Source organism: Cetorhinus maximus, chromosome 13 (genome assembly GCF_964194155.1).
Source record: "Cetorhinus maximus chromosome 13, sCetMax3.hap1.1, whole genome shotgun sequence".
NCBI classification, from domain to species: domain Eukaryota; kingdom Metazoa; phylum Chordata; class Chondrichthyes; order Lamniformes; family Cetorhinidae; genus Cetorhinus; species Cetorhinus maximus.
The window spans coordinates 96228334-96372512 of NC_135891.1; the positions used below are offsets into that span (position 1 = coordinate 96228334).

General features: G+C 43.7%; 2 protein-coding genes and 2 long non-coding RNA genes across 4 annotated transcripts; all 4 read right to left on the minus strand.

Annotated features, from left to right (window-relative positions):
• Positions 1-34412: 34412 nt before the first annotated feature.
• On the minus strand, positions 34413-71120 carry LOC144688859 (mucin-16-like). The gene is made up of 21 exons (XM_078555853.1): positions 71046-71120; positions 69738-69890; positions 67215-67369; positions 67054-67121; positions 65106-65275; positions 64288-64314; positions 63476-63624; positions 63319-63386; positions 59730-59899; positions 59483-59628; positions 59326-59393; positions 55625-55794; positions 55435-55461; positions 53532-53692; positions 53362-53429; positions 45499-45668; positions 43360-43532; positions 43078-43145; positions 40972-41132; positions 37723-37835; positions 34413-35387 (listed from the first exon to the last, which is right to left on the minus strand). Exons 11-21 carry the CDS (start codon positions 59376-59378, stop codon positions 35295-35297), a joined length of 1257 nt encoding a protein of 418 aa, XP_078411979.1. The 5' UTR covers positions 59379-59393; positions 59483-59628; positions 59730-59899; positions 63319-63386; positions 63476-63624; positions 64288-64314; positions 65106-65275; positions 67054-67121; positions 67215-67369; positions 69738-69890; positions 71046-71120; the 3' UTR covers positions 34413-35294.
• An 8895-nt stretch (positions 71121-80015) lies between these two features.
• LOC144689232 (uncharacterized) lies at positions 80016-82419 on the minus strand. The gene is made up of 5 exons (XM_078556335.1): positions 82303-82419; positions 81843-81992; positions 80941-81084; positions 80552-80716; positions 80016-80241 (listed from the first exon to the last, which is right to left on the minus strand). The coding sequence occupies exons 1-5, from the start codon at positions 82310-82312 to the stop codon at positions 80033-80035; spliced, it is 678 nt and encodes a 225-aa protein (XP_078412461.1). The 5' UTR covers positions 82313-82419; the 3' UTR covers positions 80016-80032.
• A 1209-nt stretch (positions 82420-83628) lies between these two features.
• Positions 83629-84588, minus strand: LOC144689233 (uncharacterized). Its single transcript, XR_013578602.1, has 3 exons — positions 84445-84588; positions 84104-84274; positions 83629-83793 (listed from the first exon to the last, which is right to left on the minus strand). It is a non-coding gene; the product is annotated as an uncharacterized LOC144689233 (long non-coding RNA).
• Positions 84589-98521: 13933 nt separating this feature from the next.
• Positions 98522-109383, minus strand: LOC144689234 (uncharacterized). The gene is made up of 3 exons (XR_013578603.1): positions 109253-109383; positions 104372-104506; positions 98522-98637 (listed from the first exon to the last, which is right to left on the minus strand). It is a non-coding gene; the product is annotated as an uncharacterized LOC144689234 (long non-coding RNA).
• Between the last annotated feature and the right edge of the window lie 34796 nt (positions 109384-144179).

A 144179-nucleotide genomic window follows, 5' to 3' on the forward strand; every position in this document is an offset into this window, starting at 1 on the left:
TGATGCCGAAAGGAAGAACAAGGACAATGGATCAGTTAATGTGGAGACAATGACAAAGTGCATTCCTGTCCCCCGGATCATTATGCGCTAATTCTTCCATAAGTAATGGTCAAGCCATGTTGCAAAATTAAATCATTTAACATTCAGCACTGCTATGGCTGTTGGGAGAACAATGCTGACCTCACCATTGGGCATAAATACCTGGCCGTGGCACCCCAGCCTCACCGACACCAGTGAACCTGGGTGCATGGCGCCTCTCCAGATCCAGGACCTCCTCGTAGCGTTTAAGAATGGCGATCTGCGCCTGGCCGCCGCCAGTCCTCACACGCTCTGCCGCGTTATGAGCATTCCTCTCCAAATTGCACATCAACTCTCTTTGTGCTCGGCCCACCCCAACCAGAGTGGGACATATCAGGGCCCCAGTGCCTCCTCACTCCGCTGCTGCCGAACACTCACACAAAGATATTAGGCCTGCTCCCCCCCACCAACCCCCACCCCCTATATATATACGGTATATCCTTCCATTGCAAGGAGGCTTAAGCACGTGGAGCGCAGAGGGCAGCAGATACTTCATTGCCACATCACCTTGAAGCTCCCCTCCCAGAATGTCATCACCCTGACTTGGACATGTCCTGGAGTTCAAACACAGCACCTAGGTGCAGCTCCTACACGTTACCCCCAAACCAGTCATGTGGGACTCAGTGTAACACATGCTGCGGGGGCAAAGCACATCTCTTCATCACCCTCTCAGGTTGACCTCAGCCTGGGCAATATCTGCTGGCCCACCCAGCAAAGGACACACGTCGTCAGTGATTCAAGGCAGTCACGACATTCAGACTTGGGGGTCGGGGGCAGCAGGGGTGTAAGCTGACCTGCTGGGTTAAATGCCCAATGCCAACATTGTCCTCACCCTTCCTGAGTGCAACAGGTCATTGAAGCGCTTGCGACACTGGATCCAGGTGCGCCGCACCACGTTGCAGGAGCTCACCACCTCCGCCACCACCTCCCAGGTACGTTTCGTCCTGTGGGGGGGCCGCCTCCTCCTATCCTGGGGAACCAGCACCTCCTGCTGTGCTGCCACCTCCCTGAGGAGGTCAGCAAGGCAGTCATCCGAAAAACGAGGGGCACACTGGCCCCCCGCCCTACCCGCTGGCCTGGCCTGTCCCGCTGCCCTACCCTCCAGCCTGGCCTGCTCCGCTGGCCTACCCTCCAGACTGGCTTGCTCACCAGAAGCCCTCTGGTGAGCCCTTCCACTTGCCATTGCGAGCAGCCTTGCAAAGGCTGCCAACGCTTCATATACACAGGCCGCCGGGTCGCTATTGGACCAGGCAGACAGTGCATTCCCGCCGCCGCTCGCCCACTCCCGCTATCCTCGGGAGTCGCACATTACGCTAGGCGGGCCTTAATTGGCCCGCCCACGTAAAATGGCGGGCGTGGACATGATCGCGGGTGCTGATCGGGTCCGCACCTGACCACGCCCACTCCCACTCCAACCCCCTGACAACCAGAAAATTCAGCCCTTGGTGAAGCAGGTATGGGGACCTAGGGGGAGCATTTGAGGATCCTCGGCCCCTGCAACTGCAACTGCCCAACAGCTACAAGGTTCTTGCAAGCTGTGTGGACAAGAGCGGGGACTGCAAGAAGGATGTGCAAATTGACCACGGCACCATGGTACAGGGACCCAGTCAAGTTGAGGTAGGAAATAGGAACATAGTATTGGTAGGGGACAGTATAATAGAGGGATAGATATAGTTTTCTACGGCCATGAGCATGAGTTCCAAAGGCTGTGTTGCCTGCCTGGTGCCAGGGTTAAGGACATCTCCTCAGGGCTGGAGAGGAACTTGGAGTGGGAGGGGAGGGATCCGGCTGTCATCATTCACATTGGTACCGACGACGTTGATAGGATTAGAAAGGAGGTTCTGCTGAAAGAATTTGAACAGTTAGGAGCTAATTTAAAAAGCAGAACCTCCAAGGTAATAATCTCGGGATTACTACCTGAGCCACAGGCAAACTGGCATAGGGTAAATAAAGTTAAATGCGTGGCTCAAAGATTGGTGTGGGAGGAATAGGTTTCAGTTTATGGAGCACTGGCACCAGTACTGAGGTAGAAAGGAGCTGTCCCGGTGGACGGGCTTCACTTGGGCCATGCTGGGACCAGTGTCCAGGCGAATCGAAAAACTAGGACTGTAGAGAAGGCTTTAAACTAAATAGAGGGGAGAGGGTTCTGGAGAGGAGTTATGTAGGCTAGCAAGCAAAAGGATATGGCAGCATTGCAGGGCAGCTATTCAGTTATTGATACCCAGAGTGTAACAGGTAGGGACAGAGTGTACAAACATAAAAAAAACAGCAGCAAATATGGTCAAAGGGGGAAAAATGGTAAAAACACAAAACTAATGGCTCTACTTAAATGCATGTAGAATTCGGAACAAAATAAATGAATTAACAGCACAAATAGAGGTTAATGGGTATGATCCTTTAGCCATTACGGAGACATGGTTACAAGGAGATCAAAGCTGGGAACCAAATATACAGAGATATGTGACTTTTCAAAAGGACAGGCAGGAAGGAAAGGGTGGTGGGGTAGCTTTGTTAGTACGAGATGGAAGGAGTGTGATAGCAAGAAATGATCTTTGATCAGAAGATGTGGAATCCATATGGGTGGAGGTAAGAAATAACAAAGGGAAGAAGACACTGGTGGGTGTTGTCTTTAGGCCCCCTGACAGTAACTATACTGTAAGACAGAGAATAAGTCAGGAGATAATGAGGACATGTAAAAAAGGCAGTACATTAATCATGGGTGACTTCATGTAGATTGGGAAACTCAAATTGACAGAGGTAGCCACGAGCAAGAATTCGTAGAGTGTATTCGGGACAGTTTCCTAGAACAATATATTGTGGATTCAACCAGGGATCAGGCTATTTTGGATCTGGTAATGTGTAATGAGGCAGGTTTAATAAATGATCTCAGAGTAAAAGATCCCCTAGGAAACAGTGACCATAACATGGTAAAATTTAGCATTCAGTTTGAGAGTGAGAAACTTGGGTCGGAAACAACTGTGCTAAACTTAAATAAGGGTAATTGCAAAGGAATGAGAGCAGAGATGGCTGGAATAGACTGGGAAAGGAGTTTAGTAGAAAAGACGGTTGATAAACAATGGCAGACGTTTAAGAAAATAATTCATGACTCCTAACAAAGATACACCCCATTGAGGAAGTTTTTTGGACATGTCACATTTTATTTTGCTTTTAAATAACTTCAGTGACATAATAAGGCGTTAACTCAGTAAGAAAAATTTCCTTCACCCTAAAGCACCCTGAAGATTATTTGTTTTCTTTTTTATATGTCATAAGCTGAGGAATTTTGAAGCATTCTTCACAATCATCAAGAACTTGCCATGCCCAGATTTATCATATTTACAAAATAGTACAGATAGCTATGACAAAGTAAAGTCACAGTGATGATGGGAACATAAACTAATGGCTATTGATGGCAGGACATAGAACAGAAGTAGGTATAAGAGGATCAGTAGCTAACATATTGAAACCAACTGTGCAATGTGTGGCAACACTAAGGGAAGTACTGAATCTTGTAATCTTTAGCCAGAGATAAAGGGTGGAAATGCAGACAAATGAAAATGAGCCTGAATATACAAGGCATTGGCACTGCTCACATAGGAGGTACTGTATATAATGTATGTTATGAAGCAGCAGATGATGCGTTCCAGGTGGATCAAATCCACAAGGGAAACTTGATCCCACTATCACAACAGTTTTGCAATTTGTATTTATTTCAATATTCAGAAATAATAAGCCCACCAAGACCTTCAGAGATTATTTTTAGAAACTAAATTAAAATATTTATTAGAAAAGAAAAGATGTCAAACACATACATAAGCTTCCAGTTACTTAACACAAATACAAAAATTCCTACCAAACCTGACTCCCAAATACACCCCGTTGTAAGGCGACAGTCCCCAATAGATTTTTAAGTTAGCAAAAAAACCAGCACAATTATCACCTTTAAAGGCTAGATGCAGCAAACTGATGCAGACATGGCTGGAGGCATTTCTGAGGATGTTTGCCAGCTTCTGCTGGATGTCACAGGGCTTTTCCCCATAGCTTTTTATTTTCCCTTATATATATTTTCTCTTTTTAAATCTGTGAATTCCATTGTCCCATATGTCTTTGAAAATGTACTTTCCCATAATATAAACTTTTTATGGTTCTAATATTGTCAGTAACCTTTGGGAAAAATAAACACACTGCTTGGCCTAGCTTCTGGCTAGTTGTAAACATCTTACTATCTCTTTGAAATTCAAACTGTCCTGATTTATCTAAAAATGCAAATTCTCCTCGTACCTCACATTCTAAGACTTCAGCCATGTTTACGTATTTAGCATTTGAAGCCTAACATAAGAACATAAGAACTAGGAGCAGGAGTAGGCAATTTAGCCCCTTTTCTGCACCGCCATTCAATACGATCATGGCTGATCTCATTTCGGCCTCAACTCCAACTTCCCGCCCTCTCCCCATAACCTTTCAACCCGGTACTAATTAAAAATCTATCTCCTCCTTAAATTTATTCAGCATCCTGGCATCCATTGCACTCTGAAGTGGTGAATTCCACAGATTCACGACCCTTTGAGAAAAGTAATTCCTCCTCATCTCTGATTTAAATCTACCACCCCTTACCCTAAAACTATGGCCTCTCATTCTAGAATGCCCCACAAAGGGAAACATCCGCTCTATGTCTACTTTGTCTATCCCCTTTAGCATCTTATATACCTCAATTAGATCTCCTCTCATCCTTCTAAACTCTAGCGAGTATAGGCCTAAACGGCTCAATCTCTCCTCATAAGACAAGCCCCGCATATCTGGAATCAATCTAGTGAACCTCCTCTGAACCTAACTTCTTTTGATGAATCAAAGCCTCCAGACCAGCTGTCTCCAATTTGATTAAATGCCCCCCACAAACACAGAAACTATCCAAACCCACTATTAACCTACTTTTACAATAAATTACAATAATTTTATGAAAATTATTATACTTCCATAACATGTAAGAAATTGCAATTTCAAGCCAACTATCAATTTGTTTGCCAAGAGCCACCTTCAACTCAAAAAAGACACAAATCAGTAGTGCTTCTGGTGAACCTCATGGTAACTTTGCCAGGAACATACCGGAAAGGTCCGAAATTAGGCTGAACTTCAAATTCCTCGGTCAGGGATTAGAGGATGATCTTTAGCATCTTCTCACCCCAAACAAGGACATTGCCATCAGGAATCTGCTACATTTAGAGTTTTATTTTTATTTATTTGTTCATGGGGTGGATGGCTAAGCCAGTATTTGTGGCCCATCCCTAATTGCCCTTGAGAATCTGATGGTGAACCACCTTGGTAAAATGCTGCAGTCCAAGTGGTGCAGGTACACCCACAGTGCTGTTAGGGAGGAAGTACCAGCATTTTGACCTAGCAACAGTGAAGAAACTGTGACATTGCTCCAAGTCAGGATGGTGTGTGGTTTGGAGGTAAACTTCCAAGTGGTAGTGTGACAATGTTAGAAATGCTTATCCCTTTAAAAGTAAACCACGACAAGCTTCAGAGTGAATTGAGAGCAGGTGATGTTCATTGAAGCCTATAGTTAAGAGCTAGGTTTTTCCATGGTAAGGAGGTTTTTGCTTCTGGACAGAGAAAGGATCCAGGAGGGAAGAGTGGCAACTGGTATTTGTACTGAACTGTAGTTTAACAAAAAAAAAGTTGTTATTCACATAATATCTTCAGCTGCCTGATTTGGTAAATGGATATCCACCTATTAATCATAGTGCTCCCATGTGTCTGCTGCCCTTGTCCTTCTAGATGGTAGAAGTCATGGGTTTAGAACATGCTATCAAGGGAATAATGGTGAGTTGCCATAGTGCATCTTCTAGGTAGTACACACTGCTGCCATTCCGCACTGAGGTGGAAAAAGTGAATGTTTAAGATGGTGCATGTGCTGATCAAGCTGGCTACTTTGTCCTGCATGATATTGAGCTCCTTGAGTGTTGCTGGAGCTGCACTCAACCAGGCGTGTGGAGAGCATTCCATCGTACTCCTGATTTCTTCCTTGTGGATGGTACACAGGCTTTGGGGAGTCGGGAAATTAGTTAGTTTTTGTTTATTCATTTATGGGATGTGGGTTTTGCTGGCTAGGCCAGCATTTGTTGCCCATCCTTAATTGCCCTTAAGAAGGTGGTGGTGAGCTGCCTTCTGAACTGCTGCAGTCCCTGTGGTATACACCCACAGTGCTGTTACGGAGGGAGTTCCAGGATTTTGACCCAGTGACAGTGAAGAAACGGTGATATATTTCCAATTCAGGATGGTGAGTGGCTTGGAGGCGAACTTCTAGGTGGTGTTGCTCCCATGTGTCTGCTGCCCTTGTCTATCTGGATGGTAGCAGCTTTGGTTTTGGAAGGTGCTGCTTAAGGAGCCTTGGTGAGTTTCTGATGCATTTTGTAGATGGTACAGACTGCTGCTACTATTCATGTGTGGTGGAGGGAGTGAATGTTTGTAGAAGGGGTGCCAATCAAACGGGCTGCTTTGTCCTGCATGGTGTCAAGCTTCTTGAGTGCTATTGGAGCTCATCCAGGCAAGTGGAGAGTATTCCCTCACATTCCTGACTTGTGCTTTGTTGATGGTGGACAGTCTTTGGGGAGTCAGGAGGTGGTTACTCGCTGCAGGATTCCTAGCCTCTGACCTGATCTTGCGGCCACAGTATATTGCTAGTCCAGTTTAGTTTCCCAGAATGCCCCATGATGTTGATAGTGGGGGATTCAATGATGGTAATGCCATTGAATGTTGTGAGGGGCGAATGTCATTTGCCACTTGTCAGCCCAAGCCTGAATATTGTCTTGCTGCAATTGGACATGAACTGCATCAGTATCTGAGGAGTCGTGAATGGTGCTGAACATGATGCAATCATCAGCGAACATCTGCACTTCTGACCTTATGATGGAAAGAAGGTCATCGATGATGCAGCTGAAGATAATTGGGCCAGGACACTACTCTGATGAACTCCTGCAGTAATGGTAGTAGCATTGAATGTCAAAGGAAGATGGTCACCAACCTAGTGAAAATCAGTGACAAGCTGTGTGGCACGAATGTTACTTCCACTTAACAGTTCAAATGTTGTCCAAGTCTTTCTGCATGTATGTCAAAGTGACCGAGCATAACACCCACAGAGATATAGACCACTGGAAGAAGTAAGACCACTTGGATATCCTCAACATTGCTCCAGATTTTCTAAATAAGCATTCAAATGATCACTCATGACAAAAGGGGCCTTTTGTGGGCATCAAAATTTATTCTGGTGATGTTGTGGAGTGGGTGGGACCTAGAATCCACTGGAAATGTCTCATAGTGTTGATGGCTTCCTAAATGTAATTGGGTCAGTGGTGGAGGTCCTGGACAGTCATAGCCTGACTCTTACATTGGGTTGCATCCCTACTTTGTACATTCACCCCCATAATGTTTATCACTTTCTTCAGGAGAATTTGTCTTGAGGGGATATCTTTGTTCTGTTGTGAGGTTTTAATTTGTAGCTTTTCGTGGTGTGCGAAGGTTTGGTTTGTGTTTTTCCTTATTGATATGATATTGTATTTTTTTTTTTGGAGAGTATAGGATTTGGTTGGGGATTAGGAGAAAGTTTGAGGTAGACTATAGTAGTGATGGCAGATGCGTCAACTGCTTCTATTGCCACCTCTCCAGGCAGGAGCACCCTGAGCACCCGCCTGGGTTCCATTCATCTGCTGGCATGGTCCCAATTGTATTGGGGTGCAGTCAGCAGCATTACTGGTCCAGGAGCATGTGACCATCAGCATGGACTGACCTCATATCCACAATTCATTTAATATGTTTCTGCCTGCCACGCCTTACCTTTCTGATTCTGAGTTTATTGGGAAATGGCTCTTAGAAGTTGGGGAATGAAGAGCTTGTCTAGGTGCAGGGGAAAAGTGGAGTTGTTGGAGGAATAAGGCAAATTTAAACCATATTGTAATACCTCCTCTTTCTCCTCCATTTGTCTGGGGAGGTGGGGCAGAGAAAAGCTGCCTTGCTGCAAGATTGTGACCATCGCTGACACATTCAGTTGTTCAATGATTAACTTTGTTTTTGAAGCATGACTGATGCTAAGTAACAGCTTTTTGATTCAGAGATTATGGTGGGAATTTTAATAGGTAAGAACAGGTGGGTTGGGATTGGGTATGCAGTTTACATTTGGAGAAAATAAATTGCGATCACAATCCAATGCCAAAGTGCCAACTTCCAGGGGTGTCTTTGTCTGCATGTGAGTAACCTGCTACTGGAGCTGATGTGATCATTAGTACAGGCAGTGGAGGGGTTGGGGGCGGGTGATGGGGGGCATTCATTGAAGCTGCTAATTCCATGCAAATTAGTGTCCTTTGATATGAATTTAACTATCTTTCAAATCTCAGGCCTCCAGGGTTGCAAAACTGACCAGAGAAAAGGAGAGTTACAGGTGAACACACTCTCAAAGCTCTATCAACTTTGAATAGCCCAAATTCAAATCCGAGCATCCCCACAGAACCGGGTGTTTTTAGTCAACTATACAGGATATTATTCCATCAATATGCAACTGCTGTGCAACCACATGAAGAGATTCATGCAGGTATGTGCCAGGTTCCTTGAGAGCTATCACGATGTTTCTGTACTGTGGCAGTCCAACATTCCAGACATTTTTGTTGTTAGGAACAATGTATAACTTTAAGTTTAATTTATATTTTGTATTTGGGCATTAGGAAAATGAAACCTGGTTTTAGCTTCATTTAGAGGTTTTTGTGAGCTGGGTGTCGGGAAGTCTGGGGCCCTGTTTGTGTATGTGCACTTCTAATGAGGTTTTACAACTCTTGAAGTGACGAGATGGGCCAGGATATAACATTCATCAGGTGGGCACATGCCCGACCTGACTGAGTGTAAAAAGACGGCTGATGACGTCAGGCAAGAGTCCAACGTCCTCGCGCACTTGCGCAATATTTCATTCGGCAGGTGCACGCGTGAGTCAGCAACGCCCCTGCTGATAATTTGAAGATCTAGTAAGGCCATTGAAGTTATAATTGAAAGAAACTTTTTGCTGCCCGTCCAACCTTATGGTTGGCAGGCAGACGAAAAGGCCAAACGGCCTTTGTAATTTTTAGGAAGCCTCATCCACGGGCGGGATGAAGTTTCCAACAGAAAATAAAAATGTAAACATTTCATTAAGGACATGTCCCTGATCATGTGACAGAGTCACATGAGGGGACATGTTTTTTAACAATTTAAAATCCTTTATTTTTTATTTCTTAAAATCTTCACCTCCCTCAGGCAGCCCTGTGGCTCAGGGAGCTTGTCCAGCGCGCACCTGCGTGCATGCATGAAGTTGCACGCTCGGCCTCCTCCCCATCCTTGCCCCCACACAGGCAATGTTGAGCGCTGCTATGTGCGTTTCATGTTGGGCGGGCCTTAAATGGCCCGCCAGCATGAGATCACGGTCTGGCTCCGATCGCGGGCAGTGGTCAGCTTCTCGAACGTCGCCACCCACCTCTGCCAAGCCCGCCCGATGAGGGAAACATCCTGGCCATGGGTTACCAAGAGGTTAGTAGTTTAGTGAAGTTAAAAAAGAAATAGAAAAAACTGTGTTGTTGCAAAGTGACAGAGGTCCAGAGACATGGAAACATGGAAGGGCAGTTAGCTAGTGTGTTTATACCAGCGAGTGCAAGCAGAAGTTTAATCTCTCTAAGCAGAAGTCCTGCAAGCCTGCTGGGAACAGAATTTAGGGAACTTATGGGATGAATTTTATGCCAGCAGGATTTTACAGTCCCGCCATAGTCAATGGAGGTTAGAATGGCTCGCTGCATTTTATGGCCCTGTCACTGCCCCAACTGAACCCTAAAATTCCAGCCTATGTGTTTGCACTGAAGTTGAAGTGATAGTGAGTTTAGATTGCAGTTTTTGGGTGTCTCAGGAAGAGATGCCAGTTGAAGAAAAGCACCTAGTGAATGTTCAGAAGTCCGCCAGAAGAAATCTGTTTGATATTGAGCTGACCCAAGCGAGAAACATTGGTTTTGAGATATTAATAAATCTTAACTGGGGTTTTGTGTCTGTCAGGGTTGCTGGAATAAAAGGGAATAGTGTGAATTTGAATCATTTTCTGGTACACATATTGAAATCTTTCCAACCTTTTTGTCTAGTGTAATATGGTTCATTTTTTCCTGTTTAATAAATGTTTTATTCTTTGTTAAAAGTATACTGGCAGACTCTCATGAATGTGTTCAGTAACTGACCTCCACAGTTTTCAAAAGAAAAGTTCGGATCTACCAAGTCAGGTTTCACTCTGGGGTCTGACTTGTCTAGTATCAACATCAGCTGGGATTATAGCATTGTTCCAGGAAGCAGATTTAAGGCCTATCGTTGGATACCCTCTTCAAACTTGGTTCACTATACCTGAGAGGAACCCCAACAATGGGGAGTAACAGAGTTACAATGAGAGCCACCTGACCACCAGGTGTGCTAGAGAGCAATCTAACAGAATGTTGAATATGTGCATCAGGTACCAAGGTAGGAATCCCTCACCAATGAATGTGCCCAGAAAAGTGGTGTCCTACTGAAGACAGTGCAGTGGAGAGAATAACATGTGGAGGTGGACAAAGACACTCATCAGGCATCTTTGATTGAGACATTGAAGAGGAGTAGGAGAAGAAGGAATATGAAAATGGGCACCTGTCAGTAGACTATCTGCATTCATTGATGCCAGAGATGCCCCAATGGCTCGAGGTGTCATCTGGGAGCAACTTTCACAAGAAGTAACAAATACGAAATCCTCCAGTCTGTTTCTGCCACTAGCACCAATTGCACTTTCCTCACTCTCTCTGAACTAAATGATGCTTCAACCATACATCCACCCATTGCACATCCACCCAATGTGTTTCATCATATACTAACCTTCATCATGAAACAAAGAAAAGGGCAAGTTGACATTTGGGACATGATAACTGATAAGAAATGGAAATTCTGCTAATCAACAAATTTTTTTTTGGAAAGAAATAGTGATTCATTAAAATGAAAGGTCATTTTGACCTGAAGTGTTAACTCTGTTTCTCTGCCTAATCTGCTGAGTATTGCCACCTCTCCAGGCAGCAGCACCCTGAGCACCCTCCTGGGTTCCATTCATCTGCTGGCATGGTCCCAATTGTATTGGGGCGCAGTCAGCAGCATCACTGGTCCAGGAACATGTGACCATCAGCATGGACTGACCTCATATCCACAATTCATTTAATATGTTTCTGCCTGCCACGCCTTACCTTTCTGATTCGGAGTTTATTGGGAAATGGCTCTTAGAAGTTGGGGAATGAAGAGCTTGTCTAGGTGCAGGGTAATAGTGGAGTTGTTGGAGGAGTAAGGCAAATTTAAACCATATTGTAATACCTCCTCTTTCTCCTCTATTTGTCTGGGGAGTTGGGGCGGAGAAAAGCTGCCTTGCTGCAAGATTGTGACCATCGCTGACACATTCAGTTGTTCAATGATTAACTTTGTTTTTGAAGCACGACTGATGCTAAGTAACAGCTTTTTGATTCAGAGATTATGGTGGGAATTTTAATAGGCAAGAACAGGTGGGTTGGGATTGGGTGTGCAGTTTACATTCGGAGAAAATAAATAGCGATCACAATCCATGTTGGGCGACAAGTGAGAAGTGGGTGCAGATCCCACTTCCTTGTCCCCTTTCACCATGATGCCTCTCATGGGCCGATGCTACATCACTTCTATTACTCCGTTGAGTAATAGACCAATTTAGTGGAGATCAGTGACAAGTTGTAAGACTATTGATTCCTGATTAAGGCATCAGGCATGTTCACATCCAAAAGCTGCATTTCTGTGGTTATAGCCTGCATGGACTCATTTGAGAGCCATGCTTATAGCGTCAGGGAGGCTGCCACGCTTTCCATGATACCCATGCTTGCACTTAGCTGCACCTCCAATTCACTCATTACTGATGGAGTTGGACTCTTCCATTCTTTCTGCTATCGTGAAGAGAGTTCCTGACACATCTGTTAATACCTGGCTAAGTTGCTGCTGCACATCTAACATCTGTCCTCTCAACGATAGTCCCCAATATTCAGCATCTTTGTCCAGCTGAGCATGTTCACTTCTGAGTTGTGAATCACGAGGTGAAATCCAACTAATTCTCTAACTGGACCCGCTAAAGTCTGGGTGTCTGTGCTGGTGCATGGCTGCACACTCTGTGATGAAGCACCTTCAGAAAGAATGACAATCTCTGAGGAATCATCCTTATGCATGTCCTCTGCCACGTGCTATTCACACGAACACCCTGGAAAACAAAACAAAGAGATAGGCATTAGTCGTGACAAAGTAATGATCTTGACAATCGCCATGCAAAGTCTTCTCATAGTTCAGTCATTGATGAAATAAAGACAGCATGTGTGTCGTAGCTATTTGTAATTCTGCTGCCAACTCGCTTGAGTTCCTTGTCTCTCCATCTCCAACTAAGGGAGATGCAAATGTGTGACTTCTCTCCATGGCATTCTCCTCTGCATCTGTGAGCTGGCCTATTTGTGGCAGGCCACCTCTTGTCCTCTCCATCTCTCTTCTGTTTTGCACAAAGGGTGAATACATGGACCTGTGAGTAATTAAAGATCACATATTCACTCAATTAATACAGTACATATAATAAAGTTGATTATAAGATCAATGCATCATGTTGCATAAGGAATGGAGTGAATGGCAATAGTGACTGGATAAATAGTAAGGTGATGAAGTGCATTGAAAGTGCACTACCGAAACACTGACATTCACTTCACCCACAATATTGAATCCTCCATGGACACTATTCACACCTTGGATATCTCTCACAGCAATTCAATAATATGAGGCATCACACACATACAAACACACCTGCCAATACGTTCACTTACAATCACCACTTTTCCTCCTCCAGGACAAGATAGAGGAGGAGAAGGAGAAAGGAGGAAGGCACTACGTCAATTGCTACCACTGCCCCAAGCATCAGATCAGAGGCCAGCACCGTGCCTAGCTTAAAGGCTAGGGTAGAACACAGAACCCTACAGTGGGAAGCACAGGACACGAGTGGCCAGAAGTCTGGCTGGGTAGATAGGACACCACAGGTGCCACCATTCCAAGGGCAAGGTCACATACTAGTTCTGCTGTGGAGGACCACACAGGGCCAAGCTTCAGAAGAAAACTGATTGGTTTAACAAACCAAATGCTTGGTGCAATGGACAGCCTGCTTGAAAGTTTTTGTGTTGAGGCTAGAGTGATGGAGGAGGCTGCTTCCAGGTTGGCCTGTGGTTTGACAGAGTTTGGAACCTACCCTCTCCTTGTGATCTGCGGAGTCCAACATCTGTAAGGTCCAATCACTGAACTTACACTGCAGTAATAGCAGTTTCCAAGAAACTTCAAACAGCTTTCAGGGAATGCCAAATAGCATGCATGGAATAGGCAAAGTGCTGCAAAAGAAATTTAGACAGATGTCATCGTGGCTAAGGGCTCTTCGATTGAAAGTGGCTTGCAGAGTGTCTCAGCTGCCTGGAGATCTGAGCTCAAGCTGATCACTGGGATGGCTGAACAGATACCAGAGATAGTGGCACGGAATCATGGAGGAGGAGCCCAATGGCCTCTCTTTGGATAAACACATTGCTGCTCCTTCCTCCTCCATTGCACCATTGCTTTGCAGTTGCCTTTCAGCCAAGAGGCCCAGACTACTGAAGGCCATGTTGAGATCGTGCAGTCTGAAGTGAGACCAACACAGCTCATAGACTGTCATAGGAGTGTCATAGGAGAACACGTGAACTGCCCGCTTCAGATTCTCAGCACCTCACCTGCTGTTGCCACTTGTCTTGCACTTCATAAAAGCACTAGAGTAGGCGAGAGCACTTATACAATAGCCACTAAGGGTAAGTACGGGGGTGAATAGTTTAATATTTGTGAGTGCCGTTGGTTGTGTCATGTTTTCCTTGTTTGTTTTTTGCTCTTGGTAAAGAATGATTATGGGAATTGGGGAGTGCTGAAATTGGGTCTTCTTTATTGTCTTCTTCATCACGAAAGGGTAAAGGATTGATGCAGATGGTGGAATTCTTGATGGAACCCTTGTCATGTAACATAAGGCATGTTATTTTAAATATGGTATATAAGAAATTCATCTCAGAGCAGCAGGGGAAAAAACCAGCATTAATTTAAGCATATACAACAGGTACAGGCTGGATTTCACACCTGGCCACACTTGTACTCCACCTTGGAGGTTTCTCCAATTCTCTCACCTAAGTGTTCTTTTGATTTTGAACTTAAATTCTACAGAATGCATTGATACAAAGGTAAAAATGAATGTTTAGTTATCTTTATACTTTTAGAAATATGAATATTAATCTTCCAATTTCTAAAATTTTTCAAATCAAAATGCTTCGATCCATGTTTCCCACTTCGTGGGCAGTATTTAGCGGAGGTCAGTGAAAGCTTTGCATCACACCTTTGAGGGAACCCCCGCTGCATCAAGTGCCACTCAGGCACTTGACAGGCAAGCAGTGTGCCTTCCCGCAGGATCAAGAACCAATCAGAAGATGGCAGCTCCATTGAATGGCAGCACCACTGGGAAGGCAGTGACTGCTGCTAGTACGGCACCCACCCAAGGCCAAGGATTGTAGATGGACGTAGACCACAAGTGAGTGATTGCAGGCTGGGGGCCGCAGGGTTGCGGGGGGAGTTGTGGGGCAGTAGGTAGGGGCTTCAGCAAAGGGCTATCTGTCAGCAGATCCCTCACCCCTTCCCAATGCTAGGTCCCTCCATCAAGCACTGGGTGCCTTTGAACGGGGGACGTGCTCTGCAAGCTAAATGGAATAGATTTCAAAAAGATCAAGCAACTGGAAACTGGGCACCCATGAAGCGCAGTGGGCCATCAGCAGCGGCAGAACTGTACTCAAACACAATCTGTAAACCCATGGCTTGGCATATCTCTCACTCTACCTGAACCATCTGTTATGACACAGCAGTTGGTAAAGGCTGTTATTTAAAATCTCAGAGGGAAACTTTAAACATCTGTCATAACCTATATTTTTAGGTGCTTTGTTTTAAGTTGCAATTCTAAATTCAGGAATAAAACCACCAGTTCTCGAGAGGTTTTTATATCAAACTACATGAGATTTATTAATTTACACAAGTTAAACATATACATATGGTTACAAATTATTACAATCATAACTTTTAACAATTCCCAAACTAATCTCCACTAAGGCAACAACAACCCATAGACTTTAAGCAGACACCAGACAAAGCATTTTCACCTTACAAATTCAAATTGAGGTTCCTTTCACTTTGGTTCCTTGGCAGACACAGTTGTAGGCTTACAGCAGCTTTGATGTTACATTGCCTCTGCCCTGCACATACAAAACTGCCGCATGTTATACCCAGCACTTCTCATTGAATGTAAATTCTCATTGTATCATTAGGGTCTTTGAACTCCACCCCTTTCATAGTAATAATTTTATTAGTAATATAAACATTGATTTGTGTCTCCTAGCTAGGTGCAAGATTTCATTGCCCTTCTTGAATGCTCTATTCAACAAAATGCAAATGTCCTCTACCTCTGTGTTTACATCTCAAAACTAGATGGTTTTAATCCAATTAAGACACACAAAGACACACCCACAGACTAAACCTCTATTTTAAAACAAAATAATTTCCAGTAACATTAAATACATTAATAGCTTCATGACACCATCAAGCCAAGGGATCAACCCTGGTTCAGAAAAAAGTACAGAAGGGGATGCTAGGAGCAGAAGCAGGCATACCTAAAAATGAGGTGTCAGCCTGGTAAAGCTACAACACAAGACTATTTGCATGCCCAACAGCGAAAGCAGCATGTGGTAGACAGAGCTAAGCGATCCCACAAACAATGGATCAGGTCTAAGCACTTCCACATTCAGTCGCGAATAGTGGTGGACAATTAAACAACTAACAGGAGGAGGACGCTTCGTAAATATCTCCATTTTCAATGATGGGGGAGCCCAGCACATCAGTGCAAAAGGCAAGGCTGAAGCATTTGCAACAATCTTGGCCTCCTGTGATCCCCAGCATCAAAATGTCAGTCTTCAGCCAATTTGATACACTCCAGGTGACATCAAGAAACGGCTGAAGACATTGGATACGGCAAAGACTTTGGACCTAAAGGGTTCTCAAAATTCCCACATTTTTCATATCATCAACAAGGATATCACTTTTGGACTTCTACCTGAAACCAGACAACGAGAGGAGACAGAATACGCATTCTTCCCTTTTATACAATCAACGCGAAACTAAAGCCCATCAAAATCTTGCATAAATAATCGGCACTAACTACTAAGGAATGAAGACAACAATCAAGGCAATTATGCAAACCCATCAATCCTCCACACATACAATGGCTTTCAGTTCAAGACTAGTTATGGGGGCAGGAAGACAATGATAAACATCATGCGAGCCCATTAAAAACAATGAGACAACAATCACCGGGGGAAGCCCACCAAAATCAAACAAAGAACTAACCTTGATTTGGATTGAGATAAGAAATTCGGGAAAAAACAGTATAACTGGGCCAGCAGATCTGGAGTGAGCAGTTTGTTTTTGGGCAGGGCCAGCAGATCTGAGTGAAAGCAGTTTTGTTTTTGGGCAGTGAGCAGTTTAAGCAGGGAGCTGAGCCAAGCGGAGGAAGGAGACCTGGAGGTTTGCAGGCCCGCAGGCGACATCACGGCGAGGGGCACGGGGTGGCAGGCTCAACCGAAGACAACAAGGCCGCAACCGCAGCCCTTCACGAAGATTGACCACCCACAACCGCGTTCTCCACTCAACTGAAGAACCTTTGCAGATTCCACAGACTAGGACCACGTGGGGATGGCAGGCCCCAGAGGACACAAAGAGGGTACCCCAAAAGTGCAACCGGCTTACCTGGCTGGATTTCGAACTGTCAAGGAACCCTGCTTGGTGAGCATGATCCCTGACCTCTTCTAGTTCAATTTAGTTAGGTTTTGGGGGTGGGACGAGGGTAAGGGGATTAGTAGCGTGATTTTCCCTCGTTATGCCATGTGTTCCCCATTCTTAACTAAGTGTACTTTGTAAATCTGAATAATCTCGGTGTAATCCTAATGCTATAAGTTCATTTGTGACTTCAATCAACACAATATTTTTCTTGCACCAAAACCAGTTGTCTGCTGCACTTTGTCACAAGCCCCAAATAAGTCCAGGGTCTAGAACCCAGGGAGTGGGAACGATTTGAACCGCTCAGAAGTCAGAGGTGAAACTGACACACACACCACCACCCCCTACAGCCCTGACAACATTCCAGCAATAGTACTGAAGGCTTGTACTCCAGAACTAGCTGACCCATTAGCCAAGCCGCCCAGTACAGCTACAACACTGGCATCTACCCAGCAATGTGGAAACCTGCCCAGGTATGTCCTGTCCACAAAAAGTAGGAGAAATCCAACCCAGACAATTACCGCTCCATCAGTCTACTCTCAATTATCAGCAAAGTGATGGAAAATGTCATTGACAGTGCTATCAAGTGGCACTTACTCAGCAATGAGCTGCTCAATGACACTCAGTTTGGGTTCTACCAGGGCCACTCAGCTCCTGACTTCATTACAGCCTTGGTCCAAACATGGACAAAAGAGCTGAACTCCCGAAGTGAGGTCAGTGTGACTGCCCTTGACATCAAGGCAGCATTTGATCGAGTGTGGCATCGAGGAACCCTAGCAAAACTGAGATCAATGGGAATCAAGGGGAAAACTCTCCACTGATTGGAGTCATACCTTCATACCTAGCACAAAGGAAGATGCTAGTGGTTGTTGGGGGCCAATCATCTCAGTCCCTGAACATCACTACAGGAGTCCCTCAGGGTAGTGTCCTAAGCCCAACCATCTTCAACTGCTTCATCAATGACCTTCCCGCCTTTGTAAGGTCAGAAGTGGGGATGCTTACTGAAGCTTGCACAATGTTCAGCACCATTCGTGACTCCTCAGATACTGATGCAGTCCATGTCCATATGCAGAAAGGCCTGGACAACATTCAGGCTTGGGCTGACAAGTGACAAGTAACATTCATGTCACTCAAGTGCCAGGCAATGACCATCTCCAACAAGGGAGAATCCAACCATCTCCCCTTGACATTCAATGGCATTACCATCGGTGAATCCCCCACTATCAACATCCGGGGAGTTACCATTGACCAGAAACTGAGCTAGACCAGCCATAAAAACACTGTGGCTACAATAGCGGGTCAGAGGCTGGAAATCCTGCAAAAGTAACTCACCTCCTGATTCCCCAAAGCCTGTCCACCATCTACAAGGCACAAGTCAGGAGTATCATGAAATACTCTCCACTTGCATTGGAGGTCAATCATTTCAGTTCCAGGACATCACTGCAGGAGTTTCTCAGGGTAGTGTCCTAGGCCCAACCATCTTCAGCTGCTTCATCAATGACCTACCATCATAATGTCAGAAGTTGGGATGTTCGCTGATGATTTCATGATGTACACCAACTGTGACTCCTCAGATACTGAAGCAGTCCCTGTCTAAATGCAGCAAGACCTGGACAATATCCAGGCTTGGGCTGACAAGTGACAAATAACATTCATGCCACATTTTGCCAGGCAATGATCATCTCCAACAAGAGAGAATCTAACCATCACCCCTTGACATTCAATGGCATTACCATTGCTGAACCCCCACTATCCTGTGGGTTGCCATTGACCAGAAACTGAACTGGACTAGCCATTTTAATATTGTGGCTACAAGGGCAAGTCAGAGGCTAGGAATCCTACGGCGAGTAACTTGCCTGGGGATGAGTGCAGCTCCTACAACACTCAAGAAGCTTGACACCATTCAGGACAAAGCAGCCTGCTTGATTGGCACCCCATCCACCAGCTTCAACGTCCACTCCCTCCACCACTGGCACATGATGGCAGCAGTGTGCACCATCTACAAGATACACTGCAACAACTCACTAAGGCTCCTTCGACAGCACCTTCCAAACCCACAACCTCTACCACCTAGAAGTACAAGGGCAACAAATACATGGGAACACCACCACCTGGAAGTTCCCCTCCAAGCTACACACCAACCAGACTTGAAAATATATCGCCGTTCCTTCACTGCCGCTGGGTCAAAATCCGGCAACTCCCTCCCTAACAGCACTGTGGGTGTACCTACACCACATAGACAGCAGCAGCTCAAGAAGGCAGCTCACCGCCACCTTCTCAAGGGCAATTAGGGATGGGCAATAAATGCTGGCCTAGCCAGTGATGCCCACATCCTGTGAAAGAATAAAAAAAACTAACCCCACGCTGTTTGCTTGTCATGCTCCCTCAGTTAATGCCAGCGGCAGTGGGATGGGGCTCTTAATTGGGAATTAATTGCCCACTTTACATCCTCAATTGGCAGCGGAACAGGAAGACTGTCCATGGGCCTTCCCGCCACGGAGTTAATCTGAGTGGAGATGTAAAGTGGTACCACCCTCCCACCTGATAAAATGCCCTCCCTGCCACCAAATGCGCCACAGGTGAGGGCATAAAATTCCACCCCATGACTTCAGTCAACATGATTTTGGTGGTCTAGGAACTGGAACATGGTCAATAAGGACTTGAATGCAGTGATGCTTATTTTGCACTTGTGTTGCTGAGCAGTCATTTAACCACCAAGAAATCAAACCATAGGAAATTAAACAAATAAGCGAATTCATAAAACTCAGAATTATAACCCTGAAAATGAATGCAGTGCTTTACTCTGTTTACAGCACCTCAGAGACAACTAGTTATTTTTTATAGTCGTTTCATAGTACAGAACTTGAGTATTGTTGAAAAAGGACATTTTGTCAAAGCTTTTCATCTTGACAATTGCAAGAACACCAATGTCAGGGGAAGCGACAACTTTATACAGTATGATAAAAGAGTGGTAATTCGTTGGCAACTGGATTCTGATTGGTAGAGGCATTGCCATGGAGAATACACCAGTTAATGGCAACTGACAGTTAACAGGCCAAGCATTGTTTGAAATTTTAAACCAGGCAACCTGGTCAAGACACTGTCTCAAGGAATGAATCAGCAATAGGCTGTCAGTTAATTTGTTTAGCTGAAAAAGGCACAATGTGTATATATGTTCTTTCTGTCTGCAAAGAACAGGGCCTTGTGTATTAATATATGTAGCATCCAGTACACAAAAATGCGCCACACTGTGAACCTGACTGACAATCTTAAATTGGGTGTCTGCGTAATTCTTAGCACATTGAGGATTATTTAGCAAATGTTGTTCAATCACAGAATCACATCTAATGTTGGACACTGTTTTGAGTTTTGCGAACACGGGCTGGTTGGCTACAGTCTGTAAACAAAAACAAAAATACCTGGAAAAACTCAGCAGGTCTGGCAGCATCTGTGGACAGGAGCACAGTTAACGTTTCAAGTCCGAATGACCCTTCAACAGAACCAAGTAAAAATAGAAGAGAGGTGAAATATAAGCTGGTTTAAGGTGGGGGGGAGGGTGTGGTGCGGCAAGAAGAGCTGGATGGTGGGCCAGTGATAGGTGGAGATAACCAAAAGATGTCACAGACAAAAGGACAAAGAGGTGTTGAAGGTGGTGATATTATCTAAAGGAATGTGCTAATTAAGGGTAGAAAGCAGGACGAGCAAGGTACAGATAGCCCTAGTGGGGGTGGGGTGTGGGGAAGGGATCGAAATAGGCTAAAAGGTACAGATAAAACAATGGATGGAAATACACTTAAAAATAATGGAAGTAGGTAGGAAAAGAAAAATCTATATAAATTATTGGAAAAAACAAAAAGGAGGGGGAAAATCAGAAAGGGGGTGGGGATGGAGGAGAGAGTTCTAAAATTATTGAACTCAATATTCAGTCCGGAAGGCTGTAAAGTGCCTAGTCGGAAGATGAGGTGCTGTTCCTCCAGTTTGCGTTGAACTTCATTGGAACAATGCAGCAAGCCAAGGACGGACATGTGGGCATGAGAGCAGGGTGGAGTGTTGAAATGGCAAGTGACAGGGCGGTCTGGGTAATGCTTGCGGACAGACCGAATGTGTTCTGCAAAGCGGTCACCCAGTCTGCGTTTAGTCTCTCCAATGTAGAGGAAACCGCATTGGGAGCAGTAGACTAAGTTGAGGGAAGTGCAAGTGAAATTCTGCTTCACTTGAAAGGAGTGTTTGGGCCCTTGGACGGTGAGGAGAGGGGAAGTAAAGGGGCAGGTGTTGCACCTTCTACGGTTGCATGGGAAGGTGCTGTGGGAGGGGGTTGAGGTGTAGGGGGTGATGGAGGAGTGGACCAGGGTGTCCCGGAGGGAACGATCCCTGTGGAATGCCATTGGGGGGGGGTGAAGGGAAGATGTGTTTGGTGGTGGCATCATGCTGGAGTTGGCGGAAATGGCAGAGGATGATCCTTTGAATGCGGAGGCTGGTGGGGTGGTAAGTGAGGACAAGGGGGACCCTATCATGTTTCTGGGAGGGAGAAGAAGGTGTGAGGGCGGATGCGTGGGAGATGGGCCGGACACGGTTGAGGGCCCTGTCAACCACCGTGGGTGGAAAACCTCGGTTAAGGAAGAAGGAGGACATGTCAGAGGAACTGTTTTTGAAAGTGGCATCATCAGAACAGATGCGACGGAGGTGAAGGAATTGAGAGAATGGGATGGAGTCCTTACAGGAAGCGGGGTGTGAGGAGCTGTAGTCGAGGTAGCTGTGGGAGTTGGTAGGCTTGTAATGGATATTGGTGGACAGCCTATCACCAGAAATTGAGACAGAGCGGTCAAAGAAGGGAAGGGAAGTGTCAGACATGGACCATGTGAAAATGATGGAGGGGTGGAAATTGGAAGCAAATTTAACAAATTTTTCCAGGTCCAGACAAGAGCATGAAGCAGCACCGAAGTAATCATCGATGTACCGGAGAAAGAGTTGTGGGAGGGGGCCGGAGTAGGACTGGAACAAGGAATGTTCCACATACCCCATAAAGAGACAGGCATAGCTGGGGCCCATGCGGGTACCTATAGCCACACCTTTTATTTGGAGGAAGTGAGAGGAGTTTAAGGAGAAATTGTTCAGTGTGAGAACAAGTTCAGCCAGACGGAGGAGAGTAGTGGTGGATAGGAATTGTTTGGGCCTCTGTTCGAGGAAGAAGCGGAGAGCCATCAGACCATCCCGGTGGGGGATGGAGGTGTAGAGGGATTGGATGTCCATGGTGAAAAGGAGGCGGTTGGGGCCAGGGAACTGGAAATTGTTGATATGATGTAGGGTGTCAGAGGAATCACGGATGTAGGTGGGAAGGGACTGGACAAGGGGAGAGAGAATGGAGTCAAGATAGCAAGAAATGAGTTCCGTGGGGAAAGAACAGGCTGACATGATCGGTCTTCTGGGACAGTCCTGTTTGTGGATTTTGGGTAGGAGGTAGAAGCGGGCCGTCCAAGGTTGGGAGACTATCGGATTGGAAGCTGTGGAAGGAAGATCTCCAGGGGAGATGAGGTCAGTAACAGTCCTGGAAACAATGGCTTGATGTTCAGTGGTGGGGCCATGATCCAGAGAGAGTTAGGAGGAAGTGTCTGCGAGTTGATGCTCAGCCTCTGCGAGGTAGAGGCCAGTGCGCCAGACAACAACAGCACTACCCTTGTCATTCAACTCATTTCTTGCTATCTTGACTCCATTCTCTCTCCCCTTGTCCAGTCCCTTCCCACCTACATCTATGATTCCTCTGACACTTCCCTTCCCTTCCTTGACCTGTCTGTCTCAATTTCTGGTGATAGACTGTCCACCAATATCCATTACAAGCCTACCGACTCCCACAGCTACCTCGACTACAGCTCCTCACACCCCACTTCCTGTAAGGACTCCATCCCATTCTCTCAGTTCCTTCACCTCTGTCGCATCTGTTCTGATGATGCCACTTTCAAAAACAGTTCCTCTGACATGTCCTCCTTCTTCCTTGGGGTGGGACAAGAGCAGCTTTAATTAGCTTTATATATCCACTGGAAAGTACATGTCAATTAATTCACTTGAGCTGCATTCAAAGGTAATATTGGTTGGAGATAGGGATATGATAATAATAATAATAATATTGTCACATCTGTTCTGATGATGCCACTTTCAAAAACAGTTCCTCTGACATGTCTTCCTTCTTCCTTAACCGAGGTTTTCCACCCACGGTGGTTGACAGGACCCTCAACCGTGTCCGGCCCATCTCCCGCGCATCCGCCCTCACACCTTCTTCTCCCTCCCAGAAACATGATAGGGTCCCCCTTGTCCTCACTTATCACCCCACCAGCCTCCGCATTCAAAGGATCATCCTCTGCCATTTCCACCAACTCCAGCATGATGCCACCACCAAACACATCTTCCCTTCACCCCCCCCCGATGGCATTCCACAGGGATCGTTCCCTCCGGGACACCCTGGTCCACTCCTCCATCACCCCCTACACCTCAACCCCCTCCCACGGCACCTTCCCATGCAACCGTAGAAGGTGCAACACCTGCCCCTTTACTTCTCCTCTCCTCACCGTCCAAGGGCCCAAACACTCCTTTCAAGTGAAGCAGCATTTCACTTGCACTTCCCTCAACTTAGTCTACTGCATTTGTTGCTCCCAATGCGGTTTCCTCTACATTGGAGAGACCGAACGCAGATTGGGTGACCACTTTGCAGAACACATTCGGTCTGTCCGCAAGCATTACTCAGACCTCCCTGTCGCTTGCCATTTCAACACTCCACCCTGCTCTCATGCCCAAATGTCCGTCCTTGGCTTGCTGCATTGTTCCAGTGAAGCTCAACGCAAACTGGAGGAACAGCACCTCATCTTCCGACTAGGCACTTTACAGCCTTCCGGACTGAATATTGAGTTCAATGATTTTAGAACTCTCTCCTCCATCCCCACCCCCTTTCTGATTTTCCCCCTCCTTTTTGTTTTTTCCAATAATTTATATAGATTTTTCTTTTCCTACCTACTTCCATTATTTTTAAGTGTATTTCCATCCATTGTTTTTTCTCTACCTTTTAGCCTATTTCGATCCCTTCCCCCCACCCCACCCCCACTAGCGCTATCTGTACCTTGCTCATCCTGCTTTCTACCCTTAAGTAGCACATTCCTTTAGATAATATCACCACCTTCAACACCTCTTTGTCCTTTTGTCTGTGACATCTTTTGGTTATCTCCACCTATCACTGGCCCTCTATCCAGCTCTTCTTGTCCCACCCCCCCCCCCCCCCCCCCCGACCCACCCATAAACCAGCTTATATTTCACCTATTTTTACTTAGTTCTATTGAAGGGTCGTTCGTTAACTGTGCTCTTATCCACAGATATTGCCAGACCTGCTGAGTTTTTCCAGATATTTTTGTTTTTGTTTTGGATTTCCAGCATCTGCAGTTTTTTGCTTTTATTTGGGTACAGTCTGTACCCTGCCTGTTGCAAACAGTGGAATGGACGTGCTCTTTGATATGATCTGCCAGTCTTTGGGACATACGCTCTACATACCCAGCATCACACTGGCACTGAAATTCATGAAACACATTACTCATTTGTGTGATAGGCGGAACACCTTTTTGGCTTGATGGCGGCACCCTGTTAGTGGCGAATACCACTCGTGTTCCTACTGCATAGTAACAGCGTGAAACAGCTAGCTTCACCTGTTGCTCAAATTTTTGAGATACCTTGGCCTTCCAAGGTAATTTGAAGTAGACTGGGCACTTTTCAGGGCTGGAAGTGACGGCCTTAGGCCCGTTCATGAGTTTGTATGATATACAGCTGGAAATGATCTGATCAGGGTAGACATCCCACAGGATATCTTTGTGCCCTATTTCAGCATCAAGCTTCCATGGTGAGCAAATGGCAATATTCTTGCGAGTGTCCTGATGAGTGCAAGATGAAAAGCTTAGACAAAATGTCTTTTTTTTAGATATTATTTTATTTGTGCATGTGATTTGGACGATTTTGGCATGAGGCCAGTGGTTATTGCCCATCCCTAATTGCTCCTGAGAAAGTGGCGGTGAGTCGCCTTCCTGAACCCCAGTGGTCCATTTGGTATAGGTACCCCCACAGTTCTGTTAGGAAGGGAGTTTTGGGATTTTGATCCAGCTACAGTGAAAGAACAGCAGTATATTTCTAATTCAGGATAGTGTGTAACTTGGAGGGATGTTGTTTTCAAGCACATGCTGCTCTTGTCCTTCTCAGTGATAGAATGGTAATGGCCTCCAAACCTCCTCCTTGATATCTGGACAATATGTTAGTGCTGCATTTCTAATTATGTAAGTTTTTTTAACAGCTACTGGCTGTTGGGATGAGGACAAGGCTGCATTTATTGTCCATCCTTGGTTGCTCTGAGAAGCTGGTATTTTATCCTTCCAATTGACTGTTGCAACCCTTGTAGTGATGTTGTCATGGAGGCTGGCGGGATAAGAGTTCCAACTAACTGGAGGGCAAGGTCGAGCAGGTTCTGCTGTAGAGAACTAAGGTGCCATGTACAGAAGAGGACCGATGGGTATGTGCACAAAATGCTTGGTGCATTGGCAGGCCAGCTTGCAATGTCAATGTCAAGGAGCATGAAGGAGTCTGGCACAGGACTTTCCCATTGTGGAAGTGTTGGCCAACTCCATGGGAACACTTGCTTACACATCCATGATGATGTGTCTGGTGGTGGATGACTCAGCTTCCATTGCACCACAAACAGAAGCTAGGTGTTGCAGTGAAAGCTCACATTGAAGTTGTGCAAACTCAGCTAGCTGTCACGCAAGCTGAGATTGTATCTGGACCAACTCCTCCTTAAAGGAAGCCCATTGTTCAAATCAGGGGCCAATTTTCTCATTTGCACCTGGGGAAGTTGCACTGTGCAAGGTAAAGATGTGTGATGCTGGGCTTCTGCCAGTTGCTTTTATCAGGTACTTCTCAGCTTTTCCTGGATGGGAACTGACTGATTGACTGATTGTACTTTGAGTAGGCATAAGAATTGTAATGTCATTTAAACAGCACTGAATGGATGGGCATTAACAGAAGTTATTAATCATTTTGATCTAGTCCTGCTTAGATTGGAGGATCTGATTAGATGTGGCAACATTATTAAAACACTGGGCGGGATTCTCCAGCCCCGCCTGCCACTGGGATCGTCTGGTCCCACTGAATGTCAATGGACTTTTATCTGGGCCACTGAATCTCCCACGGTGGGTCCCACCATGACAGGGCCGGAAAATCCTGGCCACTGTAATTCCTGATGCTGATGTGAAGGCATCTTTTTGCATGCACACATTGGCGCTTGGTTACTCGTCTCATGTTGCATGTGCCATGCATGCCCAGTTTTTCATCTCGGTTGAGTTTATAATATTAGTGTTGAGGAGAGTTCAAGTTTATCTCGGTGTTTTTATGATAAAACTAGGCTGAATATAGTGGAAGGTATATTAATGAGTTTTCGGCATAGTTTTTCATAATATAGCAGAATATAAATTAATGAAGAATAAACAGTAAATGTATTGGGTTGAGGAAAGACTATACTTGGGGATTAGCATAGTATGTAGTTTATTAAGATATACGGGCTATGTCATGAATACAAATTAGCCCAGATCAGCCGGGATCAGAAGTTCCGGCTGAAAAACTCTAAAAGGGTTGGGTCACAGAAATTTTTGCAGGCAGCGTCAGATTAGCCCAGATCTTCCAGGCAACAATGATGCTGCATGCATTGACGCTGCCTGCAAAAATTTCTGTGACCCAACCCTTTTAGCGTTTTTCAGCCGGAACTTCTGATTCCGGCTGAAGCATTGAAGGGTCAACGCAGTCACTCTGGGGAAAAATGTCGGGTGCAAGAAGAGACAGAAGAAGGGAGGACACACCCACCTTTTATGACAGTAGCTCCCGTATTCAGTAAGTCTTTATAAGGTCCAAGTCTTCAGTAAGTGAGTTGGTAAGTGGTGAGGTGGGTTGGGGGGCGGTGGGGTGGGGGAGGGGAGTCAAGTTGGGTTGGGCTGATAGTCGGGTCAGGGGGTCAGGGAAAGTTGGATAGGAGGGAGTAGTCTGGTGGTTGAGGGGGTAGTCGGCTGGGGGGTCAGTTAGATGGTCAGTTAGGGGATAATTGGGTTGGGTCAGGAGATAGTTGGGTGTTGGGAGTGTGGTTTGGTTGGGAAGTAGTTGAGTTGGGGGGGATAGTCGGGTGGGGAGTAGTTGGGTGGTCAGGGCTAGTCGGGTGGTCGAGGTGTACTCGGGTCAGGGGGTTGGTCAGTGGTTGGATCAGGAGGTTAGTCGGGTAGCCGGGGGGGGATTGTGCGTGTGTTGGGGGGGCCGGGGTGTGGGGGGGGTGGGGGGGCGGTAGTCAGGTGGTCTGGCGGGGAGTCGGGTCAGGTCAGGTGGTTGATTGGGAGGGGTGGGTTGAGTTATGCTGGCTAATCTATGAGTTAGACCATGTATTAGCCAGCGTAACATTTCAAGGGTAAGTATTTAGTTAAGTCCTGCATATCTGTTCCAAGTCTCTGACACTAAGCTTAGGGCAGAGACTTTCATGGAGGCTCCAAGCAGCAGAAATCAGATCATCAGAATTTAAACTTTCTGGGCAAATTCCACATGTGTAAGCACCAGGACCTCTACAGAGTCCAGATGTGCATTTCCCAACTTGCGCCTCATCACTGATGATACTGGAAAATTTAGGCTATTATTGTGACAGCTGTGACTCAGATGGTAGCACACTTGCCTCTAAATCACAAGGTTCCAGATTCAAGTTCCACTCCAGGGCTTGAGCACAAAAATCAAGGCTGGCACTCCAGCGCAGCACGGATGAGATTTGGATGAGATATTAAACCATGGCCCATCTGCCTGTTTTGTTGACACAAAAGATCCCATGGCATTATTTTTAAGAGGAGCAGGGGATTTATCCCCGGTGTCCTAACCAGTATTGATCCCTCAATCAACATCACAAAAAACACAGATTATCCAGTCATCACATTGCTGTTTGTGGAAGTTTGCTGAGCGCAAATTAGTTGTCACATTTTCTACATTACCACAGTGACTACAATTCAAAAAGTACTTCATTAGCTGTGAAGCACTTTGAGATGTCTGGTGGTTATGAAAAGCATTACATAAGTCCAAGTCAATCTTACAGGCACTACAACTGTGCATGGGCAGGAAGTGCACCCTATGCAGTTTAGCATATTATTGAAAAAACCACAAGTTTCTTCTTGTTTTAGCTACCCCAGGAGACCATGGGCTGAATTTTGCTGTTTGTGTGCAGGGGGTGGGGCCCGCTCACCGACACGCAAAGTGACGCAGGATGACGTTGGGGGGAACCCCGAATCATCCCGCCCCATTTAAATATTCAGGAAGTGGGGGGCACAGCAAAATCAGCTGCGAGCCCGCCGACCTGTCAATGGCCAATTGAGGCCATTGACAGGATTATTAAAACAATTAAAGGACCTGCCCATCCAACCTTAAGGTTGGTGGGCAGGCCAGGAGCCCCGGCGGGGAACAGAAAAAAACATGAAACCCCATCCACCAGTGGGATGAGGTTTCACGTAGGGATTTTAAAAGTTTAATAAAGTTTTAGTGAAATTTACGAACATGTCCCAACTCATGTGACATTGTCACATGAAGGGGACATGTTAAGGATTTTTTTTTTTCTATTTTTAATGTTTCCACGACTGCCAGCGATCTCCCTGAGGCAGCACTTAGCCTCAGGGAGATGTGCGCTCTTTCCTGCACATGCGTGAAAGAGCGCACTCTCGCATTTGGGGAATCCCCCCACCCGCCCGCATAGGAAGCGCATAGCGCTACCCGCCGGGCGTCACGCTGGGCGGGCCTTAATTGGCCCGCCCACTTAAAATGGCGGCAGGGCCCGCTTCTCCGGCGGGGATCGGCTCCCCGCCCGCCGGAGATTGGGTTGGGCCCGCCCACCCTGTAGGCAGAAAATTCTGCTCCATGAGGCTGGAGGCTTGTGGCTACACCAGTGTCGCAAGCCTCTTAGCCCTGCCCCAGCAGCTGGATTTCTGTCTGCTCCAATTCTAGCTGAAGGGCTTTGTCACAGATGGGCTGCACTGTGGGTTATCCTGGAACTAATGCCTTTGTGGAAGGGCAATGGACTGTTATCCTGAGTACCATCAATTTTAATAGAAGAAAATATATAATTCTAATGTGGTTTATTCAATAATATTCTGCACATAAGGATACTGTTAAAAACATAAATACTGTTAAGATTTTGCTAGGGACCATTAACATTTAAAGAGAAATTTGAACACCCGGTGATTAACTGACAGAGCTATATTGCAAGAGATCATACTTTTAAACCAAAACAAACTTTATTGTATATTGCTGAAAAGGGAGACAGGTTGCCGAAGCTTTTCATTTTGCACTCATCAGGACAAATGTAAGAATGCCAAATTGTGATTGACCAGGGCATTACTGTGGAGAAAGCAATAGGAGAAAGAAAGACTTAATGTGAAGGATATGAAGGATGGCTAACTAACGAAGTTAATGATAGTAAAAACAAAAAATGCTGAAGAAGAGTCATATGGACTCAAAACATTAACTCTGTTTCTCTCTCCACAGATGCTGCCAGACCTGCTGAGTTTTTCCAGCATTTTTTGTTTTTAATTTCAGATCTCCTGCATCCACAGTATTTTGCTTTCAAGTTAAGGATAGTATCAAATTGAAAGAAAAACGTACAAATGCTACAAAGAGTGGTGGTAGGTTGGTAGTTTGGACAGATGTTAGAAACCAGCTCAGAATAATCGTAGAAATAATGGGCAGGATGTTCTGCCTGTCGGGCCGGCCTGTTGGTCGGGAGTGGGCATGGCGGGCGCGGAGCCGAATGGCTGTGTGCCGCCATTTTACGTGGACGGGTCAATTAAGGTCCGCCAAGCGTGACGTGCACCCAAAAGTGCTCAGTGCTACCTGTGTGGGCGGGGGGAGGAGGGAGAGTCGGAGCCTGCGTTCTTTCGTGCATGTGCTGCGACAAGGAGATTAATTTCATTGTGAAACAGTGAAAAACAGAGCAAAAAAAAAATTCAGACATGTCCCCTCATGTGACAATGTCACATGAGCTAGGACATGTTTATGAATTATGGAAAAAATATTTATTTATTTAATAAAACCTTCAGGAAACCTCATCCCGCCTGTGGATGAGGTTTCCTGAAAAACTCAAAGGCCATTTGAGCTCTTCGCCAGCCCATCAACCTTAAGGTTGGACGGGCAGCATTGATAATTAGTTTAATTGGTTTTTTAATGGCCTTAACAGGCCTTTGACCGTTTGGTGGACGCACAGCCACCTTCAGTGCGTGCCCGCTGAACAAAAGATCTGAGTGATGCGTGGTGACGTTGGGATGCACGCCCGATGTCATCGCGCATCGGTTATGTGTCAGTGTACCAGGTCTGCCCCCGCATGCCAACATGAAAATTCTGGCCAATAAGAAGAGATAATTTAGAGTCTGAAAGAAAGCTAGCTAGAAATATAAAAAGTAGTAAGAGTTTTTACAAGTACTTAAAAAGAAAAGAGTAGCTAAAGTGACATTGGTCCCTCAGAGGGTGAGACTGGGGAATTAATAATGGAAAATAAGGAAATGGCAGATGCGTTGAACATGTATTTTGTGTCTGTGTTCACTGTGGACAACACAAAAAACATCCCAAGAATACTTGAAAATCAAGAGGTAAAGGTGATGGAGGAAATTGAAACAATCACAATCACTTGAGAAAAGGTACTGGGAAAACTATTAGAACTAAAGTCCCCTGGACCCAATGGTCTTAAAAGAAGTGGCTGCAGAGATAGTAGGTGCATTGGTTGTGATCTTTTGACACTCCCTAGATTCTGGAAAGATCCCAGCAGATTGGAAGATCGCAATGTAACACCTCTGTCGAAGGAACGAGGGAGACGGGAGACAGAAAGCAGGAAAGTATGGGGCAGTTAGCCTAACATCTGTCATAGAAAGTATGTTAAAATCCATTATTAAGAAGGTAATAGCAGGACATTTAGAAAATCATAATACAATCAGGCAGAATCAACATTGTTTTGTGAAAAGGAAATCGTGTTTGACTTTTTTATTAGAATTCTTTGAGGAAGCAACAAACACGGTGGATAAAGGGGAATCTGTGGATATGCTGTACTTGGATTTCCAAAAGACATTTGATAAGGTGCCAGATCAAAGGTTACTACACAAAATAAGAGCTCATAGGGTAGGGGGTAACATATTAGCATGAGGATAGAGGATTGGTTAGCTAACAGGAAGCAGAGAGCAGTGCTAAATGGGTAATTTTTGGGTTGGAAAGCTGTAACCAGTGGAGTGCACAGGGAGCAGTGCTGGAGCCTCAACTATTTACAATTTATATTAATGTCGAATGAATGGACCAAATGTATGGTAGCTAACTTTGCTAATGACACAAAGATAGGTAGGAAAGTAAGTTTTCAAGAGGACATAGAGAGTCCACAAAGGAATTTAGATAGGTTAAGTCAGTGGGCAAAATTTGGCAGATGGAGCATAATGTTGGAAAATGTGAACTAGTCCACTTTGGCAAGAAGACTAGAAATATATGTTGTTTGACTGGAGAGAGACTGCAGAGCTCTACAGTGCAGAGGGATCTGGGTGTCCTGATATATGAATCATAAAAAGTTGTCATGCAGATACAGCAAGTGATTAGGAAGGCAAATGGATTATTGACATTTATTGCAAGTGGAATTGAGTCTAAAAGTCAGAAAGTATTGCTGGAGCTGTGCAGGGACTTAGTTAGGCTGCATCTGGAGTACTGTGTACAGTTTTAGTCTCCTTAAGAAAGAATATCATTGCATTAGAAGCAGTTCAGAGAAGGTTCACTTGACTGATTCCTGGGATGAAGGGATTATCTCATGAGGAAAGATTGAACAGGTTTACCTTATAAACATTAGAGTTTAGAAGAATGAGAGGTAATCTTATTGAAACATTTAAGATTCTGAGGAGACTTGACAGGGTGGATACTGGGAGGATGTTTCCCCAAGTGGGGGAGTCTACAACTCAGAGACTCAGTTTAAAAATTAGGGCGTCTCCCATTTAAGGCTGAGAGGAGACTTTTTTTCTCCTTCCGACGATCTATGGAAGTCTCTTCCCCAGGAAGCAGTGAAGGTTGGGTCATTGAATATACTTGACGCTGAGTTAGATAGATTTCTAATCAATGAGGGAGTTAATGGTTATGGGGGCAGACAGGAAAGTGGAGTTGAGACTGCAACTAGATCAGCCATGACCCTCTCAAATGATGGAGTAATCTTGATGGGCTGAATGGCCTACTCCTGCTCTTAATTTTTGTGTTCTTGTATAGGCTCCCCAAACTCCAAGGTAATTCAAAAAAAGGCACAAGGCTTGAACATATTTCTTTTGTTTGCAGAGAATGGGTCCTTGTGAATGAATGTATGTCGCTTCTAGCAAGCATAAATGAGCCACGTTACAAGCTCAACTCATTATCTTGAATTGGTTGTTAGCGCACTCAGTATTGTTCAGCATGTCCATTTGCAGAATCACATCTAACAGTAGACGTTTTGTTTTGGGTTATGCAAGGATGTTTGAGTACAGTCTGTACTCTGCTTATTATGAACCAAAGAAACGTGCAGTTTGATTCGATCAGCCAATCACTGGGTCCTGGCATCGCACCATTGCTCGATTGTGTAGTAGATCGAATTTTGGATCTTTGAATCAGTCTTTTTGTTAGTGGAAAATTGTGAAGCCACTGCATAGCAGTGGCATGAAACGGCTTGCTTAACCTGTCATTCAGATTTCTGAGTTACTTTGCCTTTCCAGGGAAATTTCAGGTAGACCAGGAATTTTTCAGGTCCCAAAGTGGTGGCCTTTGGCCCATTTGCAAGTTAATGCAATATACAGTGAGAAATAACCTGGTCAGCCATTGTCTCGCAGGATAGCTTTGATATGCTCTATTTCTGCATCAAGCTTGCAAGATGGCTGGAGCCCGATTTACAAGATTGCTGTACTATAGATTTCTTCCTCTCGGTTCAAACTAGGGAAATCTTCCAGCTTCTTTTCCCCTCACGAGTTCCAAACTGAGATTGGGTCTTAACTGCATTCCATGCAGTGAACGAGAAAGTTTGCTCTCTCCTGTCAGTGAGATGGAGCCTGCACTAAAGCAGAACAGCAACTACCTGCTTTCTGAGAAAACACCCAGATAAATTAAACAAAAGAACCTCCCAACTCCCACAGTCTATCTCTATAACAAGATGGCATGCTTTGGGATGTTCTCAAACGGAAATGAAAATGAATTATTTTATCTTCAATGCTACTCCTTGTAGCCCATATTGCTAATGGATGCGATTGCCCTCTCTCCAGACTTCCTGTCCTTATTAAGGGACCTCCTTGTTGACCAACTGCTCCAATCTCTTCATCTGACAACATACCTACATAGAGGAGGATCTCTCCCTCGTCGGGCAGGCTCGGCGGGGGCAATTGGGATGCCGACTACCGTCCGCAATTGGGGCCAAACTACAATTTCATGCTGGCAGGCCCAGCATGAAACGCGAGTGGCAGCGCTCAACGCTGCCTGTGTTGGGGGGGGGAGGGGGGAGGAGGGCGAGCACTAACTTCGCACATGCACACAGGTGCACACTAGAAAAGCTCCCTGAGGCACAGAGCTGCCTCATGGAGATGAACGTTTTACAAAATAAAAAATAAAAATTTCTAAAATGTTATAAAACATGTCCCCTCATGCGACTCTGTCACACGAGCAGGCACATGTTATAAATAAAATTTTTAAATTTTTATTTTATTTTTATTTGCTGTTGGAAACCCCATCCTGCCCGTGGATGAGGTTTCCTAAAAAATGCAAAGGCTGCTTGGCCTTTTCACCTGCCCGCCAACTGTTAGGTTGGATGGGTAGTGAAAAATTTCTTTCAATTACCTTTTTAAGGTCCTTAATGGGCCTTTTAATTGTTGGCTAGCGTGCTGCCAACTCCGGTGCGCACCTGCCGAGCGAAATATCGCTCATGTGTGGGATGACGTCGGGATGCTCGCCCGACATCATCACGCGTCATTTTATGCTCAGTCTGGTCAGGCGCACGCCTGCCCAACGAGCTAAATTTCTCCCCATAATTTTCCATACATACATATTCCTTGCACAAATAATTGTGGATGTCATGGCTCTACCCAAGGTTTAAAGATGGGTCATCGATTGTTTAAGTGTTTACACTTCTCCTTCTGACCTTGTAAGATAAACAAAGATCAGCTTTTAAGTATAATTACCTTCAAGTTTGAGTTGCATTGACATCAGAATGATGATCAGTTTATCAATCAGGATTGTCTGCTTATCTTACATTTAATACTTTAACCTCCAACCTAAAAGTTATATACCTAAAACTTAGTTATACTCTAACATATGTGAATTATGAACTAGATATTTGCAATGGTACAAAATAAGGAAATGTTACAAAGCATAGTTTATTCTTGGATGCCAGAACTTACAAAAATAGGGTACTTTGTAAATTTTCAGATCCCAGAAAAATACAGTTTATACAAATACATATGTCGATTTATAATGTCATCTAAATTATTTTACATATTCTATTATAAATATATAATGGAATTCTTAGATCACAACAGTAATAGTTATTATCTTTGAAGTCTGTGTAAAGATAATTGATAAATATAACATCTGAAATAATGTGGAAGACGTCAGACTGGTGGCAATAAGTTAATGCAACTGATTTACATGAGTAACCTATGACTCAGAAACTTTCTGACACTTTTGACAGTGTCTTGTTTAACATTAGGAATTCCACTATTCCTTGTGTGCCATGCTCCAAGACAACTTATAAATGTATCCCTGTAGAATATAGAACATCTGAAGTCTATATGCTTTTATTGGAATATGACTAATAAGGAAAGTGAAATGAGCAATGACAGCACAACAATAAAACACCTTAGGCGATTACTTCCTAGTTATAAGGTAGTTTACACTGAGTCAATAAGCAGTACAAAAAAGATCTGCAAGTCTGAGGCAAATCTTTGAATGGTACAATATATCTAATTTAGTTATTTAAGTTTCTATTGAAGTCGTATATTTATCACAACTTAGTTCCTTTCTTTTTAAAATAGTTAACTGATTGAAACCATGATTTCTGCCTAATATTTGTAATTATCACTGTTTCTATTTTATTATGGATTCTTTTTGGCAGAATTAGTTTTCAGTGAAAAGTATACATCCTCAACTTTGAGCCCAATACGACATAATAACTAAATAAATATAGTCATGTTCTTCTACTTTAATTGCTCCATAATTTGCATGATATGTGATATTTTTTATCAGTAGTATTTCTGATGTGGAAAGTAGACACCTGCAGGGTCTTGTAATGTGTCATAGGATCCATGATACTTCTTTTTTAGACATAATGCAATCTGAAAGATTAAAATGTTATGTTAGTAAAATATCAGATATTTCAATTTTCACCATTATATATATAGATAAAATTCTGTGACATTATCTGTGTCTGTCACTGTGAACTGCCTTTCTCTCTCTATCTTACAGTTTGCTTTGTTAAATAAAGGTTATTGTACTATATTCTGCAGGTTGCATTTTTAAAATTGAATAGCTGAAGGACAATTTTTTGTGATACAAAATACATGGGCTGAATTTTACCATGGGTTTCAGGACCCTGGCATCAGGGTAAAAAGCGGATCCCAAGCTTGCACTTGCTGGCAGTGGGATGGGCTCAGAGATTTCAATTAGAGACAGGCTCCTCCTGATGCTGCTGACCCAAACAGAGGACCTGCAGTCCTGAAGCCTCAGCAACGCACCCAGGAAAGGTGGGCACTGCTTGGGCAAGTTGGAGACCTTGGGCTTCCTCAAAACGGAGGTGCCCTCAGACAGGTAATTAAAAATTAAATTTCAGATGGTCGAGGAGGAATCACAGAGCAAGCTCCGCTTGGTGGAATCAGTAGGGCTCCGGGGGCTGTCCTTCTTGCCCTCGGCTCATTCTGTGGGGTATGGAGACTCTGGCTCTGATGGCCTCCTGGATTGCTGCTGGAAGGCTGCCTCCGTAAAGCTGGTGGCCTCCCGAGATGGTGGGGGCCACTCCGCCATTCACACAATGCCAGCAACTATGTAAAATGGTGCTTAATTGGACCTTTGATTATGGAAATCAGCTGCCACTTCTGTGGAGTATACAGTTGGTCTGCTTGCAGCACTTCACTGGGAAACGTCCCTGGCAGCAGGACAATGACAGGGAGCTGTCCCAATGCAGCTCCCTGCAATTTTTAAAATTCACATGTTTTGGGCTGAATTTTTTGCCTGTCGGGCGGGTGGGCCCGACCCAATCTCCGGTGGGCGGGGAGCCGATCCCCACCGGAGGAGCGGGCCCCGCCGCCATTTTAAGTGGGCGGGCCAATTAAGGCCTGTCCAACGTGATGTCCGCCAGGAAGCGCTATGCACTTCCTGTGTAGGCAGGGGGGGATTCCCCAAATGTGAGACTGCGCTCTTTCGCGCATGCGCGCAAAAAAGCGCACATCTCCCTGAGGCAAAGTGCTGCCTCAGGGAGATCGCTGAAAGGTTTTCAAACTTTAGAAATAGAAAAATAAAAAAATCATTAACATATCACCCTGATGTGACAATGTCACACGAGATGGGACATGTTAATAAATTACACAAAAACTTTAATAAACTTTTTTAAAACCGACATTAAACCTCATCTCGCTGGTGGATGAGGTTTCATATATTTTCAGAAGCCCGCCGGGGTTCCTGGCCTGCCCACCAGCCTTAAGGTTGAATGGGCAGGTCCCTTAATTGGTTTAATTATCCTGTCAATGGCCTCAATTGGCCATTGACAGGTCGGCGAGCAGACAGCTGATTTTGCTGTGCCCCTGCCTTCCTGAATATTTAAATGGGGTAGGATGACGTCGGGAGGAACCCCCGACATCATCCCGCGTCATTTTCGCGTCGGCGAGTGGACCTCGCCCCCTTCTCGCCCATGGAAAAATTCAGCCCTTTGCTGCTAAAGTTCATGGACCTGTGTTAAAAAGCTTGAACGTTGGAATATCAAGGATCACAGATTTAAGGCTGTTCCAAATTTTCTTCCATGTGAAAACAAAAGTTATCAAGAATAGGTTTCTGTCATTACTTCAACATCCACTGCTCATTCAAGCCAGTTAAAGATTTGGGAGGTGCTGTTAATGTTGATTGGGAGGTCTTGTGGTGCAGTTTTAAAACCTTCATGAAACCTCATCCTGCCCGTGGATGAGGTTTCATGATAAATGCGAAGGCCGCCTGGGCTCTTAGCCTGCCCACCAACCTTAAGGTTGGACGGGCAGCTCAGTTAAGGATTTTAATTGATATTTAAATGGCCTTAATAGGCCTTTGATAGTTCGGCGGGCGCACAGCCAACTCCAGTGCGCGCCTGCTGAACTGAAGATCTGAATGACGCGCGGTGACACTGGGACACATGCCCGACGCCACCACACATCATTTTAAGTGTCAGCGAGCAGGGCCCGGGCTTTTCTTGAAATAACCTACTCCTTCTTAAGAACAACCAACAGATTGTTATGTTAAATACAGAATATAATGTTCAAATAAACCTTGACGACAATCCTTGTGACTGCATTGATCAATGATCATAAGTATGCCTCCATGCTGGCCTTGGTCATACACTCGGATTATTTTCCATTATATGCTGCACATTTCTAGACTTCCGCTCTGCAATGAGGACCTGCACAATATTGAAAACTGGGACATACTTACCAATAAACATAAGAGGAATAACAGAAATAGAATGAGCAGTATGCCCAGCACGATCAGTATGATTCCCCAATATGGTATTTCTATTCTGCCAGTGGAGACTGGTGCTTTAGCTTCTGCAAAAAATAAATACAAAACAATTAATAGTGAAATGTAATTGAATAATAATTTGTCCCTCCCTGTGATGCATCATAATTTAAACGAGTGTGCAGTGTTTAGCCCAGTTAGCTAATGGCTTTGGAACTACCTGGGGTAATTCTGCAATCTTGAACTTCCAGTGGGGCCAGTTAAAGGGAATTGGAGTCAGAGATAGAGGACAGGATTTTCCATTATGGGTCGAGACTCCCTATGTCCGGGCTGAATGCGGGTCCCAACTTGCACCATTACAGTAGTCATTCAACATTGATTTTGCCTGGATTAGCCAATTAGTGGTCAGAGAGCTGCCTCACCATCCAATTAAAGATGTTGGGTGGGCTCTTGAAGCAGGAGGGGTCAATTGGAGGCCCCTCCATCTTGAGATGCTGTCTCAGCACTTCTAAAGAATTTTAATTTTAAAAAAGCGGTCAAAGCTGCAGGACTACCACTATGGAGGGGAAAACACTATAGGGTGCCCTGCAGCTACAGCTGTGGCCAGACAGGTGGGGATTTGGGGAGGGGTGGTGGTCGTGGGAGGAGAGGAGCCTCAAAGTCATCCTAGTACACTGGATGCCAGTCTGCTGTGTGGAGGCCTCCTCAGCAGCCACTGTGCTCCTGACGCCAAGGGATCCCACAGGTTGACTGGAATTTTCCAGTTGGCTTCTGAAAATGGCCTTAATTGGTTTTTTAATCACCTTAACAAGCTACCCATCGCTGGCAGGCGGGTAGCCATTCCACCCCCAAAACAACCTTTCTGAAAATGGCTTGGGTGTGGGATGGTGTCTGCAAGCCAGCATGCTACTGGTGGTATAAGATTACGCACCCGGATGCCTATCTTAATTCCCAACCTACGTCAGGGGCAAAATCTTGTCCAGAATTACAAAACTTAGTCCTGATTCTCTGAGCAAGGTTCCCCACTGGAAGAGTGGTATTTAATGGAGATGACGGGGCCATACCATGACCCTATTGCCTCTTTTTGGGAAGGCACTCAGGCACTTCACCGGGATCAAGGACCCCAGAAGCACAAGTCCCGTCTTCTGAGAGCTGCTGGCCAGTTAGAGGCCACCAGCTGTTGTTGCAGGCAGCACGCCTGGGGAGGTGAGAGCTGCTGCTGGTACTATACCCACCCGAAGCCTAGGATCACTGAGGGATCCAGGCACAGGTGAGTGATAGTGGGAGGGGCTCATGGTGGGGGAGGGATGTGGCAGAAAGCGCAGGGAGTGTATCTCAGCAGGCCCCACCTGCCAATGCCAGATGCCTTGATCATGCACTGAGGACCTTTGAATGAGGGACCTCCCTGGAAGCCCACAATCAACCTCGAAAGGATTTGCTTTTCGGGCTCTCACGGCGAGTCACCCACCCACACTGTGTTAATACCAGCAGAGGTGAGATGAGGCCCTTATGTGGGCATTAATTTCCCACTTAAGGACCTCAATTGGTGACAGGGCAGGATGGCTGTCCACGGGTCTTCCCGCCATGCCTTTATTGGGACAGAGGTGGGAAGGCAGCAGGGTCCCCACCCACCACCCTCCCGCCTGATTAAATGCCCCCTGCCATCAACCCACCACAGGAGAGGGCATTAAGTTCTGCCCAAAGTGTGTGTTCAAGGAATATCCTTTGTTTGGCTTTATCTGAATGAATTCAGATAAACGTATGGAAGAAAACGTTTGCCAATCAGTATTTCACAAATAATAGAAGATTGCTTTGGAAAGATTCTTGACTCTGAAATTGTGTGAAAAGTCAAATGCAGTGCTGCCCTTGCCCTGTTCTGAGGTTGCAATTGAGGCTGAAGCTCCTGATGGATTTCAATGAGGAAAGACTTTGTGAAGCTGAGATGTCTGATACACTGTTCCTCACAGTGATTCAGGTGGGAGAATTGCTCCCTGAACACCCTAGTGATTAGGGCCTCCTGCTGACGGCTCTTCTTCCCCTCCTTCCTCTTCGAATAGCTTGGCCTGTTCTGTGTCCCCACTGCATATCTTTCCTGTCATGCCATATTCCAAGGCAAATGCCCACACACCACTCCCTGTAGATTTTTGTAGCTTTAGACAACTCTAGAAGCCACCAACCACTTTTACAAACACAGCAACAGTCAGCAGAAATCAATCAGCGACCAAATGACAGTGGTTCTTGATGCCTTTAAATAGTGCTACTGGGTGTTCCTTCCTGCTACTGAATGCATGTTCAGCAGTATGAGGTTAAGAGAGGGCCTTGGCTGGACCACTGAGCTCCAAAATGGCAGTGCTGGCATCAAATCATTGCTACACATTGACTGACATCACAATATGCCTACTCTTTTTTTTTACACCACATGTTCTCTCCGTGTGCGCTAACACACTAATGATATTAGTACCTGGTGAGGCTCACATCAGAAGTGCGTGCTATGGACACCATTTTGGAGGTAAAATGTCACCTGGAGCACTAACAAACCGGGGGCAAAGGAGGTAAATTTTGTGGCCGCAGAGTCTGAACCAGGAAGTGTAAGTTAAGAGTTAATTCAAAATTTCCAAGAATAAGTGACTCCTGCATTATACTGCTGCTGTTCTGTAGATGCTCAGTTAAAATCATTTTGAATTTAATTTTCCTTAAAATTGCAACATGTAAAATACATTTTTTTTACAATTAAATGTAATTCAACATTTCATCTATTTTGCAGAAATCATGTTGGTTATGACATTATCTTGAAAGCTATTTTTAAAAGTTGTTGACAGGCTTAACATTTATAAGAAAAAAACTAACTTTACAACACAAATGTTTATTGCTAATTAAATACATCCCAAAACCTGAAAAGATAAAAACAAATTGATATTACTAATGATTGCTAGAAAGCTCTCTCAGAATCTTGCTCTTGATGAGCAGATGTGTCTCCATGAGCATCTATAAACATCACCTTTGTAATAAGCTGTGTAACTCATTAATACGAGATTTGGCTCTCTTGATAGGAACTAACCAATCCTGTTCAACACTACTAAGTAACTCAACCAAATGCCCCCAAAGAACAATTACTTCTGTCTACTTTATGCAGGATAATGAACCAGCCTAGAATAGCATTAATTAATGACCAACATGGAATGATGGAAACTTTACAAATAAATACAATTAAAGTTGATACTTTACCCACTGCCAAACTGTTATTTCGCAACTGGTAGATGTTTCCAAGCAAGTTTGTTCCATTTGTTCCGGTGACAAATTCTGTTCTGACTTGTTCTCCTGTAACTGGTTCATTTACAGCAGTTGGGTTGAAGTAACACATACAGGTACATTTAACTGATCCGAATCTAATGGAAAGAAAGGAGGAAAATTGATTGTGGGAGGAAACCATTTATAACCTAAATGAGCCGAATAACTTGAGCGCACACGCAGGCCAGAATTTTGCGTCCCGTGGGTGGGCGCGCACCCGACTACAACGGGTGTCAGATCGGACGAGATGACGTCGGGTGAGCGTCCTGAAGTCATCGCGCACTTGCATGATATTTCGCTTGGTGCGCGCCCGCCGACAATTAAGCGGACAATTAAGCCCATTAACGGCCCAATTGAAAGCGACTTTTCGTGGCCCGTCCAACCTTATGGTTGGCGGATGAGCCAATTTGCCAGGCAGGCTTTACATTTTTGATGAAACCTCATCCAAGGGCAGGATAAAATCTCCGTTAGGATTTAAAATAAAAAGAAATAGCTGGGGATTTTTTTTTTAATGAGGTACGCTTTCAGGTGCTTGATTGTGCTGCATGGGCATTTTTATCAGCATTTTTGTGCTTTACTCTATTATTTGGAGGTGTGCAGCTCCCTGAGGCAGCACCTGCCGTGACGTCGGCACCCCACCCCCTCCACACTTCCCATCCCCTAAGGCAGCGCTGGGCCTTTCTCCAGGCGCGTTTCATGCTGGCTGGCCGTTAATTGGCCAGCCAGTGCAAGTTTGCATTCACAGCACGATCTCAGCTAGGAGCAGGTTTTACGTCCGCTTCCGGCTGGGCCGATTTCGGGCGCACCCCCAGGGTAAAATTCAGGCCAAAATGCACTAATGTACTATTTAAGATTCAGTGATTCAATGGGCAGAATTTTCAGCTTGACGTGCGGGGGGGCGGGCCCCACACGTCAGTGCGTAAAATGACGTCGGGCAGAACTCCCGATGTCACCCCGCGTCATTTCAATTTTCAGGTCGGCGGGGGCGCAGCTAAATCAGCTGTGCGCCCACTGACCTGTCAACGGCCTATTGAGGCCATTATAAAACTAATTGAAGTAATTAATGGACCTGCCCGTCCAACCTTAAGGCCAGGAGCCCTGGCGGGCTTCAGAAAAAGCATGAAACCTCATCCACGGGCGGGATGAGGTTTCATGAGGATTTAAAAAAGTTTGAATAAAAGTGCTGGACATGTCCCAACTCATGTGACAGTGTCACATGAGGGGACATGTCAGGGAAATGTTATTTTTGTCCATTGACCATTTTTGAATTTGGCGCCGATGTCCCTAAGGCAGCATTTAGCCTCAGGGAGATGAGTGTGCTTTTTCGTGTGCATGCGCGAAAGAGCGCATTCCCGGCTCAGGGAATCTCCCCCCGCCCGCAGAGGGAGCGCATAGTGCTCCCTGGCGGACGTCACGCTGGACAGGCCTTAATTGGCCCGCCCAGGTAAAATGGCAGCACGCCCCCAATCGCACGCACGCACCCGCTCCTGAACTTCCCCCCCAACAGGCAGAAAATCCTGCCCAATATATATAACAATTGTCTACACATCAAGTTAAGTTTAAATCAACATATCTCCTCAATTTCAAAATATTTGTACATGTGCAACAAATATCATAATAATTGATCTGTAATTTTCACTGCTTTATTTTGCAGTGTACTCTGGAGAAATTTAGAATTCCATCTTACACTACAGCACAGTTTGAGAACACATTCTTGGTCAAATTTTCATGTCTTTGCATCGCATTTGAAACAGATCACAAGGCATAGTGGATCATAAAACTCTCTTATACTCTATAAATCTGTGCTACACAAAGGAATAGTTTAACTGTAAGTTGTTAGTATGTAATAATCTCATAAGGGTGGAATTTTATAGTCCCTCCTGCCGCCTGGATTTTCTGGCCGCACTCCCACCGTGACGAGGCCGTAAAATTCCACCCATAGTTCACAAATCAGATTTGGATTCTGTTAAAGTGCTCAATCTATTAAGGGAATTTCTTTGTTTCATCTCAGTAGAGCCTAACATGCAAAGTAAACCATCTTACCTCAGTCCTGTAACTTTACAGGTGCGGTAGCTGTCCTTTAAAAAGCTGTTTTTATACAACTCATTAAGCTGCAAAACATGTACAATAGTAAGTACAGATTGCATAACTTTCAAAAAATATGTTATAAATCTAACAGAAAATGTTGAAGATTCATAAAGATTTTTAACAACAATACATATATTAAGAACATAATAACAGTTCACTCAGAAAACAAAGTAATTGTTGCATTTGGTTTTCTGCACAAGTTTAAATTTCAAACAGTGACTGTAAAATAATCGTTACCATTCTGGTAACATTAGCAACAATGCTTTGATATTCAGGGGAATTGGGGTCATTAAGTGCTTCAGTGAAATTTCTGTTTATTATTGTGAAGTTAAGCTCAAAAGACAAGTCTCTTTCTCGGACTGCAGGTGAAGATATAGTTGGTGTTGTAGTTGGTTCCAATTCTTGATAACCTGAAATTAAGATGTGAAATGTAAATCTCTTAACCACAGTTTCAGCAAGAATATCACTTATAATTGAAGGTCTTAATTTTAAAAAATATTTGCTTCTGCGATGTGGGCATCGCTAACTAAGCCAGCATTTATTTCCCATCCCTAATTGCCCTTGGTGAGGTGCTCCTTCTTGAACCGCTGCAGTCCATGTGGTGTAGGTACACCTACAGTACTGTTAGCAAGGGGGTTCCAGAATTTTGACCAAGTGCCAGTGAAGGATCGTTGATATAGTTCCAAGTTAGAATGGTGAGTGACTTGGAGGGGAACATGCAGATGGTGGTGTTCCCATGCATCTGCTGCCCTTGTCCTTATGCTACAAAGGAGCCTTGGTGAGTTGCTGCAGTGCATCTTGTGGATGGTGCACACTGCTGCCACTGGCAGTTGAAGATGGAATGCCAGTCAAGCGGGCTGCTTTGTCCTGGATGGTGCCGAGCTTCTTGAGTTTGGGGAATATTCCATCACTCTCCTGACAAGTGCCTTGTAGATGGTGGACAAGCTTTGGGGAGTCAGGAGGTGAGTCACTTGCCACAGAATTCCTAGCCTTTGACCTGGTCTTGTAGCCACAGTATTTATATGGCTGGTCCAGTTCAGTTTCTGGACATTGGTAACCCCCAGGGTGTTGATAGAAGGGGATTCAGTGATGTCTTTGAATGTCATGAGGAGATGGTTAGATTCTCGCTTGTTGGAGATGATCATTGACTGTCACTTGTGTGGTGTGAATGTTACTTGCTACTTATCAGCCCAAGCCTGAATGTTGTCCAGGCCTTGCTGAATATGCACATGGACTGAGGAGTCACGAGTAGTGCTGAACATTGCACAATCATCTGCGAACATCCCCACTTTTGACCTTATGTTGGAGGGAAGGCCATTGATGAAACAGCTGAAGATGATTGAGCCTAGAATACTACCCTGGGGAACTCCTGCAGCGATCTCCTGGGAGTTTTCTCCTGATTTCCATTGACTTAAGTTTGGCTAGGGCTCCTTTTTTTAAATTCATTTACAGGATGTGGGGTTCGCTGGCTGGGCCAGCATTTATTGCCCACCCCTGATTGCCCTTGAGAAGGTGGTGGTGAGCTGACTTCTTGAACAACTTGCACCCACAGTGCTGTTAGGGAGGGAGTTCCAGGATTTTGACCCAGCGAAAGTTAAGGAATGTCGATGTATTTCCAAGTCAAGATGGTGAGCGGCTTGGAGGCGAACATCCGGATGGTGGTGTTCCCATCTATCTGCTGCCCTTGTCCTTCAGGATGGTAGCGGTCGTGGGTTTGGAAGATACTGCCTAAGCAACCTTGGTGGGTTTCTGCAGCACATTTTGTAGACTGTACAAACTGCTGCTACTACGTGTCGGTGGTGGAGGGAGTGAATGCTGGTGAAAGGTGTTCCTATCAAGCGGCTGCTTTGCCCTTGATGCTACACTCGGTCAAATGCTGCCTTGATGTCAACGGCAGTCACCCTCACCTCACCTCTTGAGTTCAGCTCTTTTGTCTATGTTTGGACCAAGGCTCAATTGAGGTCAGGAACTCAGTGGCCCTGGTGGAATCCAAAATGAGCGTCAATGAACAGGTTATTGCACTATTTTCAAGATTACAAATGGATTCACAATTTGGTTATTTTTTCCTGAAAGTAGGAGACTGACTGTATTTTTATTTTCCAGCTGTAACATACATTGAACCCTTTGTTATCTCTGCTCTCATGATAATCAGGATACAGATGCATAAAAACTTTGAGGATCATTAGAGATCAGTTGGAGGCAGGGCTGCCAATATGTTTTCTTTTGTCTTTTGTCATACTGAGGGCTTTGGGGTTGCATGGTTCATAACTATGAAAAACTATTTGAATGCAACTAGTTTTAAGCTTAGGCTTTGCAAAGATTGCAGTATTTATTTTGCTTTTGAAGTTAGATCACTAAATTTGAATCGGTACATACCATTCACATAAAGGCTGTTTTGGTTTAGTGAATATGCTCCTAATGCTGTGATTTTCTCAGTATTGTCTCTGAACTCATTATAAACAGTCACTTTATCAACTCCTGGAACAGTGGGATCACTTTTAAAAGAACAGCATGTTTCAACTTTGGTATTGTCTTGATTTGCAGGACTGTTGAAGGAAAACAGAATGTGAAAATCATTTAAAATACAACACTGATTTATTAGCATTGGAATGCTAATATTTTTAGAAACTGCATTAACAATATGTAGGGACCTTTTGAAAAGTAACTAAGGTCACAAATTGTTTTTATGATTACAGTATATTGCTGAAGAAAATGTAGGTTGTCAGATTTAAATTGTCCTGTTGAAGTGGGTAATATCTACTTTGCTATTTAATTTTCAATAGAATATAAATGCAAATTGCATTGATGAAATGGTCTCCTGAGCTATAATTGGGAGAAACGAGCATCTAGCAATACTTTGCAGCTTCCATGGGCTGAATTTTCCTCCTGTCGGGGGGGCTGTGCAGAGGCGAGCGCGAACCCGATTGGCGCCCTTGATCAGGTGCGCGCCACCATTTTATGTGGGCAGGCCAATTAAGGCCCGCCCAGTGTGACGCATACCCAAAAGCGATGAGCGCTGTGCGGGTGGGGGGGATTCCGAGTTGGGGCCTGCGTTCTTTCGCATATGCGCGCGGAAGAGCGCAGAAATCTCCCTGAGGTACGGAGGTGCCTCAGGGAGATTAGTTTAAGCTTTGAAAAATGTAATAAAGGTAAAAAAAAGAATTTCAAGGGCATGTCCCCTCATGTGAAACTGTCATTAATTCTTTCAAAAAGTTTTATTTACCTAATAAACCCTCCATGAAAACTCATCCTGCCCGTGGATGAGGTTTCATGAAAAATGCGAAGGCCGCCTGGGCTCTTCGCCTGCCTGCCAAACCTTAAGGTTGGACAGGCAGCATTCTTAACAACTTTAATTACTTTGTTAATGGCCTTAATAGGCCTTTGACAGTTCGGCAGTTGTGCAGCTGAACTGACAATCTAAATGACACGCTGTGACGTCGGGACACCCGCCCAACGTCACTGCGTGTCATTTTACGCATCAGCGAGTGGGCCCTGCCCCCACTCGCCAATGGGAACATTCTTCCCCATGAGTAGAAATTAAATCAGCCCTTCAGCTACCTCAGCAGTTTTTTTACAACTGATTTTTCTCTGGTTAAAGTTTTTAACAATTCATTTTTACATATATTAAAGAGTTTTAGATAGCAAGAGGGAAGTTGCTTTGAAAATCTTTTCCTGACAGTGGCTTAAAGATTCTTTCCAAAGATTATGGTCCTGAAAATCCACAGCTGTTCCGGCAGGCTCCTGCATAAGACCTCCTACTCACCTCAACCAGGCCACTGATGTAAGGAGTGTGGTTAGTTAGGACAGGGAGTCCCTAGGTTAGGAATTGCAGCTCCCTGGCCTTCACTTGGAGCCTGGCACAGCATCAGCAGAGTACACAGGTTTTATCCCTGCAAATTTTGCCAGGATCAGCTGCAGAATTCAGTGGCGGACATGAGTGTTATAATCATCCCCCATAGATTTTCAAAACCTATGAGTAGAATTTTTCCTACAGCGGGTGGGCTGTTTGGGAGCGGGCGCAGGCTCTGCGCCACCATTTTATGCAGGTGGGCCAGTTAAGGCCTGCCCAGTGTGAGTCACGGCTCCCGAGAACAGAGGAAAGGGGTGGGCGGCGGCGGGAGTCCAATGACTGCCGGGTCCAATGGCAACCTGGCGGCCTGTTTAAAAACGGCGCAGGCAGCCTTTCGAAAGCTGCCAACAATGGTGCACAGGAGGGTGTCCGAGACCGCTCTCGGAGAGCAGGTCAGCAGGGCAGTGCCCAGGGATTTTCAGATGAGTGCCTTGGTGCTCTCCTCGAGGGGGTGGCAGCATGGCGCAACTTCATAGTGCCAACGGACAGGAGGAGGAGGCCCCCCCATAAGACAAAGCATGCCTGGGAGGAGGTGGCAGAAAGGGTCAGCTCTCGCGATGTGGTGAGATGCACCTGGGTGCAGTGCTGCAAGCGGTTCAATGACCTCTTGCGATCGGTAAGGGTGAATACCATGTTGGCATGGGTCACTTAGCACAGCAGTTAGGTTGCCCCCTCCCTGCCCCCGCACCCACCCACCTCGGAATTTTTTTATTGCATTCATTCATTCATGGCATGTGGTCTTCGCTGGATGGGCCAGCATTTATTGCCCATGCCTAGTTGCCCCTGAGAGGGTGGTGGTGAGCTGCCTTCTGTATTCTCTGCATATGGTGCATGTATTCCCACAGTACTGTTTTAGGGGCGAGCTGCAGGATCTGGACCGCCGAAACATTTCAAAGTCAGGATGCTGACTGCCTTGGAGGGGAACATCCAAGTGGCGGTGGTAGCCATCCATCTGCTGCCCTTGTCCTTCTAGGTGGTAGTGCTCCTTGGTTTGGAAGGTCTTACAGTGTGAGTGGCAAATGTGATGGAGGCAGCATCTGGGCAAGGGGGTCAGCCCTGGCTGCTTGGAGTGAGGGTATGGCGGCTCCAGGGTCACGAATCGGATGAGCCCTGCAAGGTTTCACTCAGTGGGAGTGGTAAGGCTGCAATGGCAATGCAGGTACAGGGTGGACTAATCAATGCTCCTCTTTCCTTTCAGGAGAAGACCGCACACAATAATGCCGAATGGCTGCGGACTGGCGGAGGGCAGGCCCACCTACTCATACTGACCAGATACGAGCAGGAGGCTCTCGAGCTGGAGAGGTGCCATGTGCCCAGGTCTACCTGCCGCGGTTAGGTTGGGGTGCCAGTGGGAGGTAAGAGTGCCATGCACTGAAGTCACAATGTCTATCATTGCAACCATTCCACTGTTGACTGTATGTTGATTTGAGCCTCCAACATGGGTTGACCATAGATAATGGAAAGAGGAGCGCATCCTGATCTGGGTGCCAGGCATACACATTAACAGTGTAATGACTTCAACTAATCAAATGTCCCTGTTCTTCCTTTCAGCCTCTCTGGGGCACGCCCACACTCAAGAGGCAGAGGGACCACCACTGACCTCTGAGGGTCCTGAAGGTATACATGCACCAGAGTCACACCATCTCAGCCAGGCAGGCACCACCACAGATACCAGCACCTCGGTGGGGATGAGATCGTCGGCTAGTATCCCGGTGCACAGTGTTGAGGGCACTTCACACTCGCTTGAGGTGCAGGCGGAGACAGAGAGTGCCCAGGGCACCGGCAGTCAGAGCATCTGCGTCTACATCTTCTTCCTCCACTGCGTCCCCACTTTCCAATGCCAGATTGTGGAGAGCGCAGAATGCAACCACTATCAGTGACACACGATCTAGAGGGTATTGCAGTGCGCCCCTGAACGACCCAGGCATCGGAAGCGCATCTTGAGAAGATCAATAGTTCTCTCTACCGCCGCCCTTGTGGAGGCGTGGCTCCTATTGTACTGCTGCTTGGCCTCTGTTCTTGGATGGCGGAGAGGCGTCATGAGCCACCTTTTAAGGGGATAGCCCTTGTCACCCGGCAGCCATCCATCCAGTCGGGCTGGAGCACTGAAGAGCCTCGGCACCTGGGAGTGTCTCAGTATGTAGGTGTCATGTTTGCTGCCTGGGTACCTGGCACAGACTTGCAGAATCTGCATCCTATGGTCACACACTATCTGCACATTCATGGAGTGGAATCCCTCCCTGTTGATGAAGGCACTTGGCTCACCCGCTGGCGCCTTGATGGCCACGTGTGTACAGTCAATTACACCTTGGACGCAGGGGAGCCCAGCAATTGCTGCAAAGCCTCTGCCTGGCTGGCCTTGTCCGAGGGCAGTGAATGAAAGCCAAGGCATGCCTGAACAGAGCGTCTGTCACCAGCTTGACACAAGTGTGGACAGCTGATTAGGAGACACTGCAAAGACCACCCACCGACCCCTGGAAAGAGCCGGAGGCATAGAATTTGAGGGCAACCGTGACCTTCAACACCACTGGCATGGGGTGTGCACCCACACAGTTGGAGCTGATCTCAGGGCCTATCATCTGGCAGATGGAGGTCACTGTCTCCCTTGAGAGACAAAGGCTCCTTCTGCACTGCACCTCAGACATATTGAGTTGGCTGCATCGCTGCCTGTATACCCTGGCAGCAGGATAGTGGCATCTTCTGCAGCTGCTTCCACCTTGCACTTCCTGTTGGCCCTGCACCCCTTGTGCCTGCGCCTCTCTTCCGGAGGCTGAATGTGGACTCCTGGCCTCCTCCCACTTCTGGCTTTCTCTTCCTCCTCAGAGGAGGCGCCTCCAGTGGAGAGCACAATCCCCATTCCCAGGGTAAGGGAAGGCTGCCTGAAACTTGCAAGGCCCCAAGAATTATGTTTCCTCCAGAGTCCTGACCTGTCAAAGCTGCCCTGAAGATTTGAAGTTCTCCTGTTCACACATGCATGTAGCAATAAGTTTCTAAAGTAAATGACTAACAACTTGCATTCGCAAGCCCACTCACCCCTCTTATCCCCCCACCGTGGATGAGGCTTTTAAAAATGTGGCCTACCCACCTGCCCGTTGCTCCCGTGCGACGCTCTGAAAATCGCACGGGCTGAGAAAAATCACTGTGTATTGCTGCCTCAAGGGCCTTAAGTGGCCCGTTAATTAATGGCGGGTGTGCCTCGGAACTCATAGTGCGCCCGCCCTTCGAAATATTGCAATGGCGCACAGTGACATTGGGATGCATGCCTGACGTCATTGCGTGTTATTTTATGCGTCGGCGTGTCGGACCCGCCCCCCCACACTGACCGGAGGATTCTTCCCTACATTCTTCACTAAATGCATATATCATACATGTGGCTACACATGGTTCAGTTGCCATTCGAACAATTACAATTATGTTGAAAGAAGATTTATTGCGGAGGAAACTGAGGAGTGGATGAACTCTTCATTATTTTCACCAAAATTATCTCTTGTGAGATTCTATAATACAATTAGCATCTCAGTATGATTTATACTATAATCTGATAATGAAAGGCAAATAATCAAAATTAATTTTCTAAATGATAGTACCTGACTATTTTTATTCGGAAAATATAAAAATCTAGTAAACTGAAATAAGCATGACTTTTATTTGTAGGTGATCATGTTGCTGAGCACCTCCATTCTCTGGGATGTCTGTCCAAGATTCCTGTCCTATATAATTCCCATTCTTCCTCCTGCTCCCACTGAGCTCTCTGCAGTTGGATTTCTACACTGTTCCAATGAAGCTCCAAATAAGCTTGGAAAAAGCACTTTATCTTCCTGGTGGAAATTTTATAGTATTCAGGACTTTAATAACTTAAGGATTTAATAAATATACTTCTTACTTTCACGTTCTCTTGTTTCTTTCATTATGGCTCCTACTGCCTCATAGAACCATAGAAAAGTTACAGCACAGAAGGAGGCCATTTGGCCCATCTTGTCCATGCCAGCCTGAGGATACCCAGGTGCCCTTTCTAATCCCACCTTCCTGCACCCGGCCCATAGCCCTGCAGCTTACAGCACTTAAGGTGCAGATCCAGGTACTTTTTAAAAGAGTTTAGAGTTTCTGTCTCTACCACCAACTTGGGCAGCGAATTCCAGCTACCCTCTGCATAAAAAAGTTCTTCCTCATGTTCCCCCTACACCTTCTGCCACTTATCTTGAATCTATGTCCCTTGGTTCTAGAATTCTCCACTAAGGGAAACAATTTTATCCTGTCCACTCTATCTATTCCCCTCATAATTTTGTACACCTCAATCAAGTCACCTCTCAGCCTTCTTTGTTCTAAGGAAACTAACCTCAACCTATCCAATCTCTCCACGTAGCTACACTTTTCTAACCCTGACAACATTCTTGTAAACCTCCTCTGCACTCTCTCCAGAGCTATTATGTCCTTCCTGTAATGTGGTGACCAGAACTGCGCACAATACTCCAGTTGTGGCCTCACCAGTGTTTTATACAATTCCAACATGATATCTTTACTTTTATATTCTATACCTCTGTCAATGAAGGAGAGCATTCCATTTGCCTTCTTTACAACCTTGTCTACTTGAACTGCTGCCTTCAGGGACCTGTGTACTTGTACGCCAAGATCTCTCACTTCATCTACCCCTCTTAGTATATTCCCATTTATTGGGTAATCCCTGTAACTGTTTGACCTCCCTAAATGTATGACCTCACACTTCTCTATGTTAAAATCCATCTGCCACTTTACTGGCCACTCCACCAACCCATCTATATCGTTTTGGAGATTATGGCTATCCTCTACACTATCCACTACTCGGCCAATCTTTGTGTCATCTGCAAATTTCTCAATCGTGCCCCCCATGTTCGCGTCCAAATCATTAATATATAACACAAACAGCAAGGGTCCCAACACCGAGCCCTGTGGAACACCACTTGTGACAACTTTCCATTCGCAAGGGCATCCATCGACCATTACTCTTTATTTCCTGTTACAAAGCCAACCTTTTATCCAGTTTGCCACATTACCCTGAATCCCATCGGCTTTCACTTTCCTGACCAATCTGCCATGTGGGACCTTGTCAAATGCCTTGCTAAAATCCATGTACACAACATCCACTGCACTACCTTCATCAACCCTTCTTGTCATTTCCTCAAAGAATTCAATCAAATTTGTGAGTCAAGACCTTCCTTTAACAAATCCATGCTGACCATCCCCGACTAGTCCATGCCTTTCCACATCACAGTTAATCCTTTCTCTCAGGATTGATTCTACTAATTTGCTCACCACCGATGTAAGACTAACTGGCCTATAATTGTTTGGCATTTCCTTTGATCCCTTTTTAAACAATGGAACTACGTTTGCATTTCTCCAGTCCTCCGGTACCTCCCCTGTATCTAGTGAAGATTGGAAAATCATCCTCAGAGCATCTGCTATCTCCTCCCTGGCTTCCTTCAGCAGCCTCGGAAACAATCCATCTGGCCCTGGTGACTTGTCAACTTTCAAGGATTTCAACCCTTCGAGTACTTCCTCTCTCTTTATGACTATCCTGTCCAATATCTCGCAGTGTTCCTCCTGGACTACTATATCTACATCCTCCCTTCCCTTTGTAAACATGGAGACAAAATATTCATTCAAAACCCTTCCCACAGCCTCTGCATCTACACACAAGTTTCCATCTTCATCTCTGATAGGTCCCACTTTTTCCTTAACTAACCTTTTAGCATTAATGTATTGGTAAAACAATTCCCCTGCCCTTTTCCCCTTCCACCCAGATCCTCTGCCCTTTTCCCCTTCCACCCAGATCCCCTGCCCTTTTCCCCTTCCACCCAGATCCTCTGCCCTTTTCCCCTTCCACCCAGATCCTCTGCCCTTTTACCCTTCCACTCAGATCCTCTGCCCTTTTACCCTTCCACCCAGATCCACTGCCGTTTTCCCCTTCTGACCTGATCCTCTGCCCTTTTCCCCTTCCACCCAGATCCTCTGCCCTTTTCCCCTTCCATGCACATTCCCTGCCCTTTTCCCCTTCCACCCAGATCCTCTGCCTTTTTCCCCTTTTGTCAATGATACTTCACTCATTTAACCATTTTGTTTTCCTCTTAAGCACCTTTCATGTTATTCCATTTCTCTTGCTTATTTGTGTATTTCTGTATTTTTTAAAAATGTTGTTCATCTGTAATATCTTACATTTCTGACAAAGGGTTCATACCTGAATGGTTAACTTATTTGTTCTTTCTATAGGTAATGACTATCCTCCTAACTTCCAGAATTTTCTGTTTTTCCACTTAAATATATTAAGATATTTATTAAAGGCTTCACAGTCCTCAAAATATGTTCCTTCCGAAACATCCTGTGCAGTCAATGGGCAATCAATAAAAATGTCTTACCTGAAAGATATGAGTTTACAGTTTGTGAATGTTTTCTTTATCTTGCTGTTTTTGTACAGATTATTGAGCTACAAAAAAAATCCACAGTAACTGTTTTAGATGGAGGAGTGCATCATCAAAACATTCTAATTAACATCAATCAATGATAGATGATTCTACTGTAGACTTACCGAGCTAATGACATTGCCCGATGCAGTTGTATACTCAAGGGAATTGGGATTTTGTAAATCTGGTGTAAATGGCAGATTATCTATGGTGAAAGTGACATTAAAATCAATGGGCCTTGTCTCTTCATTCGGTTGTAGTGTCACTACCGCAATGGGTGCTTCCGCTATAAGGAAAGAGTAAATAGTTACACTGGGAATACAACATGCTGTAATAAAATATTTCTTAACTTTACCAATTACTTGTAAAGCAAATAGTTGTCATTAAAATCAGATCTTCTCAATTAACCTCTAGTCTGTAGCATTGCCTTGCAAAGTGATATCATGTTACAAATTTGTTTTTGCTTAATCCATCCGTTCCATTGGAGTATGTGAGAAACGGCAACTTTCTGAAATGCATTTAGTTAAAGTTAAAATATGGATTTTGCTGTATTTTAAATTTGCACACCTTGGTATTTGCTTATTTTAATAAGTAACATACTTCATTGATCTTTCTGTATGTACCCGCATATACAAACGTCCACATGAACACACACACACAAACATATGCACATACATCACGGAGTTATTTTCTCTAATAGTGATAAAACTGTGACTTTTTTTAAAAAGCACTGTAAGCTGCATAATTGTTCATTCCAGGATGAATTAAATCATCTGGGAAGTAGGATAATTTTTCATGAATGGCAACTAAAGTCCTTTGGAAACACAGTCATTCACTCCAGTCTAAATAAACCTGGCTTCGTTATGGATTCTATTGAGTCCAAGATCCTCGGTCTGCAGAGTCTATTTATAAAACCATAAACTAAAGTGCATAGAATCTCCTTAGCCTGTTGAAGCTGAGTGATGTATCTGCAAAGCAATTTAAAGTAGCACAAAGCTAAATTTCCTCTTCACTTCTGTAGTGGAACACAGTCAAGTCAAGGAACCATTCTTTCCATCACCCAATGTCACTTTCAGGATTTTCTGGTAGAGGTGATATAGTTGGACTCAGAGAGAAAAATAGAAAAAAAATATAGGGTATTTCCAGTCTCTTCTGCCTCAGCATCACTGGGTGCAAGGAACACTATGCTTTTTTGGTGTTCAGGATTGCTGGATGAGATTTTAAAATGCAATAGATCACAGATCAGATGCCCTACCCTAGTTGAGGCAGATGATCCACTTGCACTGGAAATGTGGCCGGAACCTGCCAAATTGATCAAAATAGTTGGGACCCAGATTGCAGGAAGATGGTGGACAGAAGTCCTGCCCCACTAAAGTCCGGCTGTCATTTTATTTCTAAATGTCTGCAACACATTTGAAGCTCATTGGATATGTTCCAGAAATTTAAAAGAAATGAAGATAAAATAACCAAGCTACAAATACATTGAAGTTATACTTAAGACTGGAGGACAAGCAACAAAAAGCCAATGATCTATAACCGTGGCTCAATTAGCTTTCCAACATTTTGTGAAATTCCATTGATGATAAAGTAAAGGGAGGTCATGAGAACTATTCATGAGAACACACCAGAAATAAATTGGAACAGACCAGAATCATATATGCATTAATAATTAGCCTCTGAGTTTGCAATATTTGACACCACCTTGCGTTAAAAAGTAATTTTATTTCATCCAGGAGCATAATTTTATGGGGCCTCAGAAGAAATAAAAGCAAGATCACAAGACTATCAAGTGGAAAAGAAAGTGATCTGTACAAATGGCATCTCTCAGCTTCCAGCTCCTGATGCTACTTCAAAAATTCACTTCCAGGAGCATATTTGTGTCTGATTACTAAACAATTGGTTCGTTCATTAACAACTAGCTGGCTCTGAACAACTAATAAGGTGGGTGCATTTTACAACATCTGAATGGTGATCAGTAAAACAATTGCTATGTTGCTACTACTGTAGTGAAACAGAATTCATACTCACTGGTTGAAGGGACTGATTCATGGTAACCTGAAAAACCAAAAATATGTTTATCAAATGAGCCAGGTGGAAAGTCACTACTAAATAGTGGAATGAAATTAATGTGTTTGCTTGAAATCTCTTTGATTTAATTGGATCAAAACATTCAATGAGAATTAAATCTAATGGAACATCTCCTTTAAATGCTAAATACCATTGACATAGAGGCTGTTGTTATCCAGTGAATATGTTCCCAAGGTGGAAATGTAATTTGTGTTGTCTCTGTACTCATGGTACACAGTAACTTTATTAACTTCCTGAGGAATAGAGTCATTCCTGAATGTGCAGATTGCATACACGCTGGTGCTGCTGACAATTGCTGGACTGGAAAACAAACAAATAGTTAATTAAATGAGTTAGAAAACATTGGGGTAGAAATTCATTTTGGATGATGGTGGAAAGTGGACATTATTGGATCGGCCACCTGTTATACGCAGCACCTGATATTCTGAACTATTGCAATCAATGGAATTAAATATCAAGTGCCATATATAATGAGTCGCTGATCTGATACCGCCCATTTTGCAACAATGCCTGAGACAAATTTTCTATCCTATTATGTTGGCAAATCAAGTTAGCAGACACAAGCTTTCCTGGTCTTACTGGCATCAATTTATGATATTGGGGATTGGGGCTAAAATTTAACGCATTACAGCTGACATTGATGCCAGCTGAGAATTCTTGCTGAAAAATACCTCCCATCTCGACACCTACAGTTTGCATTGTGCTCTGCAGGAAGCAACAGGTCACTGAGTATCCTCCAATTGATAGCTTGCCCCATCAGATTAACATCTTTGAAGAGAATGGAAAGGTTTGGCCTGCTGAGTCCCACAATCATGTCCACCTGATCTCCGTGCTTGCCGCTGAAGGGAGCCCTTCATTTGTAAATAGGCTTAGGCTGTGGAAATGTTATGTGCTATGTCTTAGTGGTAGCACCACTATTTTATGACCTTGTGCAGAACCTTTGCGACCATGTTTTAAAACAAACTAAGGGCGGAATTTTACGGCCTCGTTACGGTGGGGGCGGGACTGTAAAATGTGGCGAGCCGTTCAAAAGTCCATTGACTTCAGCAGGACCAGAAAACCCTGCCTGTGTAAAATTCCACCCTCAGTCCAGTGTATGGGTAGCATTTTCCCCCCTTCGGGGGGTTGTGCGGGAGTGGGCACAGGTTCCCGATTGGCGCCCCCGGTTGGGGGTGCGACCCTATTTTACGTGGGCGGGCCGATTAAAGCCCGCCCAGCGTGACGTCCGCTTGGAAGCGCTGTGCGCTCCCTGTGCAGGTGGGGGGGTATTCCATGAGCCGGGAGTGTGCTCTTTCACGCATGCGCACGAAAGAGTGCACAGATCTCCCTGAGGCAAAGTGCTGCTGCGGGGAGATCGGCTCAAGGTTCAAAATTTCATCAAAGGCAGAAAAAAATATTCCTGACATGTCCCCTCATGTGACACTGTCACATGAGCTGGGACATGTCAATTTCCTTTATTTAGACATTTCATACAAATTTAAATACCATCATGAAACCTCATCCCGCTCATGGATGAGGTTTCATGTTTTTTCGCAAGGCCGCCTGGGCTCTTCGCCTATCCACCAACCTTAAGGTTGGACGGGCAGGTTCATTAAACAATTTAATTACTTTTTTAATGGCCTTAATAGGCCTTTGACAGTTCGGTGGGTGCGCAGCTGATTCGAACTGAAAACCTAAATGACGCGGCGTGACATCAGGACACAGGCCCGACATCACCCCGCATCATTTCACGCATCGGCGAGCAGGCCACGCCCCCACTCACCGACCGGAAGATGCAGCCCAATATGTAAATAATTATGCTTAGTTTTTAATCAGGAGCTGCATCTTTTTGGTGAATCGTTTATAGCCTGCCACTCGCACCTCAGCCATTGTTATTCCCACTTTTGGTGATGTCTTTGCAACAGCTTACTGAACTGAAAAATTAAAGTAACCATGGAAACTCTGCTGGGATCTGTAATGATTGTTAACAGTGGAAACCCCAAGTGTGGCAGATTACATTTATTCGTACTCATTTTTGTTTTGACCTTGGTGCTGTTTCTAACCTATGAGTCCCTTTTACCAGTATCCCCGTGTAATCACTTGCGTGATCATCTCACATGTTTGTTCCCTTCTGTATTTGGAGTACCCTCAAGATCTAGAACATGTTCTTTAAACCTTGTTTCAACCTCTCTGCATAATCTCTCTATCCCTCTCAGAAATTGAACACTTCACAGTTAGACTTTCTAACCCTGAATTATTTATATCAGTTTAGTCGCTGTTTAACCAGGTCATCACATATCTTCTCATTGGCTGCTCTGCTTTGTGTTTATTTTAGAGAATTCTTCCAAAAAATGTGCAGTGTAAAGTTATATATTAATGAGAATATGTCAAAAAATTGGCAGAAATGATGACTCCAATTTAATGCACTGCCTGAGAACAAGAATAATTTCAATCATCTTGAATGATCTGTGTTGAAACAGGAAAACAAAGTCATAGAAATATAAGCACTGCATCATTCTTGTCTCCAGCCTCATATAGTTTGTTGTTTTCTTCACATTTCAATTCTTCCCTATCATTTTTCAGGTTTTAAGTTGAGGTATTTACTCCTGGGCAATGGAACACCTACAATTTTAAGCACAGACTAGGAGAAGAATTTTCCCGTCGGCGAGTGGGGGCGGGGCCTGCTCGTCGACTTGTAAAATGACGCATGGTGACATCAGGCGGGCATCCCGACGTCACCGTGCGTCATTTAGATTGCCAGTTTGGCAGGCGCACAGTCGCATCAGCTGCGCGCTCGCTGAACTGTCAAAGGCCTATTAAGGCCATTAACAAAGTAATTAAAGCTATTAAGAATGCTGCCTGTCCAACCTTAAGGTTGGCGGAGAGGTGAAGAGCCCAGGCGGCCTTCACATTTTTCATGAAACCTCATCCACGGGTGGGATGAGGTTTCATGAAGGGTTTATTAACTAGATAAAATTTTTTGAAAAAATTAATGGATATGTCCCAACTCATGTGACAGTTTCACATGAGGGGACATGTCCTTAAAATTTTTTTTAACCTTTATTCCATTTTTCAAAACTTAAACTAATGTCCCCGAGGCACGGAGATTTCTGCGCTCTTTTGCGCGCATGCAAAATCCCCCACCACCTGAGCAGGGAGCGCTCAGCGCTTCCGGGTGTGTGTCATGCTGGGCAGGCCTTAATTGGCCCGCCCACGTAAAATGGCTGCGTGCTCCCGCTCGCGCCCCCACAACGCCCCCTGATGGGGGGAAGTGTCTGCCCTATCTCTTTCAGTCATTCCCAGATCAGGTATAGCACACTCAGGTGCAGAGAAAGCCGCCCTTTATTCTGGCCCACAAATATTCCTCAAACCCAACATCAGAAGAGAATCACTCACATGTTCCATGAAACATGTGGAGGGACCATCTTGCTTGGTGTTTTACAGTGAGACTATTAAAGTACACTGTAATTTTTGTCGGTTCACAAGGAGGATAAAAATTGCAAATTCTCAATTATATTGTACGGATATTGCTCATAACAAATCATCTCAGTTAACACATTAATTGGATGAGTTACCTATTACAGGAAATTTGGTCTGTGCTCTATTGATCTTTCAATGATTTAAAACTCAAATGAATTGATTCTTTGGTGAGCCCCAAGAAATCCTCCCTGCTTATAGCAACAGGAGATTTAATATACATCTAACAGGAAAATAAAATACACTTCAATAGTATTAATTAAACACACAAACAACAATTAAAATTGTGTAGAATATCTGGAAATGTCAATACTTCTGAAATGTTAAGTATTATTGCTAAACTTATGAACAATCTTGAAACAGATGCTGAAATACCTGAAAGATAGAACTCTGCAGCTTGAGAATGTCCTGTTTATATTGCTGTTCATGAACAGGTTTTTCAACTAAAGGAAAGTAACAGTCACAGTTTTAGAGACAAATGTCGTGTAACTATTTCAAAACAATTTTAAAAATAATTACGTTGTCGACTGACCTGGTAAGCAATAATACTTGATGCAGATTTGTGCAGTGCAGAACTGGAAGACTGCAGACTTGCTGTCGGGGCCAAGTTTGTTATAATAAAGGTCACATTAAACTCAAAGGGCTTTGTTTGTATGTTTGGAGCTGGTTCATGATAATCTGAAAAATCAATGATGTGTTTAATTATACTCAATTTGACCATATTAAAACACATACATAAAACAAAATAGAACAAACTATTTCTGTTAAATGTCAAATACCATTTACGTAGAGGCTGTTGCTGTCCAGTAAATAGGTTCCTAAAGTGGAGATGCTCTTCGTGTTGTCTCTGAACTCATGGTACACAGTAACTTTGTTAACCTTCTGAGGAACAGAATCATTTCTGAAAGTGCAGACTGCCTCCACACTGGTGTCCTCCTTATTGGCTAAGCTGTTGAATAGATATGCAATTAAGTGAATAAGGAAAAAAATTATGAAATCCTATTTAGCAGACACCTGATTTCTTATCTTTGTGCCCATTCTGTTAAGAAACTGGGGCTGAAATTCCTCAATGTGTTACAACTAATACAAGTGTCAACCTTGTGTTATACTGAACTGTTTTGAATGAGTTTATGGGATTAATTATGCAGAATAACTTTGATTTGTGAATATTTGTTATGTTTCGGAGAAATTAATTTATCCGGAGTTTTTATTTGTTGAAAATAATGCATAAGTGTCCATGCCAATAATGTGTTTTTATTGACAGGACATGAGCACATTTTTGATTACGTTCCCAAAATTTCTCTCAAAAGCAAACCTGTTGAATAGCAATTTATCACGGGGCTGACGTTTTTGGCTTATGAAGAGTTTGGTAAACACCAATTCAAAGTGAATGTGCACATTCTTTCATGCTTCCGACCTCATCAGTTGAATTAATGAGGCATACTGGAAAAGTGGTCTTAAACGAGGAAAGAGAGAGAATGGGAATTTTTAAAAACTGATTCAACTGTTTCAGTCTACATAGTAGTCCTGATGCATCAGTAAATCATGTTTTCCTCGATGTGTTGGAGGAGGAGAAGACAGTAAAGTGTCGAAGGAGATCTATACACTATACTAGAAGTACTGTTAGAACTCACTACCCCAAGTGACAGAACAACCTGACTTCAGATTCATTGTGAAATGACTCTCTCAAAGAAGCAACAGGGGAATTGGCCCTTCTCTAGGATGCAAACCTGCAGCTCAAGAGAAACATCTGTACTTCTGTTAACAGTAATTGTAATAGTGGAAATATTGCTCCTTTTGCCACAGGAACTGTCAGGACACTCAGCAAAGAATAGTAGATTTGTGGATACAACTCTGTCACCCAGGTCACAAATTGCAATCAATCAAAAAAAAACCCATTAATCCACCCGTGTTGCCATTCAGGCACCTGTGCGAGGTCCTAACACTTTAAAGAACAGAAAATAATTCAAGAAAAGGATAATTGACGTGTGACCACAGCATCATTACCTGAACTTCCAGAAAGTGCAGAGAGAAAAGATGTACATCCTTGGGAGTATTTACAAAAATGACAGATATTGTAACTCCTTCTTAATTGACTGTTTATGTGTGAGACTAATTTCACTTTCAATATATTTATTTTCATAAGATATATCACAATATTAATAACTACTATATTATTCAGAGTCTGAAAATTAATTAATTAATATTTTGTTTAAACTTTCTATCTGGGTCACCTTTGCGTTCAAGATGAGGGACTTTAGTGCTGGAGAAGAAAACTTCCAATAATAAGTCTAATTATATTCAAGCACAGTTAGATGCCAAGTAAACTTCTCTTTAATCTGCCCCACCAATATGGCTCAAATCCAATCTTAGAACAACATCACGCACACATTCACTAAACACATATAGGAAGCAGTTTTAAATGGAGACCATTAAAGAAAGTGAAGTGGGGTAATTGAAATAATTTTATATTAAAACTGATATTAATTTGTTCATTAACAGCTTTAAAAGTAGACAAATGTAGTTATGAGCATCAACAGCATTAAAAGCAGACAAGTATAGTTATGAGAGCTCTTTCTGGGCATGATGGGAAATATAGTCAATACTGAGAACTAACGAAGAATCACAAGCCATAAACCTAATAGCCTTCACAGCTTGGGGAAACAAGGAGATAAGGAAACAGACAGGAGACACAAACCCCTGCTCAGGCCAAATGCTGAAATTGTTGAGATAACAGGGAACATCTACAGAACGAAGTACCCCCACTCTTGATTAGGTTATGTATGTGTTAAGGCAATGCCGATGATGGGGGTTATACCACACAGTGTTTTGCTATGTGAGAACCATGGGCTATAAAATTGTGACACAAACTTTGTATTTTCAGCGATCCTTGGAAAAGCAACCAGGATGATCTCTCCAGCATGTGCTTGAATAAAGACCTTGCTTACTGGAACTCACAGACTTGAGTGGTCTCATCTTTTACCACAACAAAAGCATCCTCCGTTAATGGTATGTTAATTGTATTATTAAGGTTAAGGATATACAGGGAGAGGGCATTGATTGATTAAGTACCTTGAACATATATAAAGAGATATCCCTATAAGGGGCTGTCAATTTGTTTAATTAGTTAATTAGTCTGTTTTATTTTGTTGGTATACTCAAAAGAGTCTAAAGAGAGACTTATAGGACACTGGGTATTGGGTCGAGAGGAGCAGACATTGTAATGTTTCATCCTGTAATAAATATAGTAATAAGTAAAAAGATTGGCATTTAGTTTCCTATTTCACCAACTGGCTTCACAATGAATATTCACCCTCCATATCATCTTACATAGGCTGACAAGGAGCAGGAAAATTACATATTCTCAAACATATAGGACAAGTATTGCTCACAGGCATCTAATCACTTTAATCTTCAGTAAATATATCAATTGGATCAAAACATTTTCTTGAGACTGTTTACAGAAAAATCTGTCCTATAATCTATGAAGTGATTTTAGGGCCTGAATCTTCAGGTTGCCATGCGGGGGCAGGCCCTGCTTGCCGACACGTAAAATGACGCGCGGTGACGCTGGGCGTGCGTCCCGATGTCACCGCGCGTCTTTCCGATCTTCAGCTCGGCGGGCGCACACCAGAGTCGTCGGTGTGCCCACCAAACTGTGGAAGGCCTATTAAGGCCATTTAAAAATTAATTAAAATAATTAATGGAGCTGCCCATCCACAGGCGGGGTGAGGTTTCATGAAGGATTTATAAATCAAATAAATTTTTAAATTAAAATTTATTGACATGTCCCAGCTCAGGTGACACTGTCACATGAGAGGACATGTCTGAAAATTATTTTTTTTGTCTTATTTAACTTTTTCAAAATAAAATTAAACACCCTGAAGTAGCTCTGTGCCTCAGGGAGATTTCTGCGCTCTTTCGTGTGCATGCGCGACTCAGGCCCCGACTCAGCCTCCTCCCCCGGCCCACACAGGGAGTGTACAGCACTTCCGGGTGCGCGTCACGCTGGACGGGCCTTAATTGGCCTGCCCACATAAAATGGCGGTGCGCAGCCGATCGCAGGCAGTGATCAGCTGTGCGCCCGCACCCGCTCCCACTCAGCACCCCCAACAGGGAGAAAATTTTCCCCTCGGCGTCACATCCAAATAAATTGACAGGAAATCCTAGCTGCTTACGGCAGCAGCAATATTACTGGACACCTAACATTAATGATCTGAACACTAAAACAACAATCAAAACTCTGAAGAATACCTAGAAAGTTTAACCATTTTGTAATAATATATATTTTTAATAGACTTAGAAATAATAAACTTTGAAATAATGTTCAAACAGACACTGATTGTGTTTGATGTCAACATTCCTTACCTGAAAGAGATGACTTTGCAGCTTGAGAATGTTCTGTTGATTTTGCTGTTAGTAAACAAGTTATTCAACTGAAAGAAAGGAGCAGCCACAGTATTAGAGAGAATATTCTACAATTAATGAACATATATTTATATTAATAATTAAACTGTCAACTGACCTGGTTAACAATAATACTTGATGCAGATTTATGCAGTGCAGAACTGGAAGATAGCAGACTTGCTGTCGGAGCCAGGTTAGTTATAATGAAGGTCACATTAAAATCAAACGGCTTTACCTGCAGGTTTGGAGTTGTGGCCACAATTGGTGCTGTTATGAAAAAATAGATAAACGTTAAACTGAGAATAAGTAATCTCTGTAATTGCATCATTTGTATTCCAGAGTGAAGGTAAAATAAATCAAGAATATAGAAACCACAACAGAATATTGCATGCTGCTGGCAGAGCTTTTTAAGGTATGACGGGATGGAAGGAATTAGCTTCCTTTCCCAAGGAATAACTATTGCTATCGCATATGCAATTGGGGCAGAAACTACCCTAACCAGTGATCATGTAACTGACTGCTTCCCTGTTTAGAAAGTTCTCCTGATTTTCTTGAGTCTGTTACTGACTTGGAGTCTTGTACTTACATCTAAACTTGGGCAACAGATCCAATTTCAGATACTGTTAGCTGCTTCTTACAGGTTACTTACACGATGTTATCAGCCTGTTCATACATGCCTCACCTGAAGGGGAGAGGATAACACAACACATACAAAATCCCTGCTAAATCATAAACATTCTCAATTCGAGAATTTACCTGAATGGTCAAACAGGAAAATAATGAAACCAGCTCTAAATGGGAGAAATTGCATCCCTAATGAGATGGATGCATTTCACAATATATATAGAGTCTAATAAAGATTTACTTTGTTGTTTCTCATTGCAATAATAGAAAATCTTAAATTAACAAAGAAACAGAAACCATACTCACGGGATGTAGGAGCTGATTCATGGTAACCTGAAAAATCAAATATGTGTCTTATGTAAAACGAGTCAGGTGGAAATTCATCATTAAATAGTGGAATAAGGTACATTGATTGATTTGGTTTAATTTTCCTCAATTTGATCACACAAAGGGAAGAATTTTGCCCTTGATGGGCAGGCGGGCCCCACCAGCTCGGTGGCGGGCGGGCCGCAGATCTCCGCCACTGAAACGGGCCCCACCACCATTTTGAATGGGCGTGCCACCCAACGGGAAGCGCTATGCGCTTCCTGTGCGGGGGGGAGGGATTCCCCAACTGTCAAAGTGTGCTCTTTCCCGCACATCTCCCTGAGACTAAGTGCTGTCTCAGGGAGAATGCTGAAAGTTTTATAAACTTAAAAAATAGAAAAATAAAAAAATTATTAATATGTCCCCCTCATGTGACAATGTTATAAAGTTTATTAAAGTTTTTTAACACAGACCTGAAACCACATCCCGCCAGTGGATGAGGTTTTGTGTTTTTTCCTGGCCTGCCCGCCAACATTAAGGTTGGACAGGCAGGGCCTTTACTTGGCTTAATTATCCTGTCAATGGCCTCAATTGGCCATTGACAGGTCAGCGGGTGACAGCTGATTTCACTGTCTGCCCGCCTTCCTGAATATTTAAATGGGCAGGATGATGTTGGGGGTTCCTCCCGACGTCATCCCGTGTCATTTTCACATTGGCGAGCGGGCCCCGCCCCCAAATCGCTAACTGAAAAATTCTGGCCAAACACTTGATAAAATGAAAAGTCATAAAACAGAATCTATCCTTTAAATGATAAATACCATTCACGTAGAGACTGTTGTTATCCAGCGAATATGTTCCCAAAGTGGAAATGTACTTTGTGTTGTCCCTGAACTCATGGTGCACAGTAACTTTATTAACTTCCTGAGGAGAAGAATCATTTCCAAATGTGCAGATTGAGTACACGCTGGTGCTGCCAGCATTTGCTGGACTGGAAAATAAAAAGTTATTTAATTAAATAAATTAGGAAATTTTATGATAAATGTGGCAGACATAAGCCTTTCTGCTGTTATGGGCACCAATGTATAATGTTGGGGCTAAAATTCAATATGTTGCAGCAAAAATGAATGCCAGCTGAGAATTTTTGCTTAATAACTCTTTCCACCTCAACATTGACAGTTTGTTTTTGGCTCTGCAGGAGGTAGCTTGAAGTTGGTTTGCTGCCTGCATTACATTGGACAGTCACAACTTAATCACGCATTGTAATTCCTGCCCTCATTTTCAGGGCTATCTAATTTAATTTCTACTATTTCATTCACTAATTTCTAGATTCGGTAATGCAGGAGGCACAGTCGCTCATTACCCCCCAGGTGATAGTTTGCCCCACCAGATAAGTATCTTTGAAAGGAATTGAAAGGTTTGGCTTGCTGAGCCCCATAATCCTAGCTGTCTGCTCTGTGCTTGCTATTGAAAGTGGAAGACTGCTAACGTTCAGCACAGGTGCGCAAATGCAGATGAGCTTTGAGGGTAGCCTTGCGCAGCTGTGGGGCTAGAAGGCCCACCTGCAGACTGCACCGTTCTGGTACGGATGGCAAGAGTCTGGGCTGGCTGGCTGCAGGGAGCAGCAGGGCACTGGGAGCACTAATGCTGTCCTCCTGAGAGAGGGTAGCACGTTCATGCTCCATGGAGCCAATTCCCGGGGAGGCACCTCAGCAAACCTAGTAATCTGTTGCAGGACAGATTGCTGGACTGCTGTGACGCTGTGCAAGCCCTTTTGCTCATTATAATCCATGATGGCAGCAAGCCGACCTTCTGAGTTTCCACTGCAGCACTCAGACATTGAGTGGCTGCTGCTTGTCCTGAAATGGAAGCTGTGACATTGGCCATCAGGCCCTGCATCATGGTTGGGTCCACAAGTGGGCAAATGGATTGACCATCACTTCCAAACTGACCACGACCTAAAAGATGGTCTCCATGTTATTTACAAAGTCCTGTGCTAAGTTGGTGCTGGGCTCCTTCATGCTCCCTAACACTAAATGTAGGCTTTCTGACAGGCTTCCCAATGCACAAAGAATTTTGTTGTGCATAGCCATCAGTGTTTGTGTGCAGGGGTACTTCGAAATGCTTCTGCTTCCTCTTCAGCGATCTCACCCTGTGGCAAGTTGGCACATGAGCTATCTTTGCTCCCTGCCTTGGCTGCAGTCCATTCTGTTCGGTGCCTCACCACACGCAGATCCTGCTTCTAATCTATCCTAAGATACATGATGGGCAGAACCTTCAGGTCGGCGAACAGGGGCGTCATTCAGATATTCAGTTCGGCGGGCGCGCACTGGAGTGGGCTGTGCGCCCGCTGGACTGTCAAAGGCCTATTAAAGTCAATTAAAATACTTAACTGAGCTGCCTGTCCAACCTTTGTTGGCGGGGGGCAAGCGAAGAGCCCAGGCGGCCTTTGCATTTATCATGAAACCTCATCCATGGGCGGGATGAGGTTTCATGAAGGTTTTTAAAGTTCAATAAAATTTTTAAATAAAATTCATTGACATGTCCTAGCTCATGTGCCACTGTCACATGAGGGGGTATGTCTTAAAATTTTTAAAAGTCAAACTGATCTCCCTGACAATATCAATGATACAAATGATTTGAGCATAGGACCAACAAACAGAGTTCTATAGAACAACTGGAAACCATAATTCGAAGTTAAGCACTTATACTAACTTTTAGATAACCTTGAAACAATATTAATCCTAATCAGTGTTTATCGTTCCTTACCTGAAAGAGAGAACTCTGCAGTTTGAGAATGTTCTTTTGACCTTGCTGTTAGTAAACAGCTTGTCCAACTGAAGGGAGAGGAACAGTCACAGGTTTAGATATAAAAGCAAAATAATTGATTCAAGGATGCATTTGCAATAATTATTAAATTGCCAACTGACCTCATAAGCTATAATATTTGATGCAGATTTGTAAAGTGCAGAACTGGGAGATTGTAAACTTGCTGTTGGGACCAAGTTAGTTATAATGAAGGTCACATTGAAATCATAGGGTTCTTCTTGCAGGCTTGAAGTTGTGGTCAGAATTGGTGATGTTGCTATCAAGAAAACATTGGTAAATCATTGAATCAAAAATAAAACACTTCTATTATGACTGCATCATCTGTATTATACGGAGTAAAGACAAAATAAACCAAGAACATAGAAACCACAGCAGTATATTTCAAGTTAGGGATCTTGCAGCCAAGAGGAGCACCCAACAACTTTCCACTACACTTATGAAATAATGTTGAAACATTCATAACCAGTGATCATTCAATATATTGCATCTTGGTGGTGACAGACTTTTGGGGCAGAATTTTACCAGTTGGCGAGTGGGGGCGGGCCTGCTCGCCGACGCATAAAATGATACGCGGTGACGTCGGGGGGAACTCCCGACGTCATCGCGCCCGATTTAAATTTTCAGGAAGGCGGGGGCGCAGCAAAATCAGCTGTGCGCCCGCCGACCTGTCAATGATTAAGGAGCCCCAGTGGGAACTAGAAAAAACATGAAACCTCATCCACGGGCGGGATGAGGTTTCATGTAGGCTTTAAAAAAATTTTAAGAAAGATTTTGTAAAAATTATGGACATGCCCCAGCTCATGTGACATTGTCACATGAGGGGACATGTAAGGGAAATTTTATTTTTCTATTTTTGTCTTTTTTACATGTGCAGCCGATCTCCCTCGGGTTGCACTTGGCCTCAGGGAGATGAGTGCGCTCTTTCGTGCGCATGCGCGAAAGAGCGCACTCTTGATTTTGGGATTCCCCACCCGCCCGCACAGAACGTCTGAAAACCAGCCAGTCTGAGTTCCTACCAATCACAGAATCCATTCAGTGGTGGCATTTAAATCTTTTTTTCTCTCTGTAGCCTCTAAGACCCTTGGTTTTCCTATTTTAATTTAGGTATTTTGCAAATCATTCAAGTTGCTACTTTGGTTTACTTACTGGGACTGAAATGATGCCCTGGTCAATTAGTGGACGCATGCTCAGTGCATTGGGGAGGATTTTCCCCTTGTCGGACAGGCGTGGTGGGGCGGGCCTGGGAGCGGCTGTGCAATGGACCGCCGCCCACGATCGGGCCCCGACCGCAATTTCACACTGGCTGGCCAATTAATGGCCAGCATGAAACATGCACTGATAACCTCAGTGCTGCCTGGCTGCAGGCGGGAGGAGCACGAGCACTGAAGTGTGTGCATGTGCGGGGATATGCTCAGTGAAAGCTTCCTGAAGGCACAGAGCTGCCTCAGGGAGCTGAAGATTTTTACCATGAAAAATAAAGATATTAAAAATAAGGAAAACATGTCCCCACATGTGACTCTGTCAGACGAACAGGGACATGTGGAAAATGAGTTTTAGAATGTTTTATTGTTTTTTTTTACTGTGTTGGAAACCTCATCCCGCCCTTGGATGAGGTTTTGCAAAAGATGTAAAGTCCACCTAGCCTATTCGCCCGCCCGCCAACTGTAAGGTTGGATGGGCAGGGAAAAATTCACTTTAATTACTTGATTAATGGGCTTAATAGTCCTCATAATTGTCGGCAGGTGCGCTGCAGACTCTTGCACGCGCCCGCTGACCGGAATATTGCGCGAGTGCGCGATGATACTGGGACATTCACCCGAAGTAATCGCGTGCTATTTCACACTCGTGCGTGTCGGGTGCACGCCTGCATGCCGAGGTGAAAATCGTGCACATTGAATTACATTGAATGTGCAGAACAGAAACAGACCATTCAGCCAAGCTGGTTTATGCAGTCTTTACATTCCACACAAGTCATCTCTCAAGCTAATTACATCTACCCACTCAGCCCTCATATCCCTCTATTCTCTTCTTCCTCAATACAGTCACCTAAAATCCCACTGTGTGCTATTTTAGCAGAGATATTAAAGCACATTGATTGTGAAGGGTTTAACATTTCTGCTAAGATAAGTGCAGTTTCAGAGGAACATGTTAAACGTTTATACACTAATGTTCCACAGTGGCATTTCATGAGCAACCTCCTCCTACACTTGATAAACTGGGGAACATGCTCAAAAGGATAATTATGCTTGATGTTTGCTTTCCTGCAAAATCATTTTTATAAGTAACCTGGAAATAGACTGCATTTTATTAAATAGGGGTAGATATTTTGGGAACTGATTGAGATGTAGAATTTTTTGGACTTCATTGTTAAATAGTTCTTTTTCAATACAGAAAGGAATAACTTTGTATAATAGGCAGTTAACATGTAGTGATTGGAATAAATGCACCAATATTGCGACAACAGCAAACTGGCAAATGTTATGGCACATGTTTCATTCCTGCAACATTGTAGCCGACACAAAGCTACAAAATTCTGTAATAATTTCATTATGTATTTATAATCTGTATTAGATTGAAAAGATTAAGAACGCAACAAGCGGTATAATGTACTCTGAACTCACCACTTGTAGTGAGTGATGTTGCGATTGTGATTGATTCAGTTGTCGATGCTTCAGTAGAGCTCCCAGTAGCTGTTGCTGCTGTTGTACTTGTTGATGCAGCAGCTGATGTAGAGGATGATGCTGCAGTGATAGCCTGTGTACTTATAGTCGAGGTTTCTGTTGTTGTTGTGAAAGTAGTTAATGGTGTAATTGAGGCAAACAGTCAACTTGAAATAATATTTTCAGAAATGTGCATTAAAATACAAACTACAATGCTTTGTTAACAATAAGGTATAATGTAGATTACGCAGTAGCATAACAACAGCAGTAAAACAAAAAGTGAGATTTACAAATTATTCTACCTTGCGTTATTGTAACTGTAATGAATAAGATGACAAACCTTTTATCATTTAGTTGTGGGTCAGATTTTCAATGTGGGGTTGCGAACCCCAAATAAATTTATTTTGAAATGGGCTGATTGAGCAGCAGGTGAGTTTGGCACCCAATTAGAAGTACCTCCAGGAGGCGGGAGCTGCCTATTTGGCGCCAGCGGCAAAGGCAGGTGGCAGCCATGTTGCGGACTGCTGTATCTTGCTGAGCAGAGCAGGAAGCTCTTGAAATGGCAAGGAGGATAAAGATGCCAAAAGGTGGCCATGTGTGCACAGCCTGGTGCTAGTTGACCCCTCAAATATCACAAAAAAACCAATAGAAACAAACTTTCTTTTGACCCATGGCAACCCCAAAAGATGTGCACCACACTGTTTGACTTCAGCCAGAAAAAGATTGAAAATTCCATTCTGTTCCAGACAGGCCCTGTACAGGCTCCTTAAGGAGCTGAATGGGTTGTTATTTGGTGGTGCATAGGTTTCTGTTCCCTCCCCTTGCAGATTCTTTGAAAACTGCAAAATGTCCTGGAGGCAGCAGGATTGAGTAATGTCCTCCAGGTGAAAAAATTCAAATTTTGTCTGCAACTGTTCCTGCCCCACCAGCAAATGAAAATCCAGCCTTATATATTCATAATCCTGTATTAGATAGAAAGGAATCAGATTGGAATTGCTGATAACGAATGTACTGTGATACTCACCACACTGCAAACTCCTAGGTTTTGCTAACACTTCAGTGTAATGCAAACGACTGAGTAACAGAGTGTTACCATTTTGAAACAGCAACATAGCACCAAATGAGATTTGCAGCTGATTCTTCCTACATTATTGAAGGCGACAAAGTACCACTGTAAAATCTGGTTACTATTTCATGCTGTTTGTCTAATCCTGCATTGGACTGAAAGGAATCAGGTTGAAACTGCTGTTAAATATTTACCAGGATACTCACCACTTCTTGTAGTAAGTGGTGATGTTGAGATGCTTGTTGATGCTGGAGTAGAGCTTCCTTTGCTTGGTACTTCTGGTGAACAAATTACTCAGTTGATTAAATATATCCATGCTGTAACAGCAAAAAAACCATCAAGCAACATTTGCACATGAATTAGATTGGAAGATAAATTTTAGAAAGATACTCACCACTTGTGGTAGTGAGTGGTGATGTTGAGATGCTGGTCGATGCTGGAGTCGGGCTTCCTGCGGTTGTTGCTCCTGGTGTACTTGTTGATGCAGGAGTTGATGAAGAGGCTGGTGTTGCAGTGCTGGTACTTGCAGTCGGGGTTTCTGTTGTTGCAGTGAAAATAATTAATGAATTATACGAGGAAACTAGCAACTTGGACGATCTTAATAAGAAATGTGAAAGAAAATACGAACTGCTATGATTTGTTAACAATTAAACATCATACAAATTACCTCAAAATATTTTCAGTAGAAGCAAAGCAGCAAGTGAAGTTTGCACATAAATCCTATGTATTACTGTAGCTGGAAACATCTTGAAATAACATGCAGAGGCATGGAAATTAAATGTAACTAATTTTTCAGCACTCTCGACTCTGTGTCAAGAGATTCTAGGAGCCTACTCCAGGACTTGAATACCAATTTCAAGGCAATACTCCAGTGCAGTACTGAAGGAATGCTGCTCGCTTGGAGGTACTACCTATTGCATGAGTCATTAAACCGAGTCACCATCTGCCTGCTCCAGTGGATGTGAAAAATATCATAACTGTATTTTGAAGGAAAGCTGGCAGTTATTCCTGTTGATATGGGCAAGGTGGATGGTATGGAAAAGATTAGTAAGTTCATGTTTGTAGGTCGTTGCTGTGTGCAAGGTATCTGTATTTTTTCTACATCACCGCAGTGACATTACTTCAGATGTGTTGCATTGGCTGTGAAGCATTTTGAGAGTGCTGCTGGTGGTGAAAGTCACTATATAAATGCAAGTCCTTAATTTTTATTTTCTATTTCACAGTGTGTACCTAATCCTGCATTTGTTTTAAAGCACTCAGTTTAAACTGTTGATAAATATTTACACTGATACACACCACTTGTGGTAGTGAGTGGTGATGTTGAGATGCTGGTCGATGCTGGAGTCGAGCTTCCTGCGGTTGTTGCTCCTGATGTAGTTGTTGATGCAGGAGTTGATGAAGAGGCTGGTGTAGCAGCGCTGCTCTGTGTACTTGCTGTCGAGGTTTCTGTTGTTGCAGAGAAAATAATGAATGATATATATGAAGCACATGAGCCACTTGGAATACCATATTCAGAAATGTGCATTAAAATACAAACTGCTGCGATTTGTCAACAATTAGACATGCTGCAAATTCCTCACAAATATTTGCAATCGACACAAAGCAGCAGGTGAAGTTTGTGAATGATTCTCTCATGCATTGTTGTAATTGTAATCAGCAAAATGCACTATTTTGTTTTAATTTCAGTATATAGTCATAATCCTGCTTTACATTTCAAGGAATCAGATTGGAACATAAACATGTAGTATGATACTCACCACTTGTTGTCATGCCTTGTATTGCTGCGATTGTTGTTGATTCAGCCGTCGATGCTGGAGTGGAGCTGTTTGTAGTTGATGTTTCTGCTGTACTTGTTGACGTGAGAGTTGATGCAGAGCTTGATGCTGCAGTGGTGCTCTGCACACTTGCAGTTGTGGTTTCTGCTGTTTCGGTGACAAGAAATAATGGCACATTAGATTCAAAGCAGCAACTTGCAAGAACATATTCAAAAATGTGCATTAACATTCAAACATCACCGGTTTGGTAACAAATTGCCCCAAAAGACGACACAATCATGTTGTAGCTGAACGAAGCAGAAGGTGAAATTAGCAAATGTTTCTCCCCTGCGTTAATATGAATGTAAAGAATAAAACTGGAATATTTTCAATTCATTTTAATATGAAATCATACTCCTGAATTAAATTGAGAGCAATTGCATTGGAATACCAGATAAACGTGTACTTTGATACTCACCACTTGTTGCAGTAGCTTGTGTTGTTGCGATTGTCGTTGATTCAGCTGTCGATGCTGGAGTGGAGCTGCTTGCCGTTGTTTGTGCGATTGCACTTGCTGACGTTGAAGTTGATGCAGAGCTCACTGCTGCAGTGGCGGTCTGTGCATTTGCAGTTGAAGTTTCTGATGTTGCTGTGGAAGTGGGGAATGGCATTAATGACAGAAACAGGGAACTTGGAATGAAATACACAGAAACCTGAATAAAATGCAAACTGCTGTCTTCCTTCCATTAACGCTTTGGTAGAATACAAATTACTCAGCTGATTAAATATATCCATGCTGTAACAGAAAAAAACCATCAAACAGCATTTGCACATGAATTATATTGGAAGATATATTTTACAATGTTACTCACCACTTGTGGTAGTGAGTGGTGATGCTGAGGTGTTGGTCGATGCTGGAGTTGAGCTTCCAGTGGTTGTTCCTCCCGATGTACTTGTTGATGCAGGAGTTGATGAAGAGGCTGGTGTTGCAGTGCTGCTCTGTGTACTTGCCGTTGAGGTTTCTGTTGTTGCAAAGAAAATAATGAATGATATATATGAAGCACATGAGCAACTTGGAATACCATATTCAGAAATGTGCTTTAAAATACAAACTGTTGCGATTTGTTAACAATTGACATGCTGCAAATTCCCCACAAATAATTGCAATCGACACAAGGCAGCAGGTGAAGTTTGCAAATGATTCTCCAATGCATTGTTGTAATTGTAATCAGCAAAAGTGCACTATTTTGTTTTAATTTTGGTATATAGTCATAATCCCGCTTTACATTTCAAGGAATCAGATTGGAACATACAAATGTATAATAATACTCACCACTTGTTGCAGTAGCTTGGGTTGTAGTGATTGTTGTTGATTCAGCCATCGATGCTGTAGTGGAGCTGCTTGTAGTTGTTGATTCTGCTGTACTTGTTGACGTGAGAGTTGATGCATAGCTAGATGTGTCAGTGGTGCTCTGCACACTTGCAGTTGTGGTTTCTGCTGTTTCAGTGAAAATAAATAAAGGCACATTAGAGTCAAAGCAGTAATTTGCAAGAACATACTCAAAAATGTGCATTTATATTCAAACATCACTGTTTTGTTAACAAATTGCCCCAAAACACAACACAGACATGTTGTAGCTGAACCAAGCAGAAGGTGAAATTAGCAAATGATTCTCCCCTGTATTAACATGAATGTAAAGAATAGAACTGGAATATTTTCAGTTCATTTTAAAATGTAATCATACTCCTGATTTAAACTGAGAGTTTTTGCATTGGAATACCAGATAAACGTGTACTTTGATACTCACCACTTGTCGCTTGTGTTGTTGCGATTGTCGTTGATTCAGCTGTCGACGCTGGAGTGGAGGTGCTTGCCGTTGTTTGTGCGATTGCACTTGCTGACCTTGGAGTTGATGCAGAGCTCACTGCTGCAGTGGTGGTCTGTGCATTTGCAGTCGAAGTTTCTGATGTTGCTGTGGAAGTGGATAATGGTATTACTGACAGAAACAGGGAACTTGGAATGAAATACACAGAAACATGAATAAAATACAAACTGCTCTCTTCCTTCCGTTAACTCTTTGGTAGATTACAAATTACTCAGTTGATTAAATATATCCATGCTGTAACAACAAAAAAACATCAAGCAACATTTGCACATGAATTAGATTGGAAGATAAATTTTACAATGATACTCACCACTTGTGGTAGTGAGCGGTGATGTTGAGATGCTGGTCGATGCTGGAGTCGAGCTTCCTGCGGTTGTTGCTCCTGATGTACTTGTTGATGCAGGAGTTGATGAAGAGGCTGGTGTTGCAGTGCTGGTACTTGCAGTCGGGGTTTCTGTTGTTGCAGTGAAAATATTTAATGAATTATACGAGGAAACTAGCAACTTGGACGATCTTAATAAGAAATGTGAAAGAAAATACAAACTGCAATGATTTGTTAACAATTAAACATCATACAAATGACCTCAAAATATTTTCAGTAGAAGCAAAACAGCAAGTGAAGTTTGCACATAAATCCTATGTATTATTGTAGCTGGAAACATCTTGAAATAACATGCAGAGGCATGGAAATTAAATGTAACTAATTTTTCAGCACTCTCGACTCTGTGTCAAGAGATTCTAGGAGCCAACTCCAGGACTTGAATACCAATTTCAAGGCAATACTCCAGTGCAGTACTGAAGGAATGCTGCTCGCTTGGAGGTACTACCTATTGCATGAGTCATTAAACCGAGTCACAATCTGCCTGCTCTAGTGGATGTGAAAAATATCATAACTGTATTTTGAAGGAAAGCTGGCAGTTATTCCTGTTGATATGGCCAAGGTGGTTGGTAAGGAAAGGATTAGTATGTTCATGTTTGTAGGTTGTTGCTGTGTGCAATTTATCTGTATTTTTTCTACATCACTGCAGTGACATTACTTCAGATGTGTTGCATTGGCTGTGAAGCATTTTGAGAGTGCTGCTGGTGGTGAAAGTCACTATATAAATGCAAGTCCTTAATTTTTATTTTCTATTTTACAGTGTGTACCTAATCCTGCATTTGTTTTAAAGCAATCAGTTTAAACTGTTGATAAATATTTACACTGATACTCACCACTTGTGGTAGTGAGTGGTGATGTTGAGATGCTGGTCGATGCTGGAGTCGAGCTTCCTGCGGTTGTTGCTCCTGATGTAGTTGTTGATGCAGGAGTTGATGAAGAGGCTGGTGTAGCAGCGCTGCTCTGTGTACTTGCTGTCGAGATTTCTGTTGTTGCAGAGAAAATAATGAATGATATATATGAAGCACATGAGCCACTTGGAATACCATATTCAGAAATGTGCATTAAAATACAAACTGCTGCGATTTGTCAACAATTAGACATGCTGCAAATTCCTCACAAATATTTGCAATCGACACAAAGCAGCAGGTGAAGTTTGCAACTGATTCTCCCATGCATTGTTGTAATTGTAATCAGCTAAAGTGTACTATTTTGTATTAATTTCAGTATATAGTCATAATCCTGCTTTACATTTCAAGGAATCAGATTGAACATAAAAATGTATTATGATACTCACCACTTGTTGTCATGCCTTGTATTGTTGCGATTGTTGTTGATTCAGCCGTCGATGCTGGAGTGGAGCTGCTTGTAGTTGTTGATTCTGCAGTACTTGTTGACGTGAGAGTTGATGCAGAGCTCGATGCGGCAGTGGTGCTCTGCACACTTGCAGTTGTGGTTTCTGCTGTTTCGGCAAAAAGAAATAATGGCACATTAGAGTAAAAGCAGCAACTTGCAAGAACATACTCAAAAATGTGCATTAACATTCCAACATCACTGGTTTGGTAACAAATTGCCCCAAAAGACGACACAATCATGTTGTAGCTGAACGAAGCAGAAGGTGAAATTAGCAAATGTTTCTCCCCTGCATTAATATGAATGTAAAGAATAAAACTGGAATATTTTCAATTCATTTTAATATGTAATCATATTCCTGAATTAAATTGAGAGCAATTGCATTGGAATACCAGATAAACGTGTACTTTGATACTCACCATTTGTTGCAGTAGCTTGTGTTGTTGCGACTGTCGTTGATTCAGCTGTCGATGCTGGAGTGGAGCTGCTTGCCGTTGTTTGTGCGATTGCACTTGCTGACGTTGGAGTTGATGCAGAGCTCACTGTTGCAGTAGTGGTCTGTGCATTTGCAGTCGAAGTTTCTGATGTTGCTGCGGAAGTGAGGAATGGCATTAATGACAGAAACAGGGAACTTGGAATGAAATACACAGAAACCTGAATAAAATGCAAACTGCTGCCTTCCTTCCGTTAACGCTTTGGTAGAATACAAATTACTCAGCTGATTAAATATATCCATGCTGTAACAGAAAAAAACTATCAAGCAACATTTGCACATGAATTAGATTGGAAGATATATTTTACAATGTTACTCACCACTTGTGGTAGTGACTGGTGACGCTGAGGTGTTGGTTGATGCTGGAGTTGAGCTTCCAGTGGTTGTTCCTCCCGATGTACTTGTTGATGCAGGAGTTGATGAAGAGGCTGGTGTTGCAGTGCTGCTCTGTGTACTTGCCGTTGAGGTTTCTGTTGTTGCAAAGAAAATAATGAATGATATATATGAAGCACATGAGCAACTTGGAATACCATATTCAGAAATGTGCTTTAAAATACAAACTGTTGCGATTTGTTAACAATTGACATGCTGCAAATTCCTCACAAATATTTGCAATCGACACAAGGCAGCAGGTGAAGTTTGCAAATGATTCTCCCATGCATTGTTGTAATTGTAATCAGCAAAAGTGCACTATTTTGTTTTAATTTTGGTATATCGTCATAATCCCGCTTTACATTTCAAGGAATCAGATTGGAACATACAAATGTATAATAATACTCACCACTTGTTGCAGTAGCTTGGGTTGTAGTGATTGTTGTTGATTCAGCCATCGATGCTGTAGTGGAGCTGCTTGTAGTTGTTGATTCTGCTGTACTTGTTGACGTGAAAGTTGATGCAGAGCTCGATGCTGCAGTGGTGCTCTGCACACTTGCAGTTGTGGTTTCTGCTGTTTCGGTGAAAAGAAATAATGGCACATTAGATTCAAAGCAGCAACTTGCAAGAACATACTCAAAAATGTGCATTAACATTCAAACATCACTGGTTTGGTAACAAATTGCCCCAAAAGACGACACAATCATGTTGTAGCTGAACCAAGCAGAAGGTGAAATTAGCAAATAATTTTCCCCTTCATTAATATGAATGTAAAGAACAAAACTGGAATATTTTCAATTTATTTTAATCTGTAATCATACTCCTGATTTAAACTGAGAGCAATTGCATTGGAATGCCCGATAAACATGAACTTTGATACTCACCACTTGTTGCAGTAGCTTGAGTTGTGGCGATTGTCGTTGATTCAGCTGTCGATGCTGGAGTGGAGCTGCTTGCCGTTGTTTGTGCTGTTGGACTTGTTGATGTTGGAGTTGAAAAGGAGCTCACTGCTGCAGTAGTGCTCTGTGTACTTGCAGTCGAAGTTTCTGATGTTGCTGTGGAAGTGAAGAAATGCATTACTGACAGAAAGAGGGAACTTGGAATGAAATTCACAGAAACCTGAATAAAATACAAACTGCTGTCTTCTGTTAGCTCTTTGGTAGAATACAAATTACTCAGTTGCAAATGAATTAGATTGGAAGATAAATTTTACAATGATACTCACCGCTTGTAGTAGTGAGTGGTGATGTTGAGATGCTGAACGATGCTGGAGTAGAGCTGCCTGCAGCTGTTGCTCCTGATGTACTTGTTGATGCAGGAGTAGAGGAAGAGGCTGGTGTTGCAGTGCTGGTTATTGCAGTCGGGGTTACTGTCATCACAGCCAAATTAATTAGTAACATTTGATGGAAATGAGCTACTTGGAATATCCCATTCAGAAATGTGCAATAAAATAGAAACTGCTGTGATTTGTTAACAACTTGACATACCACAAATTCTCTGCATATATTTGCAACGGACACAAAGCACCAGGTGAAGTTTGCAAATGATTCTCTCATGCATTGTCGTAATTGTAATCAGCAAAAAAGCACTATTATGTTTTAATTTCGGTACTTAGTCATAATCCCGCTTCACATTTCAAGGAATCTGATTGGAACATATAAATATATTATGATACTCACCACTTATTGCAGTAGCTTGGGTTGTAGTGATTGTTGTTGATTCAGCCGTCGATGCTGGAGTGGAGCTGCTTGTAGTTGTTGATTCTGCTGTACTTGTTGATGTGAGAGTTGATGCAGAGCTTGATGCTGCAGTGGTGCTCTGCACACTTGCAGTTGTGGTTTCTGCTGTTTCAGTGAAAATAAATAATGGAACATTAAAGTTAAAGCAGCAACTTACAAGAACATACTCAAAAAAGTGCATTAACATTCAAAGGTCCCTGGTTTGTTAACAAATTGCCCCAAAATTTGACTCAGACATGTTGTAGCTGAACCAAGCAGAAGGTGAAATTAGCAAATGATTCTCCCCTGTATTAACATGAATGTAAAGAATAAAACTGGAATATTTTCAGTTCATTTTAAAATGTAATCATACTCCTGATTTAAACTGAGAGTTTTTACATTGGAATACCAGATAAACGTGTACTTTGATACTCACCACTTGTCGCTTGTGTTGTTGTGGTTGTCGTTGATTCAGCTGTCGATGCTGGAGTGTAGCTGTTTGCTGTTGTTTGTGCTGTTGGACTTGTTGACGTTGGAGTTGATGCAGAACTCACTGCTGCAGTGGTGGCATGTGTACTTGTAGTCGAAGTTTCTGATGTTGCTGTGGAAGTGAAGAATGGCATTACTGACAGAAACAGGGAACTTGGAATGAAATACACAGAAACATGAATAAAATACAAACTGCTCGCTTCCTTCCGTTAACTCTTTGGTAGAATACAAATTACTCAGTTGATTAAATATATCCCTACTGTAACAGCAAAAAACCATCAAGCAACATTTGCACATGAATTAGATTGGAAGATAAATTTTACAATGATACTCACCACTTGTGGTAGTGAGTGGTGATGTTGAGGTGCTGGTCAATGCTGGAGTCGAGCTTCCTGCGGTTGTTGCTCCTGATGTAGTTGTTGATGCAGGAGTTGATGAAGAGGCTGGTGTTGCAGTGCTGCTCTGTGTACTTTCCGTCGAGGTTTCTGTTGTTGCAGACAAAATAATGAATGATATATATGAAGCACATGAGCAAGTTGGAATACCATATTCAGAAATGTGCATTAAAATACAAACTGTTGCGATCTGTTAACAATTGGACATGCTGCAAATTCCCCACAAAATTTGCAGTTGGCACAAAGCAGCAGGTGAAGTTTGCAAATGATTCTCTCATGCATTGTCATAATTGTAATCAGCAAAAAAGCACTAGTTTGTTTTAATTTCAGTATATAGTCATAATCCTGCTTAACATTTCAAGGTATCAGATTGGAAAATAAACATGTATTATAATAATCAGCACTTGTTGTCATGCCTTGTGTTGTTGCGATTGTTGTTGATTCAGCCATCGATGCTGGTGTGAAGCTGCTTGTAGTTGTTGATTCTGCTGTACTTGTTGACGTGAGAGTTGATGCAGAGCTTGATGCTGCAGTGGTGCTCTGCACACTTGCAGTTGTGGTTTCTGCTGTTTCAGTGAAAATAAATAAGGGCACATTAGAGTCAACGCAGTAATTTGCAAGAACATACTCAAAAATGTGCATTTATATTCAAACATCACTGTTTTGTTAACAAATTGCCCCAAAACACAACACGGACATGTTGTAGCTGAACCAAGCAGAAGGTGAAATTAGCAAATGATTCTCCCCTGCATTAATATGAATGTAAAGAATAAAACTGGAATATTTTCAGTTTATTTTATCATGTAATCAGACTCCTAATTTAAACTGAGAGCAATTGCATTGGAATACCAGATAAACATGTACTTTGATACTCACCACTTGTTGCTTGTGTTGTTGTGATTGTCGTTGATTCAGCTGTCGATGCTGGAGTGGAGCTGCTTGCCGTTGTTTGTGCTATTGCACTTGCTGACCTTGGAGTTGATGCAGAGCTCACTGCTGCAGTGGTGGTCTGTGCATTTGCAGTCGAAGTTTCTGATGTTGCTGTGGAAGTGGAGAATGGCATTACTGACAGAAACAGGGAACTTGGAATGAAATACACAGAAACATGAATAAAACACAAACTGCTGTCTTCCTTCCGTTAACTCTTTGGTAGATTACAAATTACTCAGTTGGTTAAATATATCCATGCTGTAACAGCAAAAAAACCATCAAGGAACATTTGCACATGAATTAGATTGGAAGATAAATTTTACAATGATACTCACCACTTGTGGTAGTGAGCGGTGATGTTGAGATGCTGGTCGATGCTGGAGTCGAGCTTCCTGCGGTTGTTGCTCCTGATGTACTTGTTGATGCAGGAGTTGATGAAGAGGCTGGTGTTGCAGTGCTGGTACTTGCAGTCGTGGTTTCTGCTGTTGCAGTGAAAATAATTAATGAATTATACGAGGAAACTAGCAACTTGAACGATCATAATAAGAAATGTGAAAGAAAATACAAACTGCAATGATTTGTTAACAATTAAACATCATACAAATTACCTCAAAATATTTTCAGCAGAAGCAAAACAGCAAGTGAAGTTTGCACATAAATCCTATGTATTATTGTAGCTGGAAACATCTTGAAATAACATGCAGAGGCATGGAAATTAAATGTAACTAATTTTAAAGCACTCTTGACTCTGTGTGAAGAGATTCTAGGAGCCTACTCCAGGCATTGAACACCAATTTCAAGGCAATACTCCAGTGCAGTACTGAAGGAATGCTGCTCGCTTGGAGGTACTACCTATTGCATGAGTCATTAAAGCGAGTCACCATCTGCCTGCTCCAGTGGATGTGAAAAATATCATAACTGTATTTTGAAGGAAAGCTGGCAGTTAATCCTGTTGATATGGCCAAGATGGTTGGTAAGGAAAGGATTAGTATGTTCATGTTTGTAGGTCGTTGCTGTGTGCAATTTATCTGTATTTTTTCTACATCACTGCAGTGACATTACTTCAGATGTGTTGCATTGGCTGTGAAGCATTTTGAGAGTGCTGCTGGTGGTGAAAGTCACTATATAAATGCAAGTCCTTAATTTTTATTTTCTATTTCACAGTGTGTACCTAATCCTGCATTTGTTTTAAAGCAATCAGTTTAAACTGTTGATAAATATTTACAATGATACTCACCACTTGTGGTAGTGAGTGGTGATGTTGAGATGCTGGTCGATGCTGGAGTCGAGCTTCCTGCGGTTGTTGCTCCTGATGTAGTTGTTGATGCAGGAGCTGATGAAGAGGCTGGTGTTGCAGTGCTGCTCTGTGTACTTGCTGTCGAGATTTCTGTTGGTGCAGAGAAAATAATGAATGATATATATGAAGTACATGAGCCACTTGGAATACCATATTCAGAAATGTGCATTAAAATACAAACTGCTGCGATTTGTCAACAATTAGACATGCTGCAAATTCCCCACAAATATTTGCAATCGACACAAAGCAGCAGGTGAAGTTTGCAAATGATTCTCCCATGCATTGTTGTAATTGTAATCAGCAAAAGTGCACTATTTTGTATTAATTTCAGTATATAGTCATAATCCTGCTTTGCATTTCAAGGAATCAGATTGAACATAAAATGTATTATGATACTCACCACTTGTCATTCCTTGTGTTGTTGCGATTGTTGTTGATTCAGCCGTCGATGCTGGAGTGGAGCTGCTTGTAGTTGTTGATTCTGCAGTACTTGTTGACGTGAGAGTTGATGCAGAGCTTGATGCTGCAGTGGTGCTCTGCACACTTGCAGTTGTGGTTTCTGCTGTTTCGGTGAAAAGAAATAATGGCACATTAGATTCAAAGCAGCAACTTGCAAGAACATACTCAAAAATGTGCATTAACATTCAAACATCACTGGTTTGGTAACAAATTGCCCCAAAAGACGACACAATCATGTTGTAGCTGAACCAAGCCGAAGGTGAAATTAGCAAATGATTCTCCCCTGCGTTAATATGAATGTAAAGAATAAAACTGGAATATTTTCAATTCATTTTAATATGTAATCATACTCCTGATATAAACTGAGAGCAGTTGCAGTGGAATACCAGGTAAACATGAACTTTGTTACACACCATTTGTTGCAGTAGCTTGTGTTGTTGCGATTATCGTTGAATCAGCTGTCGATGCTGGAGTGGAGCTGCTTGCTGTTGTTTGTGCTGTTGGACTTGTTGACGTTGGAGTTGATGCAGAGCTCACTGCTGCAGTGGTGCTCTGTGTAGTTGCACTCGAAGTTTCTGATGTTGCTGTGGAAGTGAAGAATGGCATTAGTGACAGAAACAGGGAACTTGGAATGAAATTCACAGAAACCTGAATAAAATACAAACTGCTGCCTTCATTCCGTTAACTCTTTGGTAGAATACAAATTACTCAGCTGATTAAATATATCCATGCTGTAACAGAAAAAAACCTTCAAGCCACATTTGCACATGAATTAGATTGGAAGATAAACTTTACAATGTTACTCACCACTTGTGGTAGTGAGTGGTGATGCTGAGGTGCTGGTCGATGCTGGAGTCGAGCTTCCTGCGGTTGTTCCTCCCGATGTACTTGTTGATGCAGGAGTTGATGAAGAGGCTGGTGTAGCAGCGCTACTCTGTGTACTTGCCGTTGAGGTTTCTGTTGTTGCAAAGAAAATAATGAATGATATATATGAAGCACATGAGCAACTTGGAATACCATATTCAGAAATGTGCATTAAAATACAAACCGCTGCGATTTGTTAACAATTTACATGCTGCAAATTCCCCACAAATATTTGCAATCGACACAAGGCAGCAAGTGAAGTTTGCAAATGATTCTCCCATGCATTGTTGTAAATGTAATCAGCAAAATTGCACTATTTTGTTTTAATTTCGGTATAAAGTCATAATCCCGCTTTACATTCAAGGAATCAGATTGGAACATACAAATGTGCAATAATGCTCACCACTTGTTGCAATAGCTTGGGTTGTAGTGATTGTTGTTGATTCAGGCGTCGATGCTGGAGTGGAGCTGCTTGTAGTTGTTGATTCTGCTGTACTTGTTGATGTGAGAGTTGATGCAGAGCTCGATGCGGCAGTGGTGCTCTGCACACTTGCAGTTGTGGTTTCTGCTGTTTCAGTGAAAATACATAATGGAGCCTTAGAGTCAAAGCAGCAACTTGTAAGAACATACTCAAAAATGTGCATTAACATTCAAACATCACTGGTTTGGTAACAAATTGCCCCAAAATACGAAACAGACATATTGTAGCTGAACCAAACAGAAGGTGAAATTAGCAAATTATTTTCCCCTTCATTAATTTGAATGTAAAGAATGAAACTGGAATATTTTCAGTTCATCTTAAAATGTAATCATATTCCTGATTTAAACTGAGAGTAATTTCACTGGAATACCAGATAAACGTGAACTTAGATACTCACCACTTGTTGCAGTAGCTTGTGTTGTTGCGATTGTCGTTGATTCAGCTGTCGATGCTGGAGTGGAGCTGCTTGCTGTTGTTTGTGCTGCTGGACTTGTTAATGTTGGAGTTGATGCAGAACTCACCGCTGCAGTGGTGGTCTGTGCACTTGCAGTTGAAGTTTCTGATGTTGCTGTGGATGTGAAGAATGGCATTACTGACAGTAACAGGGAACTTGGAATGAAATACAAAGAAACCTGAATAAAATAAAAACTGCTGTCTTCCGTTAGCTCTTTGGTAGAATACAAATTACTCAGTTGCATGTGAATTAGATTGGAAGATAAATTTTACAATGATACTCACCACTTGTGGTAGTGAGTGGTGATGTTGAGATGCTGGTCGATGCTGGAGTCGAGCTTCCTGCGGTTGTTGCTCCTGATGTACTTGTTGATGCAGGAGTTGCTGAAGAGGCTGGTGTTGCAGTGCTGGTACTTGCAGTCGTGGTTTCTGTTATTGCAGTGCAAATAATTAATGATAAATACCAGGCAAACTAGCAACTTGGACGATCTTAATACGAAATGTGAAAGAAAATACGAACTGCTATGATTTGTGAACAATTAAACATCATACAAATTACCTCAAAATATTTTCAGTAGAAGCAAAGCAGCAAGTGAAGTTTGCACGTAAATCCTATGTATTATTGTAGCTGGAAACATCTTGAAATATACATGCAGAGGCATGGAAATTAAATGTCACTGATTTTTTAGCACTCTGGACTCTGTGTCATGAGGTTCCGGGAGCCCACTCCTGGACTTGAACACCAATTTCAAGGCAACACTCCAGTGCAGTACTGAAGGAATGCTGCTCGGTTCGAGGTACGACCTATTGGATGAGTCATTAACCGAGTCACCATCTGCCTGCTCCAGTGGATGTGAAAAATCCCAGAATAGTATTCTGAAGAAAAGCTGACAGTTATTCCTGTTGATATGGCCAATGTTTATTGCTCGATCAACATCAGGAAAAGATTAGCATGTTCATGTTGGTGGTCCTTTGCTGTGTGTAAATTAGCTGTATTGTTTTCTACATCACCACAGTGACATTACTTCAAATGTGTTGCATTGGCTCGAAAGCATTTTGAGATTGCTACTGGTCATGAAAACGACTATTTAGGTGCAAGTCTTAAATTTTTCATTCTATTTCATGCTGTGTACCTAATCCTGCATTTGATTTAAAACAATCATAGAGAAACTGCTGATAAATGTTTACTGGAATACACACCACTTGTGGTAGTGAGTGGTGATGTTGAGATGCTGGTCGATGCTGGAGTCGAACTTCCTGCGGTTGTTGCTCCTGATGTAGTTGTTGATGCAGGAGTTGATGAAGAGGCTGGTGTTGCAGTGCTGGTACTTGCAGTCGTGGTTTCTGTTGTTGCAGTGAAAATAATTAGTAATACAAATGACAGAAATGAGCAACTTGGAATTCTACATTCAGAATTGTGAAAGAAAGTATATACTGCTGTGATGTGTTCACAATTTGACATGCTACAAATTCCCCACAAATATTTGCAACAGACACAAAGCAGCAGGTGAAGTTTGCAACTGATTCTTCCATGCATTGTTGTAAATGTAATCAGCAAAGCTGCAATGTTTTGTTGTGATTGAGAGGAACATAAAAATATATTATGACACTCACCACTTGTTGGCATGCCTTGTGTTGTTGCGACTGTTGTTGGATTAGCCGTCGATGCCGGAGTGGAGCTGCTTGTAGTTGTTGATTCTGCTGTACTTGTTGATGTGAGAGTTGATGCAGAGCTCGATGCGGCAGTGGTGCTCTGCACACTTGCTGTTGTGGTTTCTGCTGTTTTAGTGAAAATAAATAAGGACACATTAGAGTTAAAGCAGCAACTTGCAAGAACATACTCAAAAATGTGCATTAACATTCAAACATCACTGGTTTGTTAGCAAATTGCCCCAAAACACAACACAGACATGTTGTAGCTGAACCAAGCAGAAGATGAAATTAGCAAATGATTCTCCCCTGTATTATTATGAATGTAAAGAATAAAACTGGAATATTTGCACTTTATTTTAGCATGTAATCATACCCCTGATTTAACCTGAAAGCAATTGCATTGCAATACCAGATAAGCATGTACTTTGATACTCACCACTTGTAGCTTGTGTTGTTGCAATTGTCGTTGATTCAGCTGTCGATGCTGGAGCGGAGCTGCTTGCCGTTGTTTGTGCTGTTGGACTTGTTGACGTTGGAGTTGATGCAGAGCTCACTGTTGCAGTGCTGGTCTGTGCAGTTGCAGCCGATGTTTCTGATGTTTCTGTGGATGTGAAGAATGGCATTACTGACAGAAACAGGGAACTTGGAATGAAATACACAGAAACCTGAATAAAATACAAACTGCTGTCTTCCTTCCACTAGCTCTTTGGTAGAATACGAATTACTCAGTTGATTAAATATACCCATGCTGTAACAACAAAAAACCATCAAGCATCATTTGCACATGAATTAGATTGGAAGATAAACTTTACAATGATACTCACCACTTGTGGTAGTGAGTGGTGATGTTGAGATGCTGGTCGATGCTGGAGTCGAGCTTCCTGCGGTTGTTGCTCCTGTTGTAGTTGTTGATGCAGGAGTTGATGAAGACGCTGGTGTTGCAGAGCTGCTCTGTGTACTTTCCGTCGAGGTTTCTGTCGTTGCAGAAAAAATAATGAATGATTATATATGAAGCACATGAGCAACTTGGAATACCATATTCAGAAATGTGCATTAAAATACAAACTGTTGCCATTTGTTAACAATTGGACATGCTGCAAATTCCCAACCAAAGTTTGCAATTGGCACAAAGCAGCAGGTGAAGTTTGCAAATGATTCTCCCATGCATTGTCATAATTCTAATCAACAAAAATGCACTACTTTGTTTTTATTTCAGTACATAGTCATAATCCTGCTTTACATTTCAAGGTATCAGATTGGAAAATAAACATGTATTATAATAATCAGCACTTGTTGTCATGCCTTGTGTTGTTGAGATTGTTGTTGATTCAGCTGTCGATGCTGGAGTGGAGCTACTTGTCGTTGTTGATTCTGCTGTACTTGTTGACGTGAAAGTTGATGCAGAGCTCGATGCGGCAGTGGTGCTCTGCACACTTGCAGTTGTGGTTTCTGCAGCTTTAGTGAAAATAAATAAGGGCACATTAGCCTTAACGCAGCAACTTGCAAGAACATACTCAAAAATTGACATTAACATTCAAACATCACTGGTTTGTTAACAAATTGCCCCATAACACAAGACAGACATGATGCAGCTGAACCAAGCAGAAGGTGAAATTAGCAAATGATTCTCCCCTGTATTATTATGAATGTAAAGAATAAAACTGGAATATTTTCAGTTTATTTTATCATGTAATCATACTGCTGATTTAAACTGAGAGCAATTGCATTGCAATACCATATAAACATGTAATTTGATACTGACCACTTGTAGATTGTGTTGTTGCGATTGTCGTTGATTCAGCTGTCGATGCTGGAGTGGAGCTGCTTGCCGTTGTTTGTGCTGTTGGACTTGTTGACGTTGGAGTTGACGCAGAGCTCACTGTTGCAGTGGTGGTCTGTGCAGTTGCAGTCGAAGTTTCTGATGTTGCTGTGGAAGTGAAGAATGGCGTTAGTGACAGAAACAGGGAACTTGGAATGAAATACACAGAAACCTGAATAAAATACAAACTGCTGTCTTCCTTCCACTAGCTCTTTGGTAGAATACGAATTACTCAGTTGATTAATTATACCCATGCTGTAACAACAAAAAACCATCAAGCATCATTTGCACATGAATTAGATTGGAAGATAAACTTTACAATGATACTCACCACTTGTGGTAGTGAGTGGTGATGTTGAGATGCTGGTCGATGCTGGAGTCGAGCTTCCTGCGGTTGTTGCTCCTGTTGTAGTTGTTGATGCAGGAGTTGATGAAGACGCTGGTGTTGCAGAGCTGCTCTGTGTACTTTCCGTCGAGGTTTCTGTCGTTGCAGAAAAAATAATGAATGATTATATATGAAGCACATGAGCAACTTGGAATACCATATTCAGAAATGTGCATTAAAATACAAACTGTTGCCATTTGTTAACAATTGGACATGCTGCAAATTCCCAACCAAAGTTTGCAATTGGCACAAAGCAGCAGGTGAAGTTTGCAAATGATTCTCCCATGCATTGTCATAATTCTAATCAACAAAAATGCACTACTTTGTTTTTATTTCAGTACATAGTCATAATCCTGCTTTACATTTCAAGGTATCAGATTGGAAAATAAACATGTATTATAATAATCAGCACTTGTTGTCATGCCTTGTGTTGTTGAGATTGTTGTTGATTCAGCTGTCGATGCTGGAGTGGAGCTACTTGTCGTTGTTGATTCTGCTGTACTTGTTGACGTGAAAGTTGATGCAGAGCTCGATGCGGCAGTGGTGCTCTGCACACTTGCAGTTGTGGTTTCTGCAGCTTTAGTGAAAATAAATAAGGGCACATTAGCCTTAACGCAGCAACTTGCAAGAACATACTCAAAAATCGACATTAACATTCAAACATCACTGGTTTGTTAACAAATTGCCCCATAACACAAGACAGACATGATGCAGCTGAACCAAGCAGAAGGTGAAATTAGCAAATGATTCTCCCCTGTATTAATATGAATGTAAAGAATAAAACTGGAATATTTTCAGTTTATTTTATCATGTAATCATACTGCTGATTTAAACTTAGAGCAATTGCATTGCAATACCATATAAACGTATAATTTGACACTGACCACTTGTAGATTGTGTTGTTGCGATTGTCGTTGATTCAGCTGTCGATGCTGGAGTGGAGCTGCTTGCCGTTGTTTGTGCTGTTGGACTTGTTGACGTTGGAGTTGACGCAGAGCTCACTGTTGCAGTGGTGGTCTGTGCAGTTGCAGTCGAAGTTTCTGATGTTGCTGTGGAAGTGAAGAATGGCATTAGTGACAGAAACAGGGAACTTGGAATGAAATACACAGAAACCTGAATAAAACACAAACTGCTGTCTCCCTTCCGTTAACTCTTTGGTAGAATGCAAATTACTCAGTTGATTAAATATATCCATGCTGTAACACCAAAAAAACCATCAATCAACATTTGCACATGAATTAGATTGGAAGATAAACTTTACAATGATACTCACCACTTGTGGTAGTGAGTGGTGATGTTGAGATGCTGGTCGATGCTGGAGTCGAGCTTCCTGCGGTTGTTGCTCCTGATGTACTTGTTGATGCAGGAGTTGATGAAGAGGCTGGTGTTGCAGTGCTGGTACTTGCAGTCGTGGTTTCTGTTGTTGCAGTGAAAATAATTAGTAATACAAATGACAGAAATGAGCAACTTGGAATTCTACATTCAGAATTGTGAAAGAAAGTATATACAGCTGTGATGTGTTCACAATTTGACATACTACAAATTCCCCACAAATATTTGAAACAGACACAAAGCAGCAGGTGAAGTTTGCAACTGATTCTTCCATGCATTGTTGTAAATGTAATCAGCAAAGCTGCAATGTTTTGTTGTGATTGAGAGGAACATAAAAATATATTATGACACTCACCACTTATTGGCATGCCTTGTGTTGTTGCGACTGTTGTTGGATTAGCCGTCGATGCCGGAGTGGAGCTGCTTGTAGTTGTTGATTCTGCTGTACTTGTTGATGTGAGAGTTGATGCAGAGCTCGATGCGGCAGTGGTGCTCTGCACACTTGCAGTTGTGGTTTCTGCTGTTTTAGTGAAAATAAATAAGGGCACATTAGAGTTAAAGCAGCAACTTGCAAGAACATACTCAAAAATGTGCATTAACATTAAAACATCACTGGTTTGTTAACAAATTACACCAAAACACAACAGAGACCATTTGTAGCTGAACCAAGCAGAAGATGAAATTAGCAAATGATTCTCCCCTGTGTTAAAATGAATGTAAAGAATAAAACTGGAATATTTTCAGTTTATTTTATCATGTAATCATACTCCTGATTTAAACTGAGAGCAATTGCATTGCAATACCAGATAAGCGTGTACTTTGATACTCACCACTTGTTGCTTGCGTTGTTGCGATTGTCGTTGATTCAGATGTCGATGCTGGAGTGGAGCTGCTTGCTGTTGTTTGTGCTGTTGGACCTGTTGACGTTGGGGTTGATGCAGAGCTCACTGCTACAGTGGTGGTCTGTGTAGTTGCAGTCGAAGTTTCTGAGGTTGCTGTGGAAGTGAAGAATGGCATTAGTGACAGAAACAGGGAACTTGGAATGAAATACACAGAAACCTGAATAAAATACAAACTGCTCTCTTCCTTCCGTTAACTGTTTGGTAGAATGCAAATTACTCAGTTGATTAAATATATCCATGCTGTAACAGCAAAAAAACATCAAGGAACATTTGCACATGAATTAGATTGGAAGATAAATTTTACAATGATACTCACCACTTGTGGTAGTGAGTGGTGATGTTGAGATGCTGGTCGATGCTGGAGTCGAGCTTCCTGCGGTTGTTGCTCCTGATGTACTTGTTGATGCAGGAGTTGATGAAGAGGCTGGTGTTGCAGTGCTGGTACTTGCAGTCGTGGTTTCTGTTATTGCAGTGAAAATAATTAAGGATAAATACCAGGCAAACTAGCAACTTGCACGGTCTTAATAAGAAATGTGAAAGAAAATACGAACTGCTATGATTTGTGAACAATTAAACATCATACAAATTACCTCAAAATATTTTCAGTATAAGCAAAGCAGCAAGTGAAGTTTGCACATAAATCCTATGTATTATTGTAGCTGGAAACATCTTGAAACAACATGCAGAAGCATGGAAATTAAATGTCACTGATTTTTTAGCACACTGGACTCTGTGTCATGAGGTTCCGGGAGCCCACACCTGGACTTGAACACCAATTTCAAGGCAACACTCCAGTGCAGTACTGAAGGAATGCTGCTCGGTTCGAGGTACGACCTATTGGATGAGTCATTAACCGAGTCACCATCTGCCTGCTCCAGTGGATGTGAAAAATCCCAGAATAGTATTCTGAAGAAAAGCTGACAGTTATTCCTGTTGATATGGCCAATGTTTATTGCTCGATCAACATCAGGAAAAGATTACCGTGTTCATGTTGGTGGTCCTTTGCTGTGTGTAAATTAGCTGTATTGTTTTCTACATCACCACAGTGACATTACTTCAAATGCGTTGCATTGGCTCGAAAGCATTTTGAGATTGCTACTGGTCATGAAAACGATTATTTAAGTGCAAGATTTAATTTTTCTTTCTATTTCATGCTGTGTACCTAATCCTGCATTTGATTTAAAACAATCAGATAGAAACTGGTGATAAACGTTTACTGGAATACACACCACTTGTGGTAGTGAGTGGTGATGTTGAGATGCTGGTCGATGCTGGAGTCGAACTTCCTGCGGTTGTTGCTCCTGATGTACTTGTTGATGCAGGAGTTGATGAAAAGGCTGGTGTTGCAGTGCTGGTACTTGCAGTCGTGGTTTCTGTTGTTGCAGTGAAAATAATTAGTAATACAAATGACAGAAATGAGCAACTTGGAATTCTACATTCAGAATTGTGAAAGAAAGTATATACTGCTGTGATGTGTTCACAATTTGACATACTACAAATTCCCCACAAATATTTGAAACAGACACAAAGCAGCAGGTGAAGTTTGCAACTGATTCTTCCATGCATTGTTGTAAATGTAATCAGCAAAGCTGCAATGTTTTGTTGTGATTGAGAGGAACATAAAAATATATTATGACACTCACCACTTGTTGGCATGCCTTGTGTTGTTGCGACTGTTGTTGGATTAGCCGTCGATGCCGGAGTGGAGCTGCTTGTAGTTGTTGATTCTGCTGTACTTGTTGATGTGAGTGTTGATGCAGAGCTCGATGCGGCAGTGGTGCTCTGCACACTTGCAGTTGTGGTTTCTGCTGTTTTAGTGAAAATAAATAAGGACACATTAGAGTTAAAGCAGCAACTTGCAAGAACATACTCAAAAATGTGCATTAACATTCATACATCACTGGTTTGTTAACAAATTGCCCCAAAACACAACACAGACATGTTTTGGCTGAACCAAGCAGAAGATGAAATTAGCAAATGATTCTCCCCTGTATTATTATGAATGTAAAGAATAAAACTGGAATATTTTCACTTTATTTTAGCATGTAATCATTCTCCTGATTTAAACTGAGAGCAATTGCATTGCAATACCAGATAAGCGTGTACTTTGATACTCACCACTTGTTGCTTCTGTTGTTGCAATTGTCGTTGATTCAGCTGTCGATGCTGGAGTGGAGCTGCTTGCCGTTGTTTGTGATGTTGGACTTGTTGACGTTGGAGTTGATGCAGAGCTCACTGTTGCAGTGGTGGTCTGTGTAGTTGCAGTCGAAGTTTCTGATGTTGCTGTGGAAGTGAAGAATGGCATTAGTGACAGAAACAGGGAACTTGGAATGAAGTACACAGAAACCTGAATAAAACAAACTGCTCTCTTCCTTCCGTTAACTCTTTGGTAGAATGCAAATTACTCAGTTGATTAAATATATCCATGCTGTAACAACAAAAAACCAACAAGCAACATTTGCACATGAATTAGATTGGAAGATAAATTTTACAATGATACTCACCACTTGTGGTAGTGAGTGGTGATGTTGAGGTGCTGGTGGATGCTGGAGTCGAGCTTCCTGCGGTTGTTGCTCCTGATGTACTTGTTGATGCAGGAGTTGATGAAGAGGCTGGTGTTGCAGTGCTGGTACTTGCAGTCGTGGTTTCTGTTATTGCAGTGAAAATAATTAATGATAAGTACCAGGCAAACTAGCAACTTTGACGATCTTAATAAGAAATGTGAAAGAAAATATGAACTGCTATGATTTGTGAACAATTAAACATCATACAAATTACCTCAAAATATTTTCAGTTGAAGCAAAGCAGCAAGTGAAGTTTGCACATAAATCCTATGTATTATTGTAGTGGGAACCAGCTTGAAATAACATGCAGAGGCATGGAAATTAAATGTCACTGATTTATTAGCACTCTGGACTCTGCAGTACTGAAGGAATGCTGCTCGGTTCGAGGTACGACCTATTGGATGAGTCATGAACCGATTCACCATCTGCCTTCTCCAGTGGATGAGAAATATCCCAGAATAGAATTCTGAAGAAAAGCTGACAGTAATTCCTGTTGATATGGCCAATGTTTATTGCTCGATCAACATCAGGAAAAGATTAGCATGTTCATGTTGGTGGTCCTTTGCTGTGTGTAAATTAGCTGTATTGTTTTCTACATCACCACAGTGACATTACTTCAAATGTGTTGCATTGGCTCGAAAGCATTTTGAGATTGCTACTGGTCATGAAAACGACTATTTGAGTGCAAGTCTTAAATTTTTCATTCTATTTCATGCTGTGTACCTAATCCGGCATTTGACTTAAAACAGTCATAGAGAAACTGCTGATAAACGTTTACTGTAATACACACCACTTGTGGTAGTGAGTGGTGATGTTGAGATGCTGGTCGATGCTGGAGTCGAGCTTCCTGTGGTTGTTGCTCCTGATGTACTTGTTGATGCAGGAGTTGATGAAGAGGCTGGTGTTGCAGTGCTGGTACTTGCAGTCGTGGTTTCTGTTGTTGCAGTGAAAATAATTAGTAATACAAATGACAGAAATGAGCAACTTGGAATTCTACATTCAGAATTGTGAAAGAAAGTATATACTGCTGTGATGTGTTAACAATTTGACATACTACAAATTCCCCACAAATATTTGAAACAGACACAAAGCAGCAGGTGAAGTTTGCAACTGATTCTTCCATGCATTGTTGTAAATGTAATCAGCAAAGCTGCAATGTTTTGTTGTGATTGAGAGGAACATAAAAATATATTATGACACTCACCACTTGTTGGCATGCCTTGTGTTGTTGCGACTGTTGTTGGATTAGCCGTCGATGCCGGAGTGGAGCTGCTTGTAGTTGTTGATTCTGCTGTACTTGTTGATGTGAGTGTTGATGCAGAGCTCGATGCGGCAGTGGTGCTCTGCACACTTGCAGTTGTGGTTTCTGCTGTTTTAGTGAAAATAAATAAGGACACATTAGAGTTAAAGCAGCAACTTGCAAGAACATACTCAAAAATGTGCATTAACATTCATACATCACTGGTTTGTTAACAAATTGCCCCAAAACACAACACAGACATGTTTTGGCTGAACCAAGCAGAAGATGAAATTAGCAAATGATTCTCCCCTGTATTATTATGAATGTAAAGAATAAAACTGGAATATTTTCACTTTATTTTAGCATGTAATCATTCTCCTGATTTAAACTGAGAGCAATTGCATTGCAATACCAGATAAGCGTGTACTTTGATACTCACCACTTGTTGCTTCTGTTGTTGCAATTGTCGTTGATTCAGCTGTCGATGCTGGAGTGGAGCTGCTTGCCGTTGTTTGTGATGTTGGACTTGTTGACGTTGGAGTTGATGCAGAGCTCACTGTTGCAGTGGTGGTCTGTGTAGTTGCAGTCGAAGTTTCTGATGTTGCTGTGGAAGTGAAGAATGGCATTAGTGACAGAAACAGGGAACTTGGAATGAAGTACACAGAAACCTGAATAAAATACAAACTGCTCTCTTCCTTCCGTTAACTCTTTGGTAGAATGCAAATTACTCAGTTGATTAAATATATCCATGCTGTAACAACAAAAAACCAACAAGCAACATTTGCACATGAATTAGATTGGAAGATAAATTTTACAATGATACTCACCACTTGTGGTAGTGAGTGGTGATGTTGAGGTGCTGGTGGATGCTGGAGTCGAGCTTCCTGCGGTTGTTGCTCCTGATGTACTTGTTGATGCAGGAGTTGATGAAGAGGCTGGTGTTGCAGTGCTGGTACTTGCAGTCGTGGTTTCTGTTATTGCAGTGAAAATAATTAATGATAAGTACCAGGCAAACTAGCAACTTTGACGATCTTAATAAGAAATGTGAAAGAAAATATGAACTGCTATGATTTGTGAACAATTAAACATCATACAAATTACCTCAAAATATTTTCAGTTGAAGCAAAGCAGCAAGTGAAGTTTGCACATAAATCCTATGTATTATTGTAGTGGGAACCAGCTTGAAATAACATGCAGAGGCATGGAAATTAAATGTCACTGATTTATTAGCACTCTGGACTCTGCAGTACTGAAGGAATGCTGCTCGGTTCGAGGTACGACCTATTGGATGAGTCATGAACCGATTCACCATCTGCCTTCTCCAGTGGATGAGAAATATCCCAGAATAGAATTCTGAAGAAAAGCTGACAGTAATTCCTGTTGATATGGCCAATGTTTATTGCTCGATCAACATCAGGAAAAGATTAGCATGTTCATGTTGGTGGTCCTTTGCTGTGTGTAAATTAGCTGTATTGTTTTCTACATCACCACAGTGACATTACTTCAAATGTGTTGCATTGGCTCGAAAGCATTTTGAGATTGCTACTGGTCATGAAAACGACTATTTGAGTGCAAGTCTTAAATTTTTCATTCTATTTCATGCTGTGTACCTAATCCGGCATTTGACTTAAAACAGTCATAGAGAAACTGCTGATAAACGTTTACTGTAATACACACCACTTGTGGTAGTGAGTGGTGATGTTGAGATGCTGGTCGATGCTGGAGTCGAGCTTCCTGTGGTTGTTGCTCCTGATGTACTTGTTGATGCAGGAGTTGATGAAGAGGCTGGTGTTGCAGTGCTGGTACTTGCAGTCGTGGTTTCTGTTGTTGCAGTGAAAATAATTAGTAATATAAATGACGGAAATGAGCAACTTGGAATTGTACATTCAGAATTGTGAAAGAAAGTATATACTGCTGTGATATGTTAACAATTTGACATACTACAAATTCCCCACAAATATTTGCAACCGACACAAAGCAGCAGGTGAAGTTTGCAACTGATTCTTCCATGCATTGTTGTAAATGTAATCAGCAAAGCTGCAATGTTTTGTTGTGATTGAGAGGAACATAAAGATATATAATGACACTCACCACTTGTTGGCATGCCTTGTGTTGTTGCGAATGTTGTTGATTTAGCCGTTGATGCCGGAGTGGAGCTGCTTGTAGTTGTTGATTCTGCTGTACTTGTTGATGTGAGTGTTGATGCAGAGCTCGATGCGGCAGTGGTGCTCTGCACACTTGTAGTTGTGGTTTCTGCTGTTTTAGTGAAAATAAATAAGGACACAGTAGAGTTAAAGCAGGAACTTGCAAGAGCAAACTCAAAAATGTGCATTAACATTCAAACATCACTGGTTTGTTAATAAATTGCCCCAAAACACAACATAGACATGTTGTAGCTGAACCAAGCAGAAGATGAAATTAGCAAATGATTCTCCCCTGCATTAATATGAATGTAAAGAATAAAACTGAATATTTTCAGTTTATTTTATCATGTAATCATACTCCTGATTTAAACTGAGCGCAATTGCATTGGAATACCAGATAAACGTGTACTTTGATACTCACCACTTGTAGCTTGTGTTGTTGCGATTGTCGTTGATTCAGCTGTCGATGCTGGAGTGGAGCTGCTTGCCGTTGTTTGTGCTGTTGGACTTGTTGACGTTGGAGTTGATGCAGAGCTCACTGTTGCAGTGGTGGTCTGTGTAGTTGCAGTCGAAGTTTCTGATGTCGCTGTGGCAGTGAAGAATGGCATTACTGACAGAAACAGGGAACTTGGAATGAAATACACAGAAACCTGAATAAAATACAAACTGCTGTCTTCCTTCCGTTATCTCTTTGGTAGAATGCAAATTACTCAGTTGATTAAATATATCCATGCTGTAACACCAAAAAACCTTCAAGCAACATTTGCACATGAATTAGATTGGAAGATAAATTTTACAATGATACTCACCGCTTGTGGTAGTGAGTGGTGATGTTGAGATGCTGGTCGATGCTGGAGTCGAGCTTCCTGCGGTTGTTGCTCCTGATGTACTTGTTGATGCAGGAGTTGATGAAGAGGCTGGTGTTGCAGTGCTGCTCTGTGTACTTGCTGTCGTGGTTTCTGTTGTAGCAGTGATAATAATTAATGATATATATGAAGCAAATTAGCAACTTTGACGACCCTACTTAGACATGTGAAAGAAAATATGAACTGCTATGATTTGCTAACAATGAACAATACAAACTGCCCCAAAAGATTTCCAGCAGAAGGTAAAGTTTGCAAATAAATCCTTTGTAATATTGTCGCAGGAAGCAGCTTGAAATAACTTCCAGAGAAATGTAAATTAAATGTAACTCATTTTTTAGCACTGTCGACTCTGTGTGATGGGGCAGAAACTTCTGCCTGTCGGGCGGGCCGGTCAGGAGTGGGCGCAGTCAGAAGCAGAGCCAATCGCTGCCCGCTGTGTTTGAGCCAATTAAGGCCTGCCCAGCATGACGCATGCCTGTGCGGGTGGGGGGAGGCAGGAGAGCTGCTGCCTGCGCTCATTCGCGCACATGCGCACGATGGAGTGCAGAAGTTTCCCTCAGGCATGGAGCAGCCTGAGGGAGATGAAGTTGTGATTGAAAGTTTGAAAAAAGAAAGATTAAAATTATTCAGACATGTCTCCTGATGCGACAGTGTGACATGTGCTGGGACATGTTTATGAGTTGAGCGAAATTTATTTAGTAATTTAATAAAACCTTCATGAAACTTCATCCCGCCCGTGGATGAGGTTTCATGAAAAATGCGAAGGCTGCTTGAGCTCTTCGCCTGCCCGCCAAACCCGCTGAAATGAAGATCTGAATGACGCATGGTGATGTCAGGACTGATGCATGACATCACCGCACATCATTTTGCGTGTTGGTGTGCCGAGCCCGCCCCTGCACGCCGATGTGAAAATTCTCCCCATGAGGTTCTGGGAGTCCACACCCGGACTTGAACACCAATTTCAAGGCAAACACTCCAGTGCAGTGCTGAAGGAATGCTGCTAGGTTGGAGGTGCAATCTATTGGATGAATCATTAAACCGAGTCGTCATTTGCCTACTCCAGTGGATATAAAATATCCCAGAGCAGTGTTTGGGAGAAAAGCAGGCAGTTATTCCTGTTGATATGGCCAATATTTATCCCTCGATCAACACTGGGAAAAGATTAGTATGTTCATGTTTGTGGGTCTTTGCTGTGCGCAAGTTATTTATACTTTTTCTACATCACCGCAGTGACATTACTTCAAATGTGTTGCATTGGCTGTGAAGCATTTTGAGGGTACTGCTGGTTAGGAACGCCACCATGTAAATGCAAGTCTTTAATTTTTCTTTCTATTTGACGATCTGTACCTAATCCTGCATTTGATTTAAAGCAATCAGAGTGAAACTGCTGATAAATGTTTACTGGGATACTCACCGCTTGTGGTAGTGAGTGGTGTTGTTGAGATGCTGGTCGATGCTGGAGTCGAGCTCCCTGCAGTCGTTGCTGCTGGTGTAGTTTCTGAGGTAGAACCTGCTGTCGAGGTTGATGTTGCAGTTGTGCTCAATTCACCCGCAGTCGAAGTTTCAGTTGTTCCTGTTTTTAATAATCATATTGTTACTGATTATACTGAAAACCTGGAACTATATTCAAGGATTTGTGCATTAAGAGCAAACTGCCATATCTTGCTAACACTTTGATGTAATCCAGTGGCTTGGAGAGAGAACATATACAATTCGCAACATCAGCCAATCCTCAAATGCAATGATGTGTGATGTCCCTGCACTATTTAGCTGACACAGTAACTCTACAAAGGTTTATTATTATTTCCAAATCTTGCATCAGATTAAAAGGAAGTGGAATGAAAAAACAGGTAAAGGTTTAACTGTACACCTCTTGTACTGGGTGGAATTGTCCCAGATTTGCACTAAGTGCCATAGCGGGCGGGTAAACCAACGTTTTATCCGAACACCGCAATGGTGGGTTTTCACACCATATCGTCCCAAACCCGCCAAGTTATTTATGCATTTCCGAGAAAGACGCCCTTTCCATGGCGGATGGGCTCTCATTCACTTGCCCGCCATCATCTCGCTGCTTCACTAGGTTGGTCGCCATATTTAAAGTCCAGTCACGCACACCACAACTCAGTGCTTCCAGCCCACAACTGCTGCAGGAAAGATGCCCACAAGAGGGAAAAAGATCGCAGCCCCCAGGCTATCGACGCATCACTGGAATGCCTTTCGAATGCCGTTGAGGCCCGGCGCGATGTCCTCTATCCCTGCTCTGACCGCAAGATGGGCAGCGGTGTGACCAACTAGGCTTCAGAGGCGGCGGCAGCGGTGGTCAGCGCCAATGCCTTTCAAAAGATGACAGCCACCCAGTGCCACAAGAGGATAAATGATCTCCTCTGTTCCACCAGGATAAGTCACTCTTCTCATCACCCTCAATTCACACACTCACAAACCCATCCCACATCTACAGGACCCTCACTCACTGCCAGTTTAAGGGACATCACCAGCCACTCGCTCACACACACCTTCATTGTCCTCATCCCATCCATGGGACCACTCACCACCCACACATGACAGGCATACTTATCATCTGCCCTGGCAGGCATCCTGCTTACACTTTCTCCATCTCTCTTTATGCAGGACAAGCTGGCACACAGCTAGGAGGAGAGGTCACAGACCGATGGAGGAGTGCCTGAAATCAAGGTCCTCACGGACTTTGAAAACAGATCCATCCCGCTGGCTGGTGAGGACCTGGACCAATCCTGTGCTCATGATGAGGTCAGCAGTGCTCCACCAAGTGAGGGTCCAGCAGTGCAACATCCATCAGACAACCACGCTGTGAGTGATGTGTCCTGTTTCACAGGCCACTGCCATGCACTAATTACCTCCCCTTGCTTTCACAGGCACATCTGGGAAACAGCCGATGGAGTCCATGACCCAAGGTCTCCATTCAAGCCCCGAAGAAACCTTTGAAGAGGAATCTGGAGACACTCTCTTGAAGCCCCATCACAGCACTCACCCACACCCTCCACTAATGCAGAGTCACACACTTCGGTGAGGCCTAGCTTCAGCATGGCCTTGGGATCACAATCTGGTGAGCACTTCGCACTGTTTGAACCACAGCAGGCGGAGGCAGGGTCTTCTCAGGTATCCTGCACTCGGCGGACTGCTGGAGGCCAGAAATTCACAGAATCACTGAATTGTCGCAGTGTGGATGGAGGCCATTTGGCCCATCATGTCTGCGCCGGCTCTCTGAGATTTTAAACAGTGCCCATCTCCTGCCTTTTCCCCATAACCCTGCTGAATTTGCTGAGTCCGAGTCAGATGACGAGCCCCTGGACTCAGCCATGCCACAGTTGCTGGAGCTGCAAAGGCAAGCTCGGGAACATCAGGAAGGGATGTCTGCTGTACTCCTCAGATTGCAAGGCATGATGGAGGACACTGTCCACTTTCAGTCTGAGGCGATGCCAACACTGGTAGGATGACGGCCGCCATGGAGACCTTGGTTCAGGATATCACTCCTGCACTGCTGCGTGGGCTCAACTCCACCGCTGATGCCATAATTGGCCTCCAACAGCATGTTTGCGAGAGGAGTACCGGGCAGCTCAATCTCACTCCAGCTACCTCAAGGAGTCAGCTTGGGGCCCCCGGGCACTCAAAAGGAGGAGGATCAGCAGGTGCACACTCCGGGACCATCCATCCAGGTGACTCCGGGAGTGTCCAAATCCCCCCTTCTTGCATTTAAAAATGTTTTCTTTTATTTTCATGGGATGAGGGCGTCACTGGCTAGGCCAGCATTTATTGCCTAATTGCCCTTGTTCAGAGGACATTTAAGAGCCAAGGAGCCAACCACATCGCTGTGGGTCTGGAGTCACATGTAGGCCAGACTGTAAGGATGACAGATTTCCTTCCCTAAAGGGCACTAGTGAACTAAATGGGTTTTTACGACAATTGGCAATGGTTTTATTGCCACCATCACACTTTTAATTCCAGACTTTTATTGGATTCAAATTTCACCGTCTGCCGTGGTGGGATTTGAACCCAGGTCCCCAGAGCAGTACACTGGATCTCTGAACAACAAGTCCAGTGATAATACCACTACACCTGCCTTCCCCTACTGCTGTGTCCTCAGCAGCTCCAGCTCCACAGCCACAAAGCAGGACCCTGAAAGCAAGCTGGGGCCCTCCAGGTTGCAGCATGAGCCTCATTATACCCTTCACTCTGCTGCAGTCTGAGGCTGCCACACGGGTGTCATCAGCCATGGCCGCTGCGGGCAGCTCTTGTCCCTGAGGAGCCATCCCTGCAGCTTCTGTGGACCCTGGAAGACGTCAGGGATCAGTGACTGACCGAGAATGTAGGAGTCGTGCACACCCCCTGGAAACTGTGCGCAGACCTGCAGGATGTGTTTCTGGTTGTCACACATCAACTGCACATTCAGTGAATGGAATCCCTTGTGGTTGATGTAGTTGACCGTGTGTTGCGACGGAGACCTGAGCGAAGCATGAGTGCAATCGATCGCACCCTGCACCTGTGGGAAACCAGAGATCAGGGCGAATCCAATCACTCTTGCATCCTGGCTGTCCTGGTCCCGGGCAAAATGCACACAGTTGTGTGCCCTTGCAAAGATGCAGGTGGGTGGAGGCTTGTGAGATCCCACAGAGGTCACCTGTGGAGCCCTGAAAAGAGCCACTGGCGTAGAAATTGAGTGCTGTGGTCATTTTCACAGCCACTGGCAGTGGTTACCCTCCATGTTCCCGTGGCGCCAAATCCTGTAGTAGGTAGCAGATGTGACCAACCAGTACCCTAGAGATGCACAGTCTTCGGTGACTCTGGTTCTTGGTCATCTGCAGGAATGAAACGTGGTGTCTATAGACTCTGCGTGTCACTAGGCGCTGACCAGCGATGACTCGCTGTGGCTCTTGGGTGGCGTGTGTTGGAGCCCCAGCCACCCCTTCTTCCAGAGGATGCTGCTCCTCCCTCTGCACAGCCAAGTGCCTCAGTCACTCTCTCCTCCATTGTCTTCGCACTCTGTGGGTCGTCAGGCATACAGCTAGTACACCAGGCTGCATGATCCTGATGTACTCCTCCTGCAGGATGAAAGACAGAGACAAGTGGGTTAGCATGGGTGTAATAAGAACCTGTCCTGGTTAAGTCTGAAGACCTCTTAACGCTACCTGGAGAGTGCTGGCCACCATTTGGATGGCCAGAGATTAATGCGCTGCATGGCTGCCCGAGACCCCACCCACCTCTGCCCCACTCCACCCGACTGATTGGCAGCAGCTTTGCCCATTGGACTGCATGTTGTGCTGTCATCTCAGGCACAGGCATTCTCCTAACCCACACTGCAAGGCTGCGCTGTTAGCTTGAACCATGGGGGAAACTGGTCCAAACTGGGATGATGATATTGCAAGGGGCTGTGAGCGCCTCCACCAGTGACTGCTCCATGGCCAGCTTTAGCAAGGAGATTGCACCATGTGCGCAGTCATCCAATTGTCCTGCAGTCCACTAAAATATTCATGACTTTGCAGTCTGTGCCGGCAAGGGGTTGGGGGTGGGGGTTGAAAATCTCTGGAGCACTTGATGGCGATTTGATGCCTCTGTGTTGCTTGAGTGGGCAGATAAGCTAGAAGCCCGACTCCAGTCATATCAATGGCTGTGTCTGAACTGTCTCAGTTGCAGAGGAATGGCCAATTTATAAAAGGTGTCCCTAATGCGTGGCTAATTCCCTCACCCACCCTACCCCCCACCCCGAAAGCTTGTGCGCTCTATTCAACCGCAAGTCAGCCCTTGCCCCTGCCCCCCCCCCCCACAAGTCGCCTCAACCACAAGGCAGCCCCTGCCCCTCCCAAGTCGCCTCAACTGCAAAGCAGCCTTTCCCCCCCCACCACGAGTTGCCTCAATGGCAGGGCAGCCCTTCACCAACAAGTCACCTCAACCGCAACGCAGCCCTTGTCCCCCTCCCCTTCCCCCTCCCCCCAACGAGACTTAAGCTTGGAGTCCAACAGGTGACCCTGACGAGCGCTGCACATCGTTGCTATGTACTCACCTCCGAGTTCCCCTCAAAGTGCATCCCGCCAAGTGCAGGCCTTTTCCCTGCTGTTGTGAATGTCAGTGTGCTTTTCCACCGACATGGAGGGGCAATCCAGCAGGGGTGGGGTTGGGCGGGAACAATTCTGACAGACTGACCTAATAATGATATGCAGATGTATTACAATAAGGTTCTCAATGGCAGGAAACACGGCCCGCAGTCAGCGGGCTGAGTGGACGATCGCAAACTGGTTTCACGCCGTCGTAAAACCGATCATGCCTTATTGTCCCCTCATGCCATCGAACATGCCTGATGTCAGTGGGCACAGAAAATCCCAGCCAGCAAGTTGTGTTGACCTAAGTGTTGATGACTCTGTTGTCATTGCTGGAGTTGAGCTGCTTCTAGTTGTGCTCCTATTGTATTTGTTGGTGTAGTTGATGAAATGATCAGCATCACAGTGCTGGACTGTGTACTTGTTGTTGAGGCTTCTGTTGTGGTGAAAGTAGTTAATGGCATATTTAAGGCAAACCAGCAACTTGGAATAACATATGCAGAAATGTGCATTAAAATACAAACTGCTACAGTTTGCTAACAATTAAACATTATCCAAATGACCCAAGAATATAACATCAACATGTTGTAACAGAAGCAATTGCAGGAAGTGAAATCTATAGATGATTCTTCTGTGCATATTATAGATATAATCAGCGTCCTCTCTTTATTATGTCAGTGCTGTCTGCGCTGGCTTGGCCACTTTCATCACATGAATGATGCCCATGTACCCAAAGACTTCCTGTACATTGAATTGCCTACTGGATCATGACCTCCTGGGTGCCCATACCACTGCTATAAGGACAGCTGCAAGCGAGATTTGAAGATGGCAGACATTGACACTGACAACTGGAAGACAATCACTGGTGGCCATGATCTCTGGAGGCTGACTGTTTGGAAGGGCATTGGAAGAGGTGAGTAGGAGCTAGCTACCCAAAAAGAGGGCGCAGAGAAAACAGAGGCCAGCGAATCATGGACCTTCTCAGCCTACTGTCTTCCTGACCAGCAAATGCAACAGAGATTGCCATGCCAGTGTGCAGCTCCTGAGCCACACCAGGTGATGCTTTACATAGAGTCGACCACCATGGCGTAAACCATTGTCTTACAGATGGATGGCTGCCAGCTCCAAACAGCAAATACTGTAATATTTTGTTTTTATTTCAGTATGTAGTCAGAATCCTGCCTTGAATTGAAAGGAATGAGATTGGAATTGCTGATAAAAATGTACCATGTTACTCACCAACTGTTGTCGTGAGTTGTGTTATTGCATTTGTTGTTGATTCAGATGTCGCTGCCAGAGTAGTTGATGTAGGAGTAGATGTAGAGGTCAGTACTACAGTTGTAGTCTGTGCACTTGCAGTCGAATTTTCTGCTGCTGTTGTGATAGTAATTAAAAGCATTACTGATGTAAACATGCAACTTGGAACAGAATACGGAAAATTCTAAATTAAAATATTAACTAAAAAGAAGAGAAAAAAGAGGGCGTGTACACCTTGGTTCAAAACACTTTCATCTCTGAGTCATAAGGTTCCTGATTCAGGTTTTACGCAAGGGCTTGCACTACTGAAGGAGTGCTGCATTGTTGGCAGTGCCGTCTTTTGGATATTTCCAAGTCTCCATCTGCCTGTTTGGGTGCACTATTTTGAAGAAGACCAGGGGAGTTAACCCCAATGCCCTTTCCAATCAATATGTATTCCTCAATAAACATCACAAAATAGATTATTTGGTTATGTAGGACTTAGCTGTGTACAAATTGGCTGCTGTGTTCCCTACACCACAACAGGGACTACACTTCAAAAATGCTTCATTAGCTGTAAGGTCTCAGCTGAAAACTGAATCTCTGATAATGTGTAATTCTGGCAGGAGTGCACTGAAATGTCAGCCTCGATAATGTGCTCATGTTTCTATAATGGTGCTGGATCCCATGATGTTCTGTTCTGACTCGGTTGATCGTGCTACCAATGGGTCAAGGCTGACTCAAAAATATAGGAATATCTGAAAGCTGCAGACAAACTATTAATATATGTTTGGCAATCAAAACTGTCACAACAACACATTAAAAGCATGAGAAAGATGCAGCAATAAAAAAACATACTTGTTTAAGAAACAGAGCAATATTGCAAGTGATAGCCAATTTTAAGGCTACATCTGTAGGCCAGGACAATCAACTACCAATAGCCCTATTTTACATTGGTGAGGTTTAAGTCATGGCAGAGCAGGTATGCACTTTGGTAGGAAGAATAGAGGCATAGACTATTTTCTAAATGGGGAGAGAATTCAGAAATCTGGAGTGCAAAAGGACTTGGGAGTCATAGCCCAGGATTCTCTTAAGGTTAACTTGCAGGTTGAGTCGGTAGTTAGGAAGGCAAATGCAATGTTGGCATTTATTTCGAGAGGACTAGAATATAAAAGCAGGGATGTGCTGCTGAGGCTTTATAAGGCTCTGGTCAGACCACATTTAGAATATTGTGAGCAATTTTGGGCCCCGTACCTCAGGAAGGATGTTCTGGCTCTGGAGAGGGTCCAGAGGAGGTTCACGAGAACGATCCCAGGAATGAAAGGCTTAACATATGAGGAACGTTTGAGGACTCTAGGTCTATACGCGATGGAGTTTAGAAGGATGAGGGGGGATCTGATTGAAACTTACAGAATACTGAAAGGCCTGGATAGAGTGGACGTGGGGAAGATGTTTCCATTAGTAGGAGAGACTAGGACCCGAGGGCACAGCCTCAGAGTAAAGGGAAGACCTTTTAGAACAGAGATGAGGAGAAACTTCTTTAGCTAGAGAGTGGTGAATCTATGGAATTCATTGCCACAGAAGGCTGTGGAGGCCAGGTCATTGAGTGTATTTAAGACCGAGATAGATAGGTTCTTGATTGGTAAGGGGATCAAAGGTTACGGGGCGAAGGCGGGAGAATGGGGTTGAGAAACTTATCAGCCATGATTGAATGGTGGAGCAGACTCGATGGGCCGAATGGCCTAATTTCTGCTCCTATGTCTTATGGTCTTATGGTAACAAAGATGAAACCTGCCATGGGACCAAACTGTAATTAATCTACAAATTTTAAGTGGAGCTCAAGTTAGGCCCCAGCACAGAGCACTCCTGTTCCCTAAATTTTGTTTCTGGAAAATTTGGCATGCTGAAAATCGGCTAAATGAGCTTGCACATCTCATTTGCAATCTGCACTTGGCAGTACTGAGGCTCTGTGTCATCATTACAATTTTGCAAAATCTTACTTCTAATGTAACAATGCACTCCTCCTATAAACACCGTGAACTCAGATTTATGGGGCAGAATTTTCTGGCTGACGTGCGGCTGGTGGAGCCCGCACATCAGCGCTTAAAATGTTGCACGCTGATGTCATCTGAGTGTTCCGACATCAGCGCGCGGCATCGCGATATTTCGGTCAGCGGGCGCGCACTGCAGCAGGACGCGTGCCGGCCATTAATGAAAGGCCTTGTTAAGGCCCTTAACTTGCCAATTGTCCAGGATTTTGAGGGGCCCGTGCGACCTTCGGGTCGACGCACGGGCCCAACGTGTAGGCGGGTAGGAGATTTTTAAATAAAACTCATGCACTGGCGGGATATGTGGACTCAGAGGGGTTGTTCATGTTTTCCACGAAGTTTTAATTGCTGAAAGTGTTTTAAAGTTGCCTGTGTGATTGTTAGCAGTTCACATCAATTTCCAAGAGCTTCTTGTGCACTTTGAAACCAGTCTGCAGACAGTAATCTTTCTCAGGCTTGCAGCTTTCCGGGGGCCTCCATTTAGCCTGGGGATGTGGGTTCTGAGATCTCCACTGGTGGCAGCTCCTCTGAGAAGGAAGGGAGGGATAGAATAAGGAGGAGGCCAGGACTGGACAATCAACCTCCAGGGGAGCCATCTTTGGGAGGCCAGGCGCAGGCACAAGGGGCGCAGGGCCAAGAGGTTGTCCAAGGTGGAAGGGGCCCCAGAAGACGCCACTATTCTGCTGACAGGGTATACAGGCGGCGAAGCAGCTACCTCAATATGATTGAGGTGCAGTGCCGAAGGAGGCTCCGTCTCTCAAGGGAGACAGTCAACTCTATCTGTCAGATGATTGGCCCTGAGATCTCCCGTAACTGTGTGGGTGGACACCCCATGCCAGCGGCTCTGAAGGTGGTATTGACCTTCATCCACTTCCGCTGCGACCAGGCAAGTCAGGCACAGCGAAGCAGAGGCTTCACGGCCATTGCTGGCTTCCACTGCATCCAGGGTGCTATAGACTGTACACATGTGGCCATCAAGGCGCCAGCAGGTGAGCCCGGTGCCTTCGTCAACAGGAAGGGCTTCCACTCCATGAACATGCAGATAGTGTGTGATCACAGGATGCTGATTCTACAAGTCTGCGCAAGGTACCCAGGCAGCTCCCACGACGCCTACATCGTCAGACACTCCCAGGTGTTAAATCAAGGCCCCATCTGGCTGCAGGAGTGAATATAAAAGATCCCATCCCAGAAGGAAAAAACAGTTCAAACCAGTACTCTTATTTCCCAGTTTTACTGGTGTTCCATTTTAAGGTATACAAGCCCAGTTTGGACCAGTATACTTGTTTCCCAGTTTTTACTGTTTTTTTCCTTCTGTGATGGCACTATTTTGAAGAAGCCAAAGAGTTATCCCTGGTGTCCTCACAAACATTTATCCCTCAAACAACATTACAAAAACAGATTATTTGGTCATAATCACATTCTGTTTGTGGGAATTAGCTGTGCGCAATTGACTGCTGCATTTCCTACATCACAACAGTGACTACACTTAAAAAAGTACTCCATTGGCTATAGAGTGCTTTTAGACATCTGGTGATTCTGAGAAGCACCCTAAAAATTCAAGTCTTTTTTCAAATTAAAGCATTATTTGGTATTTTGAAATACTGTCACTTAGCTTCACCTCCTTTGAGATGTTTACAAATGCCTTACATTCTTCATTTGACAAGCTATTCATGGAACCATTCAAATCCAAGTTCACCATCTGATCATATTTTTCCTTAGCCACACCAAAATGTACCACAAATTCTATATTCATCATTATATCCCTGAAAGATTTGAGGATTCGACTTGAAAGAACCAAAATTGATGAAAGAAGCATATTATCACTGATGATAAAACAATTTCATTTTCTCCCCAGCAACTTTAAGACATGGCAACTGATTTTATCAACATTACATAAAACAGTACTGATCATTAATTATGTTCTGTGTGTTCTTTAGACATAGATGATATCCTGCACCATACTGTAAAGTATTTTCTTTGTTACTGATATTACATGATTTAGTTTAAAAACTTTTATTTGTATTTATTGATTTTCTAATTTAATTTATTTTGAGGCAAGTTATATACTTCTGATCATTCAGATTTAAACTACTTTATAAAACTTATACATTATATAACTAAACGCACTCTCTGATTAAAATAGATTGAATTAAATTCAGGCTGCACCTTCTGGAACTCATGCTTCTGTCATGTTTTCTAACGTTTAGTGCATAACTCAATTTATTACCTGACTCTGTTCCTGAACTTTACCTAAAATGTAATTTAAACCAGCTCCCACTACTCCCTACTTTATGTCCACCTTTTTCTAATATATTGTGGCATTGTTGAGCTTAATAAAGATTTAAAAGCATGAAACAGAAAAGGATTTATGTTGAAACAACGCGTTCAAATACATTCCCTCAACTTTGCAGTTGTTCTGTCACATTTGGTGTGCCACAACAGTGTGTCGCAAAAATCTATAATATTCTCCAAAAAATGTCAATACTGTTGAAATTGATCAGTATTTTTGCAATGAGCATTAAAAATGTGCACATTTCTTCATGCACCTGCACCTCCCTTCATGATACAGGCTCTAACTAGTCATCAGTCTGACAGAGAGAAAAGTCAGATTTTATACACATTTCTCATTATACTAATCACCTTCGTCTTATCAATGTAGGAAGGTTGAGGGACTAAATCTAAGAAGATGAAAGTAATTATCCTAATGAGGAAGACTGAATTAATATGGCTATTCTAACAACTATTTTTCAATGCCCGCTAAGCACTCCTGAAGAATCTAATAATCAGTCCATATGTTGTCAGAAGCAACTAATTTTCATTTACTTTAAATTCTTACCTGAAAGAAAGAGGCAGCACATAATCACATGCCAAAATAACACCATTGAATTAAACTTATTATGATCCATTTTTCCAGTAGTAGAAGCTCGATAGTTGCAGGGAACAAATCTGCACTGTCTCATGGAAAGTAGTTCAGCAGTATTTGAAACCTTTCTCATTTCAAATATGTCACATCTTTGAATTATGAAGTGTTTTGATATGTCTGACGTCTCCAAATACCACGCCTTGCTTTGTTCACTGACAGAGAGATAGGTTAAACACGTAATAAAAAGGTGTAATATTTGTAGTGGCCAGAGAAAGAGCTAACCCACCCAAATGTTCTTAATTGTGTTTTATGTTCTTCCCTAAATTCCATAAGCTGACTATCTGTCACTCCAATTATGAAGGAACTTTCAGACGTAGGCATGTGCATATTATTAATGTTGTGGTCATTAGTCGAATGCAAAACATAGAATAATGTTGCCTGTTGCCATAGAAGCTGTGCAATATCTCCTATACTTCAAACGGAACATAGAGGGGAGGATTTTACAATATTATACATTAGTACATATTGAAAGCCAGCACCTCAATAAAAATGTACTTAACGGTGCAGCTCTAATGTAGCATTCATTTCCAATTGGCAGCAATGTATTTCTCTCTTGTTCAGAATGCAAAAGGTTAAGAAATCAAGCAAGACGCTATAGTTTTTTTTCTAACTTGAAAGAATTTAATTTCTCATAAAAGGCAATAATTTGCAGCAGAAAAATGAGTAAATTTCCATTCAACCTTTTCCTTTCTAACAAGCCTAACTCATGATCAGTTTCTTTCTTGGGGAGAAAATAAATGTCCCTTTCTTACAGCATCTTGTTTTCATGTCATTTATGGTTCTCCTGAAAACTCTTCTAGAATTAATTGTTTTGTTTGTTTTGCTTTCTAAAAACCTGCTACTTAATTATCAAACATCAAAGCATCTTGTTACTGTTGGCAGGCTCTGCTTCCTAGGCCCTGATATTAACTCGGAGATGAATGGGTGGTCCAATCTAGCTTGGGAAACTGGAAGAAATTTTGATGCATTGATCTGTGACATTTTAACACAAGCACCTCCTTATCACAGAATCACAGAATTTTAACGGCACAGAAGGAGGCCATTCGGCCCATTGTGTCTGCACCAGCTCTCCAAATGAGCGTTATGACTTAGTGCCATTGCCCTGCTTTTTCCCCATACCCCGGCACATTGTTTCTATACAAATAATCATCTAATGCCTTCTTGAATGCCTCAATTGAACCTGCCTCCACCACACTTCCAGGCATTTCTTTTCAGACTCGAACCATTGGTTGTGTGAAAAAGTTTTTTCTCAGGTCACATTTGATTCTTTTGCAAATCACTTTAAACCTGTGCCCTCCCATTCTTGATCCTTTTACAAGCGGGAACAGCTTCTCCCTATTTATTATTTTATTTCCAGTATTGGCATGGATGGCATGACAGTGGGCATAATGAGGACCCAGAATTTGAAGGGCCAATCCAAAGTTGGAAATGGAGAAGTTAAAGTTTTCAGACAGAGAGAGAGAGGTTTCATGATGTGTTCAGATTGGTCAATGGCTGCACGTCAGTTTAATGATGCATTGCTTGATGTACTGCTGAGGTGAGTGAGGAGTAGGAGAGAGATACCCTTCCAAATATAAGGAAGAAAAAACATTGAAACATAGAAAATAGGAGCAGGAGTATGTCATTCGGCCCTTTGAGCCTGCTCCGCCATTCAATACGACCATGGCTGATCCTCTATCTCAACACCAAACTCCAATGCTCACCTCATACCCCTTGACGCCTTTATAGTTTAGAAATCTATCTTTTTCTTCTTAAATATGGTGACTTGTCCTCCACAGCCTTCTGTGGTAAAGAATTCCACAGGTTCACCACCCTTTGAGTGAAGAAGTTTCTCCTCAGCTCAGTCCTAAATGGCCTACCCCATATCCTGAGACTGTGACCCCTTGTTCAAGACCTCCCCCCCACCCAGAGGAAACATCATCCCTGCACCCAGTCTGTCCAGCCCTGTCAGAATTTTATATGTTTCAATGAGATCCCCTCTCTTTCTTCTGAACTCCAGTGAATACAGGCCTAGTCGGCCAAATCTCTTGTCATATGACAATCCTGCCATCCTAGGAATCAGTCTGGTGAATCCTCGCTGCTCTCCCTCTCTGGCAAGTATATCCTTTCTTCGGTAAGGAGACCAAAACTGCACACAATACTCTGGGTGTGGTTTACCAAGGCCCTGTGCAGCTGCAGTAAGACACCTTTGCTCCTGTACTCAAGTCCTCTCGTAATGAAGGCCAACATACCATTTGCCTTCCTAACTGCTTGCTGCACTAGCATGATTGCTTTCAGTGATTGGTGTACAAGAATACCCAGGTCCCTTTGTACATCAACATTTCCCAATCTATCACCATTTAAATAATACTCTGCCATTCTGTTTTTCCTACGGAAGTGGATAACTTTACACTTATCTACTTTATAATGCATTTGCCATTTATTTGCCTACTCACTCAACTTATCTAAATTGCCTTGAAACCTCTTAACATCTTCCTCACCACTCACATTCCCACCAAGTTTCGTGTTGTCAGCAAACTTGGAAATATTACATTTGGCTCCACAAAAAATGATTGGCTGGTGGTAGCCCAGGAGGTCAGCAGCAAGAACGTTATGATACTCTCCTGCACTCCTGTTTCAGTGCAGAAGCACTTTAATATCCTACCTAGTGAGGAAAGGTGAGTACAGTTACACATTTGCCAATGTCCTGTTGGGCACATCACCCCACTCCCTCTTTTTGCCTAGCCAAGCCTACTCTATCATCACTTCATCTACTTCAGTTTGTGGATGACTGCTATGTGATGGCTTACTCTGTACAGGACATGTAAAGGACCTCTTCAACACCTCGTATAAGAGGCTTGGCCTGTCCTTAAACATCGCCAAGGCACAAATCCTTCACCGACCTTCCCCGGGACAGTTGAGCATTCCCCACGCCATCCACATAGATAGGGTGGCTCTGGAGTATGTGCAGCACTTGCCTTATCTCAGCAGTCACCTCTCCCAAGGACGACCATCAAAGAAGAAGTCCAACACTGACTCAGCTGTGCCAGCACTGCTTTCTTCAATCTGCACCAACATGTCTTTGACAATAGGGACCTTTGCAAGTCAACAAAGGTTCTTGTTTATAAGGCTGTTGTGTTGACCACCCCCCTCTGCTGCAGTGAATATTGACCTGATTTCAACAGCAAGTGAAATAAAACCACCTTCATATTACTAGGTTGCAAAATTTTTATCTTGTCAGTACTACTTAATTTTTTCTCTCTGAGGACCTTCACACATGCAGCAAGAGCCCATGAATCTTGAGGACAATAATACTTATAGGAGCTGATTCATCCTGAGGGTACACCATCACAAGGCTCATGCTTACCAGGCACCAGTTCAGTTACTCACTGTTCAGTGGATCAGTTAGACAGATAGTTGGGCTTTCAACTGGTAACTCACACTTCACAAGAGAGCAAGAGCATACATTGGTGGCAGGAACTGTGGTGAAGAGTTTGCGTCAGAGAATGCAACCTTCTCTAAACTTTGCTCTCCTGGATGCAAATGCTATACCCAATGTTTAGGATAATCATTGGGAAGCATTAGAGAATGAGCAATGTACCAATAGGCCTTCCAAACACACTGATCCCAGTTGCAAAGGGATAGAGGTGTCCACTTTAAGCGTGAGTGGGTTGATGTTCCAGGGCATTGTCATGATGCCTTGCATGGATAGAGTGGCCAACTCCATGGAATATCAAATACTCCAATCAAATGAGTCCATGCTGGCCTTGACCACGGCCATGCACACTCTGGGTGACAACATGTCTGGCTCCTTGAATGGGATGACAGAGGCCTTAGCATGTGTCTTGCAGAACCACACTGATCTGCATTGAGCTGTTTGTCAGAAGAGTCCTAGCAGTGAAGTGCGGCTCACCCATGAGAGAGTTATTCTGAATATTCAAGGGTATTTGACAATTTTGGAAGGAGAGGGATAAAGGAAAAAGAGGTGGAGTAGCTTTGCTAATCAACAATGAGATCGGTACAGTAGTAAGACATGATCTTGGTTTGGAGGATCAAAATGTAAAATCAGTTTGGGTGGAGATAAGAAACAGCAAAGGAAAGAAGTCACTGGTAGGAATGGTTTACAGGTCCCCTGACAGTGGCTACACTGTTGGACAGAGTATAAATCAAGAAATAATGGGGGCTTGTTAGAAAGGTACTGCAATAATCAATGGGTGATTTTAATCTTCATATAAATTGGATGAATCAAATTAGCAAAGATAGAAGATGAGCTCATAAGAGTGTATTCAGGACAGTTTCTTAGAACAATATGTTTTTTAACCAACTAGAGAATAGGCTATTTTAGACCTGGTAATGTGTAATGCGACAGAGTTAATAAATAACCTCATAGTAAAGGATCCCCTATGTAAGAGTGATCACAACATGATAGAATTTCACATTCAGTTTGAGGGTGAGAAATTTGAAACTGAAATTAGTGTCTTAAGCTTAAATAATGACAATTACAAGAATATGAAGACACAGTTGGCTAAGGTGAACTGGGTAAATAGGTTAAAAGGTAAGATGGCAGAGAAGCAGTGGCAGGCATTAAGGGAGATATTTCATAACTCTCAGCAGAGATATATTCCACTGACAAAGAAAGACCCCACAAGAAGGATGCACCATCCATGGCTAACTAAGGAAGTTAAAAAAAGATTTGCCAAAAGATTGGGAAAAGTTTAGGAAAATAAAAGGATGATTAAAAGAAATAAAAAGAGAGAAATAGTCATTTGGTTGTACGGAACTTGAGTATTGCTGAAAAAAGAGACTTTCCTATCGAAGCTTTTCACCTTGCACTCGTCAGGACAATTCGCAAGAATACCAAATGTAAATGGAACAACAATTTATATCATATGAGAAGAGAATGCTGATTGGTTGGCAAGTGGACTCTGATTGGTAGAGCCATTGCACCAGTTAATGGCGACTGACAGTTAACTGCCAATCATTGTTTGAAATTTAAACCAGGCAGCTTGACTCTGATTGGTCAAGGCATTGCCCTGAAGAATAAATCAGCAAATGGCTGTAACTTATTTTGCTTAGTTGAAACAAGCGCGATGTCTGTACATGCTCCTTTTGTTCTCAAAGAACAGGACCCTGTGTATTAATATATGCCCCTTCCAGTACATGCAAATGCTCCACACTGCAAGCCCAACTGACAATCTTAAATTGATTGTCAGCGTAATTCTTAGCACATTGGACAACATTTGCTAAAGAACCCTTAATCGTGGAATCACATCTAATGTTAGACACTGTATCTTGAGTTTTGCAAGCACAGGCTGGTTGGGTACGGTCTGTACCTTGCCTGTTGCAAACAGCGGAAGGGATATGCTGTTTGATATGATCCGCCAGCCTTTGGAACGTATGGCCTACTTACCTAGCATCACACTGGCACTGAAATTCATACACCATGTTATTCATTTGTATGATAGGCAGAACATTTTTTTGGCTTGACGGCAGTATCCTGTTAGTGGTGATTACCACTCATTTGCTATTGCATAGTAGCAGCGTAAAACAGCTAGCTCCACCTGTTGCTCAAATTTTGAGATACCTTGTCCTTCCAGGGTAATCTAAGTAGATTGGGCAATTTTCAGGGCCGAAAGTGATGGCCTTAGGCCTGTTCATGAGTTTGCGTGATATACAGTGTGAAATGATCTGATTAGGATAGCCATTATCTGGCAAGATGCCTTTAATGTGCCCAATTTCAGCATCAAACTTGCATGGTGAGCAAATGGCTTGGGCCTTATTTACGAGGTTGCCAATAGGCCAACCTTATAGCCCGTGGAACTATAAGAATCCCAATGTGTATATTGACCAGTGAAGGTAGGCTTGCGGTAGACCATGGTAGAGAACCCCCTGGCAGATTTATCAACAAGTATGTCAAGGAAAGGGAGTTCATTTGACTGCTCCATTTCAAAGGTCAATTTGAGCACAAGATGGAGCCCATTAAGCCATGTAAGGAAATTATTACACTTGAATGTGACCAGATGCCATGAGATTCTAATGCACCACTGACTTTACCTTGAAGGTAGGATGTAATTTTAAAAAGTTTTACGCTAATGGGTATTCATGGCATGCAAATGTATCATGAATAGGAACCCGCCACAGGACAGGGTGAAGATCGACACACCAGAAACGCAATGCTGACTAAATCTCTGAATTTCAACCCCCCACTTCAGGAAATCGAAATGTCACCTCCCGCCTAATTCAGTCACCCTGCAAGCCATGTTTCTAATTCTTGAAAGCTCCATAAACCCCCAACCCCCACCACCCCACCCCCCGAGCATTGGGATAAATGCATGATTTTCAGTTTTTCAAACTGTAACTACCGAAGTGTCGCAGGGGTCAGTGCTAGGGCCTCATCTATTTACAATCTATGACTAGGGTGAAGGGCCCAACTGTATTCTAGCCAAATTTGTTGATGTTTCAAAGAAAGGTAGGAAAGCAAGTTGTGAGGAAGATACAGAGAGTCTGCAAAGGGATATAGATAAGTTAAGCGAGTGGACAAAAATTTGGCAGATTGAGTATAATGTGGGAAAATGTGGCAGAAAGAATAGAAAAGCAGAATATTGTTTATTGAAGAGACGTGCAGAACGCTGCAGTAAAGAGGGTTCTGGGTGTCCTTGTAAATGAATCACACAAAGTTAGCATGCAAGCACAGCAAATAATAAGGAAGGCAAATGGAATGTTGGCCTTTATTGCAAGGGATGGAGTATAAAATTAGAGAAGTCTTGCTACAACTATACAGGTCATTGGTGGGACTGCACCTGGATTATTCTATGCTTTGGATATACTGGATATACTTGCTTTGGAAGCAGTTTAGAGAAGGTTTTCTAGGCTGATTCCTGGGATGAAGGGGTTGTCTTATGAGGAAAGGTTGACTAGGCTTGGCCTATGAACATTGGAGTTTAGAAGAATGGGAGGTGACCTTACTGAAACGTATAAAATTCTGGTGGAGCTTGACAGGGTAGATGCATGAGAGGATGTTTCTAGAATGTGGGGGAATCTTGAACTAGGGGACACAGTATAAAGATAAGGGGTTTCCCATTTAAGATGGAGATGAGGAGGAATTTCTACACTCAGCAGTAGCCTTTGGAAGTTTCTTCCCCAGCAAGCAGTGGAGGTTTGGTCATTAAATATATTCAAGGCTGAATTAGACAGATTTTTGATTGACAAAGAAGACAAGGGTTATGGGGACCAAGACAGGAAAGTGGAGTTAAGGCCACAAACAGATCAGCCGTGATCTTATTGAATGGCTGAATAGGCTCGAGGGGCTAAAAAGCCTACTCCCTCTCCTATTTCTTATGATCTTATGGATGATTGTGAAAGGGGACATGCAAATGGGAACATCACTCAAAGCACTTTCAGTTTTCACTCACTGGTTCCTCCCAGTCAGTGTGCAACATGCTGCCCTGTGATTTGATGGCCCAGTCTGCTCCTGCACAGGTACAGATGGAACAGTCAGTGGCAGGGCTCTTATGGGCTCCAAAACTGAGAGGACACAACGAAGAGCGTTTCAGCAGTCAAGGCAGGAACCTGAGTAGACTATCTATAACTCTGTTGAAGTCATAGGAGTTGTGCCATGTAAGACTGCTAGGGAAAGGAAGAATAAAGCTTTGTAGGTGTATGTGAAAATGTTATGTTGTCAATTTTTAGTTCTTTAGAAGAAATCATCTAAATTGTATTACTTTGGCCCACTTTCCCATCTTGCCCAATCTTGTTTGTCGGGTGGCATGTTGCCTTTTGATTTGCTTGATAATACATGAGAGTATATAAATCGACAGGGAGCAATGAGGGAGATGTGCACAGGGTGGTTGGTTGACGGATTGCTTTGTGCCAGTGACATTGGATGAGCTGGTAGTTGGGAAGAGTGTCTATTGCAAGTGGTTCCGACATTGGTCCACTGGTGCAACCCAAGGGAGCCTTGCATTAATAAAAGAATCCCGGCTGCAATAGGAGGACCTGGTGGTGCATTTCCTTTGTCACCTTCCTTCTCCTCGTCTCCCTCCTCGGAATCATCTACAGAGGATCTGCACTCTGTGCCCTCTTCCTCCTGCAAGTCCAAAACTCATTGCTGTGCAATGTTGTGCAGAACGCTATAACATGCTATGGCCAATCTGGACACCCTGACCGATATGTACTGAAGGGTGCCGTCAGATCTGAACTGCTTCTTTAGCATGCTGATGGTTTGTCCTATCATATATGTGGCATTCATTGTAGTGCTGTTGAGCTTTGATTTCTGACGGATACCATCAGTTGAAGTGAGTATCCTTTGTCTCCTAGCAGCCATACCTTGGGCAGAATCATCCGAGATATGCACCAAGTGCGGTAGCGATCAGGTCAAAGAGCATTTTACCCGCTGGCTGCAATGACGGCTTTTCATGCCATACATCCCAAACCCGCCACATTAATTATGCATTCCCGGGAAACATGCCATTTCGATGGTGGGTGCGCTCTCATCCACCCGCCACACCATCACCTCGCTGCTTCATCACGCTGGGCGCCATATTTAAAATCCAGCTGCGCGCACACCTCTCAGTGCTTTCAGCCCATGACTGCTGCATGGAAGACTGGATGGCCCCGAAAGGCAAAAAGACTGCAGCCCCCAGGTTCAATGACACATTTCCCAAGCGTCTTTTGAATGCAGTGGAGGCTTGCCATGATGTCCTCCTCTCTGGCCGCAGGATAGGCAGCAACATCACAAATCCAGCTTGGGAGGCGGTTGCAGTGCTGATCAGTGCCAACATCCTGCAAAAGAGGACAGCCACCCAGTGACACAAGAGGATGAATGATTTCCTCCGTTCTACCAGGGTAAGTCACTCTTCTCATCACTCTCAACTCACACACTCACAAACCCATCACACACCCACAGGGCCCTCACTCACTGCCAGTTCAAGGGACATCACCATTCTCCTCTCTCACACATTCATTGTCCTCATCCCGTCCATGGGACCACACCACTCACCACCCATACATGCCAGGCATGGTTATCATCTGGCCTGGCAGGTGTCCTGCTTACACTCTCCATTTCTATCCATGCTGGAGAAGCTGGCACAGAACAAGAGGGAGAGGTTACGTACTGAAGGAGGAATGCCTGAAATCAAGGTCCTCACGGACTTTGAAAACAGAGCCATCCAGCTAGCCGGCGAGGATCTGGACTATTCCTGTACTAACGGTGAGGTTGGCAGTGCTCTACCAAGTGAGGATCCAGCAGTGCAATGTACATCAGACAACCATGCTGTGAGTGATGTGTCCTCTTTCACAGGCCACTGTCATGCAATAATTATCTCTTCTTGCTTTCACAGGCACATCTGGGAAACAGCTGACAGAGTGCACAACCCAGGGCCTCCAATCAAGCCCTGAAGGAACCTCTGAAGAGGAATCTGATGGCACCCACCTTGAAGACCCATCACAGCGCTCACCCACACCCTCCACCAGTGCAGAATCACACTCCTTGGTGGGACCTAGCTTTAGAGTAGCCTTGGGGTCACAATCTGGTGAGCACATCGCACTTTCTGATCTACAGCAGGTGGTGGCAGGGACTTCCCAGGTGCCCGGCACTTGGAGGACTGCTGGGGCCAGAAATTTGCGGAGTCTGAGTCAGATGACGAGCCTCTGGACTCCATCATTTCACAGTTGCTGGAGCTGCAAAGACAAGCTCGGGAACATCAGGAAGGGATGTCCGCTGCACTCCTCAGATTGCAAGGCATGATGGAAGAGTCAGTCCACCTTCAGTCTGAGGTGATAGCGCCGGCATGCCAACGCACCAAGGTCAACACTGGTAGGATGGCGGCCACCGTGGAGAACTTGGTCCAGGTTATCACTCCTGCACTGCTGTGCGTGCTCAACTCCATCGCTGATGCCATAGTTGGCCTCCAACAGCGTGTACGCGAGAGGGGTGCGGGCAGCTCAATCTCACTCCTCAAGGAGTCAGCCAGGGACCCTTGGGCACCCATAGGGAGGAGGATCAGCATGTTCACACTCCAGGGCCATCCATCCAGGTGACTCTGAGAGTGTCTGGCCCATCTGAATCCCCTTTTCCTGTGACCCCAGCATCTCCAGCTCCACAGCTTGATGAGGGTGCCACTGCCACATAGCAGGCCCCTATAAGCAGGTTGGGGCACTTCAGGTCTCGGCCCTCCAGAGGACGCCTGTCAAGGTCATCAATGATAGGATGTAGCAGTCAGCAGGCTGCCTCCACCTCCGCTGTGGGTGTCCGGGGAGCACCAAGACATAGAGGCAGGGTTAGGGAGGTTAAGAAGATGTAACTCTTTCGAGTTATCAACAGTCACAGATTGTAACTCTTTCGAGTACATTCACAGTTCTTGGTTTCCGGGAGTGGGACATGAACCCACAACCCTCTGATTCAAAGGCGAGGGTGCTATGAACTGAGCCACAGCTGACAAGTTGCACAGCCTGGGAATGGGTGTTAATCACTTGTACATAATGTTCACACTTGTCAATAAACTCCAAGAATGTTTTCCTGCCTATGGCTCCTTGTTCTGACGAGCAGTGTTCTTGTCGCTCAGATGTGAAACCTTTCTGCACAAGATAAAGGCAGGTGTCTCAATCCAGGGCCTCTTCCTTGTGCTTTGTGCAGCTTTCAGACCAAAGTGATGGTCTGGCCTCTCACTCCCTGGAAACATTACAGATGCCTGCACCTCGATGCTGCTTGTCTTTGCTGCCAGAATGTCATGGGCAGGCATCACAGAGTTCCGTCATTCTCTCTGCTCTCAGCACCTTTAAGGTGGGTTTGGCCCCCATCTCCTCAGCATCCGTGACCAGTGATGCTGTGCTCCAGAAGAGGCCAGGTGCTGAAGGCAGACAAAGAATCAGATGCCTTTAAAGTTTCATGGCTGCGTCTCTATGAAATGACTCTGATCACAGAGCGCAAGCGAGCTGCCCTCAGCCAGACAGGGTCAGACATTCTCAGAGGCTATGTGAAGATCTATGGAGTTTCCTCACTGCATGTCGTCATCATCCTCCTGCAATCGAGCAATTATTGGGGCCTCCACTGAGTTTTCATGACAGAAGCATTCTCACAGAGGATATGTGCGCTGTTGTTAGCCAACCTGGAGTCAAACATTCATAGATGCAATGTGAGAATCTATGGTGTCTCCTCACTGCATGTTGTCATCATCCTCCACAAATCTAGCAGCTATGATGGCCTCCCGAGCGTGCCTGCCTCATCTGACCAGTGCTAGGGCCTCACTGACGGCATCCTCACCTTCATGAACCTCGTCACCCTCATCACTGTTGACGTCCTCCTCATCGGAAGAGACCTCCAGCTCCTGCATCTCCTACCCAGCCAGCTCCTCTCCCTATTGCAGTGCCAAGTTGTAAAGGGCACAACAGGCGATGATGATGTGTGACACCCTTTGTGGACTATATTGCAGGGCAACAACCAGACTGGTCCAGCTACTGGAACCTCATTTTCAGCATCCCGATGGTTTGCTCCACCAAGTTGTGAGTTGCAGCATGAGCCTCGTTATACCTTCACTCTGCTGCAGTCTGAGGTCGGCGCATGGGTGTCATCAGCCACGTCCTCTGCTTGTTGCCGAGGGGCCAGCCCTACAGCCTCTGTGGACCCTGGAAGACGTCAGGGATCTGTGACCGACTGAGAATGTAGGAGTCATGCACACTCCCTGGAACCATGCACAGACCTGCAGGATGTGTTTGTGGTGGTCGCACACCAGCTGCACGTTCAGCAAATGGAATCCCTTGTGGTTGACATAGTTGGACCGTGTGTTAAGACGGAGATCTGAGTGCAGACAATGGCAACCTGCACCTGTGGGAAACCTGAGATCTGGGCAAATCCTATCACTCTTGCTCCCTGGCTGTCCTGATCCTGGACGAAATACACAAAGTTGTGTGCCCTCGTGGCTTGTGGATGCATTTGTGGGTGGAGGCTTGTGATATCCCACAGAGGTCACCTGTGGAGCCCTGAAATGAGCCACTGATGTAGAAATTGAGCACTGCTGTCACTTTCACAGTCACTGGCAGTGGATGCCCTCCATGTCCCCCTGGCGACAAATCCTGCAGTAGCCGGCAGAGGTGACCAAGCAGTTCCCTTAGACATGCGCAGTCTTCAGCGACACTGGTTCTTGGTCATCTGCAGTAATGAAAGGTGCCGTCTGTAGACTCTGGGTCTGGCTAGGTGCCAACCAGCTACGGCTCAGTGTGGCTCTTTGGTGGCACGTGCTGGAGCCCCAGCCACCTCTTATTCTAGAGGGTGCTGCTCCTCCCTCTGTGCAGCCAGGCGCCTCAGTTGCTCTTCTCCATTGTCTTCGGTCTCTGTAAGCCACAAGATATACAACTAGCTCCCCAGGCTCCATGATCCTGATGTTGTACTCCTGCAGGATGAAAGAGAGAGATGTGTGGGTTGGCATGAATGTACTAAGAACTTCTCTTGGTTAAGTCTGAAGGTCCCTTAACGCATCCCAGAGAAAGTTGGTCACCACTTTAATGGCCAGAGATTAGTGCGCTGCATGGCTGCCTGAAATTCCACCTTCCTCCGCCCCACCAACTGACCGATTGGCAGCAGCTTTGCCCATTGGACTGCATGCTGTGCTCTCAGCTCAGGCGCAGGCATTCTCCTAACCCGCACTGCAAGGCTGCACTGTTAGCTTGAACCATGGGGGAGACTGGTCCAAACCTTAATGATGACATTGCCAGGGGCTGTGAGTGCCTCCACCAGTGACTGTTCCACGGCCAGTTTTAGCAAGGAGATTGTACAACATGCCCAGTCGTCCAACTGCTCTGCAGTCCACTAAAACACTCATAGTTTGTGGGCTGTGCCCAGGGGGTGAAAAGCTCTGGAGCACTTGGTGGCACTTTGATGCTTCTGCATTACTTGAGCGGGCAGAGAAGCTAGAAGCCCGACTCCAATCATATCAATGGCTGTGCCTGAACTGTCTCAGTTGCAGAGGAATGGTCACTTTATATAAGGTTTCCCTAATGCATGGCCGCTTCCCTCACCCACCCCCCTCCCCCACCCAGCACATGCTTCTGCACTACCTTCAACCGCAGGGCAGTTTTTGCCCCTCCGACAACGCACCTCAAATGCATTGAAATCCAACAGACGACCCTCACAAGTGCTCTGCAACGTAACTGTGCACTCACCTCCGAGTTTCCCTCAAAGTGTAGCCTGCCAAGTGCACACCTTTTATATTCTGTTGTGAAACACGTCGGCGTACAATCATGCTGACCTGCGCGGACAATCCAGCATGGGGGATGAGTACGGTGGGCTAGCCTTATAATGATATGCTGATGTATTACAATGAGGTCCCTGATGTCCAATGGCAGGAAACACGAGCCACAATCGACAGGCTGAGCGGACAAAAGCAAAGTGGTTTGACAATGTCGTGAAACCGATTTTTGGCCTTCTCGCCATATTGTCCACTCATGCCACCGAACACGCCCGATGCCAGTGGGCACAGGCAATTCCACCCCTTGTGTCCTTCCAGATCCAAAGACATCAGGGAGCTTGGACTTCTGGAGGACAAAAACATCATGGCATCTGCCTGGGAATCCTACACACATAACAGAAAAACCTTCTTACAATTGCACACCAGCTCTATATTGCTGGAGTGGAAGCCCTTCGGGCACGTGAATATGCCTAGTTGACCTGGGAAGGTCTGGATTGCATTGTAAGTGCACTCGATGATACCCTGCGTCTTTGGAAGCCATGCTGAGAAGCTAACCTGAGCATCTGCTCATCCAGACTGGCGTCACTACAGGCAAAGTTCACATAATTGCCAGCCCTGGCAAATAACCCATCATTTCTCTGTCATATGCATTCGTGAGCTGCCAACTGAAAGATTCAGGATATGTCTCCGGCAGGGCCATAGAAAGATCGGGAAGAACAAAGGTTGAGAGTAGTGGTGACTTAAATGGTCACTGGCAGCCTATGACCACTAAGGCTGATGGTGGTGTAGTGGTAATATCACTGGGCTAGTAATTCAGAGGCCTAGGCTAAAACTCTGAGGGCATGTGTTCAAATCCCACCACACCAGCTAGTTGGAATTGAATTCAATTAATAAACCCAGAATAAACTAGTTTCAGTGGTGATCACCATAACAGCTATTATTGGCTGTTGTGAAAACACATCTGTTTCACTAATGTCTTTAGGGAAGGAAATCTGCTATCCTTTACCTAGTCTGGCCTATATGCTACAGAGCCTAAATGCTCTCTGAAATGGCTTAGCAAGGGCAATTAGGGATGGGCAACAAGTGCTGTCCTTGCCAGTTATGCCCATATCCCATGAAAGATTAAACAATAAAAAAGGTTCAGCAGGGAGTAGGTTCATTTTTTAGGAGGTGGTAGATATCTGTCACCGCCTGATGAGACAACCTGAGCCTCCTGAAGCATTGCTGCTCTGCCATGCCTAGAAAACTCAGCTTCTGTCTGTGCACACCATAGCGCCTCCTGTGAACTTCATGCCTCTGCTGCTCCTCCCCCTACTCCCTGCTATAAATCTCTCAACAGTGCTGTGTTGTTGTGGTTCTGGGCATATTGCTCCTCATCCAAGGCCCAATCTAAGGCAGCCAAGGTGTCACCTAACCTAATAAGATTCAAAAAACTTCCAAAGTGTAGCAAGTAAACTCTTGGCAAAAGCGCTGTGAGCAAAACCTTTAAGTAAGAAAGATAGGTAAGAAAGGTAAGAAAGCAACTATGGGCAGAATCATCCACTCACGTTTGCGGTGGGCATCATAGTGGGCAGGAGTGGAAAATATCAGATCGTAAAAATCAGTTTCACCGTCATCATAAAACCCAATTTGCGATTGTCCCTTCCACCTATCAATGGCAGGCTGCGTTTCCTGCTGCTGCACATCGGGAGCCTAATTTCAATATTTAACATCTGATTATAATCTCTGCCTGCTGGAATCATCCCCCTGACGCTGGATCATCCGGGTCACGCTGACATGTTTCACAACTGTGCATAACCGACGTGCACTTCGCTCGGGACTTCGAGGTTCGTTTGCCTACCTTGCTTCGAATAGCACGCACAATCATCAGCCTCAGGCTTCGCAGGCAGAACCACATCACTTTTAGAGGGGCTCATGGGTTTTTTAATGGCTGCAGGGTGAGGGCAAGCTTGGGGAAGGGGGAGAAGTGGCCTCGGGCAAGGGAAGAGGCTGCAGGGCGAGGGCTGTATTGGGGAAGAGGGGTATCTCAGGGTGTGTGCGGGGGCACATGTTGATCTGTGCAAGTGGCCTCAAAATTGGTGAGGGCTGAGGAAGTAGTCTCCAGAGGAGATGAGTCCAGATGGAGATGTGAGGGTGTATGTGAGAGAGTGAGTCGTGATGTCCCTTGAGCTGGCAGTGAGTGAGATGCCAATGAACGTGTGATGGGATTGGAAGTGTGAGTTTAGAGATGGTTCTGAAGAAGGTACCCCCTCCAATCCAGCAACTACCACATAGGCCAGTTGAAGAGGAGAAGTTACAATCCCCGATCACGCAGCGACCACAGAGACTCAGGCTTCCTTTAACCAGTTTTATTTAAGCATATACAAGGGAGCTGCAATCATTCCTAAGAATGAAGACCCAGCTCCCAGACTGATTACATTTCATTACTTTTGTACCTTTTCTTATCATAACACAATTGAGTACATTTGAATACATCCAATCGGTAACCGACACACAGGTACCATGTTAAAACTATCCTATTGAGTACATAAACATGTGATTTTGCTAACCAATTATTCTAAAGGCTGTATACATAATTATATTATCCAATCAAAATTAAAACATGTACACAAAGACCTTGGTTCTCACAACTCAAGACTGCTTGTGTTTCATCAAAGCCCCCTCTTTGTCCATTGTTCATCTTCCCATATCTAAGCCAAAACCATCTGCCCCTTCCCTATGTGAGAGGGGAGTACACGTAATCTATTTTATGTCCTCCTTGTGTCTTTAGCCTGACTCTCAAGGCTGTGCAATGTTCATCTGGTAATCGTCAACTCTTAATATGCTTAGCAGCCATGTCTGCCTGGAGATTTTAAGTGTTCTTCAGTAAATTCTTAGTGTTCTCTTTTAGCATTTTTAATTTTCCCCTAACAGTTGCCTCATCCTGGTGGTATGGATGAGAGTACTCACCCTCTTTCTGCACTGGGTGGCCAACCTCTTCTGTGCAGCATTGGCACTGATCACCACTGCCAGTGCCTCCCAAGCCAGAGTGGTGAGATTACTGGACCTCCTGCAGCCAGATTGTAGATGGAAGTCATCACAGTGGGCCTCCAAAAGGCATTCCAGTGATGGGTCATTGAGCTCTTCTGGCTTTCAGGGCTATGTCTGTACTGATGCAGTCCTGGGCTGCAAGCACTGAGAACTGTGTGTGCGGCCACAGTTTAGATATGGCACCCGGAGTGAGGAAACGGTGAGGTAATGGTGTGGTGGGCGATTCAGAGGCTGCCCGCCAGTGAGATGATGTGTTTCCTGTGGCTGCATAATTAATGAGGCGGGATGCGGACGATACAGTGAGAAAACCCACCATTGCGGCCAACGGGTGAAACGCCTTTTTTCACATCCGCTACTGCAGTTAGTGCAATTCTGGGATGATTCCGCCCTATGAGTTCTGAGTATCTATTGCAGAATTGATGTGAATTTTAATTATCTCCCTCAGTTAGCATTGTGCTCTTGCCTTGATCTGATTGACAAGTTTCAGGATGTGGCGTTAAACTTAAAAGTGTGTTGAAGTATCACTTGGATTGAGCAATTAGCACGTTAATAGGCAACCCGCATCTCCCGAGGAGGTTAGGCACAACATGCCTAATTTGTTTGAATTAAATATTTAATGTTTGTGGCTTGGAGCTTGGCTTCCCAATGTTATTTAAGTAGAAATGCCACAATAACTTCAGGGGCAGGATTTTCCCATCGGCGAGTGGGGGGGCGGGGCCCACTTGCCGACATGTAAAATGACACACGGTGACATTGGGTGGAACTCCCGACGTCACCGCACCCCATTTAAATTTTCAGGAAGGCGGAGGTGCAGCAAAATCACTGTGCACCCGCCGACCTGTCAATGGCCAATTGAGGCCATTGACAGAGTCATTTAACTAATTAATGGACCTGCCCGTCCAACCTTAAGGTTGGTGGGCAGGCCAGAAATCCCAGCGGGAATTAGAAAAAGCATGGAACCTCATCCACGGGCGGGATGAGGTTTCATGTAGGTTTTAAAAAATGTTATTAAGGTTTTTTTTTAAAATTATGGACATGTCCCAACTCATGTGACACTGTCACATGAGGGGACATGTCAGGAATTTTTTTTTTTCTATCTTTAATATTTGTGACAGAACAGCCGATCTCTCTGAGGCAGCACTTAGCCCCAGGGAGATGAGTGCGCTCTTTCGTGCGCATGCGCAAAAGAGTGCACTCAGGTTTAGGGAATCACCCCCGTCCGCACAGGGAGTGCATAGCACTTACATGCGGACGTCATGCTGGGCGGGACGCCCCCAAATGGTGCCACACCCCCAATCAGGGGGCGCCGATCGGAGGCGCGCCTGTGCATGCCCACGATTCAACTTGCCCCCGACGGGGGGAAAATCCTGCCCCAGGTAAAAGTTGAGAAATTGCTGTCAGAGAGGACAATCCACCATTAGCTTTGTGAAAATGATATTGGTGCTGCCTGGCTCCCCATTCAAATGCATTGAGCCTTATTTACACTGTAGAAACAAAATAAACTCGCAATGAAAAGTTAAGCCATTTCATGATTACCCTTGGAACAATGTGATGTGTTAATTCTTGCCAGCCGACCTCTCTGCTATTGAAAATTAACAACTACAAGTGTGAAGTATCATTTTTCCACGTCTTAATTATTAATTTATTAAAAATTAATTTTAAGAACTTTATCCCTGTCTTAATCCAATCTTTCTTTCCTTCTCTTTATTTCTGTTTCTGTACCTGATTTGACATTGAATGCTTCATTCTGACTTGCACTTCCTTGTTCAAACCTTGCACTGGTGCATGTCAAAATCCTTTAATCAGATTGGCTAAGGAGATGCACGGTTGCTCACCTTATTCATCCAGATCCCATCTACACTGTGGAGGGTGCTGTGCTATTTGCACCTCACATTTACAGCATTATTTTAATATTCATTCTTGTGATGTGAGTGGCTGGGCCAGCATTTATTGCCTGTCCCAAATTGTCCTTGAGAAGGTGGTGGTGAGCTGCCTTCTTGAACCACTACAATCCATGTGGTCTAGGTACAGCCTAGTGCTGTTAGGAAGGGAGTTCCAGGGTTTTTGACCCAGCAACAAGGCAACTTATTTCCAAGTCTTGCTGCAGTTGTAGTGGGTTTTGGCATACAGTTTTGGACTTCATATTTAAGGAAAGACATGTTTACATTTGAGGCTGTACAGAGAATTTTCCCTAGATTGGTTCTTGTGGTGAGCGGGTTGCCCTATGATAAGAGCCTGAGTAAATTTGGACTAGAATCTTTAGTGTTTAGAAGGATCAGAAATGACCTCGTTGAAGCATACCCGATTCTGAAGGGGCTTGACAGGGTAGACACTGAGACATTGTTTCCCCTTGCTGTGGAACCCAGAATATGGGGTCACAGGCTCAGGATAAGGGGTCAATCATTTCAGACTGAGACAAGGAGAAACATCTTCACTCAAAGGGTTGTGAATCTTTGGAATTCCCTACCCCAGAGGGTTATGGATGCCCCATCATTAAATATAGTTAATGCTGTGATAGACAGATTTTTGGTGTCTCATAGAATCAAGAGATATGGGGAAGCAGGCAGGAAAGTGGAACTGAGGCGAAAGATCAGCCATGAACATATTGAACATAGTGTACTGCACCTTTTTTTATGTTTATGTTCATTCAAACCTCCTCTAGACACATCTTTTGTTTCTTTACCTGTTCTATTACCATTCCCTTTCACTTTGCACCATGAAACCTTTTGTCATTTAATCTCTCCTGCCCCTCCACCCAATCACAGACCTTTTTGTTCTTCTTCCCACTCTCCCCCATTCAATTGCTCAAAATGTATTACATTTTTAACTTTTCCCAGTTCTTACAAAAGGTCACAGGCCTGAAATGTTAACTCTTGTTTCTCTCTGACAGACGCTGTCGGACCTGCTGGTTATTTCCAGCATTCTCTGTTTTAACTCAGCATCTCCTTTGAGCATATCTGTCACATTCTAAGGCCAGAATCTTCTGTTCGGCATAAAATGACGCACGGTGATGTCGGGCGTGCGTCCCAACGTCACCGTACATCATACAGATCCTCAGTTCGGTGAGCGCGCAGCAGATTCGGCTGCATGCCCGCCAAACTGTTAAAGACCTATTAAGGCCATTTAGATTCCAATTAAGATCATTAACTGAGCTGCCCGTCCAACCTTAAGGTTGGTGGGCAGGCGAAGAGCCCAGGTGGCCTTCGCATTTATCATGGAACCTCATCCATGGGCGGGATGAGGTTTCATGAAGGGTTTATAAATTAAATTAATTTTTTAATTAAAATTCATTGACATATCCCAGCTCACGTGACACTGTCAAGTGAGGGGACGTGTCTTAATTTTTTTTTCTTTATTAAAATTTTTCAAAATCAAACTAATCTCTATGAGGCAGCTCCGTGCCTCAGGGAGATTTCTGCGCTCTTTCGTGCGCGTGCGCAAAAGAACGCAGGCCCTGACTCAGCCTCCTCTCCCCGCCCGCACAGGGAGCGTTCAGCGCTTCCAGGTGTGCGTCACGCTGGGTGGGCCTTAATTGGCCCGCCCACGCAAAATGATGGCGCCCAGCCGATTGCGGCCGGTGATTGGCTGTGCGCCCGCTCCGACCCAACCCCCCCCCCCCCCCCCCCCCTCCCCCGACTGGGATAAAATTCTCCCCTAAATGTCACAGTTCGGCTAGTACACTTTTTCTAAAGCACCAACAAGTTACAATTTGATCATCTTCAAGCATAAAAAACATACAAACAGAAGATAAAACCAGTTTTGCTACTGTTGCTGAAAGAAACTGAAGAGATTGTATAACAAGAGCGGCCAAGAAAGTATTTGCCAATCTGTGAATCAACAATAATGAACCTTAAATCACCCCAAGAACCTGTTACATCAGTTTCTACCGGGGGTGGTGGGGGGGAAACACAGTGCCCTTAAAGCAACAAATCAGTTTAGCATTTAACCATTACATGAATGCTTCAGGCCACTGGCTACCCCCTCATTAACATCATAAAAAATCAGCTGTATATGCCTAACAACTATTTGTCACACTCCAAATGTGATATTTTGTTGCAAATACAAAATAACCTGGGAATAAGAAAGATGGCCAGGCAATTCATCTTGGGTTTGTGTGACCTGGAGGGCAAACTTTTATACACATTATATCCTCTTTTTGATCTCAACAATTGAGGAGCAGTTAAAATTCACAGATTGTCTTGGATTTAATTCTTGGATTTAATGGATTAACTCTTAAATAAGCTTAAAGAGCTTATTTTTCTCTGCCACGCTCCCATGTTCTGCCCAAGCAATAAGTGCAACGTACATGAAGAATGAGTGTGCCTGAGGATTTTGCAGCAGTGTGCATTTCTGGTGAATAAATGACAGAAGCCTCTGCACAAACTTCCTCCAGTGCAGTATGAGGGACAAACGACCCTCAGAGAAACCTTGCACTACTGGAGTCAGCCGTGGATCCGTTGGTAACACTGAGTCAGAAAGTTGAGAGTTAAATCTGTCTCTAGAGATTTAAGCACATAATCTATGCTGGCATTCCAGTACAGTGTCGAGGGATGGCTGCACTGTTGGAAGTGCTTCCTTTTGGATGAAATATTAAACCAAAGTCCCACGTGCTAATGGCACTATTGTGAAATGCATAGGGAGTTTACCCAGATCAAAAGTTCTCCCTCAAGCAACACCTTAAACCAGATTATCTGGTCATTATCATAGAATAATCATTATATATAATTATCATTACCATTCTCAGATTGCTTATGTGACATGCAATCCTGGTTGAGCAGAAATGTCCTTCAATTAAATATTGGAGAAACTGGAACCATTGTTCACAGTCCCCACTCCAATCTCCATTCCATGGCTACTGACTCCATCCCTCTCCCTGGCAACAACCTGAGATTAAGCCAATCTGTTTGCAACCTTGGTGTCATATCTGATCCTGAGATGAGCTTTCAACCTCATAACCACTACTAAGACCACCTAGTTCCACTTCCATAACATTGCTTGACTTCACCCCTGTCTCAGCTCACCTGCTGCTGAAACTCTCATTCATGCCTTCATTACCTCAAGGCTTGACTATTCCAACACACTCCTGGTGTGTCTCTCACATTCTACCCTCTGTAAACTTGAGGTCATCCAAAACTCTGCTGCCCATGTCTTAACTTGCAGCAAGTCTCTTCCCCTATCAGCCCTGTGCTTTCTGATCTATATTAGCTCCCAATTTTAAAATTTTCATCCTTGTTTTCAAACCCATCCAAAGCCTTGTCACTCTCTACCTCTGTAATCTGCTCCAACCCCACAACCCTTCAAGATATTTGTGCTCCTCTGATTCTGGCCTCTAGTAGTTTCCCAATTTTAATTGCTGCACCATTGATGGTCATGCCTTCAGTTGCCTAGGCCTCAACTTTGGAATACCCTCTCTATACCTCTCTGCTTCTCTACCTTGCTTTCCTCCTTTGAGACACTCCTTAAAACCTATCTCTTTGATCAAACTTTTGGTCATTTGATCTAATATCTCCTTATGAGGCTGGGTGTTATACTTTGTCTTATAATGTTCATGTGAAGCATCTTCGGATGTTTCATTACGTTAAAGGCACTATCTAAATATAAGTTGTTATCATATTATATGGGATCATTATGTGGGATCATTGGCTTTATAAATAAAGGCATAGAGTGCAAAAGCAATTAGCTTATATTAAACCTTTATAAGCCATCGGTTAGACCTCAGCTGGAATATTATGTCCCATTCTGGGCGCCAAGGCCTTGAAGAGGGTGGAGAAGAGATTTACCAGAATGGTACCAGGGATATGGAGAGATTGGAGAAGCTGGGATTGTTTTCCTTTGAGCATAGAAGATTAATAAAGGTGTGAAAAATTCTGAGAGGGTTTTGATAGCAAACAGAGGGAGAAAATGCTTCCATTGGCATGAAGATCAGCAGCCCGTGGACACGGATTTAAGATGAATGGCAAAAGAATCAAAGGGGTGATTGAATTGATTTAATTGATAGTTTAATTGTTATGATCTAGAATGCACCACCTGAAAGGGTGGCAGAAGTCGATTCAATAATAACTTTCAAAATGGGTATTGGATAAATACTTGAAGTGGTAAGAATTTCTGGGCTAGGGGAAATAACAGGGGGTAGGACTAATTGGATAGCTCTTTCTTAGAGCCAGCTCAGGCACAATAGGTGGAATGGCCTCTTTCTGTGCTGTATGATTCAAATTCCAAAGGTGCTCTTTTCAGTACTAGCTATCAGTCTTAAATATAATCTTACCGAAAAAATCCTTACTTTTGAGTTGTTTAAGTAAAAATACTATTGCTGTTTTTGGAATTTAAAAAGAAGTGAACAATATTTCCAAACTACTCAGGAATTTACTCCTCCCTTAATTAATCATGTCCTGGGCGTGGGAACCAGCAAGTTGTCTAAATGCTTTTGGTTCTGATAGTAAATATCTTTTTTTTTCTTGAGTGAATATTATAGCAGTGCTCTTTGGATGAGTTTATGAAAGAGAATGAGTGGTTTGAAATTCTTTCATGCAACACCCTGAATTGGAGTGCAATTATAGAAAACTTATCCATTAATAGGAATACTGAAGTGTCCTTTCAGCTACTTCTTGTTGCCCCTTCATATTGCCTCTCCTTTTCTCTTCTCTCCTCGGGATAGTATAGTTCATTCTCTTCTTACACAATTTAGAGATAGGTTAATATCCTTTAAGGAGACCCTTGTCTGAGTCTTGTGGCCCCTGCATTCCAGAGAGAACGGTCTTCTGTCATCTTACTAATATTAATAGAGTGTATTTCAAAGCCTTTACATTTGCCACTGAAAGTGGATGGAAGTAATGCTTTTGCCCCTGTTTGTCTGCAAACGATATCTCTCAAAAGCTAATGGATGGATTTCAACAAAACTTGGCAGACTGAGATGGCCCAAGGAAGAGCTGATTAGTTTTTTGAAGGTGAGATCTGGATCCTGGAATTTTTTTAAAGGATTAGTTAACATTTGGAGATGGGTCAAATTAACTTTTTTTTAAAGTGTTGTGGTGGTTTTATTTAGAATGTTGTTGATTGCATTAGAATGTTGTGGATTATTTTAGCTGCTGTAATGTAATTTGTCACAGCTGTCGAAATGTGAGCAGAGTTTTCAGAGCACATTGTTGGATGTGAATTGGCCTGGCGCTTCCTCAGCGAGGTGGAGGCTCTTAATAAAAAGATTTGTTTTTTCAGCTTTCTAGTCATAGAGCATTAACCAGCAGAGGAAAACCCCAATGGGGAACTGCATAATTGTAATGACAAAAGTGCTGAAAAAACAGGTCAGGCAGCATCAGTGGAAACAGAGAGTTAACATTATAGATCGATGACCTTTGGAACACTCTACCATGCTATCTGACCTGCAGAGTTTTTCCTGCATTTTTGTTTTCATTTCAGATTTTTAGGGCTAAGTCTTCATCGGAGCAGTCCTGGGCTGCAAGCAATGAGAACTGTGTTCGCAGCTGCAGTTTAGATATGGCACCCAGAGTGAGGAATCAGTGAAGTAGTGCCTTGGCAGGTGATTCAGAGGCTGCCCACCAGCGATATGGCGTGTTTCCTGTGGCTCATAATTAATGAGGCGGGAAGCGGACGATATGGCGGGATAAATGTCTTTTTTCATGCCAACACTGCGCTTACTACAATTCAGGGAAAATTCCAACCATAGTTAAGGATTTTTTTATACAAAGGACTTGCCAAATAGTTACAGTTAAATGTGTTTTTTTAAAGCAAGATGTACCTGGTTTTGTCTTAGAAAACGTAATCTCAGTTTTTAAAGAAATTGAAATGCATATTGAAACGCACATGTGTGAAAGTCATGAATATCCAATTCAGATCATGAGAGTTGTTTTGTTATGCCCCTGGTTTAAGTCATCATTCTATTAGATATTGGGCAGTATAGGCACACCCCTAAATATATGACACTTGGGCACTTTTGGGTGGTAGCTGCACCACTGCGCATGAGGGAATATCTGAGGCAAGACCTGAAACTTGTCACAATGTATATCTTGTGATTCTGTTAAGACCTTCCTACTCACCTATTCAGGTAGAACGTACATTCTACAAGAACAAATAGAAAATATGTATGATATTTCCAAACAGCAGCGCCTTATTTTGCTCATTGTTACAGAGTACTTGTTGTGTGCTATTTCTTCAGTAGCCCTTAACTACAGACATAAACACAAGAGAGAGGAAGATTTACTCCAGCCTAAACCAGCCTGAAAGCTAATGTTTTCTTGCCTTAGTTGTTGTTGACTTAGATATTTTGAGTTATGCTTCACAATCATCTTGAATCTTTCATACCTAGGTTACTATCATTGCAAACTATTGTACCTAGCCATGTCAAACTAAATTAATGTATGGTAATTGTCTCTAGACTCTTGGACACAGTACAGGAGAGAATATTGGGGCACTGGCAGATAGCGTATTGAAAATATTGGAGTGAAGCCAACATGCCCAGCATTGAGGCACTAATGACTCAAAACCAGCTCTGCTGGGCAGGACATGTCACTTATGTACCTGACACCAGACTCCCAAAGCAACTGCTGTACAGAGAAGACGGGCACAGCAGGAGAGTTGAAGGAGGACAATGGAAAAGCTTTCAGGATGTCCTCAGAGCATCCCTGAAGAGGTCAAACATCCTCAACGACTCACGGGAGTCCCTTGCCTATGACCGACCAAAATGTCGAAAGTTAATTCAGGAAGGCACCGAACACATTGAGAGACTTGATTGGGAACGTGTAGCGGTGACGTTGAGGTGTTGAAGAGATTGCACATATCTCCAAACCAACTCATCTACCTGACCCTTCAAGCACCACCAGACCCTCATGTGGCAGAGTGTGCAGATGCTGCATTGAACTTGTCAGCCATCTCAAAACCCATTGAACTGGAATGGAAGCAAGTCCTGATCCTGAGGATTTCCTAAGGGAAGGAGATTGAAACTAACAAAGCAATGTGTGGCAGCACTAAGAAAAGCTGACTGGGTCTTGAAATCTATAGCCAAAGAAATAGGACATAAACCCGACCAGATGATATGAGTCTATCTATACAAGATATCGGTAATGTCCGCAGTGGAAGTGCTGTGTAACTCTGGTTGCCATACTACAGCAAGGATGTCCAAGCATTGCAGACAGTACAGAAAAGGCATTCAAAAATGATACCTAGTTAAGGGATCTGAACTGTGAGGCAAAGTTGATGAGCCTGAGAATGTTTACTCTGATGAAGATGAGATTCAGAAGGATATTCATATATTTTTTTAAGCCTTTTCTGCATACAATCCTGTCTTTGGCACTTGGAGCCTTTGGCTCTGTTGTTGCCCCAGACTCCCACAGAGAGGCCACCTCCATTAATTTAGCAATCTCCGTCAACTGTGGGATAACAGTTCCTCAGTCAGTAAGCTGTTGGCAGACTTTCTGAATCGCCCCTGATTGGGAATTATGCATACAGATTGACTGTCCGTTATTTTCCCACACCGCTGCCTCCCCCTGCCTCCAAGCCCACCACTCCAGGACTGGGAAAATTCTTCCCTCTATTACACTGTACCTAATTTCATATTGAATTTAATATTCTAAGTGACCCTTCCTGGTTTAGACCCTGTGCTATTCAGTAACAATTCTTTAATCTGATTGGTTAAGGAGATACAAAATTGCTTACCCTGAGAGAAAAGTAGGGCTACATGTAAGGCTAGAGTGATCTGATATAATGTAATGTTCAAGGATGGATCCTGTACAGCTAGGGTCACATCCCAGGGAATGTCCATATTTAGGCCCTTTTGGATGGCAAAAATGTGTAGAGCACAGCAGGCAATGCAGGACATTCAATATAAAGCATATTGCAGAGCACCTTCAGACATATCAAATTAACCAGAGTGTATGGCCAAATTAAAGAGTGTATGGCCTGAATTTTCCCGTCAGCGATTTGGGGGCAGGGCCCGCTCGCTGACGGGAAAATGACACGGGATGACCTCGGGAGGAACCCCCGACGTCATCCCAGTCCCTTTAAATTTTTAGGAAGGCGGGCGGACAGCGAAATCAGCTGTCCGCCCGCCGACCTGTCAATGGCCAATTGAGGCCATTGACAGGGTAATTAAGATAATTGAAGACCCTGCCCCTCCAACCTTAAGGCTGGCGGGCAGGCCAGGAGCCCCAGCGGGCTTCTGATAATACATGAAACCTCATCCACTGGCGAGATGGGGTTTCATGTCAGTTTTTAAAAGCTTTAATACATTTTATATGATATTTATTAACATGTCCCATCTCGTGTGACATTGTCACATGAGGGGGACATGTTAATAATTTTTAAATTTTCTATTTTTGAAGTTTTTTGGACTGTCAGTAATCTCCCTGAGACAGCACTTTGCCTCAGGGATAGCTGGGGATTCCCTCCCCCCGCACCCCCCCCCGCCCGCTCCCCCCCCCACCCCCACCCCACCCACCCCACCCACCCCCCCCGGCACAGGAAGCGCATAGCCCGCCCACTGAAAATGGTGGCGGGCCCCATTTCAGTGTAGGGGGTCGGATGTCCACCCGCCGCCGAGCCGGTGGGGCCCGCATGCCCACCAAGGGCAAAATTCTGCCCTATGTCTCAAATTCTCAATGTCAACTTCGGCAGAGGCATGTGTCTATTTGCAGTGCTCATCAGTTGCTGTCCTTACTAGTCTTTCAGTGTACTTTACCCATGATAGCAAGGGGTATGATCTGGAAGGAAATATTTCTGAAGCTGAATGTGCCACCGCAACTTCCAAATAAAGCTGGCCTTCTTTTGAAGAATTCATTGCATCTGGTCAGACACAAGCAAGGCACTAAGTGAGCAGTTTCTCTTTTTGCTTAGAAAGTTAAGAGAGTTACTGTTGGGAGCTCACAATGTGCATGGGTACTATCTGTTTCACACTGTACTTGGGAAGCCTTGCAATATGTAATACCCATATGGTCCTACAATACTGCTGAATTGCTATTACACCAAACTGGATGAATCCCCCAACTCTGCTCAAAAGTGTGTCAATTATGTGGTGAATACCCTGGCTGATGTTCTCCATGGCTACTTGAAATGAGCCTGCGGCACAAAAGCTGAGTGAAGTTATCACTTTTACAGCCATAGGCAGAATCAAGCTCAAGACATTAGTTGCAGACTTCTTGCAGGCATTAGAGTCAGCCATTCCTGTAATGCCTGGTGAACATAGACTACTCCCTAAGGTCTTCATAGGGTATGTATGGCTTGTAAATTCTTTGACGGGGCCAATTATATCTGGTAGGATGCTTTGCTGCCACAGTCTAAGGCCTGGAAAGAAATGCATATCTGGTACTGAGAACATCTTAACACGGATGTGGTCAAAATTGTTCCATTCGTTTCGGAGGTCCTCGAGGCAAATCCAGCTCAGTCCAGGCGCAGAGGAGAAAAATCCCACAAGGAGGGCAGGGTTTAAATCTGTTTTGTTCAAAGCAAACTTTTCTCACCTCAAGATCATGTGTAACCAACAGTGGAAGAAATTTAATGATTAATTATTTGGTTCTGTCTGGCTCCAATTCCATTCTCCAACTAATCTGATTAGAAAGTAGACACATTCTGGACATATTTGTACACCAGCCTGAATGTACTATGAACACTGGGTAAACTGAAAAGATGAATCCTACATTTGGGGGAAAATGAGACATAGACAAAGGACTCCTACATCCTCATATCACTGTTACACCAATTACTTGATTATTTTGTTTTGGTCATTGAACAGATAAGGCAAACCAGCTTGAAAGAATCTTGTGCAACCCTCACATCAGAAAAAAACATATTTATTTTTCTGAACCGGAAACCTTTTCTTGAGCAATGTAAAGCCTGACACATTGCAATGCTGCCAAAAGGAAAAGGTGGGTCTTGCAAATCTATATGCCTGAAGAGCACACAGGATAGGGTAAGGCAATGAAGGGAAGCATAAAGTACCACAGAAAGCCCAGAAAGTATAGATGGCGCAGGGGTGAAATTGAATTCGGAAAGCAAAGAGAGGGCATGATAAAACATTGGCAAGTAAAATCAAGGAAAACCTAAACATGTTTTATAAAAACACAAAAGCAAGAGAGTAACAAAGGAAAGAGTAGGACCAATTAGAGCCAAAGGGTTAACTTGTCTGTTTTCACTAAAGTGTGGGGCAAAGCAGATATTGTAGTTAAGTAGGAAGGGTGTGAAATATTGCATGGGATAAATATAGTGACAGAGAAAATATTGGTGTTTGGCATCCTTGAAAATGGACAAATCACCAGGCCTGGAAGAAATGTATCTCAGGCTGCTAAGAGAAGCAAGGAACAAGTAGCAGAGGTTCTGACCAACAATTTCCATTCCTCTCTGACTGCAGGCATGGTACCAGTGGGCTAGAGAACTGCGAATGTTGTACTGTTGTTTCGAAAGGGAGAAAGGGATAGCCTGAGTAATGACAGACCACATATCCTAACCTTGGCAGTGGGAAAATTATTGGAAAATGTTCTGGGAGACAGTATAAATTATCACTTAGGGTGACATAGATTAATCAAGGTCAATGGAAATTGATTTATTAAAGGAAGGTTGTGTCTCACTCACTTGATTGCAATTTTTGAGGAGGAAACAGTGAGGATTGATGAGGGTATCAGTTTGATGTAGTCTACATGGATTTTTAGCAATTTTCTTAACAAGGTACCACATAGCAAACTGGTCAGAAAAGTAAAAGCCTATGGGATCCGAGTGGTAAGTTGGATCCAAAACTGGTGCGGTGGCAGGAAGCAAATGGTAATGGCCAATGAATGTTTTATGACTGGAAGGTTGTTTCCACTGGGGTTCCACAGAACTCAGTACTAGGTCCCTTGCATTTTGTGGTATATATCAATGATTTAGATGTAAATAGTGGGGGCATGAATAAAAGAATTGGAAATCATACAAACATTTGAAGTGTAGTTGATAATAAGGAAGAAAGAAAAATGAAGGATGATATCAATGAACTGGTAAGATAGGCAGAAAAGTAGCAAATGGAATTCCATCTCTAGAAACGTGAGGCAGTATGCCTTGCGGAAGACAAACAAGGCAAGGGATTGCACAATAAATGGTAGAATACTAAGAAGTGTGGAGGAGCAAAGGGACTTTGCAATGAATGTCCACAGATCCTTAAAGGTAGCAGGGCAGGTAGAGAAAATGGTGAAGAAAGCATATGAGATACTTTTCTTCATTAGCCAAGGCATAGAATGTAAGAGCAAAGATATTATACTGGAACTGTATAAAACACTGGTTGGGCTACAGGTAGAGTAGTGGTTACCACATGACAGGAAGGATGTGATCAGACTACAGAGGGTACAAAGGAGATTTATGAAGACATTGAGAAATGGAAAATATTAGCTATAAGGAAATATTGAATAGGCCTAAGTTTTGTATCTTTGGAACAGAGGAGGCTGAGAACAAAAAATGAGGGACCTAGTTAGAGTGGCGAGGATAGTCCTAATTTCCTTACTGGAGAGTTCAATAACAGTGGGGTTGGGTTGGCGGGATAGATTTTAAGAGGGGAGTTGAGGAACAAATCTTTCATCCAAAGAGTGGTGGAGGTCTGCTTGAAAGGATGGTAGAGGCAGAAAACCTCATCAGATTTAAAAAGTACTTGGAAATGCACTTGAAGTGCTGTAACTTACAAGGCTACGGACCAGAAGCTGGAAAGGATGATTAGGCTGGTTAGCTCCTTTTTGGCCAGCCTGGACAGAATGGGCTGAGTGGCCTCCTTTGGTGCCACAAATATCTATGCTTCAATGATTCTTTATGTATGGCACCCTGTTGGGCCAGTTTATGATATCAAACCATGAATGAATCACATCACCATTTAGCTGTAAGATAAAAACAATTGTTCTTAACACCTACTGTCCAATGTTGCTAAGATACTGAAATGCTGAAACCTACACCTTTGGTCACCTCCAAACTCTATGATTTCAAAGTTTCACTAGTATTCTACCACCCTCCATAGAAAATAATATCCAAACTGCACCAGACTAAGCATTGTCTCTCAATCACCCTGACCTCACCAACCTACACCTCTCCTTGAACCCAAAATAGCAAATTTAAAATTCTCATCTTCATCTTGAGATGCTCAAAGGCCTGATTCTACCTTACTACTTCAATCTCCCCTGTATTTGCCTTTTTCCTACACGTCAATCTGCCAACACTGGTCTTCTGAGCAGCTCCCTCTCCCTTTGCTGCACCATTGGTGTCACAGGAATCAACCTACAGGCCCTAGTTTCCGGGACTCCCTCCACAAATTGCTCCTTCGCCCAATTTCACTCTCCTCCGATTTAAAAACCTTCAAAAACCTCATCTTTTCACCCAAGACTTGGGTTATCCCTCCTAAACTCTCTCCCCTGGCTTGACATTCTGATTCTTTTAATATTTCTCTGCAAAAGTCCCTTGGGTCAATTTGCATGTTAAACACATTTTGCAATATAAACACAAATTGTTGCCAACAGGTGATGGTGAAAGGTGATGCCAACAAGCTGGTGAAAGTTTTACAAAAAGGAATGGTTTAAAAAAAAGCTTTAAAAATAAACATAAAGGGAGTGGGTCTGGCTGTTTTACGTCAAGAGCCAGGATGAAGTAATAATGGGGAGGAGGGTTAGGGAGAGGTGGCCAGGTTTATGGATATGAGGTGTAGCAAAAGAATGTTGTTTAAATGAATAGTGTATCTTGAAGGACAGAGTAGTCGAAGGTTTTTTTAATTCTGGCAGTGAATGTGACTTGAGATGATGACTGATAATTTAATGGCTGATGACTCATTGGTGCTATTTGAAGGAGGTTTCAGTTGGTGAAACGTGATTATCTTACACCCCCTAAAGTCCAAACAGGAACAGTTCTTTTATTTGGCGAGGTGAGGAAAGCTCTAAAGAAGAGTCATATGGACTCAAAACGTTAAATCTGTTTCTCCCTCCACAGATACAGCTAGACCTGCTGAGTTTTTCTGGCATTTTCTATTTTTATTTCAGATTTCCAGTTTCCGCAGTATTTTGATTTCACTGTATCAATGATTCAGCTTGGCAGTCCCAATTGAGTATAACAAGGCTTTATTAACAGAATAAATAATCCACATGGTTTACAAACAACAATTTAACAAATGCAAACTCTGTATTATCCAGGGTCCAAGTGGCTTGACAGAAGAGCAGCATGATAGGTCTTGTTCTGATGATGCACTTTCATTTATACCACATTCCTTATGGTTCTGTTGTGCACGCTTGCTCTTGCATCAGCCAAAACAGATCACACAGGCCCTGTTTGACTGTGTTTAACCAGCCATTGTATGACTACTGTGTTCTTACTTGCCATAGAATTAGGCATGGCCTCCCTCTAACTGTCCATCAAAGAATGCAAGTTTATATGTTGGAGCTGAACCCATCTAAGCAAGTGATTCCATCACACTCTCAACTTGTGCCTTGTAGGTGGTAGAGAGATTTTTGGGGACTGAGGAGGTGAGCCCTTACCACAGAATACTCAGCCCCTGACCTGTTCTGGTAGCTAAGGTGGTTATGTGGCTCGTCCAGTTGAGTTTATGGTCAATGGTGATTCCTAGGATCTTGATGGTAGGAGATATAGTGATGGCTATATTATTGAATGCCAAAGGGAGCTGGTTAGATCCACTTTTGCTGGTGATGATCATTGCCTGGCACTTGTGTGGTATGAATATTATTTGCCACTTATCACGCAGAGTATTTCATTATCTGAGGGATTGTGCTGCATACTGTGCAGCCATTGGCATACAGCCCCACATTTGACCTTATGGTGAAAGAAGGCAGCGCTGAAGCAGCTAAGAAGATGCCCCTAGGGCAATGCACTGAGAGCTACTGTTACAGCATCCCTCCAACACCCGCAATCATCTTCTTCTTATGCTAGGTATGACTCCAGCCACTGGAGGTTTTTCCCCTCATCCCCATTGACTTCAGTTTTTTTAAGGCACCTAGTGTTGGCCTTTTGCGACCAAGGCAGATAGCTAGAATTGGGAAATTTCCCAACCTGCCAGACCTGTCTCAGAAAAATGACCCCAAATCATGTGATTTTTGCTCTTGGGGGTAAGTGGAGTGGCGGGGGTAGGGGCGGCTGCAGGATGGAATCAGGCCCGCTGCCTCTGGAAGAAAAGTGTAGGTGGTCACGGTGGCGAGTATGTGCCGAGATGGACTGGTCAGAAGGCCAGCCTTGGTTCTCTCGAACTTTGTCCCCATTGTGTCAGAAGCTCTTCGGCTCTCAATTCCGTAGCTCCCACACACCCTCATAACCTCCATGACAACTCATTGCCAACTCATGTCAAACACCGAAACAAAAATAAAAATACCTAGAAAAATTCAGCAGGTCTGGCAGCATCTACAGAGAGGAACACAGTTAACGTTTCGAGTCCGTATGACTCTTCAACAGAACTAAGTAAAAATAGAAAAGAGGTAGAATATAAGCTGGTTTAAGAGGGGAGGGGGGGGACAGTAGAGCTAAATAGAGGACCAGTGATAGGTGGAGATAGACAAAAGATGTCATAGACAAAAGGACAAAGAGGTGTTGAAGGTGGTGATATTATCTAAGGAATGTGCTAATTAAGGGTAGAAAGCAGGATGAGCAAGCTACAGGTAGCCCTAGTGGGGGTGGGGTGGGGTGAAGGAATTGAAATAGGCTAAAAGGTAGAGATAAAACAATGGATGGAAATACATTTAAAAATAATGGAAATAGGTGGGAAAAGAAAAATCTATATAAATTATTGGGAAAAAAAAGGGGGGGGATCGGAAAGGGAGTGGGAATGGAGGAGAGAGTTCATGATCTAAAATTGTTGAACTCAATATTCAGTCCAGAAGGCTGTAAAGGGCCTAGTCAGAAGATGAGGTGCTATTCCTCCAGTTTGCGTTGAGCTTCACTGGAACAATGTAGCAGGCCAAGGACAGACATGTGGGCATGAGAGCAGGGTGGTGTGTTGAAATGGCAAACAACAGGGAGGTCTGGGTCATGCTTGCGGACAGACCGAAGGTGTTCTGCAAAGCGGTCACCCAGTCTGCGTTTGGACTCTCCAATGTAGAGGAAACCGCATTGGGAGCAACGAATGCAGTAGACTAAATTGAGGGAAGTGCAAGTGAAATGCTGCTTCACTTGAAAGGAGTGTTTGGGTCCTTAGATGGTGAGGAGAGGGGAAGTAAAGGGGCAGGTGTTGCACCTTCTGCGGTTGCATGGGAAGGTGCCTTGGGAGGGGTTTGAGGTGTAGGGGGTGATGGACGAGTGGACCAGGGTATCCCGGAGGGAACGATCCCTGCAGAATGCCGCCGGGGGGGTGAAGGGAAGATGTGTTTGGTGGTGGCATCATGCTGGAGTTGGCGGAAATGGCGGAGGATGATCCTTCGAATGCGGAGGCTGGTGGGGTGATAAGTGAGGACAAGGGGGACCCTATCATATTCTTGGGAGTGAGAGGAAGGTGTGAGGGCGGATGCGCGGGAGATGGGCCGGACACGGTTGAGGGCCCTGTCAACCAGCGTGGGTGGAAAACCTCGGTTATGGAAGAAGGAAGACATGTCAGAGGAACTGTTTTTGAAAGTGGCATCATCAGAACAGATGCGACGGAGGTGAAGGAACTGAGAGAATGGGATGGAGTCCTTACAGGAAGCGGGATGTGAAGAGCTGTAGTCGAGGTAGCTGTGGGAGTCGGTAAGCTGGTAATGGATATTGGTGGACAGACTATCACCAGAAATTGAGACAGAGAGGTCAAGGAAGGGAAGGGAAGTGTCAGAGATGGGCCATGTGAAAATGATGGAGGGGTGGAAATTGGAAGCAAAATTAATAAATTTTTCCAGGTCCAGACAAGAGCATGAAGCAGCACCGAAGTAATCATCGATGTACCGGAGAAAGAGTTGTGGGAGGTGGCCGGAGTAGGACTGGAACAAGGAATGTTCCGGATACCCCATAAAGAGACAGGCATAACTGGGGCCCATGCGGGTACCCATAGCCACACCTTTTATTTGGAGGAAGTGAGAGGAGTTTAAGGAGAAATTGTTCAGTGCGAGAACAGGTTCAGTCAGACGGAGGAGAGTAGTGGTGGATGGGGATTGTTCGGGCCTCTGTTTGAGGAAGAAGCGGAGAGCCCTCAGACCATCCCGGTGGGGGATGGACGTTTAGAGGGATTGGACGTCCATGGTGAAGAGGAGGCGGTTGGGGCCAGGGAACTGAAAATTGTTGATATGATGTAGGGTGTCAGAGGAATCACGGATGTAGGTGGGAAGGGACTGGACAAGAGGAGAGAGAATGGAGTCAAGATAGCAAGAAATGAGATCCGTGGGGCAGGAACAGGCTGACACGATCGGTCTGCCGGGACAGTTCTGTTTGTGGATTTTGGGTAGGAGGTAGAAGCGGGCCGTCTGAGGTTGGGAGACTATCAGGTTGGAAGCTGTGGAAGGAAGATCTCCGGAGGAGATGAGGTCATTAACAGTCCTGGAAACAATGGCTTGATGTTCAGTGGTGGGGTCATGGTCCAGGGGGAGGTAGGAGGAAGTGTCTGCGAGTTGACGCTCAGCCTCTGCGAGGTAGAGGTCAGTGCACCAGACAACAACAGCACCACCCTTGTCAGCAGGTTTGATGACAATGTCAGGGTTGGACCTGAGAGAACGGAGTGCAGCAAGTTCAGAGAGAGAGACAGGTTT

What these genes read in the sequence shown, in the direction of transcription:
- LOC144688859 (XM_078555853.1), bottom strand. Translation starts at nt 59,378, where the DNA reads ATGAACAGCAATATAAACAGGACATTCTCAAGCTGCAGAGTTCTATCT. An exon ending in TGTAAACTCATATCTTTCAG is followed by an intron (nt 45,669 to 53,361) that starts GTAAGACATTTT and finishes TTCCTTCAACAG; the next exon opens with TCCTGCAAATCAAGACAATA. An exon ending in TTGCTAATGTTACCAGAATG is followed by an intron (nt 43,146 to 43,359) that starts GTAACGATTATT and finishes CATGTTTTGCAG; the next exon opens with CTTAATGAGTTGTATAAAAA.
- LOC144689232 (XM_078556335.1), bottom strand. An exon ending in ACCACTCACTACCACAAGTG is followed by an intron (nt 81,085 to 81,842) that starts GTGAGTATCATT and finishes CTGCAACAGCAG; the next exon opens with AAACCACGACTGCAAGTACC. An exon ending in AACAACACAAGCAACAAGTG is followed by an intron (nt 80,242 to 80,551) that starts GTGAGTATCAAA and finishes TCACTGAAACAG; the next exon opens with CAGAAACCACAACTGCAAGT.